This window comes from Parasteatoda tepidariorum, chromosome 5 (genome assembly GCF_982258835.1).
Source record: "Parasteatoda tepidariorum strain Cologne lab strain chromosome 5, Ptep-v5.0, whole genome shotgun sequence".
Lineage (NCBI taxonomy): Eukaryota > Metazoa > Arthropoda > Arachnida > Araneae > Theridiidae > Parasteatoda > Parasteatoda tepidariorum.
Window position 1 is genome coordinate 67682780 of NC_141759.1, and position 144100 is coordinate 67826879.

The 144100-nt window shown below is 28.4% G+C and overlaps 5 protein-coding genes across 8 annotated transcripts; 2 read left to right on the forward strand and 3 right to left on the reverse strand.

Moving 5' to 3' along the window:
* Positions 1-9747: 9747 nt before the first annotated feature.
* Positions 9748-46289, reverse strand: LOC107455553 (metastasis associated 1-like). 4 transcript variants are annotated; one of them, XM_016073164.4, is made up of 18 exons: positions 45906-46289; positions 44197-44264; positions 41674-41764; positions 39691-39720; positions 36949-37136; positions 35368-35485; positions 35162-35264; positions 34142-34241; positions 33038-33226; positions 32362-32495; positions 32184-32266; positions 31981-32097; positions 31189-31286; positions 29776-30001; positions 25489-25680; positions 25265-25399; positions 19434-19504; positions 9748-11817 (listed from the first exon to the last, which is right to left on the reverse strand). In XM_016073164.4, the coding sequence occupies exons 1-18, from the start codon at positions 45931-45933 to the stop codon at positions 11788-11790; spliced, it is 2001 nt and encodes a 666-aa protein (XP_015928650.1). In that variant the 5' UTR covers positions 45934-46289; the 3' UTR covers positions 9748-11787. The 4 variants fall into 4 exon arrangements, 3 of the variants coding, with proteins under 3 accessions (XP_015928650.1, XP_015928649.1, XP_042896431.1); XM_016073163.4 differs by having other exon boundaries at positions 19282-19504; XM_043040497.3 differs by lacking the exon at positions 19434-19504.
* Positions 46290-55470: 9181 nt separating this feature from the next.
* Positions 55471-79040, reverse strand: LOC107455556 (uncharacterized). Its single transcript, XM_016073167.4, has 12 exons — positions 78727-79040; positions 76267-76374; positions 73005-73104; positions 68213-68300; positions 66994-67185; positions 65596-65736; positions 65316-65511; positions 62443-63240; positions 61074-61460; positions 59754-59957; positions 58320-58433; positions 55471-55865 (listed from the first exon to the last, which is right to left on the reverse strand). Exons 1-12 carry the CDS (start codon positions 78743-78745, stop codon positions 55816-55818), a joined length of 2397 nt encoding a protein of 798 aa, XP_015928653.3. The 5' UTR covers positions 78746-79040; the 3' UTR covers positions 55471-55815.
* A 232-nt stretch (positions 79041-79272) lies between these two features.
* On the forward strand, positions 79273-88771 carry bai (Transmembrane emp24 domain-containing protein bai). Its single transcript, XM_043040499.3, has 5 exons — positions 79273-79628; positions 82828-82948; positions 83649-83719; positions 84635-84761; positions 87166-88771. Exons 1-5 carry the CDS (start codon positions 79452-79454, stop codon positions 87285-87287), a joined length of 618 nt encoding a protein of 205 aa, XP_042896433.1. The 5' UTR covers positions 79273-79451; the 3' UTR covers positions 87288-88771.
* A 9615-nt stretch (positions 88772-98386) lies between these two features.
* Positions 98387-115879, forward strand: LOC107455560 (cell division control protein 42 homolog). Its single transcript, XM_016073176.3, has 3 exons — positions 98387-98980; positions 105851-105909; positions 113005-115879. The coding sequence occupies exons 1-3, from the start codon at positions 98794-98796 to the stop codon at positions 113497-113499; spliced, it is 741 nt and encodes a 246-aa protein (XP_015928662.1). The 5' UTR covers positions 98387-98793; the 3' UTR covers positions 113500-115879.
* A 3962-nt stretch (positions 115880-119841) lies between these two features.
* LOC107455562 (coiled-coil domain-containing protein 32) lies at positions 119842-125937 on the reverse strand. Its single transcript, XM_087164145.1, has 4 exons — positions 125751-125937; positions 122695-122870; positions 120301-120522; positions 119842-119948 (listed from the first exon to the last, which is right to left on the reverse strand). The coding sequence occupies exons 1-3, from the start codon at positions 125830-125832 to the stop codon at positions 120388-120390; spliced, it is 393 nt and encodes a 130-aa protein (XP_087020271.1). The 5' UTR covers positions 125833-125937; the 3' UTR covers positions 119842-119948; positions 120301-120387.
* Positions 125938-144100: the final 18163 nt, after the last annotated feature.

The following is a 144100-nucleotide window of genomic DNA, read 5'->3' on the forward strand; positions in this document are numbered from 1 at the left end:
AGCATTTTATAAGAAATTACTGATATAAGAATCATCATTTTTTTATAAAATGGAAATACGTATATAATTATTGTTCAAAAAGTTGTGTTAGAAATTTTTTTTTACAATTAACCCATTACCGTCCTGTGTCAAATAGTATAGTAAGCCTAAACAGTTCAATTATTGTAAACATCGTTTACTATTTCTATATATTATAAATATTAGAAATAATAAAAACGCTGGCTTGGGAGGCGGTTTTTATTTGAACCAGTTCTAAATTATAAACTGAAATTCTACGAAAAATTACCCATATTTATCTATAATACGAAATGATATTAATTTATTTTCCGTAGTTAAATAAGTTATTATTGTTAGTAGTGTTATTTACTAGTCGAAATATAAAATTTTAATTATCTTATTTTATATTAACATATATTTTTAAATTGGAATCACCAGACTGGGTGTTAGATCCTTTTTCAAATGTCAACATAGCAATATCACCCCAGTTGGAAGAAGAACTTATAGAACTGACAACGAACGAGGAAATAAAAATCAAATACAAAAATGGCTACCAACAATTTTGGCTACAAAAGTCAATTCCGCAGTTGTACCCTGGATTGCGGTCTATCGTTGAACGATTTTTGATAGCATTCCCATCGTCATATTTGTGTAAACGTGGATTTAGCGCTGTGACAACGCTGCTTACTAAAAAGAGAAATCAGTTTCAAGTTACCAAACGCGGCGACTTACAACTGTTTTTGAGTAAAATCGAAGCTGATATCAACAAACTTATTAAATATCATCAAATTCATCCATCTCATTAGATTAGTGTAAAAACGAAAACTGATTACATATTTATATTGTTTCTTTTAATTTGATTAAAATATATTATTAATATTATGAAGTTGGATTTTAGTTCCTCTCACTGGTAAAAATTTCTAGTTTAGAATGTAAGTTTAAACATTAGAACCGACTAATAAACTAAATTAATTAAAGTAATGAAATTGTGGTTTTTAAGTTTTAGGGGTGTATAAAAAAAGGGGGGCGCTGAAAAATAAATGATTTTCAAAGGGGGCGGTAAAAGAAATGAGTTTGATAATCACTGACCTAGCGTGACGCATACGTCGCGTGAATTTCGATAATTCTTCTTATCTGAAACAAAACAAGTTTTCATATCAAGAAAATATTTTTTATTCTTTTCAGAAATCAAGTAGTAGCTAACAGAAGAAAATATTCATTTAGCTAAAACAAGTAACCACTTTTTTTTAACATCACCTTTTCTTTGCGTTAATGCATATAAAAAAATTCAGGCTTAAATGGGTTTTAATTTAGGATTGAAGAAAGGAGGATGAAATTTTAACAAGATTGTAAACTACTTTTTGAAAACTTTAAACTGGAATTTCTTAAACGGCTATTATGAATAACTGGACATCATAAGTTTTTTTTTTAAATTTATCCTAATATTTATATTATATTTTTTATAACTGTTGTTGAACAGTCAACCAAATTTTGAGCTTACGACTATCAATGTTCAACTCCATAGCATTGTAATTTTGAACCCAACTCAGAAGTTAAGAGAACTCCTATACCAAGCATTGAGACTGACTAGGATATTTTGACGGAACTAACCCTCGCGTTTGCGTTAAATAGAGAGGATAACCACGGAAACCTCCCATGGTTAGCTCGACGGTAAGTAGATTCTAACTCATGATCCGTCTACCACTGAGGATATTTTAGGTCAGGACTGTGGTCGACGCAAGCGGGGAACATCTTTTATGGTGGAGAACCATTGTTCAGTATTCCTAACACGATTTATTATTATTTTTTTTAATTTAAGGGGCATAGTCTGGCATGCTCTTACCCAGTATTCCCTACTTGATGCTTTTTAAAAGTAAATTATAATTTTAAAGTAAATTATAATTAATACAAAGTGTGGAACGTCGAAATGTTTTTAAATGCATTTCGTTATTAAAAAAGTATTATTTTATTTTCGATTTCCAAATTCTGAAATCGAAAATAAATTCTCATCGCTGTATCTGCTTCGGGAAAAATGCGGAATTGTATCCCCTCTTCACCTGCAAAATATATGAAGTAGTCCAATCCTATAGAGAGATTCCTATAGTAGTCCCAATTCTATAAAGAGATTGGAATTGTGCTGCACCCTTGCTGTTTTATAATCCTGCTTCCCGTAGAATGTTTTGCAAAGGGTGCTTTTCGCAAAAAGAAAAAAAAATTGGACATCCTGAATAAGTTTTGATTTAATGATCGGATTTTCACGTGCTAAGATTCAAATTGAATCTTGACAATATTTTACGATGGATTAAAAATATAGAAATATAGATTTCCGATAAAGTATTAGTACTTTCCTTCCATGATGCGATAGTTTTGATGTTATGACGAAATTGTGCACATTTTCTCTAACAAAATAATTATTTTGTTTTTACAATCGAAAGGATAATTTACATTTTAACATAAAAATCTTATCTTTAAAATAATAAAAGTCACGTTAGTAGATTTTAACTTCTAATTCATCTTGTAAAATGAAAAACTTTTCAAAAAATAATTTAATATCGGTTTTATATCCATCATTTTTTTTATATAATTTAAGCTTAAATTTGAGAATCGTTTTATCGTCTTTATAACATCAATCGTATGTTTCTGATAGAATCTAATTATTTTTCACAATGTTATAATTAAATTTCAAAGAAAACCATTTTAACGTAATTCACCATAAAAAATGAATATCGTTATTAAACTCGCAGAGCAGCAATATCTTTTCTTCGTAATAAGAACAGGCATTAAAATTAAAAGCTACATTATTACTCATAATAAAATGTCATTTTCATGTCAACGACCGAAAAATGAATATTGATATTTTTGGCAGAAGCTTTCAATATTAACCATCCTTTTAGATGAAAATATAATGAATTGTGTGAAAAAAGAAAAGCCATTATTTCTGACAAAAAGTTAATTTAGCTGAATTGAAATGGGGAGGTTTTGAGATAAATTATATTTATAAAAATAAAAGAAAAAAATTGAACTATTTTTTTTCATTAGATAATAGTATTTGCTTTTTGTTGTAAATGGAAATTCATATAATAGCCTTCAAGAAAAAAAATTTCTTAATTGCATTTTATATTTGATCTTGGTATGTCATTTGGTCTTCATCTTTTTTTGTCATTAAAAGCAACAAAAAAAAACAATTTCATTTTATGGTTTTCGTATAACAGTTTAAAGTGTTAACATTAGTGTTTCTAGAGAATTTTAAGGAGTGACGCAGATGGTAAATGTCCAAATTAAATATTTTTGAAGGTAATTTACTCCGATGAAAATTTGTTCATCATATTTTATTTGTCCTCGTAAGCTAGATTGCGTGCGATTGTTCTTGCGAATGAATTACTCTCCCTAAAATAATTGGATTTTATTTTTTCATATCTATTTAAATATTTCAGCTTCTGTTAATGTACAATAACTTTAAATAACCAGCTAACTCCAAATAAAAAAGCGCTTGCTATTTTGAAAGATCAACATCTGCCAGAATCTATCATGTCGTTTTGGAAATATGATTCTAAATTGATACATATTTAGTATTGCAAGAAAGTATGGCTTGTTTGTGTGCTGCATGTTGAGTCCTCCATCTTATTCAGGACTTCATAGGCATTCTTTTATGAGTTATTTTGAATGATCAACTTCTACCAAAATCTATCTCCGAACTTGATATTCTTTTATAAACATTTCTTGGACATTATTAAGAAGTCATATTTTTTTGAGAAACATACTGCTTTATTGACATATTGTATGCTTTTATCGCAAGAAAATACGGCATATTAACATACAAATAATGGATTCGAACCAGGGAAGTTTTCGGATTATTCTGAAGACACTTAACTTGTTTGGACTTTATCATGCAAAAGCCAATTCCCTTTTAGCACACTTTTGGAATATCTTTGTTCTTGCATTGGTAGTTATAGCAAGCAGCATAAGTTTATTCACAATTCAATCGATTTTATCTTCAACTCAGATACTGTATACTTTTTACGTATATCTAATTCTTGGACTCGCTATGCGCTTGTTGTGGCTTTTTAAAGCAAAAGAGTTGAATGCAACTTTGTCAAAAATGGAAGAGCTAAATCATTGCTTGAATTACGATGGAAAAAAGTGCGAAAATTTTTCAAAAGTGCTGATTGTAATTTTTTATCTGTGGCTTGCAGTAGTATCTGCTTGCCTTGTGATGTATACTTGCAAAATGACTCAAATAAGAGAAGATTACGGCATTTTTACGAACGGAGAATATTTAAATGCGGATGTTGGAAAGGGGATGGTTACACTTTGCGTAATCATATCACTAATCAGTACAGCAAGTACTGTCTGTTTATCTCTAGTGGTTTGTAGTGGCCTATATACATCGGCGAAGAATATTTTACATGCATATGGTCAGAAACTACTGCACGATTCATGGAATGCGACGAAATTAAACTTGCATCTGAATATTGGAACGTATCGCAACATTATATTGTGCTTTAATAACATCGATTCCTGCATTTCCGTTTGTTCCTTGCTTTTGTATGCTTCAGCAATTACTTGCTTTTTCAATACTCTAAGCACATATTTAACATCTGGAATTGGTGTTTCTGATACGATATTGGTAAGTCAAATTGGGATGAGTCTCTTTTTATCTCTTGTGGTGTTTTTTGGTATCACTATAACCGGAACTAAAGCTAACTTGGGACATACTGCTTTGAGAGAATTATTGCTGGAAGTTATAGAAACTGTCGTAAAACATTCTACGGATACAGAAACTTTAGTTTTGCTTGAGATGATGATTAAGAGTATTACTCTTGTCTCACCCAATTTCAGTGGAGGAGGAGTGTTCACCATAAACTGTAATTTGGTGCTGACTACGGCTGGAGCTATCATTACTTATGGAGCTATAATATTTTCGAACTGAATTAAGATGAGTGCTTGTAGTCATTTATTAAAACTATCACAACCACACACATTATTTTGAGTAAGCAAACCAAAGTAAATTGCTAGTAGACTGTTCAAATATAGCGTAAGCACCTAATGGAGGGAAAGAGTTCGATTTAAAAAAATGTATGAAAAAACAAAGAAAAATTCAAATTTGGAATAAAAGTTGAATTTGAGAAAAGAAAAAAAATTGTGAAAAAAAACTTTTTTGGAGGGTTTTTAGGTCAAGTGTTTTGAGTACCAAAAGAAAAATCAATTAGAACAAAACAAATTTTTCATGCAAAGTGACATTTTTTATTACGACAGTAAAATTAAAAACAAATGGTACAGTGTTATGAGTACGTAAGCATTAAAGGGGGTTTGTGATTTGCCTATTTTTGCTGACAAAGGGAAATCCGAAATTACCAAAAATATGCTTATGTTATATTATATTTGAACATCCCCGAGATGGCTAGGCTTACATAAGTGACTATAGTTTGTCTAAAGTATGAACTCCCTTACCCATTCGTCTGGACCCGTGACGGTGACTATGGTAACGAGGTATCTCTATTTCAAGTAGGGGTTTGGGGTGACTGTTTAGGTCAGGTTTTGGCGAGAGAAAGGGAATCTTTTCCTTCCTAGTTAACCCTTGAGTGAAGAGAAGCTACCCTCCCTGAAATGCGCCATTCGTGTTTCCATAGCAGCAGACGGCTTCAGACTTTGTGGTTGGGGGAGTTCTTAGCGTAGACAAACTATAACTCATGCACGCCTAGCAAGATGGCACTCACTTTTCTCCTAATGCGTCAATTGATCATTTCCCACCTTGTCAGGTTAAACATTATGGCCTAAGAGCCTTATGTGCTATTTTCCAGCCTTTTTTGTTTTTGTCATTTTTGTTCTACGAACATTTGCCGAAAACTTCTTTCGTGAAAACCATTAAATGTACTTAATCCATTCTTTAATGCTCTTTCCATAACCGAATCAATTATTAGTAAGCAAGAATAAATAAAAAGCTAATAATGATGCTAATAAGACCAGTTACTGGCAAAAACATTTTACAATTGGAGCAAGTAATTTATAATGATCTTAAAACGTCATTTAAAGTGATGCACCGTCAAGAGAAATAGAAACTATAATTTTTCAGCTAAACATAACATTATTGATAAGTTCAGATTCTAGCTTTTAAGTCTTATCCTTGAATTAAGTTATCACCCAGTATGCCATACAAAGTTGTATGAATGGAAATATTTCAATAAATGAATAAAACATTTTCTCTGTGTCCTTGCTAGTTTCATACTGTAATACCTCAATAAATATTCCCAAAAGTTTGTTTAATTATCATTATCAATAAAGCGTGTTATTTTAAAATTTAATCTTTTCCTAACTACTTCAAACAGAACGTATCGTCAATCAAAACTTTAACTTCTTTGAAACTACTGAAATTTTAACTACAGTTCTGTGCCAGATGAGATGAAAATAGAATTATTTCCTACTTTTTAAGTACACTTGAAAAACGTAGTTTTAAAATTTTAAAATACAACAAACGCTGTGTTAGAAAAAGCAATTTGTCATTACCGTGCTTTACACCCCTGCTAAGACGGGTTTATTGGCTAGAAGTATAATTTATCTATAGCAAAAACTCCCTTCGCCACAAGTCTAAGATCGTCTGCTGCTATGGAAACAAGAAATAGCACATTTCGAAAAGGAAAGCATTTCTCTCCTCTGATTCCCTTTCTCTCGCCGACCGCAGTCCAAAACTGTCTTAAATATTGACCCAACTTGAAATAGTGAAGCCTCGTAACCATAGTCTACGCCACTGCTCCAGACAAATGGCGAGGGGGAGTTCTTTCCATAGACAGATTACATAGTCAGCAATCGCTCTATGGTATAAACAAATGCAGACGTTATGCCCTGATGTCTTCATACCGCGAGAGAAAAAATATCGTATACTCTCATGATAAATATAATATTGTACTAAATTTAGCTGAACTAAATTAATTACTAACTTCTAAATTGTACTAAATTTGACAAATTCGTGATATAAAGTTAAACTAGTTAATATTAAGTACGAAAGGAATGAGTTAATTATCTCGTTAAATTAGTGCGCTTGTTTTAAAATTGAGTTGGCCTGAAATTGTTAAAAAATATAAGTTACTATGAACAAAAATGCAGTAAAAAATCTTAATACTAGAGAGATATTGTGTGAATTTTAAGTTTGTGCATTCGGACATTGCTCGACGTTCATTAACAGGGCGATATATACAGAGCGCAAAATAAAAATCTAACCATCCTGAATAACATTTGATCTAATTATTGAATCTTCACGTCTTAGGATTCAATCTTAAAGATGCGAAAGGGTCACCTTAAGTATTATAATCAATTACTGCAGACAGTATTTTAAGTTGCGAAATCAGACACAAAAACGTACTTTCTCTGAATAAACATACTTTTTTCTCGACGGATTCGGATTTCTGACCCCCAAGATGTAGGAGATAGCCGCAATCTGTGAAATACAGTCCCAATAGTTTGGTCAGGAGAGCGGTCCAAAGTTTGTACCCCTTAATGTTTTTACTTTTTGTCGCAAGGAACAGACGGCACAGTGTTAAAGCCTACCCAAACTGCCCTAGGTGCCACAACATGCAGGCTTCTCCCCAACATATCCTGGACTGTCTTGGTCTGGACAAAGGGGACATTCTGGTGGTCACTTTTGGTGTCGACTTCCTCCGGGTCATGAGTTTCATGGACATTGTTTAGCCCTGCTAACTTTGGGGATAAGGAAGAAGAAGACTTTTTGCGTATCTCGCCAAATCTCAAGAACTTTTTAAGCGAATTGAAAAAATTTTTAAAATTATAAAATTCGTTTATACAACGATAATTCCCTGTCTGTTACTAATGAAAAAAAAGAGAGAAACAAGTAATTCACTAAGGAGATTTTAATATCTCTCAGGTTCAACGTTTGGTCAAAATTTGTCTTAATTGTACACACTACAGTACAGTACTACTGGAAATTATTTAACCTTATAACACACAGTGTTCTAGACAACTGGAACCAGGAGTTGTTACACCAGCGGAAAACTGCTAGCTGACACTTCTAAAGTATAGTTGATTCATCAGTGCAATTTTAAAGAAAAACACTTTCCGTCTCTTAAGCACTTAAACCAACAAAAATACACGTTTTACTCACATTCTCCTCCAGTGTCTCCGATGCCACTTTGCCCAACACGAAGCAAAATTTCATGTCACTCCACTTGCTACTTTCCTTTTCACACTGATTGTGTTAAACTGGTCGAAGCCTGTTAACACTTCCACTGGTGAGATTCGGATGCTGTGGAGTACTAACTGCTCTGTCTTTTACTAAATTTGCCTGAACAGAACTAGTACGATTATTCAACGAAGGAACTATTAATAAGATGTAAGGTAAAACAACGTTTAAGAGCACAAAAAATATATGAAAATGCAGACAGCTGTTTCGGATGCTCAAAGGGCAACCTTCATCAGTGCAACCTCTCTAAATAGCACTGATGAAGGTTGCCCTTTGAGCATCCGAAACAGCTGTTTGCATTTTCATATATTTTTTGAGCTTTTAAACGTTGTTTTACCTTCCTTTGTATTTCAGCACAAAGGTCGCCCTTATGTGTATTTATTAATAAGATGTTCTTAAGGAGAGCCTGACAAAGGCAGGCGCACTTGCCCCGGGCCCCGCATCAGAGGAGACCCCAAATCGAATTGAAAGTTTATTTTAGGTTTCCTTCTTTAATGAACTTTTTAAAAACAAAATATCAGTTGTAAAATTGGTCAATTTTATGTTAGCTTCTTCATTAATCTATCGTAAGAACTCAGAAAATCTATATCTCGTAAATCCATGGCTTTCAAGTGCGGAATTCAGTTAAATTTTCGCCATTACGATGGACGAATTTGGCCAATCAAAAGCCTGTATTTTCACATTGCAAAATGTGATATGTTTAGAACAGGGACTAATATAGGGGCCTTTATATCTATGGTTTAGAAAAATACAAGCATCTCATTGGCTTAATTGGGCCATCGTAATTGCGAAAATTTAGCTGAATTCCGCCCTAATGACAGCAAGGATATGAATTTTTCGCAGCTGGATGACAAAGTTAACAATCAGAAAACTGCATTCGGCATGATGGACGCAAGAATTGTTAGAAAATCAATAAATTGGACAAAATGGTATTTCGTTTGACCATTGGAAGGGGGGGGGGCTTAATAGCTATTTTAGTTTTAATCAATTTTCTTGTTGTATATATAATGAAGTGAAAAATTAAAATACCAACATAAAGATTTTTATTTTATTTCCAATGATCTGCACAATCAGTCTTGCCGATGAGCAGACCTAGTGCGTTCTCCAGAAGTAGTATCCACTCTTTCAAGACCACCACAATGGGTGAGATACCGGACGTCTAGTTTCTGCCACACTAGATGGCAGCACCGACACTCTATTTGGATGCTAAAGTGCACTAGGAATTTTTAATTTTGCCGGAAATGCCAAGAGCCAATAAGGCACTCCAGGGATCTTTTACATGCCGCACAATCATATGACATGGCCGCTGAGGATTTTCTGCATCCCGAAAATCCGGTGTCTGGGCCGGGGATCGAACCCGCAGACTTCGGCTCAGAAGGCCTCCATAAAGTTCAATTCTTTATTACTGAAGTAATGAAGCAGAGGGTGGCCACCAAACAAGTTTTTGCCCCGATCCCCAGTTAGGCTAAGTCGGGCCCTGTTCTTAAAGGCACCTCATCTAATAATTAGACAAAAATCAATAACTTTATGTAAAAAAAAAAAAAAAATACACAATAAACTTGAAAGAAATGGCTTTATTGGTAAAATTATGCACTAATGGTTCAACAAGATGAAGAGAAAATGATTTTTAAGTTTAAACAATATGAATAAGTGTATGAAGTTAATATGAATAATGAATGACATGAGATATTTTTGATGCTTGAGACAAATAATAATAAAAAATAATAATTCAATGGTAATAAATTAAGATTTGAATTTGAGTTGTTTAAAGAAGTGAGGGACAAGTTTATCAACAAAAACTTGAACATGTCCATGCTATTTGAGATTATGAGTTTAATGTAATTTAACAAATAGTATTTTGAGTTCAATAAAAGAAAATATTTCATCACCACAGGATAATATAACATTACTTTTTGATTAAATAAAGATTTATAAGTGAAAAAAGTTTCAATGATATTCTTTTCGTTTCATTTACAAAGAAAATATAGCATAAAATATTTTAAACAACTCATTATGAGACATGCGGTTTTAACTACAGCTGGGCAATATATTATGAAATATTGTTACCTTTTAAACATCCTGATAATGATGTTTTAAAAATAATTCTCAGGATAATAAAAAGATTTAAGATAAAGATTGTGCCATCAGCATTATCATTAATAAGTAATACATTATTGTGGTCATTAATGAACATTATTAGGATAAAAAAAAATTAACCAATCTAACAATCATGTAAATTAGTTAAAATGAAAAATATCGTGACATATTGATTTTTACTGAAAATCTATTGCACTGTTAAAATTCTGATATCTTTCAGCACTAATCTTGGCTACCAGCTCTCTAACAGAAATAATTTGATCTAATTAACAGTGTAACGAAATAATGGTAAGGCAATCTATAAAAGTTTAAATTAATTCTATATTTATAATTTTTTTAGGATAAAAATAAAGAGAAATTACAAAATAGCTGTTTCTTAAATAATTTTGATCCATTCCCTGAAATATTTTAAAGTTATGCAAGCACAGATCCTGTTTCAGTATTTTCTTTTTTAAGTCAAAAATTAAGTTCATTTTTTAAATATGCAAATTATTAATTCAATTAAGAGTTAAAGAATTTAGTGACTATTTAAAAAACAAACTTTTTTAAATATAAAACGAGATATAAGTTTTTGAAAAAAATTCATTTTTTACTGAGATTATCCGACTTGGTTCTTAAATGTTCGTGCACAAGAAATAACATTATTAACCTACTGAAAAAGGAAAAAAAGGGCTGGACAAAACTAGAATAGTAAACAATTATGTAATAAAAAAGGTAATTAAAAAAATGCAGAATTCAATATTGACACGAGAAGTCAAACTTTATACAAGAGATGATTAACAGAATAATAGCTTTCATTCATTTTTGGTCACACATTACATAAAGCACTTAGAAAAAAAAGTTTACAATGATAAAAACAAAATATAATGCACATAAGAATAGTTAAGTAAAATAAAACAAACGACCTTTTTTTTTTAAAAAAAAAAGGCCTCAACAAATGCTAAACCATTCATACAGATCCACCATTGCAAAATATTGAAATAGTGACTACCATTGAAGGATATTAATATGATTCAACAATTGTAAAATGCTTCTGGATTTGTTTATACACAATACACACAGAAATAGATATATAAATGATATTATGATCATTTTCAGCCAATGAAGCTGCAACAGAATCCTCCATAAAACACCTGAGATTTGAATATAGGAAGCACAACACAGACTATCTTCCAAAGGCAAAGAGTAGTTTATAAAAGCACTTTGCACCAAAAACTAGAACTTTTTGAATCATCACCAATACACCTGAGTTCAAATAGGGTAATTGTTCTGACAACAAAAAACCAATGCAGACACAGCTTCTGTGTTTGTTGAGAGCCAGTTTGTTTGTTTAGTTGAAAATCCTATGTTTAAATCCTCAGTCAATGACAGCAAGAGTTTCAGGAGGAGCAGCTGCAGCAGTGCTGGGAGCAGGAGGAGGGACAACGGGAGGTGGGTTATCGTAGTAGAATGGAATTTTTACATTCAGTTTTCTACAGGGTTTACGAGCCGATCTTCTCAGTTCAGGGATGGTTATCTGCTTTCTTAGCTTCCTAGATGAAATACAAACTTATCAGTATACAATATCAATTACTTCTTAAGCAATTTTACAAAAACTATATAATTTGCACAACAGTGACAACTGAATCTATGAACAATCTATGGACACAAGCTTTAAAACCAGCAGGGGAAAAAAAAAAAAAAAAGATTATGGGTTTCTTCTTAAAACACACGAGCTCTTAATTTCATATTATGTAAAATTTGTGGAATAGTTTTCAAAAGTGTAGTTTATGTTTAGGTTCTTAAAATATTTATTTTCATAACACAAGAAAAAAGAAAAGAACTTTTACTTGTTTCAAAAGTACTTATTCCGGCTTAAAACGAAATGTTTATTAGTTTATGTTGTGTGTGTATATATATAAGTTCAAAATGAAGATAAAACAAAGGAAAATTACAGACATATGAAAAAAGGGGGGAAAAGAATAATAATAATTAAAAAAATAACAAACAACTGGGAGAAAAAGAAAAAAAAAGAATAACATTTTTTTAAAAAATCCTGAAAATAAAAGATATAATCTTTTCATCAGCCCACACGATTATATCCGCAAAAAAGATTTGAATATATATATAAATATATAAATAAATAAAACAAATTTCTGCAACTGTTTTATCATTTTATTAAAAATAAACTACTCTTTTTGCAAAGAATTTTAACCAAATCCTTGACAATCCTAGGTTTTGGAACTACTGTCCATGTCGCCCCCCACCTCCGTAAGTATGGCCTTAACAATGATATTCAAAACAATACAGTTCCAAGTTGAAGAAGTGCAACAAGTATGTTCAGTCAATGTATGTCAGTATGTTCAACAAGTATGTCCAGTTCTCAATGATTCAATCATAAGCTTGAAAGAATTGAGTAAGCTGTGCATAGATTCCCAAAGAGTTTTCTCTTTTATAATTGAAGTAAATTCACAGATATAAACTGATAGTATTTGTTGTAATCATCAAAATGATTGTCATTATTCACGATTCTAATGAGAATGGATGTACAGAGATATGCAAAATTAAACGCTGGTGATAAAAGAAATCTTATAAGTTGTCATTTATAAAATTAAATAGCAACAAAAATGAGAAAAGCCTTAATTTCTCGGAAATGATTATGACTACAGAAAGAAAGGAAATAATTTTAGACTTGAAAATGAAGGTTCAAAGTTTCCTTCATTCACATTTGCATAAAAATAATATGTTCATAAATATATTAAAATAATACTGTATTTTGCCTAACAATTTTTGCAGCAAATTATATTAAAAACAAAACTGATCTCTTTTATTGTTTTTATGTTTGAGCTACTATTTACTATTTTTTATACTTCCAACTTTTTTGATTAATGATTTATTAGTTGTAAAATAAGTGTTATAAGTTAAGAAAATGAAAATACAACTGACACACAAGTAGTTATCTAATCAAAGAATGAAACTGATTTAAGCAAATTAAAAAAAAAAAGCAAAATAAGATTCACAATAAGTCAAAATGGAAAGGCTCTGAAACCAAATTTGTCTTAATTTTAACAATTTAAAAAGTTTTGTATTACCACTACAAATTTTGGTATAACCACTGACAACAGCGTGCCCCCTGATGAAGTGCTGTTTTTGCTAACATACATATCTTTAAAAATTCTTCTTTTCTTGTGCTTGATTTGTGTTTCTAACACAAGTACTTATATTATTATAACAAATTATTAGTAAAGAAATTGTGCGCAATAGTGATGCTTGCTGAGAAATAATGTTTTTTTTAAAATAATTTAATAGATAAACAAAGGCAAACTAAACGTTTTGAACTAAGAAAAAAAATCCGAATATTGATTATAATAGGATTTTTTCTAGAATAGAGAACAATGTGTAAATGGTAGTTTTATAGTCGTTAGTAAAGGCAAAATAATAATTAAAAGAAATTTGTTAACAGAGAGCATGTAAAAAGGTTCTTCAGGTACAGTTTCTATAAACAATAATTAATTTTCCATGAACAATAATGCGGTATAATAATACTTATTTCCTTCTTTTTTTAATTGTTTTAATGTTGCATTAAAATAACTGGGATCATTTTAATGTACTTAAATTCAAGTGCCTAAAGTGAAAATAGGGCAAAAGATTGAAAACTGATAGTTTATCAGAAAAAAACTATTGAACTTGCACTTTAACAGAAATCTGGATAGTTGATACACTATGAGAAGGTGAAAATTATAAGGCTTTTTCATCTTCTATGAGCAGAAGCAGCAGTTGCCTATCTTTTTTAATTGCTTATTTTTTTTCACTAAACAATTAGCAAATTAGGCATAAGAAAAAATAAAAGTTAATCATTTTCAAATTTGGTTAGTTGAAAGTTACATAAAAAACTTTTATAAGGGAAACTGGTGCAGCAATGTTTTAGGTAGGACCAGTTGACTGAAGCTGAATATGTTAACCTTCACCGGTAAAAGGCGGTAGTGCTTTTAAAGAATTATTCAAAAAATAATCTGACTCATTTAGCAAATATACATAAAATACAAAAACATGACAAGTATTACTCATTTAAAAAAAAATATGCTACAATTCATTTTTTTCCAAATTACAATTACAATATGTCTATTTATTAAGTACATTTTTTCTGTTTTCTTAGTCCTCTTACTTGGTAGACATATATCTCACACAAGCTAAAGTATTCTGATAACAAATAAATAAATGAAAAACATGAATATAGTAATGTTTTGCTTAAATCACTTTCTCTACATATGTTTCATTCATGGCAATGTAAAGCATGCAATTTTGATTACTAGAAAATGATAAACTTATAATATTTTTTTAAATAAAATACGTAGAAATAATACAACTTCAAAGGTCTTAATTTTTGCAGCATTATACATTGTAAAATGAGTAGTGCAAGCAATCAAGAAAACTTATGAGCAGAAAAATTGGGAAGTGATTACTACAAAAATTTAATAAAAGACAAATGGTGAAAACCAATTACAATGTAATACAAGAGAAGTCAATCAACAGTTTTTGAAAACGAGCTTATCCACTTATATGCCAATTTGTTTCACGAAAATTGAAAAACATAAATGCAAAACTAATTCTCAAGTATATTTAGTCTATTTTAAGCAATGGTGAAAGGGTTGACAATAAGGTACAATAATTAATAAATTATTTGCAGAAGATTTTTAATTCAGATTTGGAGTTCAAGGTAGAAAAGTTTCCAGCTTTATTTAAGTTTGTCAATAATTATATTTCTGTTCTCTAACAATATGGATTATTTCGACCAAAATTCATATTGAACAAAACAGCATTTTTAACCAATATGGTTCTTTTTTTATTCAACTGTTCCTGTTGTCCCATTTCAGCTTTCTTCCCCTTCCTTTTTTACATATCGGTAAATGATAAGCAAAATAAAAAAGTGAGAAAACTGAAATAAAGATTCTGAAATGAGTATTGCAGAAAAAAGGATCTCTCAGAATTTTAAATTTGGTACCAATACCAAAAGGTGTGCTATGAAATGAGACAAGCTTTTATTTAGCTTAAAAAAATTAGGTCTTTGTATGAAACATATGAGTACCTGTATGTGAGTAGCAAATTAAAGATAAAGGCTCCACACTTTTAAGTGATTACATTAAACTTGATGTGAAAAATTATAACACATGCGTAAGTCATAAAATTAAACACTTCTTATAAGTATTAGGCACAAAAAGATTCTTTCTTTAAAGAAAAAAAAAAAAAGAAAAAAAAAAAGAAAAAAAAGGGCAAAACAAAGAAAAACAAAAAAGGAGGAAAGGTAACTAGGGCACCACAAGGTCATGAAACTCTTATTTATCTAAATGAAATAAATTTGCTGAGTACTAATATACCATTTTGAGTTGAAAATTAACCTTTATTTTCTATTTTTTATAAATTATAAATGTGCATAAAATAATAACATTAAAAACTGAAAACTACAGTAATAATAACTAAAACTTTGTTATTATCCTTATTGCTTAGGTCAAACTACTCTCTCTTAAAATCAAAGATAATATTTTAATTCTGCACTTGCATCTTAATTAAAAAAAAAAAAAATTACACATAAGATAATATTTTTGAATGGTGATTAAAAAAGATTTATAATTACTTACATAATGGCTATATCTTTAAGTTACAAAATATGCTTAAACTAGGTATATGTTACAGAAACATAAATATTAAAAATAAATATTTTTGAAATAAATATCAAAAATATTAAAATTCCACTCAATTTAATAATAAAAAATATGTATTCTAATAATATCTGAACAGCCTTCATACTAAGCATAGAGTTTTCTTTATTGAATTTAGTAGATTATTACTTTGGTTGATAAAATTGCCTTTTTTTCATGCAGCAACGGGCAACAAAAATGATTTCAGTTTATTAAAAAGCTTTCAATATTTAAAGTTTAAAACTGCTGCAATATAAGCCCATAATTACTAGTTTCTCAATTTAAAATACCAGAATAAAACTTTGTCACTCATAGATATCATTTATTTTACAAAGTGTATTTAATTCATAATTATTTTGAAACTGTTAAAAAAAAATTCTAACTAAAATTTTTCTAACATACAAAAAACATTTATCCAATAGATGTTTAAATAGTTCAGATTAAATTAGGAAAAGTCATGTACTTTAGTCAAATCGTCGGTAATCCAAAAATGATAATTTCTTTTTTATCTTTTCTAAATTAAAATCTTATACATTTTAAAATAGAAAAAACTTTCCTAGTGCAAGTAGAAACGGGACATCAAAAATTAAGATATATGGTAAAGGGCGCAATTTCAAAAAATTTTCCTATTAAGGATGAATAATACTTATCATGCATTTATATAATTAAGTAAACCAAAAATAAGATATGTTGTAATTCATAAATATTTACAAATGAAGATTATTTCAATTAAGCACTAAAGCATTTTTTTTTTTTTTATTCAATTCATTATGTTCTACTATGCCGTTGTTAACTCTTTAATAAGCAAACCGAAAATCATATTAATCTAGAATCTGATTAATATTTATAGAGAAAGCCAGTCCCCCTCCCCTAGATTAGAATATGAATGTTTTATACAAAAACAAAAGTAGAACATAAATAGTTCTATTTTTGTACTGTACATAGGTAGAACATTGATAGTTCCACTTTTGTTTTGTACAGAACAAAAGTAAACCATTATTTGTAAAAAACTAAAGTTAAACAATATTTAAATGGTTTAGCAGAATATAAGTAACAAAATTTAAAATGGGTTGAAAAAATACAGCTAAAATGTGCAAAATTGTAGTCTACTAAACAATTTTCAAATTTTTTTTATACAAATTGAAAATTCTTACTATAATTTAATTAATTAAATGGAAATAGTATTTTTTTTTATAGTAGCATAAAAAAATTTATAGGAAATTTGACAGGCTACGGATGTATCTGGATCAAAAAGCCAAATTATATATATATAAAAAAAATGAAATAGCTGCCATTATTTAGATACTGCAAATCAATACATACTATTTTTATCAATGCTATATTAAAAAACTGCTAAGAAAACTTTTTACTTAATAAAAAAAATGAAAAAAAAATTTGTGCAGCAAAAAGAAGTTTTTATTAGCAAGTATTAAAAAGTTTTTTCCATAAACAAATATTACTGAAACAAAAATGCAAAAGTAAAACAATTATATTACATAGAAGACAATTTAGGTTTAAAGTGACATAGGACATCCATAACATATTTTTCAAATAAAGTATAATATCAAGTTCTTATATTGGTATTTTAAACAATGCAAATATATATGCAAACATCATATACATGGGTTGCCACTCTTATGTAGAATTTTTTTAAACGCAATAACGTTGTCTTGGATACTCGGACGTCAAACTGAATATAACTCTCTACAATAACCCAATTTAGAACAAATATTCCTCTTTAAGTAGCGTTATGAAAGATTGATTTTAGCCGAATAATTAAAAACCCAGCTTTTTCAAAACAAATTATCAACAAAGTTTGAATTCTCTCTTTTAAAATTTATAACATAATATTAGATAAAATAAATCTCACTATCTTTAAACGATTATGAAAACTGAAACTTAACCACTAAACTGTTCGTAAATTTTCACATAGTAAATTTAAAATTAATAATTTTTTAATAAAATATTTAGCATATTTCATAATTTTAAAGAAAAAAATAATGATAGTATAAATATATAGTACTTAATGTTAAAAACTAAGCGAAGATAAATAAAATACAGTAATGTCAAGAATAGGTTTACTGTAAGAATGTAGCAAAAAATGTTACCTACTTAACACGTTCTATTCATCATTTAGAGCTCACATTAAAATACTGAATTTTAAACTGAGCTGTTTTAAAATATCAATTTGATTTTGAAGAGTGGCAACCGTGGAAAAAAAAAAGTGTTAGATAGAAGGGGCAGGTTAGTTTTAAACAAGTCAATAATGAGCAACAGCCTTCTATTCAATTAAGGAAGTGTTGCAATCGGTGTGCCAAAAGTTTTGCACACATTCAAAGAGAGGGAAATTTAACAGGACAATTTAGACAAACTATAAACTAAACAAACACAAAAGGAATAAAGAAAAATAAGAAGTTAAAAAGAATATAAACAAAATATAAACATCAATATTTCGTGCAAACAACTGTAGTAGCAAAAGAAAATAAATATGTTTTATGAAATAGTGAGAAACATGGATGATGGGAGGTTGAACAGGGTTGCCACTCTAGCTTGTCTGCAAGCAAACGATGTTATCAATGTGTTTTAACGAACATGAGTGACATACAAAAACATGTATCCATGACAAAATGTTAACATTTAATGCTTTAGTGGCAAACTAAAAATATTAAGGACAGAACTAAGCTTTCTCCCCACAAACTTTTCAGAAAAATAAACGAGTGACAACCCACCTAACATGAGTGTTTAAGTTATCCCTTATCATTAAAGAAAAAAATGGTGACCATTATTTATGGACAAATAATACTAAATTGCAAGTTAATGTTTTTTGGCCCAAAATAAAACTATTTGTCAAAAGTCTAACTGGCAGCAAAGCCAATGCTGGTAAATTTTAATTCGTATTTTGAAACAAGCGTAGCATATGCTTAGTTAACAAAAACTTTGAAGCAATAAAATCAATTTATATTTCATCTCGACATAACACACAAGAATAAAATGTATTATAATTTGAAGATTTTTGAACGTCGACTTGTCAGAAATGTTACAATATAAATAGCTTGATGCAAACAAAATGCAAGTTCCAAGTCAAACCGAGATGCCGTACGATCTTCACTGAGACTACTGAAACAGCTCATATTTTATTGCGTGCTGCCATGTTAACTTTAAAACAAATATCCTCCTTTTTTGTTTAAAATTTCTAGTGCAGTTACAATAGGGTACAAAAACAAAATTAAAAAAAAAAAAAAAAAAAAAAAAAAATCATGCTAGAATATCTAAATTGCCCTTAATAGCCAAATCTGACTCTGCAGGTATGTCAACACTCACTTAGTTGAATCAGTGGCTACAAAGTAAACATCATCGGGGGCATCCACCCAACTGATCATTTGTTTGCGTCCACCCACTCGAGTGATAGTGGCCATCTTAGCCCTCCCATTCAAAGGGTTGTTCACTACAGAACTCCGAGCAAGAGAACTCACGTTGAAAATATCAGGCGTTGGCTTGATTACTCCTCCACCAGAGAGAGCTCTTCGTTTTGGTGGAATCCCAACTGCAAAAGAAAGAAAGCATCTATATGTATATATTTCTTTTACACGGCGACAAAAAAAAGCCTCATTACAACTCCCTGAATGGCAACGCTAGAAAATCGACCAATGATTGCCGCTAAAAATGTCACATGAGGTGGTTCAACCTATAGCGCTTTTAAAAACGGAAACTGAAATCACCAGAGAGCATCAGCTATGGCAATCTCATACTATTAAGCTAGGCAGAAGTGAGTAGTCTTTGTCGATAGATCTCTATTTTAGTATTTTGTCGAAAGTGCTTTTTTTTCACAAATTTATATATTACGAATTTATTTGACGATTTTTGATTTATATCACGAATTTAATTGTTTTATTATTGTTATCAGTTATTCATTGAAAAATGAGTCTCAGTCAATGAGTCTTTTTTTGATTTAAAATTTATTTTAATGACTTAGTATTTACTAAAAAGATGTAATTTTTATTTTAAAAAAAAGTTTTTACATGGATTTGAATGATTGTTTTGAATTCTTAGAATTTTGTGCATTTGCAATGTACCTAAGTTAGTAGCGAGAGAAGCTAGCTTGGTTTGCGAAGTAAACCATATAAGACTGCGTAGCAATTTTCGGGGATTGGCGAGCGTCAGCGAGCAGGGGGCGTAGCCCACTAGTATTTATAATTATTTTAATAACAATAATGATTAATTTAATCAATTTTGTACATTACATGTTAATAAAATTTTGTATCGAAAAATAATTTTACTTATTACTTCACTTGTTAGATTTCAACATGATTTTTCTAAAAAATCTTAATATCTAAAAACTGATCAAATAAATGATGGCTTCCACTCAATTTCAGAAATAAAATGACATGGCTTTTTTTTTTTTTCCAGAAACATTTCAGTCCAATATTATACCAGATTTTTGCAATGCATGTCAGTTTTTAAATTATAAAAGTCTCTCTCCTTTTTTAATACAGTGTTAAAATTGTACTTGGGGTAAAGCATAAACATATTGGTACATCTAGAAGCAAAGACGACAATTTCGAATCTCCAAGCATGGAAAAAAATATATATTTAATTAGCTTTAACTTATTTCATTTTCTGCACTTAAAAATGGATTCTATTAACATAATTTATTTGTAAAGGTAAATACTAATAAACAATTTTTTCCTATGCTCATCATATTTTGTTTTGTTTTGTTGTGCTCATCATATTTTTTTTCCTACCAATAATTTATCTAATATGACATAAAAAGTATGATTAGTGTTGTGGTATGTAGAATTCAAATCAATTGTAGATTACTGAATAGAGCAGCATTACTTATGTAAATTTTTAAGTCTTTCCATAACTTCATGATTTTAAAATTGTAACTAAGAATGAAATTATATAAACCTCGGGTCGAGCCCTCTTTATTACTCCCATCCATCTGTGCATAAAGCCATATTTGAAATGTTCCAAAACTTTGGATTCGAAGAAATGCGAATAGTTTAGTTTCTAAGCCTCCAAAAAGATTTGATTTTACGCCACAGAACGGGGTTACAAGTTTTTGACAATTGACAGTTTCATCGGTTTTAAATGTCATGTCAAAAAATATTTTTTTGACAATTGACAAAAACCCCAAAATTTGATGTAACCACAATTTTTAGCCATCATAAATATGAAGTATTTATAAAAAAACATATATAAAAAATTACAATTGATCAATTAATTAGGTTTTCGAATTATTTTGACATTAAACTCTCTTTTTGTTTTGACAATTACTGTCAAAAACACAGTTGTGGTAACAAAACATTAAATAATTATAAATAAAAATGCATAAATTGCAATTTATTCAATCTGTTAATTTGTAATATTATTGAAAATTAAAAAAATATAAAAACAATCTTATAAAAAAACTTAAACTTCTCATCCCATTCTCATTTTAACTCCTCCCTTCCCTATAACCAAAAAAAAATATATATATATATATATTTTTTAAGCTCATTTTTTAAAAAATTGTTCTCATTTTAACTAAGATTTATATTTTTGTAAATAATAATTAGTTTACTTATCAGGGAATATATTATAATCATGATTTATTGGAAATATTCATGTACATATAAGTATGGGTGCAGAAAATTTCCAGAGCCATCAGAACAATAGAAATTTTTTTTAGAGTTTTTATTTATTTTTTTTAGCGCAATAACTTTTTAAAAGTATTTTTTAAAAAGTAAAGTTTCCATATTGTAAAAAAAAGAAGAAAAAAAAATTGAAAATAAAAACAAAGTGAAAAATTCACTTAATTTTACAGAATTCCTGAATAAACGAGCATGTGTGTTAAAAATAAAGCTGAATAATAAATATTTTATCAACAAGGACACATATGCACACAAACACATTTTTCAATAAATAAAAAAAAAATTGCTGGAATTTCTTTAGAGCAAAAAATTTTCTAGGATTGCCCGAATTTTCCCCCTGAAACCTCATTTGCGCAATCAGACATTTTCTTCTTCTCCGCACAAAAGTAGCAATAATAAAGATAGAGAATCAAAAAGAAAATTATAAATTGAGATCAGACAATTATTGGTGATCACTTTAGTTTTTTTTTACTTAATCTGAAAAATCTGCCTAAATTGTGGCATAACAGAATTGAAATCAATATTTAGATTGATAATAATTAATTACTCATAGTTATCACCTGTAATATAAACTGAATAATTATAACACAGCAAATAATATTGGTCTTAAAGTATTAAAATACCTTGTTTTTAGAAAAACCAATTAATAGTTCCAATATATTTATGATATATTATAATTTTAGTAGTATATAATGCAAGCATTGCACATGGTTTAATATCTAATTCAATGTCCCCAAACAAAAAAGAAAAAAGGTTTTAGACAGTTTTTGTCAGATTTCGACAGGTTTTAATGAGTCATGGTAAAAACCAATTTTTGACGTCAAAAACTCTACCTCTGAACTTCTTTTCAGGATACACTAAAAATAAATTGCATACAGTGAAACAATTGCAGATAACCACCAATAATCATACAATATGTGTACTATTCTATTATTATTGGTGGCCATTACACATGAATTTTGAATTAGAGTTAACACTTTCTGACATTACGGCAATCTTGTCGTTTCCCATCGTTTTTCTTCTTCTTATTCTTAACTTATGAAGTTTTTTTTTTTTTTTTTTTTTTTTAACAACGATGATTTTGATAAGCTGTTACGCTTTGCAAATTAGAGTAATCACTTTTTTAGACATTTGATTACGATTCTATCATAAATCTCCAGTGCTTATCAATAATTTTTTCTGTCCCTTTTGCAGATATAATTCATTATTTTGGCCATTTACACATGCTTTTATAAATTTTGACTTTTTTTATTATTATTCAAGAATTCTTATTTGAGTAATAACTTTTTAACATGCTCAATTCAATCTTATATCTACAAAGTTTTCTAATTTTTTTCCAGACCTTTCCAAATTACGACATTTTAACATGATGTTACTACAATATGCAAATTTAAGTTCCAATTTTTACCCCCCTCCACTTTTGATGTTTTTGTTACAATATTATAATGGTACATAAATTTCGAATTTCAGCAATCAATTTCTGGCATTCTCAATTCGCAAACCTCCATCAAAAACTCATGTCCTTCGCTGATGAATTAAGTTAGTTTTTCATTAATTAACGTTTATTTCGGTAATTTCCACAGCTTCGATGTTTTTAACACGATATTATGGCTACAAACTAAATTCTTTTTAGAGTTTTTTTTTTAATACATTTGATCCGCAATGGTTTCAGACTAAATTTGCATCACTTATGGACTCAATCTTCAGCAGTTATTTGCTGTTTTTTCCCCCCTATTTTCAAATTTCTATAGTATAATACTACAGAATATAGACGACCTTATATAGAATACATTATTATATTACAATTTTTATGTTACTCCAAAGCACAAATTTTGATTTTGAGCAATACTTCTTAGAACGAAAAAATTTTATGACTTCATTAAAAAAATCGTGACTTTCATGATTTTCGTGACGACTAGATACCCTACGCTGATAACAAACATAAGACTATGGGCAGAGCAAGTAGCATTTATCTAGCCAATCAGCATACTTATTTCAGGAATGTTACAGCTGTTAAGGACTTATAAAAAGTGCAACAATTGATTAGACGAGTCGTTACTAGCCTTTTTAGTTGCTACTAATTTAGTAAAAAAAAAACTTTGAGGCTCATTATTAAATATACAAGTAAAAAATATAATTACAAAATCTATATACAGTGGTACCTCGAGATACGAGTGCCCTAACATACGAGTTATTTGAGATACGAGCTGTCGAGCGAGTGAAGTTTTGTTTTGAGATTTGAGTGACATTTGAGATACGAGGAACGGCCAGGCAAGTCCTTCTCATCCTCGACAATGCTCCTGCTCACCCACCGAACCTCGAACATGACATCCTCGAAGAGTTCAAGTTTATAAAGGTTCTCTATCTACCACCACTCCTATCCTGCAGCCCATGGATCAGCAGGTGATTTCTAATTTTAAAAAGCTGTACACTAAGCACCTGTTCCGGCGCTGCTTTGAGGTGACAGAAAACAGAAACCTCACCCTTCGAGAGTACTGGGAGGACAACTTTAACATCGTGATATGCCTCAGAATTATTGATCAGGCCTGGCTGAGCGTTGCAACGAGGACCTTGACCTCTGCATGGAAGAAGCTGTGGCCAGAGTGTGTCTGTAGCCGAAAATTGTGCTGTGACCTGAGTCTATAGCTTCGAAGGATTCGAACCCAAAGTGCCAGTGGAGGAGGATATTGGGTCTCTGGGAAAACCCATGGACCTGGTGATGGGTGAGAGAGACGTGAACGAGCTCATCGAGGAGTACTCTCAGGAACTGACGACAGAGGAATTACAAGAGTTACCGTCGCAGCAGCATTCGGGGGTTCTGCAAGAAATTGGTTTCGAGGAAGAGCCAGAGGTGAAGGAGGTTATCTCTACAAGTGAGATAAAAGTGTTCTTGGGAATGTGGGCAAGAATTTCACAGTTCGTGCAAGGAAACATCCTGAAAAAGTTGCATCTGGTCGTGCATCGGAACTATTTCATGACACTCGCCTAACTCATTTCTGCAGCATTCTGAGAAGGAGGAAGAAACAAACCTCCTTAGACAGTTTTTTTTAATCCAGCTAAAAAAGCAAAGACCGGTGAAGAGAAAAGCAGTGACTAAAATTAAGCATACAGTAGCATTTAAGATGTGTGCAACTTGCATTTAAGTGATCAAAATACAAATATGTATGCACACTTTATAAAACCAGTTTTTTTTTTTTTGCTTTACATTTTCTTTTATTATGTTTTTATACAATATTTGTCATTTATAAATACATTTTTCTTATTCAAAAACACGTAACAAGAACAATTGGGGGTAGCATTCTTGGGGCTGGAACGGATTAATGGCATTTCAATTAATTTCAATGGGGAAAATTGCTTTGAGATACGAGCAAATTGACATACGAGCAAGGTTACGGAACGAATTAAACTCGTATCTCGAGGTATCACTGTACATACATATAAATATGTTTTTCCATAGGTTTACATATACATACGTATATACATAAAGAACTTGTGAATTGTACTGAAAAACTGGTATTAGATAGTAAGATTTATCTTGGACTCTCAACCTAGTAGTGGTCTGTAATATATGGGTTGGGAAAACTGATTTAGATGTTTAAGAAGCAGTATTCAAGTTGCATTTGATTAAACTAGATTGTACAAAATAATAAAAGTAAAAATAATATATTTACCAGGCTCAACCCCATTCTGTTGTTCGTATCCTCTTTTTCGAAGAATGGTTGGTGATGCACTAGCAATGCTGGGTGTTAGACGCACATTATTTTCCTCCATGTCCATTGGATGTTTAGGTATTGAAAGAGAGCCATCTATGAAGAAAGTGAATATTGTATCATTTTAAAAGTTCTTCAATTGCAAAATTCGTTTTTAAAATCAAAATAAATTAGTAAATTCATACCTTCATTTCGAGGTGGCGGAGGAAAAGCTTCACGTTCTAGTTTTGGAATTTTATCCAAGGGGGTAGGTAGCAACCACTCAGGAGGGGGTAAATTGGGTGTCCCAAGTCTATGAGAAACATCAACAACACGACCTCTTTCGTGTGGCCCAAGTTTTGGCAAATCTGGTTGCCCTTCAATCATTCTAGTGTGAACTAAATATTAATAAAAATAGTTTTTTTTTAAGAATTAAGAATCTCATTAGAATGCTTTAAGTTTAGCATTGCATCCTTATTACCAATTTATTTACTACTTTTAAACAATAAAAAATATTTATTTTCCTATTATTTTTATTATGAGTAAAACAAAATAATATGCATTGGTTAAAAAATGTTAATAGCACTGAATTTTAAAATCTTAAGGGTGTTTTGATGCAATATTAATCATTACCTTTTTATAGATCATACTATCAAATCTTAGTTTAATTAGTCTATAAATCCATGTTTGTCATCAATTTAATTTTCATTATAAAGTACTTAACTCAGTACGTACATACTTCACTTCACCCTCTTTTCATTTTCAAATATAATAATTTCTCCTAACTGCTGAAAAATAGTATATGCATTGTCAATAGATAACAACTCTTCACCAACACTTAAATCCCTTTTATTATTAATACTATTTTAGTTTTTCTTTTTTTTTAAAGTAATTTACACAATGGTAAATTTAATCATCTCTGTCCGACTAAATTAGTTTTTTAAGTTTGAAACAGAGTTTCGACCAAAAAGAAACGATTCATTAAAGAAAATATTTTGGTTAGCCATTTTAAAAAAACTAAAATAGGAAAAATTATCAGTTCTATTTCATATGCTTAGAAGTACAAATTTATGTTCAAAATCAATTTCGTTCTTCCATTTTTTTTCTTTTTAAATTCATCAAATCCAAATTAAAAATGTATCTGCTCTTAGTAAATATGTTTTTGGAAAGAATTTCATAATATTGCACTGTCATGGAACAACAAATGTCACATATTAAAATACCAAGATTAATACCGATTTAAAATTTATGATACCCAGGTAGAAAATGAAAAACATAAATTTTAATGGACATTCAAATTGGCTCAAATTATAAGAAATTAAAATTTTACCAAGAAAACCTGATAAGAGTAAAAACACTTATACCTCTTCATTCTGAAAGTTTGAAATTTATTTTCAATTAGTTCATTTATCTAATTTCAATTACTATTTACTTGATTTCAATTATTTGAATTTTTTAAACAAATTTTTGTGAGATCCCACTAAAAAAACAAAACAAAGGGTATTTTTAAAAGTTTTTTCAGATATTGTAATTTCAGGCGTATTATTAAACATTCTGGCACGTTTAAAAAAACATTAAAAGTTGTGAGATACTTTTATACGTCACTTTCAAAGCAAAAGTATGTGAGATGAAAATTCAAGAAATCTAAATGGCGTTGTAAACTACACGCGATACTATCTAAAAATATAGGTGGTGATTTTTGTGACTCCATGGTTTAAATTAGCTCTAATACCGAAGTCCAGGATGTGCTTCAGAGATATATAGTTAAAGACACAGTTTTAAGTATATATCTGGAGCACATTCTAATAAAATATAGTTAATGATTGAATAAATTTGCTAACATTAATACCAAATACTTAATAAATCACAAGGATTCATAGAAATTAAACTAACTTGTCCTCAAAAAATGAATCAAGACTAATTCTTAAAAACTTTAATTTATTGAATCTCAACAGTTAATTACAAACATAAATTGAAAATAAAAAAATTAGGCATTGAAAAATACTGGTGATTGATGGAGGCATTCCAATTAAGAAAATACTTAGTACATGAAAAATTATTTAGTATAAATACAAATGAAACAAGTTCATATTACTTCGGTCTGGCTAGTTTAATATTTACAAAAAAAAATTAACTTTAAATTCATTGAATTAAGGTTCAAAAAATTGAATTTCAGTTTAAATTGAAGATCAATATTGGAATTAGAAATTTTTGATTTTTACAATAAGAATCAACAATGCAGGAAACAATAATTGAATGATTATAACATTTTGACTGTTTTAAAGTTAATCTTATTTTTTCATTATTTATTTCGAATTCAGGAAATTTTAATTATAAGTACTAGCAATACTTAACATAATGCATGATATTGAGTTCAATCATGTTGGTATTGAGTCAATTTTCTGTTAAATTCTAGATTTTACTCATTTTTTAAGACAAAGTAGTTTTTTGCTGTCATTGCTAAAGATATCCAGTTTCTAAAATCTCAATATTGTAATACGACATCATAATGTAATTTGAATTGAAAATCGTGCTTTTTAGTAGTTACTTTTTAATTAATTTAATTGGAGAAGTTCCGACCAGAAATCCACAAGGTTTGTCAATCAATATTTTGGTATTTGTTGCTACAAATTTCTACATAGATTTTAAGTTCTTGATGTTTTGCTACAACATTCGTGAATTTCAAATCATGCATTTGAGTTAACACTTTTTTTACCACAATAAATCTGCAAGATAATTTTTTTGGTAGTTACTAATATGGCTTTCATTTGGTTTTTAAAATCTCAATGTTTTATAACATTATTTTCCGGAGAACTTTAAAAATAACACAAGTGAGGAATCACTTTTTTACCACAATAAATCTGCATGATCGTTTTTTTTGGTAGTTACTTAAAATGGTTTTCATTCGGCTTTTAAAATCTCAATGTTTTATAACATTATTTTCCGGAGAACTTGAAATCGCGCAAGTGAGGAATCACTTTTTTACACAATCCGTTATTGAGGATTCTGTAAACCTACATGGTTTAATTGATCACAGTTATGTTATTCATTGCCAATTTCACGATTTTCAAAACGACTCTTTAGCAGTATATTGTTTTGTACAGAGAATTTCAAATCACGCACTTGAAAAATAACTTTCTAAAGCACCAGCAATGCGACAATTTTATTGTCTGTAAGGCTTACTCTGTTACATTTTCAACAGTTACTGCTACATATTACCATGTTAATTTTAAAATTTTTATCTCTTTTTAGATATACTATTTTGATCTATGAACTGTGAATCATGATTTTAAGTAAGCACTTTACAACACACTATAGTTGTGACAATCCAACCGCAAATCCGCATTTTTCGAAATGGGAGAGTTTGCTCATTTTGAAACCGAGTAAATGTATTCATGGCGATAGTAATCTTTTGATACAAGAGAAGATTAAAAATATGTGATTTTTTTCACTGTAGTGAAATACCACTATAACTGAAAAATTTTGGATTTTGCTTTTATGATATCTGTTTTTTAAATCATTTTATAGCTAAAATTGGATAAAGTCACACAAAAATCTGTAAACACGGAAGTCTGGTAAAAAGCATAAAAAAGTGGAGGATTTTCATCTTTGGTTTATTTTTGCTATTTATAAAAAAAGTCCCATAGAAATAATAAATTATGTGTAACTCAAAAGAGAAATTTGAAATGAAAGAACAAACCAGAACTAGAAAAGTGAGTATAATTTGGGTTCAAAATTAAAAAAAGAATTGTGTTTTTGTTTATGTTGAAACACTACTAAAGGACTAAATTAACCTTCTTTAAAAAAAGAAAAAAATTGCATAGGATGGAATAAGAAAAAAAAATTAATATTTCAAGTATTTCCTTTATTGACTAATACATTGATTAAGGTATAAAAATAAATGTGCTGCTTTTAGAAGTTTCTGACTTCACGTAATGCTATCAACAAAGGAGAAGGTACAAAACTGTTTTTACATTATGAATTAGAATTTGCAATTAGAATTTTGGATATGTAATTCATATTTGCATAAAATTTTGAACTTTTCTTGCTTAAGAAAGAGTTAATTAACTGACAGCAGATGAAAATACTCAAAACTGTGCAAACTGATTATATTCTAATAAGTATAGTTATGTTCAAAATTTCAAAACTAATTGAAGAAACTTAAAAAGTAAAATAAAAATAGTAAAAAAAATTTTAAAAAAAATCATTACAATTTTTATACATCCTCTAATTATTTAAAAAAATTTAAACAAATTATTTATATAATATATTTTTTTCATATAGAATAATTTTTCAGGAAAATATATTACAAACAAACAATAAAAGATCTCAATTCCTTTATTTAACACAAAATTTATTGGAAAAATTTTGATCACTTCTTTAAATACTTTATAATATTAAAATAAATAAAATAAATGCAACTAAATATGCAAATAAAGCATGCATAAATTAAGAGCTATCTGTAGAGTTTAAATTGCCAAAAAGAGACATACATTCTTGTTTGATTGCAAGAATATTGATGGGCTGGAAAGGATTTCTCGCAGCATGTCGTGGTTTTACTAAGTGGCTTGCATAACGTCGAGCCTTTCTGGTTAATGGCGTAGTATGAAGATAGAATGCTGCCCTTGTTTTCATAATTGGCCTAGGGCTCCCAGCTCTTATAACAAGTCCATGAGCTGTAGCACAATGTCTTGCGAGGTGTGCTTTTAACTTGAATTCCTTAAAAAGAAAAAAAAATTTCAGATGCTGCATTTTACCTAATAAGTGAACAGATATATAGCTTAACCAACATTATTAATTAGTTAATGAAAACTTTAAACATGAATGGTAGGTCAATCAATAATAAATGCAGGACTGCCACTAGGGTAAAACTTCAAAAATAGTTGCTTCAGATATGAAAAACAGCCATTAAAATAATTGCCAGAGGCATAAAAAGTTTCCCTTCTGTCTCTAACATATTCTTATAATATTTATACTTTAATGATATAAAACAATCCAAAAAATGTATTTTTTAGACCTCTACACTTAAAAATATATATACAAAATGCAAATTTTAAATACACAAAATGCAAAGACCTTAAACTCGATCTGTTGAAGGTGCATACATTTAACGCTTTGAAGATGTTTACAGAAATTCTCAAAAAATAAATAAAGCAAAAGGAAATATATACACAGAAAAAATTTATATTATGTTATACACTGTGCCTCTAAAATATTTTTTGAGCATAATAATTAAAAATACATAAAGAACTAAATTCAATGTTTTAATAATACATAAGCAATATACAGATACTTTCATATCTCTGTAACAGATTTTGTAACTTTTATTTTAAAAAAGCCTGATTTGGAATTTTTATTTTTAATAAAATGTTAGAAAATGAGAATTGTAACTTTTTTGTCTCATACATTTTGTGTCATATTTTTTTTAAAAATATTAACATTAGAAGCTTACATCGTTACCAAATACACTCCTGACTTTTGCCAGTTATGCAAAGTTGGATGTTAATGTAAGACTATTTATGTTACTGATCACTCAGAGAACACTAAGAGTATTTCTCATCAGCTACATTACTTGATTTGGCATTTATAAAAGGACATTTTTAATAAAAAGTTTATGAGTTAAATGATTAACACTAATATGAATATAGTTATTAAGAGTTTAAAATAAAACTATATTTATGCTTAGAATTTGCTCATAAATGCTCACTGTAGGAAACAACTGATTCAAAAGGAAAATACACAATAGTCAAAGCTCATTTGCAACGGAAGAAAAAATAACTATTATTACTTATTTATTAAGATTTACATATATTAAGATTTCGTTTTATGATCTAGTATAACACAATACCTACAAAAAGTTATTTCCAGAACAAGAACAATAACTAAGTTTAATTTCAAAAACTTACTTTTCCACATCCAGATATTGTACACCTATGAGGCCTATGCGAAGCAATGTGTGATTGGAGTTTATCTGAACCAGATCCAGAGATTAAATCTACAGATTCTGGAATAAAAGTATGTATTACCATTAATAAGTATCATTTAAAGAAGGGAAAAAGTTTGGAGAAAATAAAAGTTATCAATAAAATATTTACACCTATTAATTAAGATAATTTAAATAAGTCCAAGTTTTGAATTGAAAACAAAAAGATAATACAGCACAACATTATTAATTGTCTAGCATTATTTTATAATGAAGCTGTTTTTAAATTGAATGCTTACTAAAAATTGGATGCATTTTAATACTGAATAGGATTCTAGATTTTGAACTCTGAAAGTAGTTTTTGACAGGGCACAAGGATTTAATATTTAAAATATTACATAAATTAAAAAAACATAGAATTTTAAAAGTATTTAAATTCCATGTTTAACCATAGTGCACGCATAGCACCCCTACACAGTGCGGCCAGCTTGCAATTAAAATAATTGCACACTGCAATTAAAATAAAACATAATGCAATTGAAATAAAACACGCTATTTCTGAAACAAAAATGAAAAGCTAGAGGGAAAGTTTTTTACACTTGAACTTATTAAAATATTATGAAAAATTTGAATATGTTGCGACAGGAGTCACATGAATTTATAAATCTAACATGTCAGCAAAAACATAAATAAGAATAAACTACTAACTAAATAAAAATAAATGAATAAAATTAATTAATGTTGATAACTTTCATAACAAATATAAATTACCCACCTAATCTAGTAGGATACTTTAATCCACCAAAACGTTTAAAGTAATTCCAACAAGATTGGCACAATCTACATTGCAAATGAGCAGGTCCAAATGCATACCACTGACTAGATGTGGGGGCTAAAATTTAATAACAAAAATACTATCATACTATTATCTTGACAAAAATAATTATGATAATATAAATATTATGACTAAAAACATACTGTAGCAGCTTTCACAAGGTCGCCCACTAGCAGAAGGACTTTCACCAGGATTGGCTCCATTTAATACGCCAGGTTTATTATTACTGTAAAGTATAGAGACGATTGAGATTAAGTTAATTCAAACTACTTAAGTTCAGCAAAAGTAGTAAAAAAATAATTAATAAATAAGTATACTAACTAGTTAGGAATGTACACTTGTTTTAGTTTGCTCTCAGCTTCCACCGCCTTAACTCTTTTCTGCTGAACATAACGGTCTGTAGTTTTCCACATGTAATAATACTCTATAACATTCTTTAAACTTTTCCAAGGCAGCTATATATAAAATAATGAATGAATACTATCTTCAAAGGTTGAAAAGTTAAATATTTTGTTATAAACATTAATATATACATATAATAAATAAGAAAAGGCTAATAATGTTTGATATATATATTTACCACATTATCACTTTTATACTTTATTACATAGTCCAGTTAATCTGATTCTCAACTTTAAAAAGTCATAATTACAACGTTTAGAAAAAATTCCTAAACTATCCGGGAGATATAGATTCTAGACATAAGTCACTCCTAACTGGTATAATGCTTGATTTAAGATAACAATGTTAACAAACCACATATATTTAATAAATTTACCACAATTTAACTAAAAAAATTAACCAGATAAATTTTTTAGTATTATGTTAATGTTTGTTAGATAAATTAAAGAATTTTTTTAAAAATTACAGGAAAGATCAGGACAAATCTTGGCAAATACAATACCATTTCGCGAAATCGATAAAAATAAGTTATATCATTTTAGATGCTAATAATGAAGTATACAATTAAGACTAAAAAAAGTGATTTGCAACTTACAAAATCTTGTCTGACATCGATGAAATCTTTGCCATACTTTTCTAATGCTTCCTCGAAAAGGTTGGCCTCTGAAGCAGACCATTCTTCCATTTCATCTCTACATAAAACTGGTCCACCACTCGGCACTAAAGATGCTAGTGCTGTAGTTATGTCGTAATTATGCTTGTGCAAAATATCCATAGCATGGAACTAAGGAAGGAAAAAAAAAACTATTTAAACTCTTTAAAAAACAACTTATTATTTAGAATGCAGAAAATTATTTTAGGCTAACAGTGAGCGTAGAATTTTTTTTATTTGAAACTAATTGTGGGAATGCACAACCTGCCGGTCAAAACTAGCCCTTGAAGTGAGTGGCTCGGCTCTGTAAAGTTTTAAATATTAATAAAAATATATGAAGTTTTTTAATTAAAATTTTTTTAAAAATTGCGCCTTGGGGGGAACAAAAAGCTGTATTAGAAAAATAACTTGCTTTAATTATTTTTTTATTGTTTAGCCTGACTTTAAATTACTTATTGTTTTAGTGCAATTCTGAGCATGATTGTAAAAATTTCTTTTTACAGTTATATTTATGGCTGAGATTAAAGTGTTTGCATAGAAATGCAATAATTTGCAAATTTCAAATATTACAATCTATAAAATGTAATTACATGCACTTTCAAATAAGATCTTAATAGATAGCATTTTTTTTAGCAATTAGATAGCAGCTTTTTAGTTTCTGTGGGAATGTAGAGTGGAGTTTCCATCAGAAAAAAATTGAGCAAATCTGCTCAACGGAAGTTGTTTTTTTCAGAAACTTAAACAAACAACCATATATTATTGATTGTATCAAAGCTAAGTTTATACTGTCCAAAACTACTGGAAGAAAGCAAAGAAAAGTTTTGAATTTCTTCTGCTAAAAAATTGTGTGTGTTAGAAATAGAGTGATTTGTAAAGACTTTTATTCTTAAAACTATTACTTCCGGTTTCACCTTTAAAAAAAATTTCAATAAAGGTAACAGAAGTGAATTACAACTTTTCTTCAGAATCATATTAAAAGAATTTTTGCATTGGTTTCAAAAAATCAAATAACTCTAAAAGAGAAATATTTTTCGTTGTTAAACTTACTAATGTAATGTCCCTAGAAGCAGCAGCTGCACTCATGTGAAGACTTGGCTGTTTAACTGAACTAGAGCAATCCAGGGCTCTTGCAAATGTGCCTACAGACCTTAAATAATGCAATTATTAACAAACATGCCGATGAAATACAATTACAAATATAAGAATAAAGAAAAAATTTGCATTTTACTTATTCCATGTTGGAATTTTAAAAAAATCAACAATTAAAAAACATAACAGGATATCGCTAAGATATCTTAATAAGGGATTATGAAACAGAAAAAATTTTATTATATAATATGTAACACAGTAGAAGATCTATATACTGTAATTTTCCATAAACCACACTAGCTCCGTGGGGGTAAATAATGAAATTTACAATTAGGAAATTTCTAATAACTAAGCAATAAATATTAACTTTTTACAATATTTGTTTGATTATCTGAGAGGTCAAAATTCCAAAAGTTAAGCAAATGAACATTGATTAATTTGTTAGATAGTAGTTCTAAAGCTGCAGAAAATTCAATTTTTGTTGTTGTAAATATCAAATACTTTGCACTGTTTGTGTTTTTTAATTTGCTATACCTAATGTTTATTTTAAAAGTTGATTTGTTCTAGACAAGATTTGCCATAATTAGTAGGTAAGTTTAAAGATAAATGATCTATCTAACACAAAATTTCAAAGTTCCAGGTTTCAAGGTTTTGGTTATAAAGATCCTGAACTGTATTTTATTTTGTTATTAATCATATCTTAATAAAAATTCATTTTTATTGGATTTCGAAATGATGATCAGTAAAACAAAACATAAAAAACCCACTTTTGACATGATTTTAGCATAAGTAGTGTTGAAAATATAATTGAATTTTAATCATTTTCAGCCGTAGCTTGTACGATAAAGCAATAAGCCTAATATTATACAATGACAACATTTATCATTTTACAATTTTGAAATATGGAAAGTTTTTATTTAATAACATTGAAATTAATTTGAATAAATCATAAAGAAATAGCATAATTTAATTTATTACCGGCAGATAATTAAAAACTGGTCAATTTGTCTATCTGTCAAATTATGGTGTGGTGTATAAACAAGCTCTTCAAGATCTTCTAATTTTCGAGGATCTTCAGTGCCTGCATAAAAGAGTATACAAAATAAATTAATCAACTATTTTATTCTATTTTTGCAAAAAGGTAAAAATTACATTAAATATGTAAAATTATTTAAAATAAGTACCTTCTGGCAACATAGGTGGAATTTCAGCTTGGTATCTAGGTCCAACTCTAATTTCTCCTTTGTCTGCTAATAGCGTTTTTTGTTGTGGATCAAAAACCAAAGAGTAAAAGAAGCAGTCCTAAAATGTTTATTATAATAATTATACAGGAATAAAAGAAAATAGCAGAAATGACATTTTGTCTTGTAAAATAGTGCTTTTGTCTCAAAAATATAGCTTTTTCTCAGTAGAGTTCTAGCCATGGATAAATAACAACAGTTCAACAATTTTCAATAATATTAGAAAGAATGTACATATAGAATTTTAAAAGCTCAAAATGAATAAGTTTAAAGTCAAAGATTGAGATCACACTACTAAAATAAATAATGTAACTGAAATATATAATTATCTACAAATGAATTTTTTTTAGATATTTTTAATAAATGAATATGATTCAAACTTTTATTTAATGATATTATCACAAAACATTTTGAAAAATAGAAAAATCTGCATGAAAAAATTACCATTAAATTTAACAGGGATGATTACAGACTCTGAAAAATTTCAGGAATTTTAGCCAGAAAAAGTATATGAAAAATTCTCATATATTAATTCATTGCTGTTAATTAATGCTTATGGAAAGATATAAATCCTGATCATAATTACCATGAAGGAGAAATTGATGTATTCTTTTTTTTAATATTCATGAAATTTTCAAAAAATTATATTCATGAAATTTAGGAAATATTTTTTAATTATTTGTGACAACATTGAAAATAAATGTTATGAAGACTATAGCCAAAACAGACTTTTCTTTTTAACCACAAATTAGTATTGTCTACTTTTAAACCTAAATTGCAAGAATATAAATCATTATGTATGGATTTTTGAATTGAGTAAACACAAATTGCATTTTATTTTTAAATCGCACACATACCAATAACAATGTGTGCTTTTAAGATCAAGTGAATGTGAATCAAGATGTTTTATTTTGAAACTGCATGCACGCAAAAGTGGGTTTCTAAATTGCATGTATATGAATTTTAATGTGCAATTTTAAAACTCATGTAAAGAAATCGCAAAGTGAGACTTTTGTAATAGATATCAGGGTTGTCTGGTTTAAACCAAATAGTTTTTATTTTAAAAAATATTTCTATTGCAAAATGATAGGAAAAAAAAAAAAAAAACATTCCTTTCAAATCTATAAGCAGAATTAGAGTTTCCTCAAGACATACCTATGCAAATTAATGTGAGCAAATGTAAGATAAAATCAAGAGGTTACTTAAAAATATTTGATATTAGGAAAAATTTGAATGAACTAAAATTTTAGATTCATACAAATCAAAATCTTACAGTTTAAACTTACAGGAAGCTATTTTATTCAATGGTATATTTTCAGTTGAATTAACATTGATAAAATATATTGAGAAAAAGAAGAAAAAAATAGAAATCTTAAATTAAGCTGATAAACTTTTCACATTTTGATATTAACTTTCACTTAAAAAACACAACCATTTTTAACAAAACATATTATTTAAACATACATTTTGTAATAATAAAAGTTTGAAAAACTTGTTTAAGATCATATTTAATGAGTACTTTACCTCTTTATTCAGATAATAAAGAAGTGATTCAGTTTCATTTAACAGTGTTACAGAACATTTCCCTCGAATATGTGTGGCTGGCAGTGTTTCTACTTGTCGAGACAGAAAAAGTTCTCTGTGTTTCAGTTGATGACGTTCCTTTTCAGCTAATTGTTCTGCCTCACGTTCTTGTTCTTCCTCTAAGGCACCTTAAAAGGAAATTCATAGATTTCAGAAACAGTTAAATTGAAACTTACAAAATGTTTTCCAAAGTAGTTTCATATCTCATGATAAATTAAGCTCTGAACTTAATTAATTAATCTGAGATTAATCAGATTAAATGTATTATGTGTTATAATACATTTACAAAATATTATAAATTATGTACAAGTATTGAATTATTTTTCTGCAAAAGAGTCAAGTATTTAATAAAAAGGCACAACTCTCGTTTTTTTTTATTCCTTCTGGGAAGGTGCCGATTTTGCTTGCATAATTACGATTTTTATAAAAGTAGGGGAGAGTTGGATAAAACGGGATAGTCGGACAAAACGGGATACGTCGCCTAGGGACCAGACTATTGCAGCTATCTAGTGGACAACAACAGAAACGTGTTATTCGACCGTGATTATATTATTCTCGGTGCGTCCCGTCTCGAGATCACTATTTGATAGAAAGTTGTAGGTCTCAGAACTTTTTTATTCTATTTTCTTGCCATTTTCTACATTTACGTACGTTGTTTTTCACATTGTACTGCCTATATATATGATAATAAAATTCCGGTGAGTATTAAATTTGATTAACCATTTAATTACCAATATTTTTATGTGCAGTCTATCTTATTTCCTTTTCACATTTAGGTAGCAGCCATGTTTGTTTCAAAAAGTGTCGGAGTCGGACAAAACGGGACACTTATGAGTTGGATAAAACGGGATAGAGATTTTATGTCCCGTTTTATCCACCTATTTATTTGTTGGATTATTACCTTTTAAAATAGCCATATATTAATGTAGGCCTAGGCTTTTTGAACAGCTTATTTATATTAGCTATATATATATATTTGAAAAATTTAGTCTCCTTATATAGTAATGCAAAATTTGTTTATTAACGTTCATTATTAAGCATTTTATTTTCGACTCTAGGATTTCACATCTTTCTTTAGAACTAATTGTAATGTATTTCTCCGATGAAGACTTGAGCTTTTTTATATATGCACTTCTTAATTTTCTGGATTGCTCAATTCAATCTAAATTCAATTCTAAAAAGAATTCTTCTCTTTGTTTACTGAAGAATTTAAATACTTGATTATTAAAGAGTCTTTCAGGGATCTTACGACATCAACGGAGTGAAATAGAAATAAAAGTGAATTAGAAATGGAAGAAAAGGAAGGGATTATTAAGCTACAAAAAAGGACCAAGAGAATTGAAGAAAAGGCTGCTAAAAAATCTCTATTAAAAGCACAAGGCACATCTCGACAACGAAAATTGCGGAAATGAGCCTTCATGTTTGAAAACTTATAGTCTTTAAAAACAAATGTAGCATCATATTTTTTGTGTACTTACTTATAAAACAACAATCTATATAAAAGTGCTAGAACAGTAGAGCAGTAAAATCCCATGAATATAATTTATAGAAATTTTGCTTTGCAGTTCTCTGTCAGTTAATTATGCTCTTCACTTAGTTTTATGCAAAAAATTTAACATTGTAAACCCTATCCCGTTTTATCCAACCCAGGCATGCTAAAACGGGATATGTAAGAGTTTGGAAATTAATATTTTTTTCTATTTCACAGTCATTAAAATTAGTTTAAAATGTTTTTTGTGTGCTTCAATAAATGCTATAGCTACAAAAAAAGTAATGTATGGTTTGCCTTAACAGATATTCCATAGTAAATAAAAACAATAATGGTATCCCGTTTTGTCCAACTCTCCCCTACCGTGCAATGATTTTGGCAAAAGTACCGTTTGGGGGGGGGGGTTGATTTTTATGAAACTACTGATAAACGCACAAAAAATCCATTTGTATTAGGCCCTGAATGAGTTAAATTACATACTTCACTCATAAGCTATGATGATAACTGCATTTTATTTTATTTTTTTTATTTTAGACCTTTGTAACTATTTTTCCCTTCATGGGGCAACTTTTTCCGTTTTTTTTTTTTTTTTTTTTTTTGCTCATTTTTTTCTCCATGAAAATTTCCCCCTGATGAATTTTGAATATTTTTCATTTTTAGAGAATTTTGTTAGTGAATTCAATTCTTTACTTAATAAATTAGTGTTAATTTTACATTGAACTAAATATTCTTATCCACTAAATATTCTTATTTTAAATATTCTTATCCTCCAATAACAAATGGATATTGAAAAGAATTAAGACTTACTTTCAAAAAAATGTCAAAAAACATTTGATAATAAAATCTAATTCTGATGCTCTTGAAGATTGTAACAAAAAATTAATAAATTCCTATTTATTTTTATTTGATATTCATTTATCATAAATTAAATTACATATTTACTCCAATTACTTTATTGTTTACTTAGATTATATCCACAAGCTACGATATTTTATAATTATTATTATTTTTAAATAAAAAACTAATTATACAAAACACGTTCTTACAAAAAAAATTTAGGGATTTTATTTTACTTTCATTTTAATGGATTTCAGACACATCTTTTTAACATTTTTAAGGGCTTTTTAAAAGAATTCTTAAGTCATCAATATCTAAAGCTTAGTAATAAGATAAATGTACAAATTTAAACTCACTTATCAAAGTAGCATCCATATTTTCATGACCTAAAATAAAACACACAAAAAAGAGGATTAAAATGTAGATAATAGAAATGCGCATGGCAATAAATCTGAGTTAGTGTCAATATATTATTAGAAAGTCTTCTCTCATCAACCTCCACTATTACTTAGCAATCATTTCTTTTCCTTTTTTTTTAAATTAATAACATCAAAATAAATAATACTCCATTTAAAGGTCACTAAATTTTTTTATTAAATTAAAATGGATTCTATTCCTGATTCTATTAGATAAATTTTAAACAGAATTATTTCACAGTTACCATAGCAATTTTATTCCCAAACTTATTTTCTACTTTATTTTTTGATCTTTTGGAATATCACTATTTTTCACAGAAGAGAATATTTGCAATAGCGCAAAAAAATAATCTGAATAATTGTTTTATAATTTTAAATAGCTGCTTTGTATTCACTATTTTAAATTTATATTGCATGCACACATTTTATTATTAAAAGAAAAAATATAACTCATTAAAAAGTGAGTAGTAAAATATGTTTACCATAAACTGTTTTGAATAAGTACCAAACAATTACTTGATAATGCAATCAAGGAATGAACCTTTAAGTTATATTCTTTAAATTGTGAATAATATTTAATAAAAAAATGTAATAAGATAAGAGAAGGACAGTAAGAAGGAAATAAAAATAAATATTATAAAATAAAGTGTAATGAATAATTTATAGATAAACACTTTTAGACAATTACTTTATATGATATATAGCAATATAATTGGCACTTACAGCAATGAAATTATTTTAACCAAATTATTAGTACATAAGTTATTAGTAGATAAAATACAAACATGAAAAATTGTTTCCATGAAATAATAATAAAAATTAGTAGCTGAGATTTAAATGAAATTTTGACAGAATCAAGAATGTGTTGATGCTTATTTCTGTAAAAGTATAGAAAGATTTATTTCCACTACAGTGGTAAAAATAACTCGGAACTATTTTTACATTATGATGAAAGTCCTAGATATCCTGAATTATGAATTGAGATGAATTTATAATACAAATTGTTTACAAAAAATAAAATCAACCAAGTGCCAATCAATAGAAAATTCGCACACTCTATTAATCATTTTCAAAATGCGCGAATTTTGGAAAAAAATTCGTCTTTTGCCATTTTGAATAAAATTCGTTTCACTTTACTTCCTTGATCTTTCATTACTTTGAACATCGGTCCTTGTTATCTAGTTTCCCCATTTATCAGTATTGTTCAGAACCGGTGCGAACAGCAGAACACCCCACGAACCCCTATTACAACACATTTCTCTGCAACCACGTGTTCACTGTAGGTAAGGTTCAGAGACTAATATAGGTAAGGTTTCTTCATGTAATACGTTTTAATTTTTTGTGCATGAATGTAAGATGGACTAATACCTCGTTAAGGCGACATCTTCTACTCCATAATGGACAAATTAAAATTAAACAAATGTCGGTAGAAACGGTCAAAACGAAACAAATACGGATATTTTTCAGCCAAATAAATATAATAGCTGATGAAAAAGTAGATATAGAACATTTTCCATATGATGATGCAGCAAAAATATGCAGTTAGAAGATGTTAAAAATGTATTATAATTAAAGAAATAATTTTTTTCCAAGTCTATTCGTGTTTTTTTAATTTTTAGAAATCTCATTTAACTTTTTGAAATCTCACCCTGTTTTTGAGAAAGGGTGAGAAATTCTCTCCCATTTTTTTCCTCTAATGAAAACACTGTACTAGCAATATTGATTTACTAGAATTAATGCAATAATTTAGCAGAAAATACACAAACTGTACAAAATTGCAGATCCTAGAACTTTAGTTCTAATGATAAGAAATTAAAGTTTTAGCGATAAAAATTTAGTCCACAAAATTACAAATCTTAATTATTAAATTTATAAAAGTAAAAATTTTTTTAAATATGTTTATAATATAATTAAAACACATACGTTGTTTGTCAGCCATCATAACCAATGAAGTGGCTATATCTCTTCGCCTGAAAAAACACATGACTTTTGCTTCTACGTTACCATTTGGTGTCTGTAATATCAAATTAAAAATAAATTATTTCAATAATACATAATCAACCCTACTAAAGAGTATAATTTAACAATAATAGTTGTTACAAAAAAAGTTTAACAAAATATGCAGTCAAAAATAACGTCATAATTACAAATAAAAGTTATTTATCCTAATTATAATGAGTAATTGCCTTATACAGTGTTAATATTGATTGCTGATCATGATACATGATTTGTAATAGGTAATTGGTAAGTAACATTAATATAAATTATATTATACATTTCATAAGTTACATAATAAACATACAAAATAGTCTGTTTGTTGTAGTCCTTGTCAGCAATACAAATCTTAATTTAAGATCTGTAAAATGTGTTCATATGAATCATAATGTGGGAATGAAGAATCATATATAACCCAACAAAAAAAGATGCTTCATTCCTAATTATTCTCTGAATTCCCTAAAGCAGATTTAAGTTAACCTACTTCGGCCAGGGTTCTTTCTAGGCGGAGTTTGTAGGGAGAGACAACCTGGTTGCCCCAGGACTGAAAAATTATGTGCCCAGACATTTCAAAGGGTGGAGAAATATGCTGAGCAGATTTTACGGTAAAGCCACTTTTTTTCTGGTTGTTTTTTTAGTAATGATGAATAGTGTTTCGGCAGTGATTAATTGTTTTTCAACTGTTTCCATATGGTTTTTCAAGTTCTCTTAAAAATATTATTTTGACCTGTGCATTTTGCACTTAATCTATCATTTTTGAAAGTGTTGGATTTGTGACAATTCCATCGTAACTTCACGTTGTTCGATGATAATTTTTTCAGAAGCTACTAATAATTTTATTACCCTTTTTCACATGGTTTTTCAAACTCAATACGATTTCATTATGACGTTCAAAATTAGATTTTGAATTATCACCATTTAATCCGTTCGACATGCAGGGGTCTGTCAAGGTTTTTCTGAGAGGTACCTATTTTGTGAAAATTTAGACATAATTTGTGAAAATTTAAAAGTTATATTTAAAAATCAACACAAAAATATGGTAAAAATGTGGATTTATCGTTTCTTAAGGGATACAAAAATAAAATTTTAAGAAAAAGTATTTTGTGAAACTACCGTTTTTCTTAAAATTGAATTTGTGAAACTATCGTTTTTCCTAAAGTTGAATTTGTGAAGGTACCGCTAAACGGTAGTAAATTCGGCCTGGACAGACCCCTGACATGTGACAATTCTATCGTAAATTCACATCGTTAATGATAATTTTTCAAAAGCAAAGCATTTTTCGGCCTTTTTTATGTGGTTTTTTGGTGTTTTTATGACATGCGGATTTTGAACTGAATTTTTGAATATTACAATTCGTGACGAATCTATTGCAATTTTGCATGTTTGTCGATGGATTTTTTAGAAGTTATGTTTCGACCATTTTATGTTGTTTTTTAAATATCAAAATGTTTAACACGACATTCAAAATTCAAATATGAGTTATCACAACTTGATGCGTTGGATTCATGACGATCCTCTCACAATTTCTCACCGTTTTACGATCTGTTTTTCGGGAGCTATTCATCGGCCTTTATCACATGATTTTTCAAAATCCGATATTTTTAATATGGTGCTATTATGACGTTCAATTTGTGACGATTCCATTGCAATTTCCCTTTAATACTGGGTCCTTCTGAAAGCTCATGTCGACACAATAATACTAGATAATGCATCGGCACTAACCTTCTCGACAACCTAGTAGTTTTTTCGGCAGCTATTCATAATTTTATTTGGCCTTCTGTACATGGTTATAATGTTTTCCCTCAAATTCTTCTAAGATTTAATATGACGTTCAAATTTAAATTCTTGAAGTGCTCAATTTACGACAATTCCATCATAATTGAAGTTTTTGACACACTCAATTTAGTAGATCGATTTCATCTTTCATCGTAAATCCCCTTGTTTTTGGATCGTTAGTTCGGGACAATTTCCACATCTTTTTTTTTTTTACCAATTCTGATTTAATTAACACAATGTTTTGGCTGGTGATTTTCATAGTTTAATAATTACTTTTGCACACACTTGATTCCAGCGTGTGTCCACATTAATATTCAATCAATTTTTCAACAGTCCTTATAATTACTTGTAGTTTTTTCATTCATTTTGAGATCGTTTTTAAAATCCCTATATTTTTAAAAAGTTCTTATAACGACACACAACAGTTTCAAACATTGGCTGACATTTACAAAAAATCGATTTATAAGGGTAAATGGTATATTATTAATATAACTTAATTACAACTCTCCTTATATTTTTTATTTATAATTGTTCAGTATATATTTTTCAAATATTTCTTAAAATATAATTATATAAGCACATAAAATTATGCACACATATTTCACATATAAAATAATCTATTTTAAATTATTTTACATATGGATGTAACGATTGATGACTTTTATGAACACTCACCTTAATAAGCTCTTCTATCCTTCTAATCTGATAAGGTGCAGTAGAAGAAGTTTCAAAATAGACATAATCTAAATTATAAAAAACACAAATTGGTTTTTGAAAAAAAATCTGTTTTCCAGCATAATTCAATGTGTTTTTTTTTTTGTTTTTTTGATTCAAACCAAATTTTTCTGCTTTAATCTGAACAAAAAATTACCAAAATTTCATTTCTAAGTTAAAAAAACAAATAAATTATATAAAACATTTCATAGAAACGTTTTTAAACTAATATATTTAATCCTTTAGTTAAAAATTTAAAAGTATCCACGTTTGTACCATGTACCCAACACGATAAAAAATATAACTAAAAATTTTAATTTTGCTGCTCCATTTAATAATAATTCATTAAATTATCATGCAAATTATTTAATTGTATCAAGCATAACATATCTTTAACAAAATTAAAAATTGCTTAAACTTGTATATATATTGTTAAATAATTACTTCATTTAACTAATTTTAAAAATTTTAAAAACATGGATTTAATAATGATCTGTTTTATTTTTTCTGTAACACATCTGTAATGTTTTGACCTTAAATTTTCTAATAATTTTTTTTTTTTTCTAAATTACATATTTTTTCAGGAAAGCTATGACACAGACATTTAAACATTACATTTAATTTATAGTAAAATTCCTAAAAGACTTTGAGTACAGAAGTTTATTAATCACTAAGATGAATGAAAACTCAAACTATACTAAAAAAGCTTTTCAGCTAAGAGCATTTGCCAGCTAATTATATTAGTATTTTGCTAAAAAAAATTTCGATTCCAGCTTTATTGGAAAAAAATTTTAAACCTACGTTTAATCCTAGACAGCATTGGTGAAAACAATACCCGACTTTTTCCACATTTAATTTTAATAAATGAAATGGTAATGGATTTTATCTTTGATCTTTGGATTTATAAATTTAATTTAAAATGATTTTAAACATTATTGCGAAGAAAAATAAATAAAACATACATTAATACATCATAATACAAAAGTGAGTAATCTATTTCAAAATATATATATATTCTTCAAATTGTATTTCAATTGTCACTTCACTGCAAATTAAAAAACTATTCCTCAAAGAGCAGAAGTTCACAAGTACGGTTTCATTAGCAATGAAATAAAAATCATTAATGTAATAGATTAGAAAAAAAAATTTATTCCCACTTTAATACACAATAATCAGATCATGCAGCAGGAGGATTTCTATTGAATATTTATTTCAATGTTTTCAAGAGTTTCTTTTTGTTTCGGTCAATGCATTAATCTTTTGAAAATCCAATATATTTGGAAATTTTACTATTAGACCGAGATCAGTTAATAACATTTTTCATCATAACTTATTGTGGAAGATGAAACTATAATGAAATTGCAATTAGAGTTTGATGGAGCAAGTTTAAACCAAAACAAATCTAATTTTCAATTAAGCTGCTTAAATTTCGTATTTTTCGGACGCCTTTTTTTTTCCAAACATAGTACATTTTAATGAAAAGACAAAACATAATGACTTTAATAAAATCAGTGTTTGTTTTTAAATTTGAGAAAATTGTTCATAATATAATATTTTGTTAAGTTAATTTCTAAAAATACTGTTCTTATCTTAAATGCCGCTTCAATAATTATAGGTGCCCACAATCAATTAAGTACAAATGAGCCGACAAGAAATAACAACAGACATACCACCAACTCTATACATATTTGCAGTCATTATTAACAATTTTATAGTAAATGATCCATTCACGGCGTATCAGCATAAAAATTTCCGTTGTGCATTAATTTTGCTGATCGCAACACACTAGCTAGATGCATTTTACTTCACAGACAGTCAGCCATTTTTGATTTTTGTTTTCAGGTAACGCAACCATTGATTTCAGTTCACTTCTTAATATTTCTTCACAGGTTATTTTTACTGATACGTTGTACCAACATTTATCTGTGCACATTTTCATATTTCTACATTAAAATTTGAATTTGGAAATAATTTTAAATCATAAAAAGCACTATCTGTAGTCAAATTAGGTGCGGTTGACACAAGTTACTCCTCAGAGTCACTTGCACTGCTTCGGGACCGTTTTGAATTCGGATTGTCAAGGTGAATAGCAAGGGCCATTCATAATGCCTGCGGAAAAACTCGCCAATCAAATTCTCGCATTCGCTATTTTTTTGCATACAGTGTGAATGCTCCCTGTTACTCCAATCAGATCTTTTATGGAGCATTCTTACTGTATATGCAATCACACGCCATTTCGAAACAAGAATACGCAAAACACGTGTCCCGCAGTGGACTGATCGTGAAGACACGGCTCCCAGCAGATCACCGAAGTCAAGCATCACTGGCTGCTGTCAGTGTGCGGGTGGGTGACCACTTGGATCAGTCTGCGTAGGGACCGAGGGTGTGCGGTATTGGTCCTCGTTAAACTGTGCTACCGTAAAGTGCTCGACTTCGCGTGCAGGTCATCGGGCTACCGAAGCGGGGGTGCCATCCCCTCCGCAGAGGATCAAAATTGTGATGGCATGTCTTCGGATCATTCTCCGGGATGTTTCCCAGACCGTCGCCAATAGCCCATTGTGCAGCTCTAGTGCGACGTAAATTAACAATAACAACAACAGCAAAACACGTGCGCATAGGGTACACACATGCAGTATAAATGCTTCTTAAATTACATCTTAAATTAATTAAATGCTTCATAATTCGCTAATCCGTCAAACACACGGCAGTGGATTTTAATCCTGTCGTAAGCCTAAGGGAGCATAGCAAGTATTTAAAAATTAAATTGCACTAACAATTTTGGAAGACCGTACACTACATAATTATGTAGTGTACGATCTTACAAAATCGTTTCCTGTACTAGGTCACAAAGCATATGTAGGTAGCAACACTTTTTGATACCTTTGCCATTCCATTAATTCCCACACAAGTTTTACATATGAAAAATGCACTTTGATCCCATTTCCAAAAATTTAACCAAACGAGATGAGGTATACTAAGTTGAAAAATAAGAACAGTAGTCAACAAATAATAAAGGAAATATTAATTTTTAATTTCATCTTAATCTCTACTATCAACTTCATTTGTCTTAATTTTGCCAAATTGCAAGCAAATTTCTTGAAAAACGGTTCATTCACCTGTTCATTATGTATAATAAATCTGGATTTTTTAAGGACTACAATCTTTATTACATTAATCACAAAGCATAAAATGCTGATAGTAGTGTTCTGTATATATTTCATAACAGGCATGTTAATAATGTCTTCATTAAACTGATATTATTAAAATGTTCCAATTAGTTCCAGCTATGTAACCTTATACTAATTCCTGCAAACAGCACAAAATATAAGTCTCCAAATTATACCAATAAAAGTGTTTTGTTGTCAGCACTGATTACATCAATACAAATAAGACTGACGAAAATCATCTGACCTGTTATATTAAGAGACTTAAAAACCTATAAATAAGTTTTAAGTCTCTTCAAGGTATCACAGAAAAAAGTAAAAAAAATTTAAAAAAGGGTTCTTCACACTGAAACTTACAAAAATACAATCAAACCTTTTTTGTTTTAAAAATTGTATGAATGACTAGATGAAAACCTAGAATCGTAGTTAAAAAGCAAATGAAAAATAAACCAAACATCTACTAAAACTATGGCAAAGAAGGTTGTCTCTGCACTTACGCATAACTTTCATATTGTAAACTGCATTTATTATATTGTAAGTAATGGAATGATTTTTTGTTTTCGTTTGTTTCATGGGCTAGGTCAAATATCGGAGTTCTCACTAAAAATTTCAGTAGAGGTTAAATATGAGAGTTCTTACTAAAAATTTCAGTTATGTAAGATACTTTCCAGTAGTTTACAAAAATAAGTAGTTAAAATGTGTTTGATGATTAAATACTTAGTTTTCTCAAATTTTTGAAGATTCTTAAAATTATTTAATTTTATAAATTGAAGCACATTTATTTAATTCATTATCTGTTCTTAAAATTGCATAATGCATATAGGTGTAAAATACCCAGATATTTATTAGTACCTGGATAACCTGGACCGATCACAAATACTTATCAATATTTATTGAAAATTCAACGTTTTTTTTTTTTTTTTTTTTCTGCATACTTTAGAAACAATTAAGTCTTACTTACATTGTGAATACTTAATTCATTTACTAGGAAGAAAAATTCATATGGTTAAACATATACATTATTAAAAATCATTTTCTTTTTTTAAAATTTTCTTTGACAGAGGTTATGATTTAATCCTCTTTAAATTCACATTTGTAATTGTAACTCTCAGCATTTGTGATTTAAAAGTAACATTTAAACAAAGAAAGTTTTTGAAATGCAAAAATTTATTAAGTTTTATGGAATTAATTTCAAAAAGTGAGCATATAAAACTTTTTCCTGCATTTGAATAGTATATAATTCCTTATTTGATTCATATTTAATTGTGATGAAATATTTTTGAATAATAATGATGTTAAATTGGCTGTAAAAACTTTTTGGGTTTTTACTTCATTATTAATAATGAATTAAAAAATATGGCTTAATATAAGTATGGTTTTCAACGAGGTATAAAATACATGCTAGCATGAATGTTTAAATATTTTTTGTATGCTAAGTTTAAATGAGTTAGGGAAGCTCCTTTCCCTAAGGAAAAAAACTGCTCTGGCAACTACTTTTTCCCCAATTAAAATTGTATGTTTAACTTATTGCACAATTCTAAAGCAAGTACGTATTTATTCTTACATTAAATAACAAAATACAGATTTGGTGCCTTATCAGAATTTTAATAATTCTTACAGGAATGAAATAAAAAAGAATATTTTTTTGCTAATTAAATATATATCTCTTTCATTATCTATAAATATCATATTTTTAATTGAAATTTTTTTTTTATATAAATTAAATGTTAAAAACTTCATTTCGATTAGGAAATGTAAGATGAAAATGCATATAACAAACTCCTGCAAAGAAATAATTATTGAAATAAATTTTATTTGTATTACATATCTTTTACTCCTAATTGGTATAAATATAAAATAATATTTGATTTAGCATTCCAAAAGTTTATCTTCCTTAATTTTTCTATAAATAAGTAGATGAATAAAATGTTATTTATTAATCTAAAATATAAACAGTTTAAGAACACGGTCATAGTTTCGTTTTTTTAAAACTTAAATTAATTTTTGTATTGACAACACATCTCTGAAAACTTATAAAATGTTTCATATTACCGATTACAAAATGTATTTTTAACACAAATCACAAGATTATTTTGATTTCAAGAAATATTTAATTAAAATTTAATATTCCAAATTTAATCGAAAACAGGGAACAATATGTGAAGGGCCCAACAACTAGGAAAAATATTGATAATCAATATATAACTGAATTATATGCTTTTTCCATAGAATCGAAAACAGTAAATAATACTTTAAAAGATAAGACTACCTTCAATAAATAAAACTGCTTTTGTTTAAATGTCTGAATTGTCTTGCATTTTAAAGATGAAACAGTACTAGCTCATAGTTTGAAAAATAACTCAATAAAAAAATTAAATGGAATAATTCATCTTTTGACTAAAATGAAATTTCCCAAGTATGACTTATTTTTAAAAATAAATTTTTAATATTTTTGATAAAATAGAATCAATACACAAAAAAAACTTTCAAAACAAAAAAATATTGGAAGAATTTTAAATTACATTTCTATTATTAAAAAAAACAACACAAATTTGGTTTGAACTAAAGAATTTTAAGAATAAATTTATTTTCAAACTTAGATATGAAATTTATAGTTATAGTTTATCACTGATATTAAATTTACTAAATAAATACAAATACAGTATAAAACGTTAAACAAATAAAATAAAAAACAGTTTAAAGCGTAGTTTTAACAAATTTCGTAAATTTTAAACTTATTTTCTATGCTTATTTAGAATATCTCCTATTTAATCCAGTTCATCTTATTACAATGGAAAAATAATTTCTTCTTGAAAAATGCGCAATCTTGAACTTAAATGATTTAATAAAATTCCGGGAAACGATTTATAATATTACACAATGCAAACCTTTTTACATTACTTTTTAATGCAACAATGTAGATTCTGCATCAGGTATTTATAGTTTTTAATGGAACTGATATATTTTAGTTTTTAAAGTTTAATTTTGGAAAATTAGAGACAAATTCTCAGAACTATTAGCAAGACCAATCATGTTTATATGCTTTAAAAAAACAAAAAATTATAAAATCCCTGATTTTATGTATTTACCCAAGACAGGAGTAAATACACTACGAATTGGGTATTAACCCCATCTATACCTATACTCTTGCATCATATTATACTCAACCAGTATATAGAATAATTTAATGACATTTTCACTCTAAGCAATTAAAGGAGGGGGGGATATCACAGAAAAATTATGACGGAGATAAGTTATCAAAATTGCCATTGCTGTAATATTCAGTCATCTGTTAAAATTTCAATTTTTGAATTATTTTTTAACCTTTTGAAGGGCCATTTTCCCCTCCAATGTTATGTAGGCATATTCTAGGGAATGGCATAGATGTATATAAAGGAATTTATTTAGCATATTGGCTATAATTATTTTGCTATTTATGACTTTCTTTTTGCAGGGAAGGAGATAAGATTTTTTAAAATTTTACTTGCAGTAAAGAATCGGCCTTGAACTTAAGGGCAAGTAAATAACCAAAGTTATAAATTCTGTGTTTAAAACAGCAAATAAAATTTATGAGAAATGAACACGTATCCTAACAAGAAAAGAAAAAGTTGCTAAAATGTAGCCTCTTTTGTTAACCATTATTGTTATCCACTTTATATAAACAAAATATTTCGTTTTTATTTTCTAAAATATTATTAACAGACAGTGGCTGAAATCATAGATGGGAAAATAGCTTTGCATTGAGATTAAAAAATGTATGAAGCGGGCAGTAAACACACTTTCCAAATTAAGAGTTAAAGAGCAAAAAAAAAAATTATTCTTAATAAATAGTGTGAGATATAACATTCTAAAACCAGCAATGAAACTATATTATCGGAAATATTTATGTTTAGATAAAAATTTAAGAAACATTTACAGTTTCCACTGAGAGAGAGAAATCTGTATTATTTTAGCAAGGATCATAATGCTCAGAGCGATAAATTAAGCCCTTCTTAATTTATAATATGCAAAAAATCAGCCAATCTTATAATCAGCTGATTGATTTTCCAAATGCCTAGTTATTTCTGATTCATACTCAAGGGATGAGATGATATCTTTAATGTCTTGTTCTTTTTCAGGGATCTAATTTTTAAATTATCAGTTGATCATTTGAATTGTTAATATTATAAAATTGTGACGAAAAATAGAGATAAAATGCAGTATATTTCTTTTTTGCAGACTAGTAAAAAATAATTTTTTGTTCGAAGTTACAGGGTAAATAGTTAAGAAATAATGTATGATATGAATGGAAAAAAAACAACAACTGATTAAGTCTCAAATCTAAAATGTACAATATTTAATGAAAATAAATATAACATAAAAGATAGAAAAATTACAATTGGCCTATATACATAAGATTCACAAAAAAGGAAAAAAATTACTATAAGTATAAATAAAATTCTGAATACTATGATTTCATCTAATGAAGAAACAAGTAACACAAGTGCGTGATTAAATTTGTAGAGACACTAGTCTTTCTTCTGATAAAGGCACTTGTAACCACACTACAAAAACTAAAAAGCAAGGCCAGGCTGACATTTAACAAATAAAATTAAAAAAATTTCACAAAAACAGTTGTAATATAAAAATATGGTCTCATTATAATCATATGCAGTAAGTCAAATGTCGTTCAAAAAAGTTATGATATTTGCTTTTTAAAAAACTATTAATCTTTAATGTTTTACAGAAAGTATATTTAGATTTATAATAGGTTACATGCAACTGTTAATCACAATTTAAGAATAATCCTGTAAAATTTATAATAATATTTTTTTTTTTTTTTAACTGCTTAAACTGTCTTTAGCCTTATCAGTTTTTAAAAATAAAAAACCCTACGAAAAGATATATAATAAATTTTTTATAAAATTTGTACTAAATTTTTTTTATACTTTAATCTTTACAAAAGGTCAGTGTAAAGACAAAATAAAAAAAATTGAGTAATGAAACAAAATTTTCCACTATCCAGTCCTTGGCAAGTTTGGACAACATGATTAATTTTCTCGTTTGATTAAAAGAAAGATGAGGCACAAAAAAACATTCATAGTCATGTGATTTTAAATAATTTAAGTAAATATAATTTAGGCAAAAATTTAAGTAAAAAAAAAAGTCTTTTGTTTTTGTTATTATATCAAATTTTAATAAACTTACACACTGTTATCACAATAATTTTAATTTAATAAAAATATTGTACGTTTGCAAATGTATTTATTGGACAAATCATATGATAGAAGAATCATTTATGAATTTAAGTTGCGGATAATTCATATTTCATGTTGTATTTATTGATTCATTTTCTATATATATATAGATTTTATTCAAGCAAAAAATTATACAAAATTAGAATTCACTAAACAGTGTAGGCCAATTTTTTACCTAAATAATATGGTTTCTCTGATGTTGCTTTAGTTTTTGCATTATTCTGCTCTCCGCAATTAATTTCCTGTCTATGTTAACATACAACTTATTATATATTATTATAATAATGGCTTGACTAAATAAATAATATGTTAAACAAATTAAAAATAGAAAACACATTAAAAATAAAATCTGTAAAACTCATATAGATTATGGACTAAGGTTTTTAAACCTTCATTATAACTGAAACAAAGTCAATGTATCATAACTTTTATCAGTTTTTGTAATTTAACAATTTGTAACTTTTCTTTACTATTAGAGTCAACAATCTGGGTTTAAAGATAGGCTTGTACTTTATGTCAATACTGTTTATCTCAATGCAATTCTGTACAGTAATAGATAAGATTGAAGTGTTAATTAAATGAGCAGAAAAACAATTTAAAATCTGCTCAGGCATAAATGTTAACTGTTGTTAGGATTTTTCTGAAAAAAAATAATACTTTAATTCAGGGCTTGAAACTTCTGTTCACCATTAGTGACTAAATATTCAGATGGGCTCGGTTTTGTCTAGTAAAATGCTTTGTTTCAAATTAAAATTCCCTATTTTTAAGATGAAGTTTTGCGTTTAAGCACTATAAATTGGGACAACACATTCCTTATATTTTCTTTATTTTAACAATTTTTAATTATATGTGCATGATATTGAATGCTTATGAAAATTTTACTTTAAGTTAATGTTATTTTTTAAATTAATGTACTTTTCTATTTTTAATATTAAGGGCCAGTGCTAAGCATTCACCACCTCGCCAAATGCGAAAAAATCGTAAATTTGGAGGAAGAAAGAAGATTGTGCTTTGATGAAAGTTTTGGCCAATGATTTTTTATAGTCCAAAAAAATTAATATATTACTCTCAATCCTAAAAAAAAAGGTAAAAGAGAATTTTTCTAGACGAATCCTGTATTTTTTTTATTCGATTATAGTAATTTCTGTTAGATACATACATCTCATAACCGATTAGAGTTGTATTGAGTTTAGAACACGCGATACAATGGGACGAAATTTATAGTTTGCGTCAATAAAACAGATGTGGTAGCAAGATGTCATACTATCATCAAATATTTTTGCAAAAAATATGTTTTCTCGTGACTATAACATATACAATAATGTGGCAATAACATAATGTTGCCTAAGGTTTATCCTTATATTACTGCTTTAGTCTAAGAAGTAATTAAAAATTAACCTCAACCTAGACCTATTTCTTTCCCTCAAAGACAATAAAAAATCTACATTTTTCATCCTCTCACCCATTCATTGTAAATTTGTATTTTGATTTGCAGTGTTTTATGTGAAAAAATCTATTATAAAAAATTTTAATCATAGAAAAGCATTTGTGATTTGCTGTTGGCTAAGAATTTTAAAATTTGGCTAATGCTTTTGATGTCTGGCTAATAATTTGAAGTCCTTAGCACAGGCCCTGACATTTTATTATAGTTTGTTCAGCGAGAAGTTTTTTTATTACATCTCTTAAATATATATCATATTTTTCTCAAAATTGCAGCATGCAAAAATTTTAGTTTGACCGGAAGCTTTAAAAAAGAATCTTCATTCCCTGGTTTAATTAAAACATTTAAAAGAGAGTTTGAGATAGGTATCAAAATATAAGATTAAAATCTTTAATTTTGAAAACATTTTTCTATACAGACTCAATGTTACACTTCCTTTTAGAAAATTAAATTGTGTTTTTTCTTCCATAAAGAAGATACTAACATGTTTTAACACCAGCTATTTACTTTCCAGACAATAACAGGACTAGGTTAGTTTAGGACACTTTGTGTCAAGTTTACAAACAGATTTCTGGTCATGGCGTTATTTAACTTAATTATGTGTTCAGACATATTTCGCTATAATGCTTTCAATCCAGTCACTAGATTATGCGACCTGATATACTCTGTTTGTAAGGCTGTTTCGGTTAATTACTCTGAAACATTTGATAAACTAAAAGATCACTTTATAATGCCAAATTGAAAGGAGTGGAAGAAAAAATCTCATGATCCTTTCTGGTAACAAAATATTAAAGGTACAAACTTGCTATAAAAATATTTTAAATAATCACGAAATTTTCACCAATAGAGAATGAAGAATGTGCCATATTTTAGTACAGTCATCTCCTACTTATATGCCAATCTAAGATTCCTCCATAAAAAAAAATGTGTATCAGAAAACTTTAAACAAAATATAAATTGCAGCGAAGAGATGAATAAGAAGGTTTTAAGGATTGAGAGAGTTCTATGATGCCAGTGGAGCACTTTCCAAATTGTTAAAACTGTTGACGTACAAAACAAGGAGGAAAAGAGAAATATTTTCAAAGATCATAAAGAACGAAAATTAAAAGAAAAGGTCAGAAACAGTTGAACAGAAAACTTTGAGCAACTATGAAAAAATAAGATTTTTTTTTTAAAGTGCTCAATTATACCTAGGATTTCAACATTTGAAATTTCAATGACTAAATAACACAAACTTTTATGAGAAATCATAGCAAAATAACAGTAATAAAACAATTTTTTTTAAATATTTTATTCATAAAGAAAGACATTTTTTTTCTATAAAATTACCTCTAATGTCAAAAAAAAAAAAAAAATTGGTTCGAGCTAAAGTCAAAACTATGCAAACAGCAACTTTGAGTTCAAATAAATTTAATGTGAAAAACTATTACATTTGTCACAAGACATGATGCTGTAAATATAAATATAAGCTCTTTTGTAAATACAAAATGTTTAGAAAAGTATTATTATTTTCTACCTCAATAAACAAAAAACAAAATAAAACAAAATTTACAGTTGATAAAAAAGTAGTTTGTATATTATAGTGTCAATATGTGAAAATAAAATTAATAATAATCAGTGATTTTATTCTGCAGCTAAAAAAATAACACTCATAATTTGACTGGTGCAGAATGGTGAGTTCAATTTTCCAGATTATTTACTTTATACAGCACAAATATAAAAGCTGATACATACAGCTCTATTTACTTTTATTCTTTAACAACTGGTACAACATTCCTCGACCTCCTTCTGAAAAAAAAAAAAAAACATGACATAAGTAAAAATAAAAAGATTGTTACATGAGTAATAGAAATAGTATAACAGTCAGAAAATTTTTTTTAATTATAGGACATTTTCCATACTACCAGCATACATTAAATATTCAAAATTATCTATAACTAAAACAAACGAATTTTCTTTAAAACCCAGATTACATCAATTAAAATTTATACAAGTGCAACAAACTTAAAAAGCACCATTAACTACTTTCTTATAACACTAGTTAAATTGTGAAAGAAAACCTTTATTCCCAAAAAATGAAGCTATAATTTTAGTAATGAAGAATGAATAAAATAAGAAAACTACCACAATTCTTAGCTATTAAGAAAAAGAATAATAAAAAAAGTTTTCAGTTTCCTGTTTGTCCAAAGTGTAATTCCCACCAATCTACTCCAGACCATTTGCTCTCCTGTTTAGAACTGGAGAAGCGTGATCTCTTTGAAACTCTTGTTCTGGTTCAGGACTTTCTGTTGGTGAACAGTCTTCTGGACTTGATCTAGCTAAGGACTGGATCAAGTGGAATAAGAAACAACACTTTTTCAATATAGCTGAGCCTAGTAACTGTTTTCTTTTAATTCTTGAAAAAGTTCTTTTTATTAAAGATATGAATTGAAGTGCATGTACCGCTACAAAAATACAATTCCTCGATTATATTCCGATAACTCGATTCTATGTTGGTGTACCTTTTCATAGATGAAGGTTGACATTGTCGATGTGAATCTCCCCACATGAATAATTATATATAGGATTTAGATATATAATATGGCAAGCATTTACAATTTTGATAACATCAGGTTTCCCACACGTATGCAGTACAACCATATCTTTATTACAACCACAAAAAAAAACTTGAAAAGCTTTTGGTACTTAACAATTCTTAATTTTTCTTCTCTTTAGGACACAAAAAGTTAGTTTTGTACTAAAAAAGTTAATTTATTTCTAATTGTGTATTTTATAATGAATAAAATTAAAAAATAACTATAGAGAATTGTGATATATATGTATTACTCTCATACTAAATTTTCTTTCAGTAAATGAGTAAATGCAATAATATTTCTACTATTTAGGCTTGCAAGCATAGCATTTTATAGGAATACAGTAAACAGTTGCAAATAGAAACTTATTCTTACCAACAATACATTAATTATTCTAATGCTGTTACTAATTAAAACAACACTGAACTTAATTTACTAGTTCAAAAAAGCACATGTGAAAATGAAGCTAGTACTTTAAACAAAAATTGAGAAATAAATTTTTTAGACAAAAAATAGTTTTTATTAAAAAAAAAATTACAATTTTTTTTCTATTTTAATGTAGTTTAACATTAAACAATCACTAGAAAATTTAAATCACTTTATTATATTTTCAGTTAAAGTTATATAATTTGCACTCGGTAACTTTCAACTAAATTTTTTAAATCAAAAACTGTGTTTCTATTTCAAAGAGTCCAATTAAAGTTCTCCTATTGTCTAGTTAACCAAAGGAAGTTTTCGAGGTTTTTTCTCTTCGTAACGCAAATATGCTTTAGTTTCATATATAATATTTTTGTAAGAAAGCAAATATATGAACAGCAAAACCACTATATTTATGTTCTGTTCGACATGGTAATTTCTCACTGAATAGTAAAAAGTTTAAAAGAAGTACTAAGGTAGATCTCATTGCACATAATTTTTAAACATCCATTAACTAAAAACGTAATTTTAGTGTTGCTAATTAACCATTTTTTTAGTATTTCATTACTTTTAAAATATTCCATGGTTTAACATAAGTTACAAAAATAAATTCTATTGAAAATTTAATTAATTATAAAGTTAACTATTAGCAGACTTAGTTTTATGTTAATCATTCTACAACCATACAGTCAACCCAAATTTCTTTCTTTCTTGAAATCTATTTAAAAAACAAAAACATTTTTATTTATTAGACACACAATGAATTTCTTTAGAAGTTTATCTTGTAAAATAATTGTTCAATAGAAAATTATAAGATTTTTATTTTGTTTCGCATCAATGTGTTAATATCCAAATGGGTAATGAATAGAAATTTTGTGGGGTACCAGGGTAAAAACTAAAATTTATATCAGGTACCGTGAATTGGTTGGGTAATAGATTAAATTTTTTCCGTGTATCCAGCTCCCAGTAAAAGTTTAGAAACTGGTTGTTGATTGTTAACAATAAATTGTTGATTGTTTATAAAAGCCATTTAAAACAGACCCTTGCACTACAAAGAGCATAATTGCTCAATGAATTCATATATTAGTCAAAACAGAATATATTACATTTAGACTGTTTCCCATACATATTAGGGAATGAACTAGAATAATAATGTACTTTCAACAAAAAATTTTTTAATTAGTTATTTCATAAGTTTCATATTTGTGGTAGAAATTTCACTCTTTTAAAAATAAAAGGAAAATGGAAGTACCTGCATTTTGGGATACTTCTTCACTGGAATTTTCTGATATTTTTTCTACATTAGGCAATTTCTCTGGTTTTGTTTCATTAGTAGATGATAAGTCTAATGGAGCTTCTGATACTTCTAAAAATATAATTAAACAAACAACTTAAGTAGAAAAAAATATTAAAACTTAAAACCATCAGTATTTATTAAAACACATCAATCAGTAATATTCTATACAAACAATAATAGCTATTTCATAAACGTTTTCGAAAAAAATAAATAAATAAACTACTGCATACAGACAAATATATTTATTAAATGAAAAGTATGGCTGATAAGTTCTAAAACAAACATACTAGTTCAATTTTAAAATCACAATGCCTTTGCAAGATTTGTTTTCTTTAAATACTTAATTATAAAAGTTTAAATTCTATGTAAGACATTTTTCAGGATTCATAACTAGGAGTAGTAAAGCAGGTTACAATACATTAAAATATAATACACAATATAAATCTATTCATTTACACAAATTAAGTCTGTTCAGTGTTTGTATTCTATTACTAAAAATGAATAATTATTAAATAACATAAAATATGAAATTTTATTTCTATGAAAATTATGAATGCCACATTTGTAGATTTTAAAAGCAAATGCCTAAGCGTAAAAATAATCAAGCAGTTCTAATATTTTTTGTTAAGATAACTCCTGGTGTCGTTAACACTTACTTTGATATTTATTAACTCTCATAAATTTAAAAATTAAAAACTGGGTGTTATGAGGGCAATACTATATGCACATCTAAAAAACCCAGTTTTTACTTTTTTTCTCTATCAGAAAACCGGAAAACCAAAAAACCAGAACGAAATTCGATACATTTTCCCGCCATTTAAAAAAAATTTTTTTTTCTTTTTTTTTTCCTCTTAAGATTTTAGGATTTTTTCTTCTTTTTTGAAAGATGTTTACCTTACCATCATTTTGGAAATAATCATTAGTGTATTACTTCATCGTTTTTTCTTCTTTTTAAGATTATTTTCAAATATTTTTTTTTTTTTTTTTTTAAGTTTGGTTTAACAATGAAAAAAAACGGCTTTTTGTAGCGATTCAGAAAACCGGAAAAATCAGTAATCCGGAATAGCGATGGTCCCGATCGTTCGGGATAATCGGTTTGCTACTGTATTTCTTTTTCAGTTAGAAGCTTTTCAAGGTCTGCAAATATGGCATTCATAATATTTTTCTAAATATTTTCTACAATAATGATTAAAGTAACTTAGGCATTTTTAATTTTAGAAAATAACTTAATTTTTACAGTTATTAAGCAAGAGGGATGCATTTTTTTTTCTTTAAACTCAATGTTATGCAGTGAAGATAGTTTGAGCTGTTTTATACTCGAACAAGTATAAAACAAGCACTCTAGCAGTTTTCATAATAAAAATGCTAAAATGATCATTAAATACATACCCGTATCAGTCGATTCTGCAGAATTTCGAGATGTTACACCATAACTAACATAGTACGGATAACAATGAGAGTAATAAGGAATATATGATGCTTTGCTACACCAGTTGGGATTTTTCTCACACATATTTTCATCAATATCATTTATGATGTATTCAGGGCAGTCTACTTGATTCTTATTAATGCTGCTTTTATTGCACAAGTGCTCTAAATTAGTAAAGGAGATTAAAATTAGTTAATTAAAAAGCGAAATATATTACTATTAAAGATAAATAAATTACTTAAATAAATAAAAAAAATTTCATAAAGCATATTAAGAGTTTTGTTACATTATCATTATACTATAATCTAGTATTAAAATTTAAATATAGCATGTTATATAAAAATAAAAAAAAAACATGAAAGAAGTATTGCCAGATAGTTTGCAAACCTGTAACTGTTTTTTAGTTTACAAAATGGGATGTTCTAAACACACGGAATTCATGAATATCCAGAAAAAAAGCTACAAATCGGAACAAGTATGAACAAAATATTTTCATCAGTTAAATTTTTGTTTGCAAAGTAGAAGCCAAATTAGCAAACTCAACAATAATTAGTTATTGGTTTCATTAACAAAAAATTAAGAAAATAATTGTATTAATTATAGGTCATTCTTAAAGTAATAGAATAATTTTAGAAGGAAGAAAAAATGAATTAAAAATAATAACAAAAGGAAAAATTGCTTTCTGCAAGATCAATGGTCTTGGATAATAACTTTTGTAACATGGAATAACAAAAACATTTAATTTTAAATCTCTGTTAAGAGGACAATACCATGAGAGAAACCCTACATAGAAATTCTTTTTAATCAACATAAGTCATTTTAAATTTAAAGTATAGAAGTGAGATCAGGAGAACTTACTATGTCACGAATTTAAAAAAAATGCTGAAATATGTTTTTTAAATTTTAAAAATTCAAACAATTATGACATTTAGTCAAAGTTAAACTTTACCAATGTTTATCTAAACTTTAAATTACCATTAGAGGTAAAAACAGAATTTGCCATGAGAAGTTTCCCTCACAGTAAAGCATCCTCTTAAGAACATTAGAAAGTAAACTATTATTGATAACTAGTTAGCATTTTTTTCGTTTAAAATAGCTAAAACAAAAGAATTCTGTGGAAAGAAATCTTAAAACCAAGGACATCAATAGATGAATAAAATTAGCGCCTGATCCTGTCAACGACAGGTCGGGATGGTTCTGGCCTGTACTAGGCTGCCATATTGTTGGGAGCAGAAAACATAGAAATAAAATACATTTCGATTAAAGTATGGAAATAATACCTTCTAATGTATAATCTTTGGTGCATTTTGGTAAAGCACAATGGTATGGAAGATTACAATATGTGTAGGAAAGTTGGCTGTTATCATCAGACTCTTTGTTAGTCATGGTTTCATCTTCTTTTCTGCCAGAATTATCAAATGGTAATTGGTCTGTAGAAACACCTTCACAACAATTACAAGCTGTACATGATGGTTCTTTTCTCGGTGATTCTGCAGATGGAGTGAAATTGGAAGACTGAGGCGAGAACTCACTATCAGGTCGCGAATCAGATTCGCAGAGAATGCATTCATTGCACTCACTTCTCTCATTAGAGTGAGTTTGTTTCACATAATGATCTGCATTGTTTAGACCATTGTCAGACTTTGATGATAAATCTATAGCAGATTCTGCGAAGGGAAAAAAATGAAATTATGATATTATTTTACAATTGAATAGAAAAAAGTGCAATAATAAAAACTTTACTAATAATTTCTAACTACATAAAGTATGGATTTTTTATGAACTTTTAAAGTACATATATATTAAATATTTTAATAATTTAAACTCTTTCACAGTTAAGCATCGGCTGAATATTTAGATTTTTCTCTCTTTTATATAGTTTTTTTCTATAAATACAAGAACAGAAAATTGCTTTCTTTATATGGATATGCAGAAGACAACCTCACCAAGATGAATAGCTTACGCTTTGGACAAAAAAAAAAATGCTTAAAATGTGTTTTTAATTAAACAGATCGATGCTGTAAATTATCATTCACTATAATAATATATAAGCTGCATTAGCTCAGTGTTTCAGACAATGCCATTTCAAGGAAAGGAGTTCAAACCACTGTGATGGTTAGAAGATCATCAAGCTTTAGATTGATAGGTATAAACTTGTCTGAGGCAGCATTAGCTGTAAGGACCACATTACAACTATCATGCATATAACTTGCCCTTTGTCCATTACAGGCTGTTGAAGAATAGTATACCTTCATTGCAAAATGCTACAATAAAAATTAAGGTTTAAAAAAATTATACTAATAATTATAAGCTTTTTTAATGAAATGTGCTGCGAGTATATAATATTTTACCAGAATTGGGGTGCAATAAGAAAACCAATGTACACGATTAAAAAAAACTTAAAATTGAGATTTTTACATATTAGCCATTTCTGCATAATTAACTTAGAGTGCGCAGCCAAATTATTCAACAAAAAATAAGCACCTTTTAAGCACGGAAAAAATATTATTAAGCACTTTAAAAAATATCATAATTAGGCAGGGTTGGAAAGTTTTTGACAATCACATTATTTTTTTCAATTGCATAAAAGCATAGTCATATATTAAGATTGTTTTCAACTTATAAACATAGAAGAGGAAAAATAATAACCTTTAGTAGAACTCCTTAAATCAATGTAAACCGGGGATAATGAACTAGGTGATGACTTTAATGGATATGGTATATTGGACCACTTGATGTTCCTTTGCTTCAGTAATGGACTACTGGAATGACTTGAACGAGACTGATAGCAAGGACTCTTTACAGATCTACCATGACTCAAGGCACTCTTATGGTTAAGCACTTCCTTTTTCATTGGAGAACTATAACACTGATTAGGAGAGTTTTTGCCACTTAAAACGCTAGCATTTTTTGAGGCACTATCACTAATAATACAGTTATCAGTTTTTACCCAAGTCGGGTCTGAATCGCACTTTTGTTCACCGAGCTCATTAGAAGTATTGGGATTGCTAGCAAAATCATGTTTTATGGTATCTATCTTTGATGTTCGAGAATTATTGGAAAGTATAGGAGAAATATAGCCTTCGCTTGTTTTAGAGGAGGTATCATCTACGTCTATAGATTCTTGACCATCTGCAACAGGTGGAGTCCAGGAGGAACTGCAGAGGAGAAGTCCTAGGGCACTATTTTCGGAAGTTTCATATTCTTTGAGCCTAGGCTTTTTTATACCAGAAGGATCACAGTCTGGTACTGCAGAAGTGTCATCCCCTTTTTTCAAAGGCTTTTGAGTTCCAGAAGAACTATAACTATATGGAGCAAATTTTTTCTTATGTTTATCTTTTTTGTTGTGATTTGAATGTTTAGGCAAATCATTAGATTGCACCCATTGGCACTTGTTCCCAGAGCCACCGTCTTGTTGCGCATTTAATTTAAGTACTAAACGACCTCCTGTAAATAAAAGATTACATTTATTAGTGAAAGAATAAACTGCAAAACATAAATATATCTGAAATAAAAACATAAATGAAACAAGAACTACCTACCATATCAGCATACCGCAAAACAGTATCTATATTAGGTTAGATTGGATTATTGTTATGCATTTTTCATCATTAATTTATAGACAATCAACATTAATGCTCAGAAACAGATTAATTTTTTAAAGTTAAAACTTAAAAAATTCATCATTTTACAAATAAAAATAGTTAGGTAAAAAAAATTAATGCATTGAAAAAGTTATCTAAACTTCAAATTGATTTTACAATGCTATGTTTTTCAACATGAAATTTCTTTTTAACTCAACACAAAATGATAAATAAATAAAATAACTTGTCTAACAACATACAGTGGAGTGCAAAAGTCTCCAGCCGCTTTATTTTTTATAACTTTTTTCAGCTGTTTCATATTTAAATGAGTGAAAAACAAATTATTTTTATTCATTCAGTATTGAAATCAAATATAAATTATCTAAAATTTTTATGTGTTATAATATGCATAAACTACAGTATTTTGTACAACTAGAGTATTTTTGTATTTAAAGGATTCAGCTAATTAAATTTTTTATGCTTGACTAAAAAAAGTTACTAAGCCACCATAGTCGTGCAAACCCAAAACATTTCTGTTATAAACTCTCAGTTTAAGTTAACAAAACTATAATTATGGGTAGACGCGTTTGTCTGGAGTGACATTAAAGGGTAATAAAATTATTGAAAGAAGGCAGATGCCCTTGTAAAATTTCATCTTTGTTATCAATTGAATTGTAAAGTGTAAAAGATCTCGATATCAATAATCAAAGTTGATTTGGTCTGGGAAGTCTAAAAGTGGTTGACTATAAAAAATAACCACACACACACACAAAAAGAATTATATTAAGTCCGCAGCTTAAATTGTATTAAAATTGTGCAATGAGAGTATCATAAATATTAAGTAGCGGTACTGCTACAAGACATTTATATGATGTTGGATTGGATGTACCACATAGCATAAAAAGTATTAATTCATAAAAAATCAGAAAACTAGATTACAGTCTGGCATAGAACCCTTGAACTGAACTGAAGACAAATGTAAAATAGTGTATTTTTCGGATGAATACGAATTAAGTTTGTTAGATGTGATTAGAAAAAGTCTGCTCAATGTCTGACAGGAACAAAAAATAATATTATCAAATTCCGAGCCAGAAACATGATGGATGCAACATTATGATTTGAGATGACTTTGGTATTAAGTTATACTATTTCATTGTGGGTTCTAGGGGGTTTCTCTGAAAATACAAAATTCTCATGGTCTTAAAGTAAGAGGCATTTCTTATGAATGACTCTTAATATGCTTTTTTTTATTTAATTGATTTAAATATTGTTTGTTTTACTCTGGCATTGTCAAAAGCAAAACCTTCTTTTAAGTCATTAACATAGTTGAAAAGGTACAGTTAATTAAAGAAGTAGGAAAAGTCCATTAAAAGAAATCTTGAATTGCCAAGACGCTTGGTATTTAGTGATGATTTAAAAATGAGGAACATATATAAATTAAGTCAGTAAACAGTGACAAAAAAAAAAAAAAAAAAATAAGCACTCGTCTTTCAAAAAGTTAATCTTTGATTACAGAATTAATCTTTTTTATCGCTTCTACTAAATGCAATTTTAATTTTATCTCAGACCCTTCTGGCTTTGAACTTTCCACCTTCAATTGTATCCATATTATATAGTCTTAAATTTAAAAAATAGTTATTTTAGAAAGGTATCAATATTCATGTTAATGATATAAAATTTCAAAAGAAAATAAAACTTAAAAAACTATCAAAAAATGAATAAAAAAATAAAACATCTTTAAATTACAATTTTCTTTTACACCAATAAAAAAGCCTCATATCAGACTCAGTTAAAAACTAATAATACTGATTAAGAAAAGCTATACTCCATAACTTTCAAATTTATATGCACAGAGTTTTCTATTTTACAAATACCAGTATAAAGTAGTATAAAAGTTTCGTTTACAAAATGCTAAATAAAAGAAAATAAATATCAAACCTAAAAAAAATTTCAAGCTTCCAACGGTTGATGTAGCTGGTACATCTTGAGGTAAGCTTGTTTCTGATGCTGCTGAACAAGGGTCGGTGACTCTGCTATGATCTAAAAAATTAATCGAATCTTTTGGGGGATCTTCAGTATTTACAGTTTTCACCTGCGGTTCTTCAACTTTAACAGGTTCTTCTTTCACACAAGGCTGAAATATTAAAATAAACTTAAGATTGAACACATTAAAAAATGGTAGACAATGTACATATTTAAAAAGAAAAGAACATGAAACCTTTTCTTCATGCGAACAAGATGGAATAGGTTCTTCTTCTGCTTTAGGGATAACTTTATCAGTTGGTTCTGTTTCTTCAGCTTTTTCATTTTTAATCTGGTAATAATACTCTATAATGCTACGTACAGGTTTCCAGGGTAACTGAAAATTCAAAATACTAAATTATACAGATGCTTATTAAATATATGTATATATAATACAACAATTTCAAAATTCTATAACAATAAAGGCATTAAAATAAGGAACTATCATGTTATTCTGTAGTGATGTACAATTTGAGTTCTACTTCCTCTTTCAGGCAAGAGTTTTCTTTCTTTTCATAGTGCTTGCTTGATAAACAAACAAAGAACTTTTTTTCCTAATTTATGTAAAATTTATCAGAACTTCTAGCAGAATAGAATTTGCAGTATGGAGTCACTATGTTGTTTGAAGAGTTTTTGATTCTTTTCTTTGCAATATAGACGAACCTCGAACCCTCATTCCCGCATCCTGCGTTTTCCCCTAGCTATAGACTTGTTTTATTGGCACTGTTACAAATGCTATTCTTACAATGTTAATAATACCCGTTTAGATCTTCTTTGAAACCATTCTCACATTTATTGTTCAGAAATTTTGCCGCCATTTTAAAATTTTAATGTTTTTTTCATTTTGAGAACAAATATAGCAACTTCTGATGGTGTTAATGAAGAAAATATAAGGATTTTTTTAGTTTTGTGAAAACGTTGAAATTTGTGATGTTGTCGATTCAAGAAACAGTTGAAGAAAGCTGAAGAAGTGCAAAGTGATACTGATGAAGAAGTTGAAACTGAACAACAACCAGTACCAACATTTGCCGAAATCAGTGCAAACGTCAAAAATTTTTGAAAATTTGCTGAGAAGAAAAGATTATATTCAAACTAAAATTTTAAAATATTTTAACTAAGCAAATATGTTCCTTATTTAACATTGTTAAGTATGTTAGCAAAATGGATATAACTTTTTTCAATGATAATTTTTTTTATACGGATAGTAAACTTTTTAATTTTTAAGTCCATAACTGCTTCATTACTTCACATACATTTTCAAGTCATTATTTAACATCTTACTTTGACCCAGATTTATCGTTTTACCGTATCTGTCGTTTGAAATTAATGGTTCCATGAGAATTACCGATTAAGGTTCTATTGTAATTTAAAATTATTATATTATATTGTAATTTAAATGTATCACTTTCTATTTTTTTGTATACCAATTATAACTGGTTAATGGGCAGTCCTAAATATGTCAGCCCATGAAAGAGCAATTTGTAGAAGGCAGAAGATTTAATGTAGAGCTTTGGGACAAATATGAAGACAGCTAATTATGTAATCAAAATTCAACTTCAAATAGTAAAAAAAAAAAAAAATCAAACCAACTTACAAATTCTTTTTTAATTGCAGAGAAATTTTTGCCACAGGCTTCAAGAGCTTGAGCAAATAGTTGAGCTTCAGATTGTGACCAGGTGTTAGTATTAACTTTAGAAACTGATTCAGTAGAGGAGGAAGAAGGTTTAAGGACTTGGCGACAACCATCATCATGATGACAAGGATGATGAGAAGCAACAAATTCAGTCTAAGAAGAGATTGATATCGGGCAAACAATTAAATAGAGAAAGTAATATTTTGAGAATAATTTTAGAAACTTCACTTTGAAAACTTTAAACAAATATTGGGAACACTATGCATGCTCTTTTACGACACACAGAAGTGAGAAAACAACTTAATCTCATCTTTTTAACATGGTTTTGCAAATGATAAAAATTCTTTAAGAACTTTGTACTGTACAGAACCCGTTATCCGGAAATCAGAAAACTGGAAAACCAAAAAACCGGAACAAAATTCGATAAATTTTCCCGCCATTTAAAAAAAAAAAAAAAATTTTCCTCATAAGATTTTAGGATTTTTTTTTCTTTTTTGAAAGATGTTTCCCTTACCATCATTTCGGAAATAATCATTAGTGTATTACTTCATTGTTTTTTCTTCTTTTTATGATTATTTCCAAAATTTTTTTTAGATGGGTTTAACAATAAATAAAAAAAACGGCTTTTTGTAGCGATTCAGAAAACCAGAAAAATCACTTATCCGGAATAGCGATGGTCCCGATCGTTCCGGATAATCGGTTCCCTACTGTATTACAAGAGTCAAATAAACATTTCCACACTTAATATTGAGTTAGATTATAATCGCCAAGATTTTTTTAGTAGCATAAAATAAAAAAATTAATGCAACAAGTTGTGTATATTATAACTGTTTAATAAAAATTTACCAAAATGTGTAAATTAAATAAGTTTAAAAAACATGAAGATAATAACAATATTAAAAATACAAATGTCATTAATCAAAAGAGAATAATAAACAAAATTTTATATAACTTTTCATTTATTATCTGAAATAAACAACAACTGAGAGGGAAAAAATTTCAAGAAAATCATAATGTATAAAATCAAAGAATCAGTAAATACAGTTAATAAAAAATGCATTTACAGAATTTTATCTAATTAATTAAACGATCATTTTTCATTGAATAATTTTAACTGATGCAAAGGCATCAATTTAATAGGTGTAATAATCAATTATATAGAGTATAAAGAAATACATACCAAGCCTTTAATAGCTGATTGTAATGAGTTATCTGATTTTTCTGGTGATCTTGAGCTGCTTACTGATTTGGAAAATAGAGAAATGCCTCTAAACAGTGATAAAAAATAAACAAGTTTAATAAAGGCTTGTTTCTTAATGATGAACTTTCATAAAATAATTTCAAAATTGTGCATACAAAAACTTTTTTTTTCTTCACAAGAACAAAGAATGTGGAAAGTTTTAACCTTATTTTACAGTTTTTATTTCATAATAAATCTAATTAAATTATAATACTTAGTTTATATAATTATACTATTCAAATATTTTGCTTTATTAAATTATGTCTTTACCATTTCTGTATTTTACCTAAAACAAATCTACATTACATTAAGCTATCCCTATGAAACATAATAATAAATGGATAGCTACGGGGGGGGGGGACCTTTTGACAGTAACAGTTCAAAATAATGAGATGCTATTATGTTATTTTTTGATGTGCACTTACATATCTGAAAATTGCAAATAAGACTGAATATTTCTTGTTAGCCAGCGATTTCGTTAGGCGCTAAAGCACATCAATTAGGTCAAATTTTTTTATAGATGGAATATGATTAAAGTTATATTATGTCCCTAGGAAACTTAATTCTCTTTTGAGAAAATAGGGGAAAAAAGTGCGCACCTGCAGATTTATGCTGGTAAAACGATTTTTTTTTTCTACAATAAAAATAGATGGGAAATAATTTTGAATTGAATTGATATTGAAATTTTGTTTCATTTCTTTGTTAAATAACTCAACAATTTAATAATAACTTTTTGTTCATTAATCATAAAATATTTATTTTTATGTTATCTTTAAAGTAAAGATTTGTATCAAATTAAGTAGGGGCCCACTTTTAGTAAAAAGGGATCCTGAAATTTAAAAGTCCTGAGTTCTAAGGATCCATAGTCATCAGAATCAGTAATAACACAAGAAAAAAAAAATGGAAAATATAAAAAACACCAAACACTATGAAAAAGCAAGAAAATAATTTGGCTGATGTTAAAAATTGCTAATGTTTGAAGTTTATAACATGGCACTGTTCATACATAGAAACAGTAACATAAACATGCCTAATTAAGAGAAAGGAAACTTAAAAGTGAAAATGGGCAATTCCATGATACAAAGGACAACATAACCAAAAAATTAAACATTTAATAGCATCCTTCTATTAATAAATTTCAGTTTTTATTAACTTATTGTAGTCAAGTAATTTGTAACAATAATAAAAAAGTTTATTAAAATTTTCATGCAGTTAGTTTGTTACATCAGTCATATAAAAGTGGTAACATCAGTCATAAGAGCATTTCCTCTATTTGTCACTTCTTACATGTCACTTCAAGTGTACTTTTAAAGTTTACTGTTAATATGATGCTGTTGTTTTTTTAAATAAATTTGAAAATTTAATTATACTATTGCTCATGAAAGAAGGAGAATTTCAAAGTAAAAATATGATGTTTAACTCAGTGTCCTCTTTATGAAAAGTCAGTCACATTTTATATTTTTATTCTAAGTGAAACATTTAATTTTCATTCCTTTTCTTATATGCATAATAATATTAGACTGTTGTAAAAACATACCATATATATATATTTTTTAAGTTATTAAATATCTTCAGTGAAAAATTATTATCAATTATTTATTAATGAAAAAAAAGAAAGAAAACCAATCAAACAGTAAGTCAGTCACCATGGAATTCTTTAAGTAATTATTTTACTTTGCCATTTGACATGAATAAAGCCATTAAGCAATGTAAATAAAAGCTTCAAAATATTTTAACACAGATTTGAACAATTTTGGAGTGCAATAACTCATAAATGCAAATGTTTCAGCTCAATATTATGCATACACATTTATCAAAAATTAGGTAGAGCTTAAAAATCATTATTACTAAATTTAAGGAATATTGACTATCAAACTCGGTTTATGAAATGAAATTGCAATGAGTGGAAAATTAATCATGTGACAATTTTTGTTGTGCAATCTTAAGGAAAACATTTTGCAGAAAAGAATAGTAAAGTTCATGCAAAAGTTAACAAGGAAGATCATCCCCGTGGCAGAATCGCGGCGACACAGCGACATTGTCGCAGAATGCTGCTGAGTTCTTGCATAAAGAATTTTCTGTTAGGAAGTAAGGAATTTTTGTTTTCTTTTCTGCAGAAATTTTTTTTTCTTCTAAAATTATAATTAAAAGATGCCTTTTTAGCACATCAGAGAGGAAAGAAATGTTCCTGATTTTTCTATTCTAATTTAAGAATGAAAAATATAGAAATTTCTTTTCTGCAGAAATGTTGGATGATTTTTTTCCCTCCAGAAATCATTCTTTTGACCCACTTATTTTGCGCCAATATTCTTGTTAATCCACGCTCTATTTTCATATTTTTAAGCGAAACAAATCCCGATGTTTCTCATACAGTTTAATTATACTCGAAACTGAAATCAATTACTTACTTTTACTGTGACAATTTCACCGTTTTTCGGCTTTTTGTTACATGTGCTATGCTACTGAATTCCATGGGATTTTTAAAATTCCTGTTATTTTTTAGTCAATATTACTTCGACACGTAAAATTTAAATTGCGCTATTAAATAATCTCTTTTTGACGATCTCACTTTATGCCGATACTACCACAAATCCATGTAGTGTTTAGATTGTATTTTCGGCAGTTTATTGATATTGATTTTCCCGTGATTTTTAAGTAACCCGATATATTTCAGACAATATGGGGAACTCGAATCGTGCTTATGAATAATTAAAACAATGATTCTATCCTTTTTCTTTTTTTTTGGGGGGGGGTCATGCATTTCACAGTCTTTAAAATCCTATATTTTAAATACGATATTATTTATTACAACATCCGAATCTCGAAACGAAACAAGCATTTAGTAACACCCCCCTCCCTTTGAAGAGTCCGATCAGCGTGATTTCGCCGTCGATCTTGTTTTTAGCAGTCACTGCTAGGGATTACAAGATTTTTAATTTTTTTTTGAGGAGATGATGTTTTACGAAATGCGAAAAAGGAAATAATTAGAGTGTTTTCTTCGTACAAAATGGGAGAATCTCGCCTTTGTATTAGAATAATGTATATAAAAAAAAAACATTATACATTCATTTAAAAATTAAATACGATTTTTATTTTATTCAAAATTTCTTTTTACTGTGAACGCAACATTTTTCTTACTTCAAATTCAATTAGTAACATGCATACTTGTTATTATTAAAAGCATCTTGCAGAAAGATATTAGTGCTAGAGAGGTTTGTCGCAGAAATCCCAAGAAAATTCTGCCACAGGGAAGATCATCAAATGACAGCGGTTCATGTATATGGAGCATTCATCAACTATCTTCATAATAGAGATAAAAATTAATGCTAAGAAGATACCATTTAAAATTGATACGACAGTTATACAAATTTATTGCTGAGCTCATTTTTACTTATAAAAAAATTTATTTTAACTAATTAAGAAAGTTAAAAGTGCTGTTAAAATGGAAAAATGTACTGTTAAGCGTTTACTTAAATAAAATCAGTACTGATCAAACATATTATTAGCACATGAACACATAGAAATACTTTATATATTCAAAAACTGACTAACAAAATATGTTCTTTTATATGAAATACATTTAAACTATCAAATGCATCCTGGTGCTGATATATAATGGAAAAATTCTATGGTGACTGACATTACATTTTATTACGCTTACTTATTTCAAAAAAAAAATTTTTATTGAGAAATATTTAATATATTTTTTTTTTAATTATATGGGATGCTTTTCAATAGCCTAATATTAATATGCATATAAGAAAAAAAAGGGAGGAAAATAATAAATGTTTTATTTGGAATAAAAATATAAAATTTCACCAATGTTAAAAAGGATATGGAGTAAAATATCATATATTTTTTAAATATTTATTTAAAATAAAAGGAAAGAAAATTAGAAATGTCTTATTTAGAATAAAACATTATACTTTTATTTTGAAATTCCATTTCTTCTATAAGCAATATTGAAAGTATTTTTTAAATTTATTTAAAAAAAAAAAAAACTTGAAATTAACAGGAAACCTTAATTGTATACATGAAATTACATACACAAAATGACAAATAGAGAAAAAGATCTTGTGACTCATGTTATAATTTTTATGTGACTGATGTTACAAATATCAACTAAATTAAAAGTTAAATATTTTTTTTTTCATTATAAAATACTTAAGAACTATAATCTTTGATTTTATATCTAAAACAGTTAATAAAAACTAAGAAATTGGTTAATGGAGGGGTTCAATAAATGTTAATATTTTTGTTATGTTCTCCGTAGCATTATGGAATAGCCTTAATCTGATTTTTATTTATGACTTTAATCAATATTTTAAAAAGATTTTTTATTAATTTATAATTTTTGTGACAAATATTTTCCTTTGCATTAAATGATTTCAATCAATTGTAAGACAATACCGAAAGAGAAAAAGTTTCTAGGATTTGATAAAAAAAAATTGGCGAGTTTAACCAAGCTTTACTAAATCTAAAGAATGAAAATAGCTCTGCCACGAACTTAAAATGTTTTAGGTAGTTTAGTAGAAAAAATATTTCGAGAAATTTATAGTTACCATCACTATTTACTGTTAAAATAAAAGACAAATATTTGAATAATACATAAAAAAAACAATACCCATTGACATCGGAGAAAAATTATTCTAACAAATTTGCATTAAATAAGTAACAGAAAAATAAAATATTTATGCATTAATATTTATCAAATAAAGTGATTCATACTTACTTTGCCATAGACATATACTCCTCAAGCTTCTGATCACTTAACTGATCCGGTTTCCATTTCAGTGTTTCTAGGTCTTCCAATTTCCTTCCATCTTTTTCACCTAAAGTAAAAAAAAAAAAAAAACATCAATTATGAGAATGCACACAAAAACAATTTATATATATATCTATTCAGACCATTTTCACTTGATTTTTCAAATTAGGACACATTCAATAGATATTAATCAGGGATATGTCAAGGCCAAACTTACTATTGTTTAGCGGTACCTTCACAAATTCAACTTTAGGAAAAACAGGAGTTTCACAAAATACTTTTTCTTAAATTTTATTTTTGTATCCCCTAAGAAACAGTAAATCCATATTTTCATCATATTTTGCGATTATTTTTTAATATATTTTTAATTTTCACAAATTATGTCTACATTTTCACAAAATAGGTACCTCTCAGAAAAACCTAGACAGACCCCAGTTAATGCACAATGATTTTATATTAAAACAACTACTTTTTGACAAATTTAATTTGCAATGATTCCTTGATAAACCCATGCCTTTTCTGACCTTTTTTTTTGTTGCCATTTCCATAAGGCTTTTTCAAATTCCGATAATTTTAGTTTATAATACTACATCATCAAAAGTTTGTTAAGTACAAAAAAAATGAAGAAAAAAATTTAAACAAAAATCCAAGATGGTGAGGGTAGAGGATTCTTGAAAAATTATATCACCACTTGACAATTTAAATTTTTTTTTTTTTTTTTAAATCTTGGTATAAATCATTAAAGTAAAATAGAAATGAAATCAAGAATTTAAATTGAAAAATATTTTTAAAAAATAATAAGCAAAAATAAAATTTATAACTTTTTAAAATAATAAAAATTAATAAAATTTAACAATTTTATAAATTTCAAATAAGCAATGAATTCAAAAATTTAAATTGAAAAATATTTTTTTAAAAATAATAAGCAAAAATAAAATTTATAACTTTTTCAAATAATAAAAATAATTAAGCAATAAATTTTTATTTTATCATTTTTCAAAATGTTACACTTAAGAACTTAAATGTTACTTAAGCTACAAATACCAGATTTTTTAGCTTAGCTGATGCTATACATCTAGTAAGATGCACTGAGTTATCATTATGAAGCACTGTGATTTGATCTACAGAGACAGCTGGAATCCCATTCAGCTACAGATGATTTGAGTACCAGCTCATCTGAGTGGTAAAGGTGGCTTGTGCACAATGCTGACAATGCTATCATAATCATGCTATATGTTGCAAAATTGTGGAGTCTTAACTTTAATGAACAACTGGCCCATTAATACTTCAATTTACACTTCAATGTGTATAGGGTGACCTGGGGTAATTCCTGATCAAAAAATGCAAACATCTATTTTGTGAAAAAACTATTCAAGATAGAATTTTAATATTTATTGGAAATTTGAGGCTATATAAGATGACTCATATGCTACCTTCTTTTGTTTGAAAATCTAATTAGAATTTAAAAGATTTTAAATTTTTAGTGATCAGGAATTACCCCTTCTCTTGATCATTTCTGGGTTAATTACTGATCACCAGTTTTTATAGTAAATAGGCTGTTTAAAAATAATTATACAATGGTAATTAACAAATAAGACATTAAGATCAAACAAAAAAACCAAAAAGATATTTTTAAGCAGCTATTAAAACGTTTTATTTAAAAGCCGGAATAAAGATTAACACTTCAGCTCTGGCAGCACTGAAATTTCCATTTTCAATCATTAAAAGAAATTTGCTATTTTTGCTTTCTAGAAGCTTAGTATCCTTTTAAGGCATATAATTTCTCACCATATTTATATTAGGTTAATTTATCAGCTTAAAAATTATTCTAACAATGTACACACAAAAAATTAAGATAGAAGAAAGGTAAGACAAGCTAGAAATGGTGCATATCAGAACACATTTGTCTTGTATACTGTTAAAAACAAATTTTGTGATTATAGTTAAAATATATTTTATAGTTGTTCCACTTAATAAATATGAACTGTTATATAAGAAAAGACAATTAACTATTTATTAGCTATTTTTTATACTATAAGAAGAAATGAAAATGATCAGGAATTACCCCAGTGATCAATAATTACCCCATCTGTATGGGGCAACATTTGATATATAGTTTCCTATAATCAATTATAATGTTTACAGTAGATGTGAAACAATTAAACAAAAGCTTACACTATTTTTATATCAAAGAAAAAGAAAGTAACTCAAAATAATTTATTATTAAGAGAAGGGGGTTGATCTTTGCAGAAATGTGCATATTTTGAAACCGATCTTTGAAATGGAAAATGCAGAAAGCATTTTAAATGATACTTATTTTGTTAGATTAAACAAAAAAATATTATTAAGTAAATGTAGTTATACTTTAGTAAAGTGTACAAGCTTTCTTGTCCATGTCTCAAATTTAAAAAAAATAATTTTTTTAAAAAATGTGATCATTATTTACCCCAGAAACAGAGTGATCCTGAATTACCCTGGGTCACCCTACATTAAAAATAAAAAAAAAAATTTAAGAATCTTCAATGCCTTATTTATTTGCAATAATTCAAGGGGGGAAAAAATGATAATTAGGCAGGAAACTTCAACATCCCCAAGCTCAACTATTTTGAACCATCCGGTCTCAATCTAAGCTTAATTTATCACATCTTTACAGCTAATGATCAATCAAATTTTTACTACTGTTATAAAAATCTAATACTAAATATGATTGATACAGATAAAAAAGTAAATATGACTTTACTACATTCAAATATGATTGATACAGATAAAAAAAATACATATACTACTTTTTAATTTCAGAAAATTATTTGACTTGTAAGAATCAAAGATAATTTTTATGCAGATCTGCATCATATTTCCTCTTTTAATGACTAATATTTAATAAACTAATTAATAAATGAGTAATTAACATATTACACACAGTCACAATTTATAGAACAATGCTTGAAATAATTGGACATGTGACTGTTAAAATTTGACTCAGACTACCAGTCCTTGGACATGTGACTGTTAAAATTTGACTCAGACTACCAGAATATTAGTGGTCCCCAGAACCAGCAATAGATAATATGCTGTTTTTGTTGCTGGTCTCAAGCTTTATGCATTAATGTGTAGAGACTAATTATATGTTTTAGTAACTAATCTTTTGGACCAGTGACTAAATGTTCTTAATTTCTACCTTTGTAGTATATACAGCTGAAATATGAAAACTAAAAAAATATCAAATTACCAGGCTTTAAAAGTGGAGGTATTGTAGCTTGATACTGTCGTCCAACTCTTATTCTATTTCGATTTTGGTTCTTGGCTTCATTATCCCAATAAGAATCAAATTCAGCATCTAATTTAGAAGAGGAAAGTTAAAACTCAAAGTGATTTGAGCAACAACAAAAATTTAATACAAAATGTTTCTTATCATTTGAACTAAATATAAAAAAAAAACTTTTCCCCAAGATAAAATTAAATATTAAAATAATTATAAGTATTTCAAAATTGTTAATAGTAAAACAATTCAGAAAAATATTGAACTGTGAGTACTAAGCCATAGCAATGGAAAGAATTATCTATATATAACAATTTTTGTATAAAATTCATCTTATAGGAAAAGACATTTGAATTATACTGAAGATAACAATAAATATTCATCAATAAATAGATTAATTTAAAACTTCATAAATAAATGTGTAAGACTGCAAACTTATTTGTTGCAGACTTAAATTTATAATGAAATAGCTACTTATTTGCTTTCCTAACATTGCAAAAAAGTGGATTTGCTTTCTCATGAAAAAAGAGCAGAAAGACTATCATTATTTTGAATAATATGTTAAAGGCCAGGATGATATGAATATTTTTTTAATTAGAGCTACAAAAATGATTGATTTTAACCTAAATATCAAACTATAATATTTGGATAAACAAAACTAACACTTTTAAAGCATTGTTAGAACTAACTAATTCAGTTTCTGTTATAAAGGAGAAAAAAATATGTAATTAATTGTTTGCTAAATATGGGCAAATGTACACAGAAGCAGAGCCAAGAAGGGAGATAAAGCCATTCCCAAGCATTAATTGGTCCTTGATCAATTATAAAACAGATTTTCATAAGTGGAGACATAATAAATTAACAACAATGTAAATAAACATTAAAGTTTTACTCTTCAATATTACAGTAATAATAAAAATGCAAATATTTGCAGTGCTTCTAGCTTCAATCTTTATGTAACAAATGGCTGAAGTTACATCACCAATAGGGACCTACATGATAATGATTGAAAAAGTGTAAAATTTTTCTAAATATCCCAAAATATAAAGAGCTTTAGTAAGAAAAATAATGAAGTGTGAAAATGATAAAATTAATACAAAAGTTAAAATACTTGAATCAGTTCTGAAAAGTTCACAATGAAGATAAAAAGTTAAAATGTAGTTTAACAGAAAGAAAAAAAACTAGACATGCTTAAACTAGGCAAGTTTTCTTAGCAATTTAGTAAATATTGACTATACTAGTCCTCTCTTATCTACTAATTAGTTTATAGATGTAGGTATTCAATAACTTGTTTTTAAAAAAAATTTCGTTTAAAAATTTTCCTATCATAAATGACAAAATTTGTCAAAAAATTTCATAAATCTCAAAAAAAAATTTATAAATTTTTAATATTTGTCAGACAAATATTAAAAATTCATGAAATTTTTTTTTATTTCTAATGGCAAAATTTAAAGATAACTACAGTAACAAATACAAAGAACCATATAGAGAACAAATATAGAGAGCAATAAAAATATAGAGAAAGAAAGAAACATTTATAGCAATGGTCTATGAATGAAATTTATGAACTTAAAAACTACAAATTTAAGACCCCATGCAGAAAAATTTTCTAGTTGTACTGCAAGATACATTAAAAGAAAAATATTTTAAAAATATATTAATTTTTAAATCATTGTTGTTTAATTATGAAGAAATATTTTAATAATGTACTTTGGTCATTTAAAAAAGAACTTGCTTCAATTTGTGTTAATGAGTTTGTAGATACATTCTTAAGTATTAAAGCATTATATAAGCTTTATACAAATATTAACCAATGTGGATAATCACATTATATAAAGGAAATTAATTGCAGGTTTCAAATCGTCAAATACTTAAAGTTAAATGGTAGGCATAGTATGAGCAATAACATTTAACTAATAACAAACAAGTCATTTCACATCAAACTTTACTAAATGTAAATGATGATTTTTTGATCAAATATCTATAATTCTCATGGTTGTAAAATCATGAATGAAACTATGAGGTTAACACCGAAATGAGGAATCTGGAATTCGTCATGTAAGCAGCAAGTGATAGGTACGTAATAAAAAAATAAACGTATCAAAATTTATAAAAATAAAGGAAATCGAAACTTTACATTTAACTATTACACACATACATAATTAATGAAGAAAAATGTTAAGCAAAAACAAATATAGAAAATAAACTATTTTATAAAATTGACTATAGAATAAAAAAATCATGCTCTCTCCCCCATAGTATAGATAAACAACAACGCCTGTCTTTTTCACATTCGCAACTAATTAAATACTTCACAGCTGTTATCGTTATATTTAGTAGATTTGTTGCTAGCTGTCTAGAATAGCATTTTAGAACAAAAAATTGTGAGGGTACTTAAAAAAGGGCTAGAAGTGATTTTTTTATTCGTACCTGTACTACATTTATCCATCAATACTGAAGTTCATTTGGTGAAAAAAATAAATTCATGGTATTGAGATGATTTAATGTTTCGATTTCAAACAGATTGCCGTATTATTCATTTTATTTGATTTCTTTTTAACCTCTCCAATGTCAATGACTGGTCCATTACTTTAGCGTATTGGTTCAGTTCAGACGGGCGAGGTTCGACTCAGTTTAGTTTATAGGAGACAAGGGAATAGAGGCAAAAGCACGTATTCCAACACAATGCAACAACAGCACAATGAATAGCAGTGGCGCTCGTGTCAATACATAAGGCCATTCTCACTGTATTCTAAAACTTCGCATGTGCGAATTCAAAGATATGATCGGGAACCTGATTGGCAATGCGAATCGTCATACGCGATACGGTCCCTAAGAATGAAGTAAAAATTATTGAAAAATATAATAAAAAGTACGAACAGTAAGTAGGAGTATTGAAAGTAAAAGCATTTCCCAATTACTTCTCTTCTTAAATTTTTTTTTTTCAAATGTATCCATAAGCATGATTGTACATTCTGGTACAACTCAACTCATTTCACATTCAATTTGATGATGATGCTTGTGCTTGTTTCTGTTTTCTTGTCTTGCCACGTCTGATTATAAGTTTTTCGTATTTAATTGTAGTATTTTTGTATATGTTTCTATTTTGTATGAAAAACAAAAATTGTTTTCAGTTATAAAACGTCTGATTCGTAATGTATTCATTTCAAAAAATTTTAATAATAGCTTGTACTGCAGTCTCTGTCCAATGTTTAATGTTTAGATTACCTGCTAATAGCAGACGGTGTTTAAAAGAAGAAATCCATAAAGGTGTTTTAGTTAGTGGAGAATATGATTTAAGTGACGCTCCAGGTCACATTACTGATTTGATGGTAATTGTTTTGTATTTCAATTAGCAAGGACTGATATCTTGTTTACCGGTTTTGATTGTTTACTTAGCGACTTAAATTATTTTGATGAGTTCCTTAAATCTTTTCATCAATCACTTATATCATATTTGAATAATTCATTAGATGATTATATTAAATTTTATACGATATTTACAAATTCTAAACCATATTTTACTAATGTTAAGAATTGGTGATCATGAGAACATACATAGCTACACATGTTGTTTCTAGTGCTGTCAAGCGCTAGTTATTCATACTTTGGGCATGTATTACTAAGCATCACATCTTTACATAACCTTTCAGCCCAAATATCATCGAGTTTATAAAAATAATGTGCTTATTCACACATCCAGAGTAATTTTTAAATTTGAATGAGTTGGGAAAATCTCTATTTTGTTATCTGTGACAAAATAATCACCAAGTTTTGGAGACTTACCAGCAGTGGCCCGCTAAAAACTAAAGGTGCAGACAAATAACTATACAGAGATACCTCCGGGGAGATTTTCGTGCTGTGATTTGTGGCAGAATTATCGCCAAGTCTCGGCAGCTGCTCGTGAGAAACTAAAAAAAACATCACAGAAAGGGACCAACTCGAAAGATATTACTCGTAACTACCCCCGGGCAAACATCTACACGTTTTTTTTTTTTTTTTTTTAAAAAAATTTGTAAGTTTAAAATCTATTTGGCAACTTTGCGATTGTAGTTGGCGCAACAGATCACAATCGAATCTCCACTCCACAATCGTATCTCCAATGTGTTAGAAATATCGCTATTGCATTCGTCTTAGTGGTGTTCCTAGATGTGGGCAAGAAGGGATGCCAAATTTATGTTACTAATTTATTTATGATTAGCACAATTTTTACATGATTGATTACCGTAATCTTCCCTTTGATAATATATATATATATTTTGCCGTAAATTTAATCAGAAAATTTAATATTTATCATAAATCAGTGGGTAATAAAAATGCTTTTTTAGCATTTTTGAGGCTATATTTTCCATTTGAAACAAAATCTACTTTTATATGCGGAGCCAATTTCTAAATTGCAGTAATTGTTTCTTTGGCTTTAGATAAATTGTTTATAAATGTGATGAATATAGGTGAAACCCCTATCCATGTTAATAAAAACATTTGTCAAAATGTAATGTTTTTTCGTTCCAGATGACAGAAAATATAATAACATGGATGCATCTAAATTAGAAGAATTTTTAGGTGTTTTGATAACGATTTCTCTTTTGACCATTTTTAAGATTATAATGATGTGTTTGCTTACCCAATGGCAGAATTGCCCTAAGTATACGAAAAAATCTATTTGTCTGATAACATTGTGGCTATATGACTCAATTATTAAGTCTTATTTTTACATTATTCAAAAAAAGAACTAATAAAAAAATTGTTTATTCTTCCAATTAATTATTTCCTGATTACATAAATTATATACTCTATGATGTTTGGTTTTTAACTGCTTGTATTGTTAAGCAATATAACATCTATTGATCTAGCAGGGGTCTATTTAGAAGAAATTTGGGTCCATTAAAAGACCTTTCACAAAATATCTTTTCATTAGAACGGATCCTTCACAAATTTGTTTATCTTCATTATTGATTTGTTAATCGAATAAACCATCTCCCCCGGTGCGGGGGGGGGGGGAGAAAGTCGGTTCGAAACAAAGTTTCCCTAAATTTAAATTCCAACACGTACACATTCTTATTAATATTAAATCATATTTTTTATAAATAAATTGTTGATCAATTTATATTTATTCATAAAATTAATTAATGGAATATTATGTAAATAAAAATTAATTTCTGGCAATTTTTTAAATAAAATATTAGAAATTTAAGAATTGTTTGTTTACTTGGGGAGATTTCCGTATCGTGATCTGTGGCAGAATAATCGCCAAGTCTGGGAAACTTCCGGGGGAAGACGGTTCGAAACAAACTAAGTTTCCCTAAATTTAAATTCCAACACGTGCACATTCTTATTAATATTAAATCATATTTTTTTTATAAATAAATTGTTGATCAATTTATATTTATTCATAAAATTAATTAATAGAATATTATGTAAATAAAAATTAATTTCTGGCAATTTTTTAAATAAAATATTATAAATTTAGGAATTGTTTGTTTACTTGGGGAGATTTCCGTATCGTGATCTGTGGCAGAATAATTGTCAAGTCTTGGAAACTTCCGGGCAGTAGCCCACCAGAAACTAAAAAAAATATCACAAAAAGGAACCAATTCGGAAAGGTATAACTCGTAGCCACCCCCGGGGAAACATCTACATGTGTTTTTTAAAAAAATATTAGCAAGTTCAAAATCTATTTGGCACCTTGGCAACCGTAGTTGGCGCGACAGATCACGATACGGAAATATACCCGTTTACTTAATGCGTAATACATTAAAAGTGATACATTACTGAGTTATGTTCTTTAGAATATGTCAATTGAAATTATTAAAAATGTGAGTAATTTTGTTTCCATTATTCGTTCAAAATGAATATTCTGTGTGAGCAGTATAAGCTAAATACCAAATATATGTCTGTTGCATCTCTAATTTAGTAGCAGCAATTGTTGAGCAGAATCTTGTATCTATTTACAATTTAAAAACTTCTTGAAAAGGATTTTTGCAATAACAGGACCCTATTTGGACAAATTCACAAAAGTGGGACCCTGGTTGAAAGAATGTGACTTATTAAGTCAACTGAAAGAGTTAAATCAATTAAAAATATTTTTACTTTATAAGTTTTTTTTCTAAAAAAAAAAAAATGCAAATGTGGAGATGGTCTTTAATGAATAATTTTTGTGAAAGGTTCTACTATTCATAAAACTATTCATAATTTGTGAAAACTATTATATAACTTATTCCAAAAACTATTCATAATTTGTGAATATAAAATAAGCATTAAGTCACATTCTTTCAACCAGGGTCCAGCTTTTGTGATTTTGCGCGAATAGGGTCCTATTATTGCAAAAAACCTTTTCAAGAAGTTTTTAAATTGTAAATAGATACAAGATTCTGCTGCTTCAATTGATTTCTAAAAATTACAAATTTACAGGATTTTCTAAAAATTCCATTAATTTCGTTCTATTTTCATTGATTTGTGTTTTTACTCATGTACCTAACTTATTGCTCCTTGTAAAATGTTTTAATAATTACAAATTACGTTATTTTTCAGGTTGTTGATACAAAAGGTCATATATTAGTATCAAGGGAAAATGTAGATAAAGGGAAATTTGCATTTGTTACTGATGATTATGATGTATTTGAAGCTTGTTTCATTTCAAAAACACCCGCTGGTATGCTTTATATTCATCATAATGTTTATATGATTGTTTTGTCTCAATATTCTAATAAATTAGTCATTTATGTATATATAGCTAATTATATTTTTTCTTTTTTTTTCATTTCTTTTATTTTTATTATGTTTGGTTTATTAAAAAAAATTAAATTTCATTCAGTCTGCCTTCTTAAAAGAATAAGGATAAATAAAATTTGAAGATTTGTTATGATTTAGTTTTTATTATGGATACATTACTATTACTTAGTATCTGTTCATATGATATCAATTCTTTATTATATTGTTTGACAAAGATGTAGAACATGGAATAATTCTTTTATTTTAAATGATTACCGTTTGCAAGTTCTATCTTTTTATGTTCCCTTTTTTTGTTTGAAAAAAAAATCTAAACAAGTAATATTGTTCATGAGAAAAAAATGTGGAAAATTTAAAAGAATATTTATTAGGTGGTAAGATTAAAGATGAGTGTTTGTGAATCTCATTATCTGAGAAAGCTTTTTATATAAAACTAATATTATCAGCAACTGTTTAAAAGAAACAAAAACAAAAAAACATTTGTTTTGCTAAATATATGCGAGTTGAATTTTGAACTTACATTATAACAACATTACTGTAAAAAAATATAGTGTTTTAGTTGAAAATATCTTTGTATTTATAATAAGAAAGATTTGTAAGTTATTTCATTTTTGATTTTGCAGGTCAAAGAGCACAAGATAGAGAAGTAGTTTTAACTTTGAAACATGGTGTGGAGGCTAAGAGCTATGATGCTGTATGTGTTCATTCTAATATAATTTTATAGTTCTTCATTTATATTATGTTAACTATATAGTAACTATTGAATATTTAACTTTACTTTAATTGTGTTACTTAATTCAGGTCATAAGTTTTCAAAATTTACATTGTCAAACCTCGATCTGTTGTTTTTTTACCTTTTGTGTTTCATGTTTATTACCTTTTTTTTATAATCTTGTTGCAAATGCTATTCTTATAGTGTTTCTGCTCAGTACTTGTTTTCATTGTTTTTCAAACTGGCAGATTCTCAGGTTTTACATTCAAAAATTCTATCGACATTTAGAAAATATTAAAGTTATTTTGTTTACCGGATCTGAGGAAGGAAATTAAAATTTATTGCAATTAGAGGAAATGCCTCAGACAACAACACATTTGATATTTATGCTTAACTTGATGAGAATGTTGAATCTTGAGTGCTGTCAGCTCAAGAAATGTTTGCAGAAGTAAGCTGACGTGCAAAGTGATACCGATGAAACAGAATAACAGCCAGCTTGGGAAACACATTGGGAAAAAGCCTTGAAGCCATGATGAATTTTCTATTAACGTGATCTTCAGAAAATGAGCGGCAATCTGCTATAAATATCGAAAGCTTAGTTGTTTGTGCTGAAGAGGAAAAAAAAGTATTTGGTCAAAATTTCCAAATGATTCATCTTTTGTTTGCATCCTACATATTTTTGCTGTAGATACCTAATTTTTTCAACTAAAGTTTTTTATAATTATACTACCGTTATCGCATTTTAGTCCATTGTTTCTTTATTTATTTTCATACATTTTCAATTCATTATTTGTAACAAAATTTTGTCTGTTTAATTTTTTAAACTCTAAATAAAATTGCTTATTTAGTTTGAAACTGATTTCATATCATGCAATAAAATGTTTCATCTCCCTTAAGGTTGCTGATATGGGCCGCTTGAAACCTCTTGAAGTTGAATTGCAAAGACTCGAAGACTTATCAGAATCAATTGTGAAGGACTTTGCTTACATGAGACAACGAGAAGCTGAGATGAGGGACACAAATGGTACTAGTAATAATTTTTTTTAAAACCATATTTACAAATGGTACTCAAAAAATTCCAAAATGTCTACATGCTTTCCAGGTTTTCAACTGTTGGTACTTAAAATGAATAGTAAAAATCTATTTGAATTAAAGATTCAATCGTAAATATTTTGATGACTTAGCTTCTGTATTTTGTCTAATTCTGTATGCATCAGAGCTTAAAAATTATATTGTCATGTAGAGATTCCTATTAGGAATTTTAAAAAAATCTTTGCATGCCATTAAATATTTTAATCGGAAATAGCATTCCTCCTTGCCTATCAGTCTGTAATAGTGGATTCATTGCAATGAATCAAATAAAACCTAGATTCCAATGCAATTTATTCACTGAGACGAGCAATAATCAGCCTTTGATAGTGTCTTGTTTATCAGCCTGTAATAGTTTTATATCTGGCAACATCTAATCTCTTTCGCTTTTTTTTTTCTCATCATTTTTTATATCACTTCAAGTACAGTATGAGTTTTTGAAATGAATATCTTAAGAAAAAGAAATATAACTTTCTACAGCAATGGATTAATAATTATTATTTAAAGCAAAATATATGTAGGTATATATTTAAAATTGCAATAACTTTTGTACAAACTGGAATTTTGGGGAAAAAATCATGTTTGATTCGTAAATGAAAAGGCTCTTTCAGCATTTCAAGTCTTAATTCAGTAGTTACATTGCAGATGGCTACAGGTCAACTAAACCTGCTATTTTTAACATTTAGTACTCCCAGTATAATTTTTTGCCTGCCTTCGTAATTTCGAACGAAGTCTTATTAACTTTATGCAGCAAAGCAAAATATAACATAAGGCAAAGTCAATAAGAATGAGAAACGAAAATGAGAAAATTTGTGAAAAAAGCACTTAAAATTGCAATGATTTTGGAACAGAGTGGAATTTCTAAAAAGAAAAAGAATATATACATATTTGTTAAATTTATAAACAAATATGGCCCTTTCTGCATACCACATTTAGCTATAATCTATAATTTTATTTCTGGGGCTTTTAGAGTGACCTGTGTGTAATTTTTGTGTCGAGTTTTACAGTTAATAAACTAATTATGAAATGTTAGATGTTCATTCCATTTAACATTTTTTTTTTTAAAGCAAATAAAGATCCTTAAGATCATGCCTTAAAGATCAATGTATGAACTTATAAATTCAATATTATTAAAATGTCATTAAATTAAATACATCTTCTTGATATACATTCTCAATACATTGCAAGTTTATTTTAGAGACTTTTATTTTTTGGTATGGGCATCTCAGGCGTCCAATTTTTTGGTGATGAGATGATGTTAAAATTACACTTGCAAGAGACACTCTTATTTACAATAGTTTAAAAATTTTGCGCATCAAAAAAAGTAATGAAAAAATACTTATTTCTTCTACTCAATATTTAATAGTACTATTACTTCTTAGTTCGTGTCCATTTTATTATCTCTAAATTGTGCCCATACTACTTACTGACGTTTTTACTATACTAGAATGGGATACTCTCAGACCAACACTTTCTAAATTTCTCTTACACTTTTTTTTTCCTGTCTTAAATTTTTTATTTGCTGTTTATACTTGAATTATACGTGTTTATCAGTTAAATCAAGTGAATATTATTATCGTAATTAGTGAATTTATCTTAAATGGAAAGAGAAATATTAGTTTTTTAATAATCAATATTTTACTTTGTGTAGCTGAAATATAGAAAATCTGATCAATTCTATGTAGCCTTAAGTTATTAAGGGTTGTAATGTTCATTCATGTGTTATCTATGAGCAAAAATAGAAAGTAGAAAGCATTAAGTGAGTGTTTTAATTCAATTTTTATCTTAAAAATTATAACTGGAGGCTTTGTAGTCGAAATTTTTTTAGCTATATGGTTTTATTCTAATTAGTTAATTTGAATGTCTTCATTTTTGCCTGTTTTTCAGGATTATTTTATAATGAATTCTTAGAATTTTTATGTCATTGAAATTTTACTTATGCCAGATTTTACAAGTGCTAAAGCTTCATTTTAAAAATTAAATTTATTCCAGTGAATGTAAAATCCATTATCACTCTTTTTTTTTTCTTTTTTTAGGGGGGAGGGGTTCTAATGAACCAAAAAGTGAGGAAAAAACTTCCTAAAATACCATAAATGTTCATAATAATGTTAGTACCTGTATCTAGTATATATTTTTTAGAATTTAAGAAAATTTTCTTCTTCAACAAGAAGATCTAATTGGGGAATTTTTTTGACGTATTAACAGACCAAAAGTAGTCCTTTTTAATCCTTGACTTGAATAACACAAAAAATTCCTTTTACAAAAAGGAAAAAGTATGTTGTTATGTATTTTTTTTATTATTATTTTTATTAGCCTTCAATTATTTTTTTGTTTTTCAGAATCTACAAATACCAGAGTGCTTTATTTCAGTATATTTTCTATGGGCATTCTTCTAGCTTTAGCTACATGGCAAGTTTTGTATCTTAGGAGATTCTTCAAAGCTAAAAAACTCATTGAATAAATTCACTATCTTCTATGAAGATACTTCAAAATATCAAAACAAAACTGTTTTGAGAGAAAAAGTTTTGTTTAAATGCTGCTTTTTTAAAAGAAAAAAAAAACTCAGTCTCAAAATGTTTTTTGAATGCTTTTCAGTATGCAATATCTTGCAATTGTATGTAATTTTTCACTTAAAAATTTTTTTGACACTAACATGATTATTTGAAAGCATTTGCATCTTTGAACTATTTTAATATCCTGGATAGTTGAAAACATTGTTTTGTGAGTAAGTTAATGATTTATTATTGATTTCCATTATTACGTTTTTGCTCTTTTTATGACATTAATAATAATCCATTGGAACTTAAATAGTTATTAGATGAAATTTTTAAACAATTGAACAAATATATTTCGAAACAATTATCTTCATTGTTCAGAGAATTGTTTACTGTCTATTCATTTTTATGTAATATTTCGTTTCTCCTAATGCTGTATTCAGCTAGGATGTACAACCTATGCTTTGAACCAAAACTAGCCGATGAAGTCTGTTCATTTGATCCCTGAGCTGACATAAATATTAATAAAAATTTTAAAAAAAGTAACAAGTAAAAGTAAGTTGCTGGTGTATCATATCTAGCCTTTAAGTTTTGTTTATGGGTTCAGTGATAGCTGTAAAAATTAATTTTTAATGAGCTTTGCAATTTTCTTTCCCCCCTCCCCCTTTAATTAGTGATAATTTGTTTGCTTTTTTATCTTCCAGCTATATTTGTAACAATTTACTTTTATATACTTATTTAATTTATGGTATCTTTATTATATGAAAAATTTAGTTGTGCCTGTGTAATTTATACAAATTAGTACTTTAAATTAGAATTTAAATGCAGCCTGAATTTTTAGGATTACAGTTTTATCTTATTATTGGCCTGCTATACAAGAATGGTTGTGCGTCCTTGATTCAGATCATTTCATCTCTGTTACTGAGAAATTTTTAGTTTTTTTTCTTCATATTAATAAGGTTTAGGTTAATATTTTTGAATTTTGTTTATGCAACTATGTACTGTCACTATGTAATGTTTTTCTTTCCTTTATTCATATGACAATTTCTCTAAACTATTTTCATTAGAAATAATACTTCTAGAATTACGAGAAATTATGGCAAAGTTTTTGATGGTGAAAGGTGTTATTTAGTGCTGTTTTGGATTTAAAAGATGATTGAATTCATTTGGACATGTTTTGTATATAAGTATTAATTTTTTTCTTATTTTTTTCATCATGCATTTTATCATCTGTTACTTGGATTCATTTTATTGTTATTCATGCTTTTTAACTCTTATTGAATTAGTATTAATGTAAAGACAATGTATTTTTATCATATTTTAATATAATTTAAAAGAGGTTCTAAATTTTTGATAAATGAAATAAACGTGATATTGTAATTACAGAATAAAGCACCATTTAAAACACTTGCTGTTTCATTTGTACACTAAATAAAATTATTACAATTTACTTCAGTTTTTCTATTTATTTTGATTCTTTATTTTTAAGGTGTTTATAACTTATAATAAAGTAAAAAGGATAATATTAACAGTTGGAATTTATTTGTATCTTAGGAAAGTTTTCTTATTCGACCCTGTAGCTGCGTGGTATTGTTTCTTATATTGATTAATACATCATTGAAAAAGAAATAGAATTGTAAGGTGTTCCTCATTTTACAACTCATTTAAAGAAATAAAAAAACTGTGAAATAATAAAGCTCACAATAGGATATTAGGCACGTTATTTTGAAATTTGTCAAACGGAAATTGCTCAAAAGTTTCCTACTAATGTTTGTTTGAATTCTTTATTTTAAACTGTGCATAACTAGGAGGCTTTGCCCCCTGCTCACTCTGCTCACCATCCCCCACAATTCATTTGCATTTGTTTTTATTTCTTCCTAAATTGCCTTTTTTCCTAATAAGCAATTAAATATTTGGTAATTAAGTATAATTATTAAGAAATGAAAGTTGAACTTTTGAAATATGTTTGTCCGTCAAAGAACATTTAGTTAACAAATTTTTTTTCCTATACTTCTTATTCCTTTAGTAGTACAGTAATTTTTAATCCTAAACTGTTGGCCAATTCCTTTTAAATCTTTTATTTAATGTACTCGTAGATCACATTTGTCACATATTTTTCAAAAAAAGAATTATTATACCAGGATGTTCCTGAAGTATTTCTCTAGCGAGATAGTTTTTTTCATCCAATAGTTTTTGCATTATAAGACTGAGAAACGTTGAAATTTCCTGAAAAGCAAGGTGTACAGCAATCGCAGTTTGTTTATTTTTTAAAAGAATTTTTTTTTACTAATTTCTGAGCTAATTTAATTTAACAAATTAAATTCCTTTGCAACCACTCATTTATGTTTAAAGATGTACAATCCATCTCACAATGCTTTTATAAAACTAATAAGAATTCTAATTAATTTTGAAATTTGTAATTAGATATCAAATTTGATTATTTATCCACACCAGTATTTAATTTTTTTCAATTTTATGGATAATCTGTCCCATTCTGGGCTTGACGATTATGAGCGTGCTAAAAACATCTGCGCTTGCAGTTCTTAAGCTTAGCATGTTATGGTCTTAACCTCTGATATAGTTAAAGCAGCACAAATATTGCAGACCTGCGAACTCTCATCCTCTTGGCCCTAGATACATATTAAGAAATGAGCGTAATACACTTGAGAACATGTTACTGTGCATGATCGAAATCAAGAGAATGTCGACTTTCACATTATCACATAGTTGCTTTGGTGAATGTATATTTGTTGTATCCGATTTGATTTTAATTTATTTGTTGATATTCGGTATTTTGATAAATTTATTCGATATTTTGATATGTACTGAGGATAGATTAGGAGGAACATCAATGTTCAGAGTACCGGTTAAATGCATACTGGGCAGTGGTACTTATATAGACTTAGTATATATTTTGAACCTTTACCAAACGACTATGTTATTGTCAACAACCACCAATTTCGATCAGTAACATACATACGTATATATTTATAAAAATATATAAGAATTTTAAAAAAGAACTTGAATTATTCATTGTTCAATATGGGATGGAAATCGCTGCCATTAGTGGGGAAAATTTACGAACTCAATTGAAATTAGATTCATATTAACAAGTGAGCTTTACTTCATTTGAAAATGCCTATATATATCAAATATTCATTGAAATTTTGAAAAAAGAATTCGGACTATCCCATGCAGATAAATTCATAGTCTGGACAGTGCTGCAATTAGTGTGGACAGTATACGAATTTTTTATACTTTGCTAATTCAATTGAAACTCGATTCATATTAACGAGTGAGCGTTGATTAAGTTGAAAGCACCAAAATGCATTCAGAAATAGAGGTATTTTGAAGAAGAAACAAAAAAAAAAATTTGTACTGTGCAATGCAGGCCAAGTTTAATTTATGGAAATCACTATCATAATTGTGGATGTGTAATATCATAATTTGCGAATTTTTTATTATTTTTTGATGTAAGGAATTCAATTGTAATTAGATTCATATTAACAAATTAATGTTATTTCATTCGAAAAAATCAAATATATATTACGAAAAATCTTTAGGAATTATGAAAAAAGAATTTGAATTGTCCAATACATGCTAAATTTAGAGTATGGAAATCCCTACCATAAGTGTGGACATGTTGCGGGGTCAATTAATTTAATATACTTATATATAAGTCGAGAAATATCTAAAGGAATTTTGAAAGAAAATTACAATAAGTAAATGAATAAAATTCGCGAATTTTTTGCCATGCAGAGTTCAATTGAAACTAAATTCATATTAACTATTGAGCGGTAATTCATTTGGAAAACTAACGTATATATCTAGAAATATTATAGGAATTTTGAAAAAAAAAAAGGGATTTGAACTGTCCAATGCGGGCTATATTCATAGTCCGGAAATCTTTGTCATACGTATGAATACTTAGAAAATGTTTTATACTTTTTCGACATGTGGAATTCAATTGAAGTTAGATTCATATTAACAGCGAGGGTCAATTTGTTTGAAAACAATTTCGACATAGGAAAATGGGTAAAAACCGAGTAAATTGATTGTGTAGAAATTATCAATCTAGCGGACTAACTTAGAATTGCACTTACTAGCCAACATGAAGGACATACCATATTGACTTGTTGATTTATTCACAGCGTAAGTGTAAATAAGTTAATTTTACTGTGTCAACTCTAATATTCTCTTTTTAAGCTATCCTTATTTATTGGTTATTACAGTTATAAAAACTATTTTTAGTTTTCTCGTGCGTGGTAAGACTTCGTCCGCTCCCCTTCCTTTATGAGTGTCTACGCTGCTCCTACGGATGCTGTAGTGCAGCGGATCGAGAAGATTACTACATCCAAGGCTGAAAGGTCATGCAGGCCCCAAAAAAATTTAGTGCAGGCCCCTTCCTTAAACAACAAAAAGCCTTATTTTAACATTTTGCAGAATTTTTGAAGCCTCCTCAAAATAAATTGTAATTTTTATAAAGAAATTCTCTTCAATTTTCTTTTACAGATCCAATTAATAATAAGTACTATATTTTTTGTAATGAATTTTACTCGGGGGCCTGGGGCACTGTAATTCTAGTGTTTCTAAATTTCCCATGGAGTTAACTTGTGCACCCAGGGTGAGACTGAGTAATTTTACTTTTTCTAGGAGAAATCATTTATAGAAAAAGTAGTACATCAAAGACTTTTCATGAATGATATATTGTACATAACTGAATAATGAATATCTTAAGTCTGATAGTTTCTTAGACTATTAGTTTAGTTCCGACAGGCCTTCAAATCTTATCCATCCGGTCTTACCCCACTTTCCCCTACATAGATATTTTCAAACAAATTGTTGCGTGCTTTTTAGTATGAAAATATTTTCTGAATTCCGCGCGACGAAAATTTATAAAAATTTCGTTGAGTGTCCACATTAATATTTTCATTCTCGGAACTTAACAAAATAAGTAGGGGAGAGTCGGGTAGCTCCGCCCAGCGGGTACCCCCGCCCAACGTCAATTTCATATGTATAGAATATTTTCTCAAGTCAATGTGCCATCGGACATTAATTGTTATATTAAAAAGAGATTATTTTCAAAGTTTCAAGTATTTATGCAGCTGGTAACATGGTAAACAAAAGTTTTGAATGCAGTAGTCTTGAAATTAAGAAAAATTGGTTGAATGTTTCGTTTAAACTTCATTTTAATACTTATAAAATAATTTTTTCTATACATACAGCATTAAAGTATGTAGTCTTAGGTTTAATTTGCACGAAGAAAGAAGTTTATTTTTGAAAAATTGTTCGAGTAATTACAAATTTACAAAAAAATTGAATTTCGGGTCGCCCCGCTCACATGAATGTCAGGTATCACCGCCCAATTTTATTTCGTTGATAAATGTACGGTTGCAAAGATTATTATCTTATTGCTTCAAATTTGAATGTTATATGCATTTTTAACAACAAATATTGTTGTTATTAAATGATAGAATTCACTAAAAGTACATAAATATGTAATAAATAAAATAATTTTTTGATAAAAATGATAAATGAGGTTTATCTATTGTCAATACATTGGTCACTTTCATTTACTCCTGAAAAAACAGCCGAAAAACATAATTTTTGTAACTGGGCGGGGCTACCCGACGCATTTTGAAAAGAGCTGAAAAACATGTTTTTTTAAATTTCTATTTTAAGTTAAACTATTCTTTTTTTGGTTTATTCTCTTTGCGTTATTTAATTATATGGTCAAACAATAGAAACATACAAAAATATTGATTATTACTCAATATTATACAGAAATATAAGCAATACTCCTTAAGTGAGCGGGGCTACCCGACTCTCCCCTACCTTTTTTTGGAAGCTTCCATGCGAATTTTTTGAACTTGACTTATATACCATATCAGAACTGAAACTTATTTAATTTTAAGCTGTGACAATGCGAAAAAAATACGGGATTCTTTGAATAACTTTTGATTTAGTGTTCGAATCTCCGCGTACTACTGGGACTCAATATAAATGGTTTAAAGGGGCGACGTTATTTTAAGTTGCGAAACCATATGCGAAAATGCACTTTCTTAGAATATATTATTCCTTACGTTCAAAATATAAGGGGTAGCCGCAGTATGGGAAATTGTTTGGTCAGGAGCACCTTAATATTAATTTTTGGCGTATATTTTTTACACAAATAAAAAAACTTTTTTAGCACAATTACAAAATTCGTTTTTAGTTATTGTAAGGTATACAAATTTTCACATCATTTTAAAAATTGTAATTTTATACGTCAAAATAGAAATTTTGAAGGAAATCGGTTAAATAGTTCTTGAGAAATCGAATTTTAAAAAAGCTGCATATTCAAATTTTGATTTCTCAGGAACTATTTGACTGATTTCGTTCAAATTTTGTATTTTGCCTATTCGTCTGCTCTAAATAATTAGCATATGTGAGGTTGCTCCTTATAGCCATTAAGAATGGGTCATACTACGTGAAGTAATAATAAATAGTAATTACTAATCGGATTTCCAAATTAATTATTGCAGACGATTAGACATAATTAGAACGAAATCGCTTGAAAAGTTCCTGTAACAACCTTATAAGCTCTGATAAGTTTTAAAGTCTTTCTTTCTCTACTTTTTTCTATTTAATTTAATTAATTTATTTATTTATTCTCATTTAAATTGCAGTTTATAATAATATTGATTCAGAGTTGCTAATACTTTGTCTTCTCGAACAACCTGTATATTAGGCCACTCCAATAGGGCATGACTGTAATTAAATTTGTCCCCTTGCTGCGTTTTTTCCCTTCACTTGAAAATGTAAACTTGTACTCCAAAATACTTGTTTAAAATTGGTGTATTTCTATTTATTTTTATCTAATTACTAAAGACTGTATTTCTATCACAAGTCTTAAAAGTAGCGTAACACACTAAAATAGTTGCTTAACGTGTATAATTTAGTGCCTCTTTGAAAAAAATACAATAGGACGCTGAAGTAACAAAAGTTCATAACAAAAAAATGGTATCCTTCATTTCTGACAGTTGATTTCCCACAGTTTATTTCTAGATTTGTCTTCTAAAAATGATGTTTTATATTTGAGACTTGCATTGCTTTCAGAAATAACAAAATAAGTAAATAAATAAGAATTTTTGGTCCATTTTATTTGTTTGCTGAAATAAGGAATATTTTTTATTTTGTTGATTTTTCGGAAGAAAGGATGCACATAACATTATATTCTATTTCTTGAAAGTAGGAAGTACGGCACTCTATTTACAACCTAACGGCACTTAATGACGTATTTAAGAGTACTCCATAGCGCTGGAAAATTTTTACATCTGAATTCTAATTTACCTTCATTGTTATTATTTCAAAGTTTATAGAAATGTGGGTTCTGGTAAACCTTAAATCTAGAGTAAACCATAAAAGCTTTAAATGCTGTGCTGATTAAAAAGAAGAAGAAAAAAAAACATTTAAAAGCAAACAAGCATACAAATTAGTGCATGATTATTTTCCCATTGCGAAATCCTGCCACAATTAGTTTGTATTTTTATACTTTAAAAAAGCTGACAGGACTGGGAACTGGTCTTGTTTCAGGAAGGTTCTGGGTTCATGGATGTTGTTCCATTCTCTACACCAGAGGTCGCCAAAGTGGTCTATATAGACCCCCAGGTGTCTATTTAACATAAGCGGGGGTCGATCTGAGCTAGGGGGTCGATCCGAACCGAAAGTGTCGATTGGTCGAAGGATTATCAGAATTTTTTTCAGATATGTGACAATTAGAAATAAAAGAAGACTTGAAAATTTATGCAGGTAATCTTCAAAAATTGAGCGACGATTTTAAACTGCGTTTTGTTGATTTGGAAAACATTGACATCCCTGATTGGATTATTGTGCCATTTTCTGCTCAAAGTGAAAACGTGGACATGAACCTGCAAGATGAGCTTGCTGAATTATTATGGGGATTTGAAGAAAAGACGCTTTTTAAAAATTTAACAATAAGCAAATTTTGGACAAATATAAATATAATGCAAAAATATGTAAGACTTTACGAAATAGCTCAGCCATTTATAATAGCATTTCCAAGTTCCTATATGGTTGAAGCCGGTTTCAGTCACGTAAATTCAATCTTAACTAAGAATAGAAATAAATTAAATGTGGAGTTTCGAGGGGATTTAAGATTAAAATTGACCAATTTTGAACCCAATATAACGAACGTTGCAACAAAATAAAACACCAGGCACATCCATGTCATTGATTAAGAAGCAATAAATCCGTAGTTACTTTACTTATTATTTCTACTTACTTATAATTACTTATTATTTCATAAATATTAAGGTATTTATATTTCAACATTAATATATTTTTCATAAAACTATTGTTACACTATGTACTATTACTTTAATTAATGTTCAAAATCATAAAATAAATGTACAAACACAGTATCTAATAGAGTTTTATTTTAATTAACCGAAAATTACTTTTATGGGGGTCGATGGAGATTTCGAAAAATTAAGTAGGGGTCGATGATCAAAAAAGTTTGGCAACCCCTGCTCTACACTATCTGTCTTTACTTTGAGAGCAACGTTGGTCCACCTAATATGGTGCCCTTGAAACAGTGGCCATCAAATCTGCCCTGTAAATGCCTGAATTGACGAAATGTTAGCACAAGTGGACATTGGAAATTAAAAAATAAAATAAATATTTAAAAAAAAGCTTTTTCAACATTTGATACTTCATGATTTATTCTAGGTTTACCTGAATGAACTTTTTCTATTCTTCAAATTGCTTATATTTTTATGTGGGTGAAAGAGAATTTGCCATGAAGAGTTTCTCCCACGTTATAGTGACCTCTTAAGGCTGTTATGATCACCCATATTTTATTTTACATAAGAAATCTTTTTTGTATTTTTCGTTTCTTTTTTTTTCCGCTTAAAAGATGAGCTACATTAAAAAAAAAAAAATCTCAACGAAATAAAGCGTAAATTTATATATAGGGGAGAGTCGGGTAGCCCCGCTCACTTAAGGAGTATTGCTTATATTTCTGTATAATACTTTGTAATAATCAACATTTTTGTATGTTTCTATTGTTTTATCATCTAATTAAATAATGCAAAAAGAATAAACCAAAAAAAGAATAGTTAAACTTAAAAAAATATGTTTTTCAGCTCTTTTCAAAATGTGTCGGGTAGCCCCGCCCAGTTACAAAAATTTTGTTTTTTGGCTATTTTTTTAGGTGTAAATGAGAATGACCAATGTATTGACAATAGATAAACCTCATTTATCATTTTTATCACAAAATTAATTTATTTATTACATATTTATATACTTTTAGTGAATTCTATCATTTAATAACAACAAATGTCATACTTTTTATCATTATTAATAAATATTAATATATTATAATATTAATACATATTTATATTAAATATTTAACGAAAATAATTTAATTTGAGTAACAATAATTAATAACAATAGTTGTTTTTATTTGGTTGATCTCTTCTTATAAACTTAATATAAAAAACTTCTTATAAAATTACAAATTCACTTTGTATTTTGATTGCATTCAAATGCTTCTGTAGATTGATTCGTTCACAAATAAGTGAAAATAAATCAGTAAGCAAATAGCTTATCACAATATTTATGATTTCTTGATATTAAATTTAATTTGGATATATCAATTACATTTTTAAAATATTTAATTTGTCATTTTTAAATATATAAATTTATGTTTCATATAATATTAAAACATATATTTGTTGTTAAAAATGCATATAACATTCAAATTTGAAGCAATAAAATCATAATCTTTGCAACCGTACATTTATAGACGAAATATAATTGGGCGCTGATACCCGACATTCATGTGAGCGGGGCTACCCGATATCCAATTTTTTTTGTAAATTTGTAATTACTCGAACAATTTTTTACATACAAACTTCTTTCTTTGTGCAAATTAAACTTAAGACTACATACTTTAATGCTGTATGTATAGAAAAAATTATTTTTTTAGTACTAAAATGAAGTTTAATCGAAACATTCAACCAATTTTTCTTAATTTCATGACTACTGTATTCAACATATTTTCAAAACTATTGTTTACCATGTTACCAGCTGCATAAATGCTTGAAACTTTGAAAATAATCTTTTTTTAATATAACAATTAATGTCCGATGGCCCATTGACTTGAAAAAATATTCTATACATATGAAATTGCCTGGGCCGGGGGTACCCGCTGGGCGCGGCTACCGGACTCTCCCCTATATATATGAAGAAAAAAAAAACAGTTGCATTTTTATCTTATTGATAAAGATTAGAAAACAATCTCAAGAACGTATTCTTTATGGAACACTTGGATTAGTAATATTTAAAAGCTAATTTTATATTTCTTCCAAAAACATGAATATATGCAATCCCCTTATAATGCTGAAGTCTCCATATTAGGCTAATAAAAACAGTAATAATTAGCAGACATTAAATCTCTCTTAATAAGTGTTTAATTACAAACTAATCAGGTAAATAACTGTTTAATATGCTTGATGTCAACTATAAAAATTGGTAAATATAGTATTCTGCTTCGATTTAAACGAGTTTTATCTATAATGATGTTCTAAAGCAATGAAATGTTAGACATGTTTGAAACGTCTACTATATAAGACTGTAGGCTAAACCTTCTGATTCCATTTAAACGAGCCTTATATCTGTAATGATGTACAAAATTAATGAAGTATTAGACATCTTTTAAAAACGCTCTTTGTGTCATGGGAATCTTCAGTGACAAATTAAAAAAACTTGATAGGATTAACGTTCGTTAAAGATATACATTTATTTGAGAATGCAAATATAAAATTATTTTTAAAAAATGAAAACTTAAAATGAAGCTTCATTGTATTCTGCTTATTCAGCAGGTGGTTCTCTAGTAATTTAAAGGCGCTTTTTGTTTCAATGCTTTTATTTATTTTTATACTACTTAGAATTAGAAGCAAAAGCAGGTGCTTTTGCCAAGTTTCGCCCACTGCTTGCGTTCCGAAATAAACAGTTAAAAATTTGCTGTCCAGAACTTTTATTTACCGCTGTCTCCTTCGTTGATGCAAGTTGTCTAACGGTATTTCAATTGAAAAGTTTTCACACTACAAAACTTTTTTCCCCTTTTAGAACTTATTTTTATCCATATTTTTTTAAAAAAGAGGTGACTCATAGGTAGCAACACCTGGTGTATCACGCAAAAGAAAGCAAAGAAAGAATAAAGACGTCACAAACCGGTTGTACGTATTTTCAGATGTGGTAGGCAGGGGAAAACATTCTCTAACTTCCACCTTGATTCAATGCAAGGTGTGCTTTTCTCCCTTTATATAGGTACTTTCATTATGACTTCTTTTCGGAAATGCTTTGGTTGAATGCATCCATGGTTTTCGAAAAAGTTTGTCTTCTGTCAATCCATGATGATTGCTTTTGATTTGATGTTTTAAATTCCTTTGTTGGATACTAGATAAAATGCCTCCTTCAGTTAAAAGGCAAGACTTTAAACAAAATTATGAAATAACTACGAATGATTATATTCGTCAAATAAAGTGTGTTTTGGTTGGTGATGGAGCTGTTGGTAAAACAAGCTTAATTATAGGATATACTACTAACGCCTATCCTAAGGAATATATGCCGACCGCCTATGATAAATATAGAGGTAAGTACAAATATTTAAAAAAAAAAAAAAAAATTATATACCTGTAATAACAAAATGACAAAAGTTTTTTTTTTCTTTCTATGAATAAAGAGCAAATATTTCGTTGTACATTTTTCATTGTAAATTTTTTATTATGTCAATCCGCATTTCTTCGATTTTTAATTTTTTATTACGTCTAACGTTTCTAATATAGATAACGTTTTCTAGTGTGTATAGATACGTTTGTACATACTACACACTAGGAATTATAGGGATTTACACATTAAAAGTTTCAAATCATTATTTAAGGAAACAAAAAAGCTTTTTTTTTAAAAAAAAAAAAAAAAAAATTCTAAAGAATCACAACTTAGGAAAGTAAGATTGAAGATAACAAAACCAATTTGATTGCTGGAGAACTCAGAGAGGAGTTGAAAGGTAATTGTTAGAAACACCTACAATTTCATTAAGCAATCAAACTGTTTTTATATATTTCATTCCTCTTTCTTGGCCTGTAAATATGCTATTCTTCTGAGTTCTTTACTTAAATAGTTATCTGATACTCGTACTGTGTATACTTCTTCTTATAGGGATTTTAAAATTATATTTAGAAAGGAGCTGATTACTGAAACCTATCTTATAAACAGTATTAAATTGAAGGATTTGAAACTGAGATGAAAAAGATTTTTTTTATTATATTTAAAAATATTGCAGTTTGGCAATCAACTATAGCCTAAAGGCTTTGCATGGATGTGCCTGACTGCTTAAGATGATGATGACTGATGATGAAACAGTGCTTTGTTTATATATTTTAAAGAGAGAGAAAAAAATTGACAGTAAATATTTCGTTTTAATCTATATTAAGGTTTTTTTTTGTTCAATATAAGCTGTTTTTCTTTTTTCTTTATTATTATTAAATGCGAAATTTTTATGAAATATTTAAATCAAATGAGTAAGTACTAAATGTTAATATTTAATAAAAATAAAAATGTAATTTTTTTTTTTTTTTTTTTTTTTTTTTTGTTTACATATAATTAAATTTTATTTAAATTGGTTGAGAAAACGAACTAAAAAATTACAAACCCTTTGGGGCACTCAGTCTAAATATCTTGACAGGAAAAAATTCATTTACTATTTAGTTCATAATTTTTAATAGAAAGTTTTGCCAAAATAAACCTCTTTTTATGTTTTTCTATAATTTATTTACATCTCTAAACATTACGCAACTCTTCAGTATGATATTCTTTTGTCTATTCCCTTTGTTCTTACATTTTTCCTTCTTTCTTCCGTACTTTTTTTTTTTTTTCAAAAGACAGTTGTCCTGCATCCTATTATTATATCTCAAATATAAGAAGAAATATATATGTATATAAAGAAATAGCTAAATATCCTTTCTACGTACGGATGGAAAAAAAAGTTCGTTACCACTAATTGGTATTCATGAACACAACGAAATCATTCCCAAAACCGAAAGGCATGCACGAATATAATAAAGCTAAAATAATTACAATGTTTTTAATTTTTTATTATTTGTTGTTATTCCTGGTGGCTTTGCGTTATTATATTAAGCAAAACACGTTTTAAGAAGTTCATTCCATCATAGAGAGTAACTATATTCATTGGCATAATGCTATTGCTTGAGGCCAACGCCTGATAGTTATTATTTACCACAACCGAAAAATTCCTTTTTGTTACTTTTTCCTAGCGGGAGAACGTAAAAAACATATTACCACATAATCAATATCAAATACCTTGATACCAAAATTAAATACCTTACAGGGGTCTGTTTAGAAGAAATTTGGGTCCGTTAATGGACCCTTCACAAAATATCTTTTCATAAAAACGGACCCTTCACAAAATATTTTAACTTAAAAACGGACCCTTCACAAAATGATTTTTCTTTTAATCGGATCCTTCACAAATTTGCTTATCTTCATTATTGTTTTTTTGATCGAATAAACCCTTCCCAGGGCAGAAAACAAGAAAGATGGATGTAAACGAATTAATTTTTGTCTTCGGCAGACGATTCTTCCATTATTCGTCCGAAATGAATATTCTGCATTCAGCAGTATAGACTAAATACCAAATATTTGTATGATGCATCTCTAATTTAGAAGCAGTAATCGCTGTTTATTTTTAAAAATTAAATTTTTTTTAATTATAATTTTTCAGTGCCGAGTATAATCTTGTATCTATTAACAATTTAAAAACTCCTTGAAAAAGTTTTTTGCAAAAACCGGACCCTATTTGCACAAATTCATAAAAGCGGATCCTGGTTGAAAGAATGTGAGTAATTTTTTCACAATTTCACGAAAACCGGACCCTTCACAAAATGTCTGGACAGACCCCTGCTTTATAGTACATTTAGTCCCCGATAAAACAGCACTACAATCCCTGTAGTACCTATTACCAAAATTAATTAAGCCTAATTGGCATCAATAATAGTGTATGGTGATTTTTTACGGTAGCCCGAAACGAAATAAGTGCTTTTTCTCCATTAAAATTATGCTTCTCATTACATAATTTGTTGTTTTTAGTTTTATTATCATTAAACAGGTTTCAAAATAAACACGTGGTTTCAGAAAACTTTTGAAATACTAAAATGCGGACTACTTAAAGTAGTCCGCAACAAATGTAAGAAAAAAAAAAACGAAACTAGTCTTCAACTAAATGATTGATTACTTGATTGTCTATTGATTTGGTCAATGGTGCATATACTTTATTTACCAAATAAAATATTATTTTTCAAGGACGAAGCTTTTTTTTGTGTTGTAACGAATGTAATTTAAGCCTATTTCAATGAAAATAATGCCATGTTTTATAAGAATTCTGTCTAAAATGGGTTAATATTACTTTCATTAAGACGGCACTGAATGACATTGTCGAAATGCTAATACAAGAAATTGCTTAATATCAAGTTAATAAAAAATTAGGAGCTTTTCAGATTCATTTTTCTTTTTCAAATGAGAAAAGAAAAAGGTTTTAATCAATATTTTGTTACGTTGGCAGTGGAATAAAAATTGCCTCACTTGTTTTTGACAATAATATAAAAATAAACTTTAAAATTACAATTGTTTTTATCTTCGTTTTCAATCAACTAATTTAAATTTTGAAAATTATAAAGATAAAAATCATCGCCTTCTTTTGTGCATGATTTGCTCCATATTCCTTTGTTTCAAATTTAGGTTCAAGTTTTTCTAAATTGCAAAGGGTGAAATATGCGTAACGTGTAAAAATCGTTAATAATCATGGGTCTGTTTAGAAGAAATTTGGGTCCGTTAACGGACCCTTCACAAAATATCTTTTCATAAAAACGGACCCTTCACAAAATATTTTAACTTAAAAACGGACCCTTCACAAAATGATTTTTCTTATAATCGGACCCTTCACAAATTTGTTTATCTTCATTATTATTTTGTTAATCGAATAAACCTTTTCCAGGGCAAATAACAAGAAAGATGGATGCAAACGAATTAAGTTTTGTTTTCGGCAGACGATTCTTCCATTATTCGTCCGAAATTCTGCGTTCAGCAGTATAGGCTAAATACCAAATATTTGTATGTTGCATCTCTAATTTAGAAGCAGCAATTGTTGTTTATTTTTAAAAATTTAAATTTTTTTATTATAATTTTACAGTGCAGAACATAATCGTGTATATCTTTACAATTTAAAAACTCCATGAAAAAGTTTTTTTTTTTGCAATAACGGACCCTATTTTCACAAATTCATAAAAACGGACCCTGGTTGAAAGAATGTGAGTAATTTTTTCACAATTTCACGAAAAACGGACCTTTCACAAAATGTCTGGACAGACCCCTGATAATGTACTAATCAGTTAAAAATACATCATTATAAAATATATTTATAAAATTATAACTATGCATTGCGAAAATACTAATCAGTTATGCTACATTAATAATAAATATTTTATCTAGCCATAAGACTTTGAAAAGACAATGCATTTATCTATAATTTACCCAAGAACTTTTTTTCGTTGTTAAAGCTTTACATTTGGTGTAGTTGAAATTTTTTGTACATGAAATCAATAATTGTTTCAATGGTGAATCTGTTTTGGCATTAAACCGTTCCTGTTGTTATTTTCCTTTAAAGTGACAAATTTACAATTTAAAGAAACCATCCTTAAGACACAATTTATGATAGTAATAGGAACAATTCGTGTGAGATGAACTTGCAAGTTGCATCGTCCATCGCATGACTCAATCATTATAACGATTATGCCTGGTGAGATAAGTGTGTGACCTATTTTTTTTTTTTTTTTCTTGAATAAAATCAATTGAATTATCTGGAAAAATTCGTGTAGTCCTGGTTAATACGATTTAAACGGAATAGCTTGAATAAGATGATGAATCAAAATAAGTAGAATATGAGGTCATTAAATATTCATATCTAAATCAAATTGTGATTTCCCCTTACTTTTTGTTAACTAATTTGACACGCTATATAGCGTGTCAAATTAGTTAATAAAATAAGATCTAATATTAGGAAGCATTTAAATTTCGTTTTAAAAAATTTATCTCCAGACCTAAGGCTTTCGCTTCTGATGATCTAGTTCGTGTTAAGAGGATTAATATTGTAAAAAATATCTTTTGAATAGCCATTATTATCGTGAGGTTTATAATTTTTTTTTTTAAATTAACAGTTAAGAAACGGTCAATAACATTTGAAATCATTAGTTACTGAGACTGCTGAAAAAATGATAAATATTGATAAAGTATCTTTTTTTTCTTCTTCTTAATAATTGGGATTATCACGCTAGTTTCATTTAAATAAGTAAAACGCTTAGAGAAAGAATTTTTCATGAATTTGTTGAGTTCTTGCCGCTTTTGAAAATATTGACTTTGGCAAACTAGGATGTTAAAATAAACTCTTCCATTTATATGAAGCAAGGTCGTTTTTCCAGCGTTATTATCGACTTAATTTTCTGTGTATTTCACCCATGTATTGAAATATTTATACAGTCGAACTCGCTTATAACGAGCTCGGATTTAACGAGAACTCGGATTTACCGAGGGAAATGAGAATTTTTGGTTGGATCAATGTTAAGTCTATGGAACAGAAGTCGCTTTTAACGAGCAAGACCCGGTTTTAGCGAGCAATATTTTTTTGTCTTGCAATCTTCTTTCTCATCTTTCTAGTCTTTCTGTCTTATCTTTTTTTCAAAATGATAAAGAAATGCGAGGGAGTTGTCATTAAATTAAGAAAAGTATTTAATTAAATTAATTAATGTAATTAAAGTAAGTAAGTATTAATTAAATTTTAAGTAAACTCAATCATTTGACCTCTCAAGCCCCCTCCCCTCTCTTCTGGTTGCACGCCTGTCTTAAGGACCCGTTTATTACGAGCACTCGGATTTAACGAGTACATGTTACGGTCCCTTTGCGCTCGTTATAAACGAGTTCGACTGTATTATTTGTTTTTATCACTTTTAGAATAATGCTTCATACTATAAGTAAAATAATTATTTTTTTTTTAAAGAAAAAAAAATGTGTCAAAATTATATCATAAAAATTGATTTTACAATGTGCAATGTAATAAAAATATAATTGACCGATGAACGATCGTTTATAATATGATATGCATTTAATTATATCTTTAACAGTATAATTTGTAAGAGAAAAGTAATTTTTTTAATCATTTTTTATATCAGCCGTTGAACAGCAGACCCAAATTTTGGGTTTACGACGGCCAATGTTCAATGTAATTTTGAACTCAATCCAGAAGACTTACGTCAGCACTAGCAGGGCGTGGAATTTGTATCCACAAGCCATCGCAAGGATTCGAACCCAGTTTACCTCATTAGAAGGCGAACGCTCTATCCCTTGAGCTATCCCGGCTCACGCTAATAATATTGTAAGAGTACCCATGATCCGTCTACCACTACTGATATCTTATGTCAGCACTGGCTGACCATCCCCTGAGCCACCGCGGCTCAAAAAACGTATTTTTTTATAACTGTCGTTTATGAGCTGACGCGATTTTAGGTTTACGACTACCAATGTTCAACTCTGTCCGTAGCCTTGTGATTTTGAAACCAATGAAACTCCTGGATCAATTATTGGGAGAAACTGTGTGGCGAGAAGAGGAAAATCTCCCACGTTTAGCTCGATGGCAAGGGGACTCTAACTCATGAACCGTGTACCATTGAGTACATTTCACTGTGGTTGGTGTGAGCTGGGTGCGGAATTCGTATCGACCAGCCATCACTGTGATTCGAACCCGGTTCTTCTTATTCGAAGGCGAAAGCTCTATTCTCTGAGCCACCATGACTCAAAAAACGTAAATTTGAAATAATTCACTCCTTAAGAAAAATTTAAAATATGAGTACATTTTTTAAAAATATATATATATATGAAATATTGGTACGTTCTTTAATAAGCCAATGAGCTCTTCACCCTTTTCGGCATCCCTCACCAATCCTCGTAACACCTACGTAATTTATTTTAGATCACTTATATCGCTCTTCTTGTATTGTTTTAGTTTAATACATTAGATTTTGTATATATTTTTTAACTTTATATTAAAGAGCTACACATCTACTTGGTTTTATTGATTAACCCTCGAAACTGCTAGCGATACTTAATAGCCGAAAAAGAAGCAAATCATCAAGATTTTGGAGTGGATTAATATTCGTTAATAAAAAAACGTAACTTAATTGCTCTCGGAATACTTAGAATTTCAAACAATGTAACAGGTATCGTCCATTTTCAAGAGTTAGAATACGTAGCTACATAATTCAATTTTCTGTCGGCAGTCTCCCTAAATTTGGGAAGAAACTCCATCCAAAATAAAAATTTTGTAAAAAATAGAGCTGATAGAAATAATGTCTGGATTAATAGATATTCCTGCTAATTTTATTTTTTCATTTGCTTACAGTGGTAGTGAATGTAAATAACAAGCCAATTAGATTGCAAATCTGTGATACTGCTGGACAGGTCAGTATATTTTTCAAAAAAATAATAGGTGGCAAATTAAATTATACATGATCAAAAATTTAGTACAAGTGATTTAGCATTTTTCTCTTACTAATAAGATGAGTATTAAGGGTACACATATTTTATCCTATTTTATATTTGAAAATAATTTATATTATTTTATTTTATATTATTTTATTTTATATTATTTTATTTTATATTATTTTATTTTATATTATTTTACTTTATATTATTTTATTTTATATTATTTTATTTTATATTTTATTTTACATTATTTTATTTAATAATAATTTGTTTTTATATTATTTTATATTATCGTTGAATAAGTTGGACAACGATAATATAAAATACAACAAGTAGTACATTACATCAAAAATATCTTTAGAAATATCATTGATAATTGAAATTAGAGGAAAGTCTTAAGTTTACCCCAACAGAAGGGCCAGTCAATGCCCCAATGAGAAATTGAAATGTGAGTTAACAAATACGTTTAGTTAACGTTCGAATGAAATTGAAATACATTTTCAATTTCATTAAAAAAATTCCATAGCAAAAATACAAAATCTTGAAATTTTGAACAATGAATATATAATGAATATTTTTGATGATGAAAAAAAAAGTCTTTAATAAAGTTGTCTAAAGCCCCGAAAAAAGATTATTTCATTCACATATTTATTAGAATATACAGGGGCGTACAAAAACTCTCCGGTCAATATATCTTTTATAAGAAATTTTTCATTTTTTGGCTCTTTAAATGAGTTTAAAACAAATAATTTTTATTTTGTTTATTATTCTAACCGAATTTAAATATCATGTAAAAGATTTGTAAGCATAAATTTAAAATAAACTACAATATTTTCGCTATCATAAGTATCTAGCCAGATTATGATTTAAATTAGAATAAAAAGAATTTTATTAATTATATAAGTTTAAAAATTAATATAACAACTGAAAAATTATAGAATATTGTTAATAATTTGTAGCCTTGCCCATTGTAGCAATCACATCAGCACTAGCAATGTGGCATGACCTCATGAAAAGATTACTAATGCACGTAGCTAAAGCTTGATCCACTCAAATTGCAAAGCTTATCATAATAGTGCTTATTTTGACTTGTGATGATTTCTCACACTACGCTATGGTTCTTCCAATAAATGATAGATGGTATTAAAAACTAGAGCACAAAGTAAAACGTCAATATTGTTAAGTGTAGACCAGGGGTTTCCAACTTACATGAGGCCGGAAGCCACAATTAAAAGTACAAATCAAATGGCGGGCCGCAACTTTATCAAAATTTTATGTAGGACTCTTTTATGTTTGAAGGAACTTATTACTTGTACTTATTGCTAGTACTTATTACCAAGTTGTACAAAACAAAAGTATTGAATTACAAATTAGAACAAGAAGTGGATTTTAAAAAATATTTAATTTCATATTAAAAAATTTGGTCTACAATAACTTTAATGTGCACCCATGTATTAAACAGTTCATGTGCAACAGATATCTAAGTGTTAAGATATAAAACTTTAAAAAGGTTGGTATTAAAACTTGCGTGGTAGCACGCAAAATGTTCAATGACAAAATTGAGATTTGTCTGCTGCAACCACCAGAGAATAGATATTTACATTTTAAATTTAAAATTTACAAATGTGTGTAAATATTTTCGTCCAAAATGAGTGGTTTCTCAAAAAGTTAAATCGGAGAATTTCTTCGAGAAAATTTCTGATACGCACATGCTAAATTATATTCACAAAATACAAAAAAAAAAAAAATGAAATAAAAAAGAGCAACAAACACGATTATTTTTGTATTTGAATAACAGATTTTTTACGAAAATTGTCCGCAAAAAAAATGACAACTAATATATTTTAGTTCGCGATCCACAAAAAAAGGCTTCGCGGGCCGGATGGCCAGTTGGAAACCACTGGTGTAGACCATTCTCACGAAAGCTTTGAGATTACGAAAGCTTTGAGATTTGAAAGCTTTGAGTTCGTTGTCTTACAGAAATGTGCAATTGTGAGGAATCATTTGGTTTGCATTCGTCAAAAGATTGTTTAGTAAAATATACCAATACAAGAAGCGTTCCATCATGCAGTTACATAATTATGAAAGTGATCCATTTTGCATCAGTCGTCCAAGTCCGTGATCCTAAGGCACCCAAAAACATAACGTCGCATCCACGATGTTTGTCAGTTTGATATTTATCGTGATTTTTTTTCTTGTCGGGCACCGAACACACTTCCTGCCCTCACTGCTGACTAAATTGAATTTGTATTTATGAAAGAAAAAAAATATTTTTTTTTACAATTTTCTATAGTCCAGTTTAAATGGTCTATGGAAAACTGCTATCTAGTCATCCCATTTTCTTTTCTTATTAAAGGTTTCGTTATGGCTATTTGTCCAAGCAATCCAACAACGTTTCGTGAAAGTCATGTCATATCAGCGTCTTGTAACAAACATATAACAAAAATACCACAAACATCTACACTTTTTTTGTGTAACATCTGTGCAATTTGAATTGCAGCTTTCTTGACGTCCTGTGTTGACTTTGCGTTTTTACTATTTAATCCTCTTTTTCCGTTTTACGTAATCTACCATTTTTAGACTTTTTAAACAATATGCACTTCGAAACCCTGCTCATTTACAGTTTGCGTTCCAAACGATTATTAAGATGAAATTTCATTAAAGAATTTGTCATCTTAAGATAACTTTAATTAGCTTATAACTCTAAACATATGTGTCTATACATATGATAGTTACGTAAATGCAAACTGAATATTTACGTCAGAAATATTACAATTAACACAATTATGGTGATGTATCAACTGCTGCTTCCTGATCAAATGCCACGAAAATATTGTAGTTTATTTTAGTGTTTATATTTAAAAATGTGTAATGTATATATATACACATAATCTATACATAATAATAAACGCGGCTGTGTGTGTGTGTCTGTAATCACAATATATCGCCCCAGAAGCCTCGCCCGGGCACGAAACTCGGCCCATAATTGTGTTTTGACATAATAAAGAAGTATTTTTTTTCTTTTTCAGAAATTTTGATTAGTTATTTAGTTATCAGTCATTTTGTAAGTCTATGCTTTTCGTCTGCTTTTTCGTCTTCAAAGAGCCATATTCAAAAAACTATTAAAAAATACATATACTTTTCCCCACTCTTATAAATGTATGCTAATGCGAACCTCACAATTGAAATATTAATTTTCGACAACTTAAACCAATAATATACGAAGGAATTAATAATTTAACTGTTAAGTTCGCATTAGTTTACATTTATTAAAGTGGAGAAAAGTTTAACTTTTGTATTAAAAATGTGGCAACATATTCGATACGTAAATAGAACGCTTCGCTTTGATATATTTGTCGCTGTAAACGCAGAGCTATAAGCGATAAGCAGAGAGCTCGCAGCACTTAACTATACTCAATACTCAATATTTGTCGCTGTTCATAATTGTTATAATAAGTTTTTCTTCTTCTTTCCACGCTCTATTTTTTTTTCTTAAGCGAAGACGATAATTTTTATATTGTAGTACTTTGTACAACTAAAAATTCTTTTCACAACACTTTAAAAATATTTACTTTATTTTCTTTATATATACAGAGAACAGTCGGCAAAGAATTCGATTAGGTTGAAAAACATTTCGCTAAAAAGGAACGAATTCCAAAAGAAAAAATAAACAACTTAAAGAATAAAAATGCTGATGCCAGCCAATTTTTTGAAAGTTAACTTAGAAATAACAAACCAAACGATGTTAAATAACAAACCAAACGATGTTCACAAAATGACGTAGAAAGCGCAACTAGATCAAAATTATACAAGCGCAACTAGATCAAATTATAATACCTGAGTGCTTGACGTAACAGATATAGAAATAGAATTTGATACCATAAAAAATTATATAGAAATAGAAATTGATACCATAAAAAATTTATTCGTTTTCGTGTTCTTTTCATATATTTAGCATTTTAGTTTTTTTTTTCCTTAAGCGTTGTAGCTATATAATTTCAAACATCCTCAAGAGCTATAACACATCTGCAGCAGAACTGGATATGAAGACAAAATTGCTGGACAGGAACACGTTAATTGTCCACTAATCTTCAGATTTCCTGCTATGTTTTAAAAAACTTTATTTGTGAAAACCTTCAGCGTGGCGGACAGATGGCCGCCTTAGGCGGCTAGTAGTAAATAAAAATTAATCTGATATTATATAAATTTGTTTAAAATAATAAATAAAACAAGAATTATTTGTTTTTCCTTCATTTAAAAAGTAAAAGACCAAAAAAAAAAAGTAAGAAATTTACTAACCGGAAACTTTTGCACGCCACTGTAGTTAATAAAAATGAATAAATTAATTAGAGATATGAGTAATGTTAGTTGACCTGAGAACTGTTTGACAGATGTCGTCTGATTTGACAGATCGATAGTTTATTTAGTTTCATTACATTTAACAAAAAGCTGAGTAAAGAAATAACAATATTAAATAGTTTTATTTTTGATTTTTAAATTTTATTCCCAATACAACGATTGAAAGATTCAAAAATTTTATTTTCATCAAATTACTTTTATGTATGCAATAGAAAATAATTATTGTAGATGTCCAAAAAACCAAAGAATAATACCCCAGCTGAAACACTATTCCATTTTTGAATATTGGTAATTTCTGATCCAAATGTCTTAAAAAGTTTTAAATTAATTTAATGCATAAATTTACGATAAGTTGACTAATCTCAAGTATAATTCTTTTGATATCACAACTGGCACACTCTTCTTTGCAATTACGGATTTAAAGCACTGAACTGTCGTTATGAATAACAGGGGTTCTATCGTCTGTGGCAGCTCATAGCCCACCCAGCTTCAAATCTATGGGTACCAGCTTGTCTGGGAAATAAAGGCGGCTGACACGCAATGACGACCACCTTATTGCCTGCCACGCTGAAAATCTAAAAAATTTAGAACTGACATTATTACCTGTCGGGCTAGCTGTCATGCAAAAATCTATATAAAATTGACAAAATAACAATTGTTTTACAGAATTCGTATCACTAATAATGCGCTAGTTTTTTAAACGAAATGTTTTTGCAATGAAGCTAATAAATTCGATCTTTGACTCTCAAGAGCATGAAAATATGAGTTAGTAAACAAACAGACAAAAAAATTAATAAACGAATAAATAAATCCGTAATAGTAAAAAATAAAATAAAAATGTGACTACATGTACTGTAAAATTTTTTAGTTAATCTCAACACCAAAAATGGTGGCAACTGTATACCAAATAAATATGGTTTATATTAGGTTTCTAAATCAGACGAAACAAAGAAAATAACATCCATAAAGTTGAAACTGTTTAAAAATATTCTTGTTTTTGTGTTAGGCCATATCTCTACAGATAATTGCAAGATTTTCTTCTTCTTTTTAAATACTTCAAACGTAACTTGTTACCCAAAGACAGGGTTGGGTTTTTGACGTCAAAAAGTGGTTTTTGACATGACAAGGGTATAATACTGGTTTAAAACGTCAAAAACCCGTCAAAAACTGAAGTTTGCCAAGAAAATATATAAACTTCAAAACTACCAACAGTTGCCATGCATTATATTAAAATTTAATTATACTATAGGTAATCAGCAGGTTTTAAAATATTTTTTAATTAAAATTAAGGTAAAATAACAGATTTAAAATCTCAGAAATTTATATTCAAATGCATGTGCAGAAAAATTTTGCACAAAAATTGTTTAAATATTTATATTTAAAAATTTTTTTTTTCTTTTTGATACTTAAGAAAATTAAAAGTTTATTACTATGCATTTTTGACATATAAGGAACATATAACTAATATTTATAAGGAACTTACAAGTTATGTTGTATAAATACAAACTTGATACAAGATACAAGTGTATAAAAAATTTTTTTTTAATGTTATACCGAGTATCTTTATTATCCAATATGTTAATTTGAATTTAAAAGTAGTTATATTTATGAATAATGATAAATATAATTCATATTTTTTTATTATATTTATTTATAATTATTACACTTATCATTTTAAAACAATTTTTATCTGTTAATTTTTTTTTCTCCTCTTGTATTAAGAATACAAATAATGCATATCTTGAAAGCAAGAAGTAATTATTCAACAGCTGAATATTTAGATATTCAACAAAACTATATCGTATTCAGCAAAATGAAATTCACAAGTATTTGGATAAACTAAATTTTCAGCATAGTAAATGAATAGGCTGAATATACTGTAAATCAACACTAACTACTCTGTGTATTTAACAGTATTATTCTTTAAAAATGTCTAATTTTTAGTATAATCTATACTATACACTAAATTTGGTTATAAATAAATTTCTTAATAATATCACTGCAGATTTTCAATAACACATGAAAATGAATACATAATATTACAAAAGATGTGAGTTTTCAAAAGTACAAGATTTTGGTTACTATTCAAAATATAAGTGTTTCTTCAAAATTTTAAATTTATTTTTTCTAGAACATATTGACACTATCCTTTAAAAAATATATAAATTTTATGTATTAATTAAATTTCACATATGAATATAGGTTTTTGACATTTTTGACAGTGAGGTTTTTGACGTGACGGTTTAAACCATGGTTTAAACTGTCAAAAACTGTCACATGTCAAAAAACCTGCCAACCCTGCCCAAAGATAACAAGCATATTCTGGTAATTAATTAATTCAAGAAAGCTTGAAAAACACTTTAATAAGAAGATAATACATCTTTTTATATCTTGTTATGCCACGTAATTTTATACGCTAAAATGTAAAATTTTAAGTAATTTAAAATATAAACTTTGAATATTTTCCAGACTTCATTGATGTATAGCACAATAAGGTTACGTCTAGCATTTACTTAAACCGTACACATTCGTGCAATGAGCCTAAATTAATGTATGTATTTGAAAAAGAAATTAAATAAATTTTTATTTACCAGATATTTTAGTTTTATGCATCAAATACGCCATTTTCTAAAGTTTGTATTACATTTTAAAATTATTTACAAAATTTTATTGCTTAAAAATCGAAAATTTATAACTATTTTAAACTTCCAGGATGACTTTGATGCTTTACGTCCACTCTGCTATCCCCATACAGACGTCTTCCTCCTCTGTTTTAGTGTTGTGTACCCTACTTCATTTTTTAACATTGCGGAAAAATGGATTCATGAAATTAAACATTACTGTCCAAAAGTACCAATCATATTAGTCGGTACTCAAAGTGATCTAAGGACAGACATTAACACATTGATAGAGCTTGCTGAATACAAGGAGCAGCCAGTGAGTATTTATCAAGCCAAAGCTCTTGCAGCCAGCATTGGAGCAATATCTTATGTGGAATGTTCAGCATTAACTCAAAGAAACCTTAAGGAAGTATTTGACACCGCTCTTCTCGCTGGTTTGCGAGCAGAGAGTCATTTGGATTACTCTTCTGATAACAATTCACAAGCAAAGACAAGCAATTCATCTGTGATAAATTCCAATCACAACTATGTGAGATTAAACAGAAGGAAAAAGAAGGGATGGAGAAAGTTATGCTGTTTTTCATAAAATAATTACAAACAAGAGATCACAATAATCCAAGCAATAACAAGTTTTAAAATACGATCAATAGTGAAAATGGAGATTGGATATTCGAAACCTATATGCAATTCTTTTATACAAAATAATGAGAATAACTAGAATTTCTTTTCTCCATAAAAAGTGCTGTCATATTAGTTAAACATGGCTTTTCAAAGCTCTTTTGCCAAGGAAAATAAATACCACAGTTGAAGCTAAGCTAAAATTTTAAACTTTGTACTGTTTGTCTAAGATAGGTAGTCTGACCTCTACTAAGTCTGCGGCAGTCTGGTGCTATGGAAACAAGAAGAGGGCATTTTAGGGAGGGTAGCTTCGATGAAGAGGTCTCCTTTTCTCTCGCCGAAACAAGTTCTAAAGAGGGACCCCGCTCTCCTACTTAAAATAATCATACCTCGTTACCATAGTCACCGCCACAGCTCCAGACGAATGTCTGGCAGAGTACCTATCTTAGACAATCAGTATTATACCATTTTTAACATTTATTATTGTTGAGCTAAAACAGGGTCACAAACTCTCGGGGCTTTTTGAGATTGGCAGATTTGAAATAGTAATAATGAAGTAGAAAATAATGTATAAAACAGGAATAATATATATATATATATATAGATATACATATAAAAAAAGAGAGACAGCTGTTATGTTTCTTTTATAGTACCGTAACAAGGATCAACATCAATGTAGAGATGGGGCTCTCATCGAATAGCAATGCTCGAGGTCTAATCATTGGTTATAATTTCCTAATTTCCTTCAGCTAAATTCTTTCAAAATGAACTTTGATTCTATTCACAACATTAAACAATGCAGAAATGGTTCTTTCATAGATAAACAATGCTAGAGCTCTTATCACTGGTTTGAATTTCATTTCATGAATTTCTTCAATTCGTGTAAAACTAAATTTTTGGGAATCATTCTCTTTTCTAGTGATTTAATTAGTGATTTTCCTAGATTCCTTATTTTTTAAACAATTCGAAATCTTTTTCAATTTTTATTTGCCAGTAAGTTGCTTTTAGACTTCCCTCACCGCTTTAGACTCTTCTCTCTTCATTGGATTAATTTCATCAACTTCTTATGGTTGATCAATTAATTCTAGAATAATTCTCTATTTCTTTTTAATCAGTGTTGCAGGAGAGATGATGATACTTGTTATTAACAGAAGTTTGTTCCGTTTAACTATTTTATTGTACTTTATACGCTTTCTACTTAATTAAAGTCTGGTACAAAGATAACATGAAACTATAGCAATAGATATAAAAATAGAATGATCAAAAATTACATTTAAAGAATATCCTAAAAAAATTAATGTAATTACATGTAATAAAAGAAGCATTAACTTTTTTTTTTACTGAAATAAAAGACAGACCAAACTAAGGATATTTTTGTTTCTTGAAGAAAATATCAAAAGTTGTAGCATAAATTATTTTTTAGTCTTTGTATGAAAAATCCTGTGAAAAACAACAATAAAGATACAAAGTATTGAAAATTAAGCTTTCAATGTCTCTTATGAGAGAATATACAAGACACTGTTCTGGGAAAGTTAGCTACATTTAAATTTTACAAGATAAGTTATAAAAAGTTTGTGATAAAAATGAAAACTTGTCATAATTTCTGAGTTAGAGAAACTGAACGGTTTTGAATAACAACGTAATGGCTTTTGCTTTACCATAAGAGCTAAGGTAAAGCCAGCAAGCAGTTAATTACCTCTGGTAAGGGCTCTTACCCTCTCATCTATCAGAAACTATTTTTCAAAAATTTTTTTTAAACCACTTTTTCCATATCATAAATCCTCATAAATGTTAAGTTCGAAGATTCTTGAAATTTGCTCTTCTATACTTACTGAAAGAAATATGCTCTGGATTTTGTTAATTGTTTTTACTTAATTAAATTTGCATTCAACTTTGTGAAAATACTAATTTGATTTGTAATCAGGTTAGTAAAGTCATTTTTTCCCCTTTATGTGCTGGAGAGACTAAACTGTTTCTAACAACAAGGTATTGGCTTTACCATACTAGCTTTATGGTAAAGCCAATAAGTTTTTAATTACCACTTGTAAAGGTTCTTACTTTCTGATCTGTCAAAAACTAATTTTTCTTTTAATCTTCTACTTCCTTTACCACATAAATTTTTTATGTTTGTTAACTTCGAAGACACTTAACTTTTGCTCTATACCTTCAAAAAAAATGTTCTGCATCATATTTTGTTGTTTTTACATTATTTAATTTGTATTCAGGTTTGTAAAAATGCTAACTCATTATTAATCTTATTTCATAATTTATTCTGAAGTATTAATTTATGTCTTTTAATTTTATTTTATTGTGTGTTTATTGACAAATAAACTTATTTTCTTGCCTAATTACTGAAAATATAGTTATTTTTATTCTCCACTAAACAAAGAAAGTAAAAGACAACAATTTCAAGTCTTTCAATAAATTGATGACAAATGGTAATTTCATTCGGTAAAAAGAGAAAATACTACAAAATATTAACAAAAGAAAGATATATTTCACAAAAAAATATTTAAAGATCCAAACAAATTTATTTACTAAAATAGCATGCATATTTCAGAGTGAGTTAAACAAGCAAACAACAAATTTGTCCTATAAATTTAATGTTGTACTGGAGAAAAATTACACTGGCACTTTACAGTAGAAATACAAAATCAAAAGGAGGTTGGAACATAACCTAAATTAATGAAATAATATACAACATTTGTTTAATTTTTGTCTTTTTCCAGTAAATATTTAGTTTGTCAACAGAATACAAAATGAAATGTAATGTTACGTTTAGTTATCATGTATTAAATAAAGGATATTTAGGTGGGATATTTTGTTCAAAATATTAACTAAATTTTGAACCACAAGAAGACTATAATATTTTTTAAAAAAAACTTTATTTATTTAACATAGTAAAACAAAGCACCCATTCTACATAAAAATTAATGAAACTTTTTATAACTCTTAGTTAGCTTAGGTCAATAAAAAACATTACAGCAGAACCCTGATAATCCGACACCTGATATTTTAGTTATCCAGCACCTCTTTCGGGACACGCTTCATCATTATTTGAACTGATGTTATTTAATTACTCATTCATTCATATTTAGACCTTGTGTCTCTAAATTCCATTCCATTTGCTGTAATGACAATACCCAAATGTGCTAATTAACTACACTTTAATGGAAAACAAAATATTTTCTATGTTTCTTTTTCTGACATTGCATCGTTATTTATAATAGAAATATAAAACATAAATAAGGTTTTTTAATAAACTTTATTTTAGTCACTAAACGTTTTGAGTAGTGTTCACTTAAAAGTTGTTTACATACACATAAAATTCGATTTTCCATCATACCTCAGGTTCCAGGAGTGTCGGATAATTCGGGTTCTACTGTACTAATAAAGTGGTAATACATTCAAGCACCCATTTTGAAAGTTTTCAGATAAAATGATATAACAGTAATTATATAGTTACATTTAGTACTAATAACAACATTATAAAAGGCAACATTTAAAGCACAGTAGCAGTTCAAATCATTTTTATTTGCTGCCTAAATATGTATTATTTAATAATATAATATAAATAATATTAAGATGAAAAGAACATTGATAAATACTGAGAGAAAGACTCACCTCTCCTTTATTTTGTTAGACATCAAATTCAAAAAATAAAATTTTATAATGTTTTGCATCAAATAAATACTATGTACTAGTAAAATAATAATAAATTAAGTCATAGTTAAATTTAAAATCAGATTATTTTTGAGAAAAGTAACAATAATAAGAAAAGTTGTGTAGTTTGGTATGTAAGAGAAAGTTACAATCACAGTTGAATTTGCACCCTTTTTTCAATACAATTTTGTTTACATTTAAGATAATAAAAGTAGCCTTAATTTTAGCACTTTATGATTAAAGTAAAGAATTAAAAAATTGCAGGTAAGAAAAATAATACAGTAAAAGATGTAAACTTAAAAAAAATAATAAATAAATAGACACTACATGGTTTACAGTCAAATCTACTTTTTTAAGCATTTTGACAACAAAAATATATACATTTAAAATAATCAAATTCACCTTAACTATTATATGAAAATCCTAATTAAGAATTATTCAATTATATCCAGCATGTTATAAAATAGAAATAATGCTGCAAAAAATGAAAAGTTTTTAAACAACAACATATTTAATCATAAATCCTAAACTGAAAAAAAAAAAAAAAAAAAATCATCTCACTCCAAAATTTTTTTTATCAAAATGATCAGATTTTCACACATGATACAATCTCAACAATTTGGAAATCACATTTTAAATATGCAAATTTATTTGAGCTATCTTTGATCTGAAGTCAGACATAAAAATATAAATTCTTTCTCAAAATAAGATGGCTTGTATCAACTTAGATTACGGCTCCTACAGGATAGTCAAAGAGAGCAGTCAAAAAGCATGTCCACTTAACAATTATTTATAATTATTTAATTTAATAATCATCAAATATTAAATTGTAAAGGAATATACATTTTTATGTTTTCTTAAACAATTTAAATTTTAATGACAAAATCTAAAACTTGAACAAAATCATTTAAATAGTTCCTGGAATGTAAGAAAATTGAAAATTCTTATATCCCAGGATCTATTCAATCAATTTTACTTAAGCTTTGTATTTTGTTATTAAAAATTTCAATGTTTTAGAAAATGTAACACTGCTACACAATGAACTTTTTTCTACAATTAAGTTAAACAATAAATCATATAAAAAAATTAGTTCCTACATAAAATTATGTTCAGATCAACATATTTTTTAATTGCATGCAAAAAATTTTTATGATTCTAGTAAAAAGCGCCAAAGATAAGATTGTCAAAATAAGTAAAAAAATAATAATATTAAGGGATTCAAACTTTTGATCTCTCTTGACTTAATATTTTTTTTAATTAGAATTAAAATTAATTTTCCTAATTGTGGCTACATTTCTAAAGCAAATGAAAGAAACGTTTAAAAAAATAAACATATGGTTTTTTAGAGAAAATATATTTATGTGTTTGATAATATAACTTAATTTATAAACAGCAATAATTAAAAAACATGTTTAAAATTTTATTAATCCCTTCAAATTATTGCATATTAGTTTGCATGAAAATCTGGTAATTAGATCAAATGTCAATTAGAATATCTTTTTTTTGTGTTCTAAATAAAAATCAAATTTCAGGATACTTATATTAGAAAAATAGGATGAATTTTTTTTTTATTCAATTCACCATCAAAACAATTCTTTTATTTAAAACAAAGCAATTTTTTTAAATTTATAAATAAAAGATACTTATAGTCATTTGCTAGCATGGATACCTTACAAGACTTAAACTAAACAATTTTATGTGTTCAGTTGGGCATGCTATTCTACAAAATATTTGTCCAAATGAAACTTTTACATGCCGTAACATCTTTTTTCAATGCGCAATAATAAAAACATATAAATGTAACAATTAACAATCTGTAGGGGGAAAAAAAGACATTAACAATAATATATCTTCACATACATTTTCATTTTAAATATAAATCAGAATTATTAAAAAAGTATTCAATATTAACAATAATAAGTGACAAGCAAAATTAGCACCGATATTGATGGGGACTTCTGAAGAATTAGTTTTTCTCATTGGATGTTTTGATATAATAAACATTTGTGTAGTAGAAGTAAAGTTTTATAATTAACAAAGAAGTATTATTATCAGAAGTATTAGGTATTATCAGCAAGTGCATTTCAATGTGCTCACTTTTTTGGTGCATTTTTTTTAAATATAAAAATATGCATGATTATAGGGAGGAAGAAGCTAATTTTGTTCTAGAAAATCTTATTTATGCAATAAAATTCTCATCAATTAGATCTTATGAAATAGAATCGATATTCTTCTTTTCTCCTTTGGAATTGTTTATCCACACATTTCTCAGTTGATAGAAATTGCATGCCAAGATGAGTAAGTACATTTAAAAGATACATGCCTGATAAGAATTTTACCATGCTCTGAGCATGTCCACAATATAATGATCCCCTGCACATTAATAAAATGACCTATTTTAGTGTAAAACAAGCATGTGTTACAAACGTTGATGTTAAAATAAACATATACTACTAATACAAACTAAGGTAGACAACGTTAAAGAGCACAAAAATATTATTAAAAGCAGACAGCTGTTTCGGATGCTCAAAGGGCAACCTTCATCAGTGCAACAGAAAACAATACTTATTGTTTTCTGTTGCACTGATGAAGGTTGTTGCAACCTTCATCAGTGCATTCTGTTGCACTGATGAAGGTTGCCCTTTGAGCATCCGAAACAGCTGTCTGCTTTTAATAATATTTTTGTGCTCTTTAACGTTGTCTACCTTAGTTTGTATTTTAGCACAAAGGTCGCCCACTTGTGTATTTATATACTACAGTAGGGAACCGATTATCCGGAACGGTCGGGACCATCGCTATTCCGGATAACTGATTTTTCCGGTTTTCTGAATCGCTACAAAAAGCCGTTTTTTTTATTGTTAAACCCAACTAAAAAAAAAAAAAATTGGAAATAATCTTAAAAATAAGAAAAAACGCTGAAGTAATACACTAATGATTATTTCCAAATGATGGTAAGGTAAACATCGTTAAAAAAAGAAAGAAAAATCGTAAAATCTTATGAGGAAAAAAAAAATTTTTTTTAAAAATGGCGAGAAAATTTATCGAATTTCGTTCCGGTTTTTTGGTTTTCCGGTTTTCTGATTTCCGGATAACGGGTTCTCTACTGTACTAATATAAATTATTATAAATTTTATATAATATGATACAGCAGAAAAACATCCATTTCAGGAATTACTTCATACACATATATTATTTATCTGTCAATGTTAACATCCGCTAAGGAGTCTTTACATCCATTCTCTGCAGTAGCTTTTGCCAAAACATCTGATTCTAAAAGATGTTGCAACTCTTCTTGGGTTACCCCAATTTTTTCAGGAAATAGTTTTTTCTGAAAAAAAAATAATAAAACTTTAAAATTATATGGCTACTACTCTTACCAATGTAGCTTGTCAATTAAAGAGATAAATAATTAACTAAAAAATATAAACATAAGTATTATGCATGTTAATGTGTAAGAAATTATGAAAAAAATTATGGTTTACATTATCAATATTGATAATTTAACATTATCAATATTGAAAAATACTTCTTGTCTTGAGTTAATTATAACTAAAACTCAGTGGTGCAACAGTCCATAGAGGGCGAAGGCCTATTGTACCCATCTTAGTTTTCTTGACCCTGGGTTCTAGGATGCAGGAGCAGATGTTCCGGTTGGGTGTACAGCCGAATGTGGAACCCCCAGCATTTAGTACCCAAGCACGCTTGGTACTTATTCTATCGACTTATTTTTTTCACTGGAGGGATGAAAGGCTGAGTCAACCTTGCCCGGTTTGAGGATCGAACTCAAGCCCTGAGGCACTAGAGTGAAAAGTGCTACCACTCAGCCAATGGGCGTCTGAGTTAATTAAAATTATTTTAAATTATTATAAAAATGCAAAGAATTTTTTTCCTTAACTAAATGAATATTTTCCCTTAGTTCAAAATAGCCAAGCATCTGATAATGTTAGCCAGATATTCAAACAAAAGTTAAGAAATGTTTGAATACCTTTTTATAAAGAGCTTTAAAAAATATAAGTACTGGAAAGTGTTAGTGGAATAATTAAAGCAAAACACTAAAAATACATAAAATCAAAGAAAGGGTAATTGAGTGTTTTTGAAAAATATATGTAAATACTCAATTGTAATTTTATAGAGTTGTCTAGCAAGCAGTTCTAAAAAAATTTTGCAAATTAAAGAACTTGCTGGGGAAAAAAAATTATTAACATTTTAATTTAGTTTTAGAAAATTAAAATAAATTTACCTTTCATTTTAGTAATTCATAAATTGTAATAGAAAATTAAGTCATGTTAGAACAATTAATTCCTTTTCACAATTTGAAAGTACATTGTTATGTTTGTTATTAATCGGGTAAGATTAAATTATCTATCTGAGCATTTGACTTGTTATTAGAAATATTAGAATACAGTCGACTTTGGTTATTACAAGCCCTGATTTAACAAAGAAATTTTTTTATAAATATTTAGTTTAAAATGCCCCCATTACATGCAAAACTCAGAATTAACGAGGAATTTTCTGTCACTTGTGTAAAATCCTGTTGACCAGGACAGTAGGTGCAAATTCTGCCAAATTATCACAATATCATTTCATGATTGTAACCAATGCATATTTAATAAGAATTAAAAAAAATCAAAAATTTACTTTAAAAAAAATGAAATTAATGTTTTAGAACATAGGATTAAAAAAAGAAAAAAAAAACACTTTTAATGAGAAGCCTTAAAAGAAGAACCACTTATTTGATATATAATTTTCCATTCCTGATGAAAATTCGTGTTGCTTTTTTTTGGTTTTAACCAAAATGGGTATACAATATTTTATATAAGTACCAACCTTTTCTTAAACTTTGTGAAACAAAACAATATTTTATTGAATCAGAGAGGAAATTTTTTTTTACACCGTTTGTAGAAATTCCATTTCCTTTAAAAGGGTTTAATAACACTCCTTTCATGAAATTTATTCCAGAATTGTGTGTAGATAAAAAAAATAATAAAGTGATGCAATATGAATAACAAAATTGCAAAAACTTGCAGTAGATATATTATTGTGCAAAGCAATGAATTAATTCTACACCTATCATTGCTTATATTTCTATGTGAATGTTATTTTCATGATTGATTAAAGAAATATTTCCTTAAAAAATTCAACATCACCAACATTCAACAAACATCAACAGATACTTTTTACATCTTTAATTAGTACATCTACTTTTTCTGAGTTTTATTATTGTAATATTGGTTGAAGAATAACATGTAAAAAATGTTTGAAGAAACAGCTGTAAGTACTTTTTTACATTTAATTTTGGTTGGAAGTTTGGGTGTTGCATGTAAATCATTTTACAACTGTATTTATTTGGATACTGAGTTGCAGGTAAAGCACTACCAACATAAAGGACAAAATGACAAATAAATTTAGTATTTGGAATAATATTGGGAACATTGTTAACTCATACATTAAAAACATAATCCTCAAAATAATAAATTTAAATAATTAAAAATAACTTTACTTCAAGATATGAAACAGAAACTTCCTTGTCAGCATCATCATCAAATGGTGTGAGGTTATCACTGGAAGATGTCATGAGACGATTTAAGTAATCATCTTTTGCTTTCTCTAAGACCATCAACATGCTTTTGGACGAAAGTGCCTTGTCAGATCCTTTCAGCTTGCATAATTTATTCTCTATTATAAAAGATAATGCATCTATATATAAAAAATATAGAGAAAACAAGTAAAAAGATATTAAGAATTCCAAAAGGAAATAATTATTAAAAATGTTTTTAAAAAATATTCAAATTTAAAAAATTTTAAAATTATAAAAAAAATAATTAGGAAGAGATATAATTTTGTCACCAGCTCACACGATTATATCCAAAAAAATAGTGCTTTCTATTATTGTATTATTATGTATAGCTAAAGCAAAACATATCAATACAATAGTGAGACTCAATGTATTGATATGATTGCACTCACACTATTGTTTTGATATGTTTTGCTTTGACTATATTAATACAATACTAGAAAGAACTACTTTTTCGGACATAATCATCTGAACTGAAGACAAGATTATATCTTTTTCCTGTTTTTTTTTCAAATCAAGAGTCATTTTACAGTTGCAGAGGAGTAAATAAGCAATGAGTGGGAGAGAAGATCAAAGATGTAAAAATGTTATCGTTTTTGAGAAAAAGAAATACAAATAGGTTGGGATTAATTTTTGATAACTTCTTAGACTACACCAGTAATATAAGGATATTTCGAAGCAACATTAGACGTTTCTTTAGATTCCAACTGTTTGTAAAATAAATATATTTCATTTTAAATATTATGTTTCATTCTTAAGCCTTTTTTTTAAAATAAAATAATTTCTACCGTCTTTCTTATTTTTACAGTTGCAATTGTAATTATTCAGAAAAAAAAGGATCACGGTAAAAGATAAGTAATTTGAATTATTTAATTCTGCTTTATTCTGTTTCATTGAATTTTATACTACTCACAGAAATTTTTTTAACAAAATTTGAGTGGGGGCTTAACACGCTCCTTGCCAGCTGAGTGCAGGTGGTTATAATCTATCATTGAAAAGTATTAAAAAGTATTAAAAGTATAATCTATCATTGAAAAGTCCATAAAGATGAAATCGAAGTTAAATTTTTTTATTTTAGTAACCGTTTTAATTTTTAAATTTTACAATAAGTTAAAATTAATAAAAAATGTGTTATTATCATCAGAACACATATTTCCTAGTAAAATAGAAGGATTGCAATATGCATCTAGCTACCACTTAACCTGCTTCATTAACACAAACTGTAGGAAAAAGTTTTATCACATGATATCACGGCAACAATTATTGTATTGATCAGTATTTTACGTTTTTCTTTAAGCTCTCATAATCTCTCTAGTTGCTTATATTATACATTATCAAAATTCAATTGGTTTTACTAAATTTACGATTTTATCACATTTGGCAAGGTGGCGAAGGCATACATTTGACATTGCGTGAACTATACTTTCTATTTAAAATAAGAACAGTTCTATTTAAGTAACTTAGATTCATCATAAAAAAAGGGGTAATTTTAAGCTGATATCAATGCATTAAATGTTTAACTTTTATCACAAATTACAGTCCTGTACAAATTTTGTATTTAAATCAGACAAAGCTATTTTATAAAAACTTCGACTTTTTGAGACATCTTAACATTTTTCAAATATTTTTTTCCATTAAACTGTAATTAATTATGCTAATAATGATGAGTTAATTAATTATTTTTTTTAATTTCATAAAAGATATTTTTTTATTCACCACAAGTGGAAAATTTTTCTCATTCATTTTTATTTAAAAAATAATACACAGATTTTGTGTTAAAGACATACTCTTATGTATACATCGATATGTATAGCAGAATAAAAAAAATTACAAAAAAAAGGGAGAGAGAGAAAAATATCTCCTTTTTTAGTTGATTATATGGAAAATATATTCTTTTCCTTTCTATTTCAATGATTGATACATGAATCTTCCATTAAAGAATATGAATGAAGCTACTGATTTGAAATCATGTATACAGAAATAGACACATAATGAGAAATCATTAAATTACGCCAATCATATAATTTTAGAATAAAAATAAAAAGCATTATGCTTTTATTTACGTGATTTATAATAACCAAAATACATTTATTTTGTCCAAATCTGATGCACCGCAATGATCAGCTATGCTTTATTAGAAACTGAAACCAAATGAAGTTATATACTCGAACTCAGCAAGCCATACGAAGCAATGAATTTGACTTTGAATTTTAGGGCCGATCTCAGATTTTGGCAGGATGACATTTTTCACTCATGACCAAAACTTGATCGGGTTGGTGATTACAGGGGTAAGTATAGGTATATATGTGACTTAGCATGACATGAGATAAGTGTAGGTGGGTGTGGTGAACTGTGGGAAGATTTCCTTATCGTGATCCATCGCAAAATAATCGCCAAGTCATGGAAACTTCCGGGCAGTGGACCGCGAGAGAAACTAAAAAAAAAACATCACAGAAAGAGACCAACTCGAAAGATATAACTCGTACCCACCCTGGGGCGAACATCTACATGTTTTTTTTATAAAAATTTGCAGGTTTAAAATCTATTTGGCACCTTGGCGATTGTAGTTGGCGCAACAGATTACAATACGGAAATATCCCCGAACTGTGATACTTTGTGACTTAGTGGAAGATGGGGTCGAAAATATTAAAAAAAAAAGGGTGACACCATTGATAAACCGCTCCAGTTCAACATGTATCTCAAGTTTTTTTTCGCCTTTTTTGCGTCCTGATGGAACTTACATCTCTCCCAACTTTTCAATAATTACTTAATGTTTCATACAAGGTTTTCTCTGCTTATCGCACTTTACAATTTAATCCTATAACACTTCAAGAAACGTAAGATTTTCCTATGCAAAAGAGTACAAGTTTTAAAAGTAATATGTGTTTAAACATTCCTTAAAATAATAAATTTAGAAGGAAGAAAGTTACAATGATAAACTACTTCAAAATAAATCAGTGTCAATATAAGAAAAAATATACCCAGTTTATTTATGTAATTCTCTGAATCTGGCAAATGTGCAAACTCAGAGGAGATTGCTTTGGTATCATTCAATTCTTGCATTTTATAGCTATAAGTTTATTATTAAAAAATTCTAATTCTCCCCAAATTCAGTTCAGGGCAGTGCTCAGCCTAACTTTTATTTATTTACTAAATCCAGAATCAGGGAGTCAAACACTTCTGGTTGCTTATTTTTGTCCTGTAATAATCTTTGTCTCAGCTAAAAGGGGTCTCTATCTTTTAAGGAATTGGTAACTAATTTTGAACCATAGTTTCTACTACAGAATGGCAACAAAGAAATGATAACGTCGGATCAATGGGCTTTTCGCATTGTGATTGGCTGTTGACTATCACTCATGGTTGCAAGAATTTGGGAAGTTATCGCGTTTATTGTGAATTAAAATAAAAATTTCAGTAATTTTGTGCACGCCTGTCTGTGTTCTCGCGTAATCTCGTATTTGGTGTGATGAAACAATTGGTTCATTGATGGATTGTGTTTACATTTATTTGGTAAACAGACACTGGAAAAGAGGAGATTTGTGTTTAAAAAAGAAATTAGGCGAAAATGTTTTCGAATTTTTAGATATTTATAAATGTAACAATAAAAATGAATGTTTTCTTTGCTATGTTTATTATTTATTTTTAAATAAAAGTATGTCATTTTGATATTAAGAGTATGTTCTTAATACTTTGCTCTTAATACTTTTAAATTAAGTATTCTCTTATAAAAGCTTAGCTGCAATATTTATATAATTTTCTTACATTCTGTTGTAAGGAAAAGAAAATTCAGATCTAAATTAAAAGAATAATTATGCCATGTAATGTATAATCATCCTATGCATATTTCCTAACATTTGTACTTAATTATTAAGCATTATAATTGTAACATAAAAAATAATTCTGGAGTAAAGTTCAAATTGATGTTTAAGTGTTTATATATTATGTTTATTCGACATTAAAAGTGTTTCTACTTCTAACATTTTATAAATGAATTTGTAACCCGCAGTTTTAATAAAATAAAATTATCGCTAGTTAATAAAACTATGGCAAGAGAAAAATTATCGGTAAAATTTTTATGTGGTTATCAATTATTATATATTTATTTGGAAGTAATGAAAAGTAATAATATATTTGTGAATCTAAGCACATCATGATAAGCAATAATATTGAAATGATAAAAATTCTGTGGAAATAACAATAATATTGGAAATGAAAAAAATTCATGTTACATGAAATTTATTTTCAAATAGTTGACTACTTACTTTCATGATGATAGATTAGATTTTTGATTACATATTATTTACTGCTGTGTATTAAGAGTTAGGTCAAATGTACATCAAGTGGCAGTATAAAAATGTTGCTTTTTTTAAACTTACCACTGCTTTATTAGAAAAACAATTTTGTAACAATCAAATAATAAATATATAAAAATCTATATTTGAAGCATATAAGAGTAAAATTTTTTATTTTTTGATTTAGAAACTATCAATCAAAAAGATCCTTTAAAATTTGAATTATATTTATATAATAAGTAGAAAGAAATATTAGCAAAGGAAAAATTTCATAATGAGTCATTGAACAATATATCAATCCCTTTTGAACTGACCCCCCTACTATTTTAATGAAATTTGGTGGAACATGCACACATGATAAAGTAAACAATTCGAACAGTTTTTAATTTGAAATTTGTCCAAGTTATAAACACTTGAAAAAATAAAATTTTCACTGAAAAAACCACTAACTTGCATACTTGCAAATAACTGTATTTTTTTTTTACTTAAAAAAAGTTACTTTAAGAACTTTTATTTTATAAGTTACTTTTTTTTTACTTTAGAAGAAAGTAAATGGTGTTTAAAAAAAGATTTGAAACACCATTGCAATAAACCTTTCATTTGATACCTTATATGACTTTCTGAGGCTAGGTCAACTTTCAAAGCAACCTGATTTGACCTGTGATATGTGGTCTCAAAGAATTATGAAAGAAATATTTTTTTTTAACTACAACATTCTTCTACACCTTTCAAATTTGTAGCATAGAAATTGAAATTTAAAAAAAAAAAAAAAAAACATTAATTATTGCAAACCAAAATTTTTATTAATTGAAAGTGGTATGCTGTACAACTTTTTTCCCCTTTAAGACATTTCATACAATATACATGGAAAACTGAGTAAAAAGCCTAAAATTCTTAAACCAATATATAAATCAATGATCATTCATACCAAAAGTAGTATTTATCCCATACTTTTGTCTCCTAAAATGTATCGAAAATAACATTTTTATTTTTAGCAAGTGTATTATATTTTTCTTATTAAAAAATGGTTTACCTTTTGATATGCAAAAAATATGTGAAATAGTTACAAGATATGAATAACATTTATTTCATAGAAAATATTTTTTAAAATTATGATTATTAACTCTGTTACAATATGTTATGAACAGAATTAGTAATTTTTTAAACATATAAGCATTATAAAATTTTATGAAATAGTTAGGAATGATGTAGTGCTATTTTTTTGTTAATTATTTTTATCTCATTAGACGGTATGAAAAAATCTTAACCTGTTGTTGTTAGTACTTCAACCTTCTAAATGATCTGTGATTTATTTACTTTCAATATCAAAGGCTTCTGTGGGTACGAGTATGACAGTGAGGGTCCATGAGGCTGTAGAAAACGTATCTTAACTTCTTCGTAGTTTATATTTACATCTAAAATACATCGTATCCACCATTGGCTGTACTGCAAAATTACAACATACCCTCTAATATCTTCTAAGAGCAGTTCTAAAGGATGTAACACCACTGACTGGATCTTACTTTCAGATGAATTTTAATACATTTTCGTTTTAATTGATGTGTGGCTTTCGTGTCTGTTTTCATATATTTTTTTGTGTACCGGAGATAGTGTGGCTTTTCAAAAAAGTGTCTCTATTTCTCACAATCATAATATGATTTTATAATACACAAAATTTGTTTATTGAACACAATATTAAAAAGTGTAAATAATTTACTCTAATTTTTATTTCATCAAAGTTTTTTTTATAGGATTGTTTTGTGTTGAATGAATATCTAATTTAAATTGGTCTAAATGTTGCTAGCATATATATATATATATATATATATATATATATATATATATATATATATATATATATATATATATATATATATATATATATATATATAGATTTTTTTTTCTGAAAAAGTTATGTATGAATGCTGGAACATGAAGGAAGAAATTTTTTTTACAGTACAACTATCGTTTTATGTTAAAAGGGCATTTATTTTTTATGCTTTGTTTAGAAACATAAAGAGACCAAAGAACATCTTAAGGGATTGTGGATCTCATTTCAAATCAGCTTAAGTAAATAGATTTAAATTGTTTTTTATTACTTGAATTAACAGTATTTGTTTATGCTTACATGGTTACTGCTACTTTATAGCCTAAAATAATAATTTCTTGTTTTGTAATCAAATGGAGAAGTGTATTATTTCTTCTTAGTCTAAATCAACTACAGTTTAAATGGTCATAAAAAGTATATTTAATTCTTAATTTATTTACCATTTGTATCAATGTTAATGTACTCAAAGTTTGGTATGAAATAAAACCTAATATAAAAATGAAGCTGCTTTTGTACATAGTCTTAAAAAAAAGCTACAAGTAAAGTAAAGTTTCATTTTTTCATAACATGTTACACATATATAATTTTTTTTTTCATTTTTTTATCATGGCTAAAATAAATTTTCATAAATTTAATACAGAAAATGAGATTTGTTAAATATTTAGTTAATTTTTTACTCATGAAAAATATATATATATATAATTTTTATTTTATTTGCATGTATAGAATTGGCCTTTTATGTATAATCTGCACTAAGGCTCTTTCTCATACTGTTTAGCAGTTTTGGAATTTTGACATTTTTTTCAAAAAAATTATTGAATATAGCTTTTTTTATTTTATTTATTTTTGTCATTTCTTAGATGACCCTTTGACTATCCTTGGGCTGCAACCCGCAAACAGTTAGCCTATACTTATCCCCATGATTCATGCATAGAATAAAAAGGCATACCCCATTAATTTAACAGTACTTTTTATTATTTATTTTTAATTGTTTATTTGTAAAATCGCTGTTTGAACTCTAATGCACCATTAAAAAAGATTTTCCTTAGAGCATGAGTGGTGAGTTTTCATTGCTTATTACTAAGGAAAATAGTGAGGTTAACTGGTAATCAATAAATAATGTTTCAATTTTGATTTGCTACGTTTTATATATGGATTAATTGTATTTGAAGAGAAGTGTGCTTAGGATAAAGCTCAAACTGGACTGACTCTTTCTAGATGAAATTTCAGTTATAGTTTAATGACAGCATTACCAGAATCGACTACACTGTTCCAAACATCAATGATATTAAAGAAAGCTCATCAATATTTGCAACATGCCTGATAAACCTAGTATGAAACACAAGGATAAAAGCAGCAGAATTTTATTTATTTACTTTTTTTTTTCCAGAGTGCCTTCGACATTCTAAATGCTCCTCAATATCGTTTGAACACTAAGTTGTTCTTTTTTTCGTAAAATCTATGCAACTTTTTACAATAGCTCATTCTAAAGAGCGGTCGAAAATATGAGCACAAATGCTATGGCAATTCGCATTTCCGTCGTATCTATGAAGTTAAATTCAAGAATTTAAAAATATTTTCACATTACAGTAAAATTTATTTGTCCAAAACTAATGTTGAAGTTCCTTTAAGAATTAAAGATTATTTGTATTTTATTCATTAATGATTATAAAAAGAAGTGTATTTTAAAAGGTATGAAACATTTTATATCATTCTTAACATCATAATTTTTCAACATAATTTTGAAGAGACGTAGTAATTACAAGAAGTTAAAAAATGATATTTTTAAATTTTAGGTATTAGAAAAGCTATTTATCTTACTAAAATTTAAATTTGATTGTGAAAATTACCTAATTAATAATCACGTAAAATACTGTATATCATACAGGGGGTTCTGTAATTACATCTAACACGTTGTGAAAGCTGCAAATTGATATTTCATAGAGGAGAAAAAATGACAACTTCATCGTATCAGTTAAATTAATTGGTAAATAGGCGGTATGAAAAATAGAAAACCAGTTTGAATGGCCGATGACACACGAACGTGTTAAGTTTTAATCGCCTTTCTAAGTTTTGTTTTCTCTAGTAATCACAAGTTTTTAGTCAATCCCACCTTCATCAGTCGTGATTCATTAAATTTTGATTTTTTTTCCTTGCCTAAATATTAATTTATGACCCTTAATGTGTGTACTCGTTTTTTTACTTAAATTTCATCAAGGATTTTAAAAATATACATTAAGGTTGAACTTTATGAAATGTCCTGTTTAAGTTGAAACCTTTTATTGTTTCTAAATGAAATTATTACGACAACCAGTTTCGACAACAATGATTGTAATAGGATGATTTGAATGCAGTCATCCAACTCCATCCAAACTCAAATATGTTATGCAGTTTAAGTAATGATATTTAAGAGCTTTAAATCTGACTCTCTGAAAAAAAATCGGGATATTACTGAAAAATATTGTGATTGGAGCGCGTGGTTTTTATTTTATTTCATAATCGTCGTTCAACAGCCGACCCAATTTTGGGTTTACTGTTACCAATGTTCAACAACGTCGCCTTGTAATTTTGTACCCAATCCAGAAGACAAGGGAACTCTTGGATCAAGTGTTGGGAAATTTTTTTTATTGAAACTAACCCGCGTTTGCGTTACACGAAGAAAAAAACCACGAAATCCTATAATCCGTCTACCGTGGAGGATATTTTGCATCAGCACTGTAGTAGGTGCAAGCCGGGTGCGGAATTCGTATCGACCAGCCATTATTGGGATTCGAATCTGGTTCACCTCATTCGGAGGCGAATACTCTTTCCCCTGGTTCCATCTTCACTGAGTATTAACTCTACAGGATGTTCCAATTTTATTGATTGGTACCAATTTTATTGTTTTGTCTAAATTTAGTCATCTTCAAAATGTAAATAGCAATTCGATCGTAATTTAAGGAAATAAACGGTTTTTTTCTCTTAATCCGCAATGATTAATGAGAAGCAACCATGAGGGTTGATCAGCAACGTAAACAAGGGGCGGAACTTTCCAGTTTTTAATTATAAAATAACAAAACTACGGAGTTGAACATTAGTGGTCGTAAACCCAAAAATTGGATCAGCTGTTCTACGACGGATATAAAATAAAATAAAATCTATCTATTATAGGCCTGGATAGTAGGGCACTGAACCCATGCCCAAGAGTTCGTGGGTTCATCCAAAGCCGGCCGAAGACTGCCCGTGTAGTAAATGGTGACTGATGCAAGTTAAATCTATCGAGTTGCAAAGTCCTCCATGTTCCTATAACAAATCAAAACCTCTGAGGGTACTGAAACAAAAATTTCCTTGTCTTCTGAATTTGTTCAAAATTACAAGGTTACAGAGTTGAACATTAGGAGTCGTAAACCTAAAATTGGGTCGGCTGTTCAACGATGGTTATAAAACAAAATCTATATTTTAAATAAGGCGAGTGAAAAAGTCTTTCTCACAGTTCAAATAAGGGGAAAAATCAAAACTGTTACTCGAGTAACCAAAAGTAGATTACAAGACAGGATGTGAATATTAAAGTGCAAGAGCGTTTAGTTTAGAATAGTAAATAAAGAAAAAGACTTCGACAAAGGAATAACATAAAAAGATTAGTTGAAGCGCTTTATGTTACACACACACACATATATATAGGGAGGGGGGAGAGACTCCCCTCACTCTATAGGTACTGCCGCGGTCATAATTTTACTTCTTATAATCTTAGCTTAACTAAATTACGCCGAAGGAAAAAAATTTAGCTTTAACTTAAACTAAACTCAGTGGCGCGACAGCCCCTAGGGGGCCAAGGCCTACTGGGCCCATCTCAGTTTTCTTGACATTGGGCTCTGGGGTACAGGAGCAGATGTTCCAGTTAGGTGGTCAGCCGAACGCGGAACCCCAAGTGTTTAGTTCCCAAGCATGCTTGGTACTCATTTGTCTACCCACTTAAGGGATGAAAGGCTGAGTCAACCTTGCCCGGCCTGAGGATCGAACCCAGGACCGGTGGCACGGGAGCGCAAAGCACTACCACTCAGCCACCGGGCGTCTAGCTTTAACTTAAGATAATTTAAAATCTGTTCTCCTATTTATATCCAATTTTGTTAGAGGCTATGTGTCCTTTTCGCTCGCACTCACTTGTTTTTTCCTATATTTTAAAAACATGAATGTAATTATAAATGGATGCAGAATTTAACAGAGTATTTATAGTTTGTCTAAGCTAAGAACTCCCCCCGCCACATGGTCTGAGGCCGTCTGCTGCTATGGATACAAGAATAGCGTATTCCAGGGAAGGTAGCTAGCTGACCGGCCTGTGGAGGGGTTAGGGAACTGCATTTGCACCAGAAAGGTTCTGGGATCGAATCCCGGGCAAGGCATGGATGTTCTTTTCTTCTCTGTACTATCTGTCCTTACTGTGGGAGCAACGTTGGCTCACCTAATATGGTGCCCTTGTAAGAGAGGCCAACAAATCTGCCCTGTTAATGTCCGAATTGACGAACAATGTTAACACAGGAGGGCATTGGGGGGGAGGGAAGGTAGCTTCTCTTCACTCTAGGGCTAACACAATAGACTGGAAAAAAAGTCCTCTTACTCTCGCTGAATCTTAGCCAAAATCTGTCCTAAGCAATGACCCCACATCCCTTGAAATAGTTAGACCTCGTTATCATAGTCACCGCCAAGGGTCTTGACAAATGGCTAGGCGAGTTTTTACTTTAGACAAACTATACATTAACTAGTTCATTAAACATTTTTTTAGAAAAAATTGCACGTTGAGACATAAAGGTTTGCCACCCCTGGACTAAACCATCCGACAGAGAGCAATGAAATTTGGCATACTAATAGTTCGTCGCACGAAGGTTACTGTTCACATTAAAACATTATATTACAAACCGTTCGAGCGAAAAACGGATTGGAACTTTCTTGCGTCATGTCCACTTAATTACATGTCGGATAATCGAATAACAAGCTTACACGAATGGAACCAAATCATTTTGTATGCAACTAATGTTAAACTTCCCCGTTTAAACTGACAGTCTTTGTTTTTTGTCCCCGCCTAATTGCATGAAGAAGGTACTGAAATAAAAAAAATTTGTTTATTTTGGAGAAATGCTTCACTAACTAAAATGAAATTTTCGTTTTTCAGTTAAGATAAGGATACAATAGGTGGTCACTTCAAGAGGGTCCTGTTCATTAGTTGGTCTAAACAGGTGTTAGGGGTAAAATTGAAAAAAAAAATCTAATCTTGCTGCTAGTTATACATTGAAGTGAGCGACGAGTGTTTTACCCCTCTTTGAATTATAGTTTGTTTACGGTAAGAACTCCCCCCCGCCACTAAATCTGAGGCCGTCTGCTGCTAAGGAAACAAGAATAGCGAATTTCAGGGAGGGTAGCTTCTCTTTACTTTAGGGCAGTGTTTCCCAAACTTATGACTTTTGTGTACCCTTTCTAAATTTTTCGTAATGCTGTGTACCACTAATAAAAAAATGAGTGTATTTTTTACTATAAAAAAAATTGCACAAAAGTTAAAAATCACAACTGGCTGTTGACACCACTAATTATTAACTGCAAACTCCGCAAAAAATAGCAAATAGAAAAATACGTAATCGTAAATTTTCATGGCTAGCTTTGTTTTTAAATAAGTTTGTTTGAAATTTTCGTTTATTGCAAGATATTTCGCATAAGGACGCGTACCCTCGCTAAACTGTTCCCGTACCCCTGGGGGTACGCGTACCACACTTTGGGAAACACTGCTTTAGGGCAATATAAAGAAAAATGATTCCCTTTCTCTCCCCCACCCGAGACAAAATATATTCTAAATAGTGACCCACACCCCTATTTGAAATAGTTATACCTTGTTACCATAGTCACCCCCACAGGTCCAGACGAATAGGGGAGTTCTTACTTTAGACAAATTGTACTTACTTACACATCATTTAGAATTTTAAAAAGGTACAGAGTGATTTGTTTTGTAGTCAAGATTTGTGGTCCCCTCCTGGTGCGCTATTAGCTTTCATAAGAAAAAATTTCAAAAACGTAACAAATCAGTATACAGTGTGTCTTTCTCTTAAGTAAGAATAATTATTGCTTAATCCAGAGAATAACTCTGAGAATGATTGCAAGTTCAGCGAGAAAAGGATGGATTTGAATTAATAGAGGGGGGGGGGGCAATGAATCTGGGAAACGATATATTAAAAAAAATTCCAAACTAAAACAGCTCATTAATTTGGAAATTCTCAAGACGAGGTTAGAAAAAAAAATTTAAAATAAATAATCTGACTATACGTTTGAGAGGAATACGCAATTATTCATGAAAGTCTTAATAGAAACTGAAAGGGAAAATCTAATTTTGATAAATTGACGAATTAAACGGGTATAAAAATAGTCTTCAATTATAGATTTTTTCGGAAGGGATCAAATAATATTTTAGTACCTATATATTATACTATTCACTAATATTGATTTATTTTTATATAACTTTAAATGACATTTATATTTTATGATACTAACACAGATACTATTAATCAAAATTGTTTATTGATCATAAAACTAAGTTTATTTAATCAAAACACTATAATTTGCATTAAATACCATTAAAAATAAAATTTCGCAGAAATTTAGGATAGAATATTGCACTATCCTTTTAATCGAATAACCCGCTCAATTGCATAGATTTGGCTGGAACTGATGATATTCCTTTAAGCGGGGTTGACTGGTTAAACCTTAGCCGTTGTTTCCTCAAAAATCTTAAAGATAACATCATTGATACTTTATAGCTCTATTTAATAACAATAAAAAAGAGTTATTGCTTGTACTTTATTTAGTTTTTTTTTCTCGCTACGTCATAATTTCAATCAACAACAGTTCCGCAATTGACTGATTGTTGACACGTTCTCAGCAGATCACCGAAGTCGAGCATAACTGGCTGCTGTCAGCGTGCGGGTGAAAAACTACTTGGATCAATCTGTGAAGGGACCGAGGGTGTGAGGTATTGATTCTCGTTAAAATGTTATACGTAAGTACTTGACTTCACGCGCATGTCGTCGGTCTATCGAAGAGAAGGGAGCCTCACCTCGGCAGAGTTCAAAATTGTGATGGCATGTCTTCAGATGATTGTCAGGAATGTTTACCAGACCGTTACCAATAGCCCATTGAGCAGCTTTAGTGCGACGTAAACAACAACAATGAAAAAAAAAATTTACGTGGTAGCACTATGTCACCAAATTATCTCTGAAGTTATCTGAAATCACGTATTTAATTTGTCACGTCTGTCAAAATGTGTTTCGGTATAAGTAAATAATTTAAAAACAGCGGTAATTAAAATTAAAAAAAAATTCCTTTGCAATGAAAGGCAAAATTAATGGGAAAGTGGTACTAATTTGCTTAGGAAAAACGTAGAAAATTACTTCAGTTTTATTAACAGCTGTCCCTCTTTTCTTTTTCTCTGGCCTTTTAATTCCTAGTAAGAATATATATATTTTTTTGGTATTCTCTCTTTAAAAATAAAAAGTCAAACAGCTGATAAAAAATATTTGTTAGATTACGGAATTATATATTTTACTGAAATATAAAATTCAAAATAATTAGTTTGGAAAAATCTTTTTTTGATTCATATTCAAAAATGTATTAATGATTTTGTAAATTAAAGAAGTTTCAATTATAAATAACTGTTTCGCTAAGATTTAAATAACTGCATATTAGTTAAATTGTTTGGAAGTGAACCGCGTTTGAAATATTTGGACTTTTTATGCAGGAAAAGACACGGTGTTTCACGTTATATTTCATCTCACCAAATATTATGAAACTTCTAAATTTATTTCTCACCTATCCTGACATGAATAAATACAAAGAAATAATGAAAAAAAATATATTTAATGAAAATTCTGAGTCAAAGTGTTAATGCTGACGCTCAGTTCATTTAAGTAATGTAATAGATGCATATTGAAATACTAAAAAGTAAGCCATTATGTTACAAAAAGCAACATTTATGGAGTTCAGGTACTTATTCGTATAGATTAATCGTAAACAAGCGCCATACTATTATTGTCGCCAATGATGCTTAATTAATATGGGTAATTCCTATTATATAAATTAAAAAAATTACTTATTTACAAAAATTCCAAGTTAATGGTTAATTTCGATATTATGCCTAGTAATGTTGAATACAGTTAATCTCAATTTTAATGGGCTGAACAACAAAAAACAGGTTTTGTTATGTTTTTGCTTATTAATTTTGTCAGTATATACCGTTCAGTTTTGTCCACGATTTCATTGGGTTGTTCAGTACCGAGTTATTGTTTTTTTTGATTTTATTAATCCTGTTCGAAGAGTGGATATTTAGCTAGTTGAAAATAAAAAAAAGTTTAATTACAGTTCGTTAAAAATAAGTTAACTAACGCTTTTCGTTTCCCGAAACTCTTGTTTTTTTCTCAGGTCAAGAGCTAGCCCTTGTACAATACTTATCAATATTTTAGTCAAATAACTTCTAAACGTACTATTGGACGTATTTTCAAAATTTTAATTAAATATAGTAGCATTAAATTCTAACTTGAGATTCATTTAAACTGAAATAGTTGCAGTGTTATAGTAGTAGCACCTTGGATACATATGTACTATAAAATAGTATCTTTCTCTTGATATACATCTTCAAGAAAGAATAAATAAATGAGATAAATTTTCTTTTGAATATATTTATTTTTAGTGGTAAGAGTACAGCATATGTAAAAAGTATAAAAAAGGAAGAAAAAAAAATTATTCAAGTTGGATCTGAGAATTTGAAGCACATATATTTGTTTTTGTTCTTACACAATAGACAGAGTATGGTAGCTAGCTTGACTCTATGAAGGTGCTTGCAGATGCAATCATATAAGGTCTATGACCACTATCAGTGGCATCATCCTGAGAAAAAGAGCAGCTAAGTCTTTCTTTATAACTATTGCATAGCTGCCAACCTTATGAATCAAAAATGAGGAACACTATATGCGACAAAATTATACGCACTAATTACGAGAGTAAGATAAAAATTTAATTATTAAATCATAACATTAATAGACATACATTTAAATATGTAAATTAGTAAAACAAAACTATAAACACTATCTTTTGTGGGAAATTTATAATATTAATGTTTTATAATTAAGAATACCGGTATAATATATTAAAAACAAACATTACCTATTAATATATAATTATTTATCTCCAAATTATAAAACACTGGTAAATAATAATCTACATCATAAACAAATATTTCTGATGCAAGTGTTTAAATACTACAAAAAAAAAATTTCCAAAAATAATAATTTAGTGAAATAATCAGCAACAGACAGCTATTGGAATAATATTTTCCAATGAAAAGCTACTAAAAATTACTTTAGCACAATAATCACAGGATGCATGCTTGTGGCGATCAGAAAAAAGGATTGGTTTAAAATCAAAAATTTTATGAAAATTCAGAATTTTTATAAAAATATCAGATTGGATTTAAAAATTAGGAACAAATCCGAAAAATTCTGAACAGTTGGCAGCTATGCTATTGTCTGCTTAGTCATCTGTAAAATAAAAGCATTTTTCTAGATAAAAAAATAGAAATCATGTTACTTTAAAATTCTACAGTGGATCAGAATCCAATCAAAGACTTCAGTTATATTAATAACTGACAACCGTGCCGGAAAATAAAGAGCTTAATTATTTTTATGAATTAAAAAAATATACAATTATATTTAATACACATAGCAAAATCAATGACTGAAATGTTATCTTGTTACGGTACAGAGATATTCTTCAAACTAAATGAGACTCTGCATAAACCATTGTAGAAAATCAAGTCCTGGTAAATATATCTCACAGAAAAGCTTTAAGCAGACAATGCTGTGAGACCATTCCCCGGGACAAACATGAATCATCAGCAGAATCCAGGCAAAAGCTAGAAGAGAACAAGTTGCTTCAAACTAATATTGTAATCAAGATACCTTGTTAAGATTTCAACCAATGGTTAAGTATATACAGGGTTCTTGCTCAATTATTTCAAAAAAAATTATGGCTTTTTTAGCACTTTTTTAGGACTAAGAAAAAAGAATTAGCACTTGATGTAAAGTAAAAATAACATACTTAATCTATACATGATATTAAAAATATACAAATAAAGTGTTTTCCGATTCATGAAGTAAAAATTACATAATTAATCTATACATGATGCGAATTGCAGCTTAATTTTGTCACAATCTTTTTCCTCAATTTTCTTTTTTTGACTTAATTAATTTAATATGTTTCTCATTTTTAGAACACACTTGCTTTTGTTTTCTGCCATTAATTTTGGATTGATGCAAGCAACATTTCTCACAACAGAATAGTTTATTGGACATTTCTCTAGTAAAGTTTCTAACATTTTCGTGATAAACTTTCTGCAATCTTTCTTTATATTCATATGATCCCGGTCAGAAATAACTTATGAGGCCAACAGCTGCTTTAAAATTTGGTCATCTTTAAAACCTAAACTTATTTTTGTCAGAGAGACATAATTCTTTTCATCACAAAAATTAAAATGGCACAGTTTCTCCAGAGAATTTAAGTTATCTATAGATTCTGCGTTCAGAATGTTATATAATTGCACACTATGTAAAACCAAATCCTGGATACCTGCAGCAAAAAATGGTAAAAGTGGCCGATCTGCTTGATACAGTTTCAAAAATGGTGAAACTAGCTCCCTTTTCTACACTTGCTAACATTTTTCACATAAGATTTCAGATCATTCCAAAGCAATATTGCTCTTTCAGCTGCAGGTGCATTTTCCAGCCAACGGTGGTTACAAAATTTTAGTGGTAATTTGTTCTCAGTTGATTGATTAATAAAATCTTCTTTTCTTGTGGGTGAATCTTTAAAAAGTTCAGGATGGAACCAATGAGCCATTCTATTTCAGATTCACCTTTGTAGAATGCGTTATTTAAAATATGAAACCCACAACTTTCTATTGCATTGCATTGAACACCATGTTCTTTTAACAAATCTTCTTGAATATTATTATAAAACTTCCAATTGACAGCAGGACCGTCCATAGAAATCTGCAATAATTTCTTCAGGTCTACATTTTTGACTGATGCATAAAAGCAGGCTAAAAGGTCATCTGCTGCAGAATGGCCCACAAAAGCTGATGTTAAGTATCGCGTCTCTACAATGTTCTTATCTGGGTTCCAAAAGTGGATATGTATATCCAACTGCTTCTGCTGTGTCGCTTTGTTCAAAGACTCATCAGTATAAAACTTGGCATTATCAATGCACTTCAGAAGTAGCATGCTAAAATGAGGTGCAAGTTCAAAATGACAGAGATATGCACACTTAGATTCACTGCAGGCGAAATGACGTGTTATTGAACTGTCTGGAAACACTGTACTAAATAATTTTCCAGTGTCTTTGGAAGAATTGTAGGAGCAGTAGCTTTCTACAACTTTCAAAGCCCATAAAATCTCAGAAGAAAGAACTTCTTTCCCCAAAGCCCAAGAATCTTCTAAAAAGATGGAGGCAGCAGGAGAGCTGAAGGCAGCAGAATTTAAGTATTTAGGGAAACCGATTTAAGGAATCCGATGGCTCAAAAATTTTTTCAAAACGCCAAAATAAAAAATATTTAGCACTTTTTTAGCACTCAGAAGAAATTTTAGCACTTTTTAGGCCCTAAAAAAGTTGGGAAAATTTTTTAGCACTTTTTTAGAACATTTTAGGACAGCAAGAACCCTGATATAGATAAAAGCACAACTCTTCAAATTGTGAATCTAATAAAGGATTGCATACATTAGTTTGAATCAATTTGAATTACAGAGTGAAAGAACTTATAGCACAGAAGTATAAGTTTTAAGTTATAAGCACAGATTAACAGAAATTTTTTTATTATTATTAAATCTGGCATATCCATCTTTTTCCACGCATATGGCATACTTGCGACACTTTCAGAGTGGTCTCACAACTCTTTTGGGAGGAAGCATCACTCAAACTCATACTCGGGGATTTGACACATCTGTCACTTTAAAATCAAGACATAAAAAAGGAGTGTAAATTATTGCAACATTAGCTTTGTTGCTCGATTTTTTCTTTTTGCAGATCCCCAATTTAGTCAGGTTACTTACATCTGAAAGAGAGGGAAAGTGTCTGATTAATATTATTTAATATTTCTATTGCAGCATCAATCAGGGTTTACATATAAAGACTAATGGCTTTAAGAACAAGACAATCACAGGACATTACATCACAGCATTTAATAGTTAGTCACAGCACAGATTTTATTATATTTTCTTTACACAACATAAATGACCCCACAGCCAATTGTTCAGTTGGTGTGTGCACTGTTGAGTCACCGTTTACCCTAGAGACAGCCACGTAGGCTTCTTAAAGGCACGAGTCCATGATGGATCATGGAATGTGCATGTTGTGTTATCCCCACGCTGACTTTTAATGATGAGCCAGTACATGTTGATGTGTTTGTCCATTGTTCAGGTTTGATTGCACTGTTCCCAGTTTTTTAGTATCTAATCATCTAAATTCTGTCGACATCACCAGTTCCTTAATGAATATTATTTTCTAAACCTTTTACAAGAATAAAAAATAAAATCATAAAATAATTTTCTAAACTTATTAGTATCTAGATCAAACATTAAATTAGTTTTTATTTAGAATGCAATAAATGCCACTGATAAAAACAAAAGTAATAAATATTTTTGAAATAATCAAAGTAAAAGAATATATATTATTAATAAAAGAGGAATATACTAACTGGTAGGGCACTGTCTTTTCCTTAACCACGGTGTGATTAAAGACAAATACTGATAAACATTAAAAGATCATTTAATTCATTCTGACTTTAATTATTTTATTAATACTGTAATAATTTATAAACAGTGCTGTACTAACAGTAAACAATCCATACTATAACAATACAGTTGGGGAAAAAAAACTCACAACGATCAAGGTATAATGCCACTGTTAAAAATATACAATTCTCCGAATAATCAAAACATTATAGTAATAAAAGAGAAAGATACTGAGACACTCATATTAGCTTCTGTTAAGTCTAGATCTCATTTAAGCTAACAAAGAATAGAATTAGATCAATTTCCGTGCAATCTAAAATTTTTTATAAGAAATAGCAATTGGCATTATTCATTAGCGTTATTAGCATTATTCATTTAGTATATTTTACCAAAGGCATTTAAAGTGGAAGAGTATTTATAATTCAGGTACAATAATCAGGTTCTCTAAACAATCTTCCCTCTGTCCTTTAAGGGTAGAACCAGAATCATTGAGAGAGAGAACTAGTCATAAAATATTCTATTGCATCTAAAAAATTTTCTGCATTGTGTAAAGTAGCACAGATAAGAATATTAGAAAAAAACACTCTCTACTGAATATTTTTCTTTACAGCATCATAGTACTAAATCTGTTCAAGTACTGTCAGGGATCTGTCCAGACATTCTGTAAAAGGTCCGTATTTGTAAAATTGGAAAAAAATTACTTGTAATTTGTGAATATAAAATAAACGTTAAGTCACATTCTTTCAACCAGGGTCCTGCTTTTGTGAATTTGTGCAAATAGGGTCTGTTATTGCAAAAAAAAAAAAACTTTTTCAAGGAGTTTTTAAATTGTAAAGACTTACAAGATTATGTCCAACACTGTAAAATTATAATTACAAGGTATTTTGCCTATACTGCTGAACGCAGAATATTCATTTCGGACGAATAAAGGAAGAAGTGTCTGCCGAAGACAAAATTTATTTAGATTACATCTGTCGTTCCCTCCCCCTCCCCGGGAAGGGCTTATTCGATTAACAAAACAATAATGAAGATAAACGAATTTGTGAAGGGTCTGAGTGAAGGATAAATTATTTTGTGAAATGTCCGTTTTTATGAAAAGATATTTTGTGAATAGTTCGTTAACGGACCCAAATCTCTTCTAAACAGATATCTGACTGTGACTACTCTTTCTTATTTGTATGGGATGAGTTCTGGTTATCTGGCTAAATGTCAAGACAAGATTACAATATTTTCATATAATTAGTATATAAAGTTGTGTATAAATACACTTCTTTTTTAGCAACTTTGCTATGCATTCTTCAAAGATGTTTGCCAGTTGAATATGGCCCTGGCAGTTTAAATGTATGTGATCTTAACCAATACATTCATCCACAGATAAAGCTGATTCACAGAACATTAGCCCAAGTAAAATTCACAAAGTTTTAATTACTTCATTGAATCGCTTTATAGTGACATTTTCAAGATTAACAAAATGTTGATGCATACGCTGATCTTTCAGTAAGAGAAATTTCTAAACTCTTCGTTCAAGAAAAACAACTCAGAAATATTTCTGTATTGTGATCTGCCGTGCCAACTACAATCGCCAAGGTGCTAAACAGATTGTAAACTTGCAAATTTAATAACAAAAAAAAAAACACATGTAGATAGTTGTCCGAGGGTGGTTACGAGTTATACCTTCTGAGTTCCCTTCTCTTTTTATTAGTTCCTGGCGGCTGGCTACCCAGGATTATTCTTCCACAGATAACCAAACAAAATCTCCCCAATAACCCCACAAATTTTATTAACCACACAAGCCAGTTTTTTAAAGTTGGGCATTGTACCCAATTGCACATCATTAGTTCCTTTATTTTTAAGAAAAGCAAAATAAATTATTATTATATAGCACAACCATAAGTAATATTAATAAAAAAATAAATAAGTATCTGAATTAGAATAGTTACACAAGATACTAACAATGCCAACAAATGGTTTAGATACATAATCATTAAATAGGTAAATAAATTACATTTCAACTTACCAACGTGAATTAAGACAAAAACACAATCGTCCCTTCACAACTGCACACTTAATTTGTCCACACCGATTCCAGGGTGTGCAAACATCGATATCCCATTTTCATTCAGCATTTAAGTAATTAGCCAAATACTTCTCCAAGGAATCACCTAGTAAAAAAGTATTTTATGAAGAGAAAGAAGAAATATGAAAAGTTTGCTTTACATTGTCCACGTAAACTGTCAAAAATCTTAGGGTAATGAAAAAAATACAATTATAGATATAGTTTGAGAAGTTAAATAATTGAAAAAATTCAATTTCATATTATTATCCAATAAAGATAACTTAAATTTAAGATAACTTGCTAATCTGAATTATGTTCTAATTTATTATAGTATTTGTATTATGTATTTTAAATAAAACAA

Bases quoted from the DNA above. Each gene is read 5' to 3' on its own strand.
- LOC107455553 (XM_016073163.4), bottom strand. From the start codon at position 45,933: ATGACTGCAAATATGTATAGAGTTGGTG. The intron at 41,765-44,196 runs GTGAGTGTTCAT...TTGATATTACAG, and splicing joins GGATAGAAGAGCTTATTAAG to ACACCAAATGGTAACGTAGA. The intron at 33,227-34,141 runs GTAAGTTTAACA...TTCCTTCCTTAG, and splicing joins CTTCTAGGGACATTACATTA to TTCCATGCTATGGATATTTT.
- LOC107455556 (XM_016073167.4), bottom strand. The intron at 68,301-73,004 runs GTAAGTATGAAT...ATCACTGTTTAG, and splicing joins GAGTATATGTCTATGGCAAA to AGGCATTTCTCTATTTTCCA. The intron at 63,241-65,315 runs GTTTGATATTTA...TTTTATTTACAG, and splicing joins AAGCTTGAAATTTTTTTTAG to GAGGTCGTTTAGTACTTAAA.
- bai (XM_043040499.3), top strand. From the start codon at position 79,452: ATGTATTCATTTCAAAAAATTTTAATAATAGCTTGTACTGCAGTCTCT. The intron at 79,629-82,827 runs GTAATTGTTTTG...GTTATTTTTCAG, and splicing joins GTCACATTACTGATTTGATG to GTTGTTGATACAAAAGGTCA. The intron at 82,949-83,648 runs GTATGCTTTATA...TTGATTTTGCAG, and splicing joins CATTTCAAAAACACCCGCTG to GTCAAAGAGCACAAGATAGA.
- LOC107455560 (XM_016073176.3), top strand. From the start codon at position 98,794: ATGCCTCCTTCAGTTAAAAGGCAAGACTTTAAACAAAATTATGAAATA. The intron at 98,981-105,850 runs GTAAGTACAAAT...ATTTGCTTACAG, and splicing joins CGCCTATGATAAATATAGAG to TGGTAGTGAATGTAAATAAC. The intron at 105,910-113,004 runs GTCAGTATATTT...TTAAACTTCCAG, and splicing joins TCTGTGATACTGCTGGACAG to GATGACTTTGATGCTTTACG.
- LOC107455562 (XM_087164145.1), bottom strand. From the start codon at position 125,832: ATGCAAGAATTGAATGATACCAAAGCAATCTCCTCTGAGTTTGCACAT. The intron at 122,871-125,750 runs GTATATTTTTTC...CTTTTATAATAG, and splicing joins GAATTACATAAATAAACTGG to AGAATAAATTATGCAAGCTG. The intron at 120,523-122,694 runs GTAAAGTTATTT...TTTTTTTTTCAG, and splicing joins TTTCTGTTTCATATCTTGAA to AAAAAACTATTTCCTGAAAA.